Raw genomic sequence first — 133,670 nt, 5'->3', positions numbered from 1 at the left:
TTGACTGCACTGTGAATTCTGTTAACTAGAATAAAATTCATACAATACCTGCCCAGCGAAAGAGGTTTAGTTATAAAATATATAAGTTGTGTGAGAGTTTCTCAGAATAGTCTCAGGTTAGGACTTCAGAAATGATCCTCCAGAATGCTCCCTGAGGAAGAGGGGCGGCGGCTTCCCCTGCAATCTTAAAGGGGTTGGCCACTTTTAGACCAATATTGACAAACAAATGTACAGTAAAAAGATAAAATTTTCCAATATACTTTCTGTATCAATTCCTCACGGTTTTCTAGATCTCGGCTTGCTGTCATTCATTCTGTTACTTCTAGAGGATAAAACGCTGACCATGGTCATGTGATGAGGACACAGGTGCCGCTCGTTATAGTCACAGCACAGTAATCAGTCATCTGCCTGGTAATCACTGTTCACCTGTGTGCTAATCACATGACCATGGTCAGAGTTTTATATAGCAGGCAGAGATCGAGAAAACTGAGGAATTGATACAGAAAGTATATTGGAATATTGTACAACTTTTTATTGTACATTTGTTTGTCAATATTGGTCTGAAAGTGGCCAACCCCTTTAACCCCTTCCCACCGATGGCACTTTTTGACTTCCTGACCAAGCTCGATTTTTCAAAACTGACGTGTGTCACTTTTATGTGGCAATAACTTTGGAACGCTTTAACTTACCAAAGTGATTTTAAGATTGTTTTTTCGTAACGCATTGTACTTCATGTTGCTAGTAAATTTTGGTTGATATGTTTTGTGTTTAATTATGAAAAAATAGGAAATTTGGTGGAAATTTTGAAAAATATGCATTTTATAAAGTTTGAAATGATTCATTGCATACAGATAGTCAGACCGCCAAAATGATATCATAAATCTCATGTCCCAGATCTCTGCTTTATGTCGGCATCAAACTTTAGTCACCCTTTTATATTTTACGGACATTATAAGGTTTACAAGTGAAACAACAATATTCAAAATTTTCAAGAAATTTCTAAAACCCATTTTTTAAAGGACTAATCCAGTTATGAAGGGGATTTGAAAGACCCTTGTATTAAACCCCCCCCCATAAATCACCATTTTCAAAACTGCACCCCTTAAATAAGCCAAAACATATACCTAGTAAGTGCTTAACAGGAATTAATTCAAAATGGAGGTGAAATTTTCAAATTTTATTTTACTAATATTTTCGTTTCGCCCTAGAATTTGCACATTCACAAGGGGTTAAAGGAGAAAACGCATCCCACAATTTGTTATGCAAGTTCTCCCGACTACCAAAGTACCCCACTTGTAGGTGTAAACTAATATATGGACGCACAGTGAGACGCAGAAGGGAAGGCGTGCCAAGGAGCTTTTAGAGGGCAGATCTGGCTGTGATCAGTTTATTATTATTATTATTATTATTTATTTATATAGCACCATTAATTCCATGGTGCTTTACATTTGGGGGTTACATACAATACACACTTCCTGAGTAAGTTTCAGGAACCATGTCGCATTTACAAAGCCCTTGAGGAGTCAAAACAGTGAAAACCAGGGGCATAACTACCGTGGAGGCGGCTGCCACAGGGCCCGGGCCATTAGGGGGCCCGGTGACAGCCACTAACGCTGCGTTTAAAAAAAAAAAAAAAATAGGCCGTTACGGCCCCTATTCACTTGCCGATCCTGGCTGGGCTGGGATTGGCAAGTGACACCGTGGGCCCCACAAATGCTATCATTATATTTGGGGGTCTTTGCAGACCCCCGAGTATAATGATCGGGAAAGGTAAGGGAACATAACAAACAGTGTTACTTACCTCTCCACAATCCTGCCAGGCCTCCTACTGACGTCTCTGACGTCACATGAATCCGGCTTCGTCCCGGGTTCATGTGACGTCTGACGTAATTTCATAAGGACGCCAGCGGGGAAGACAGCGTAGGAGCCGGAGACAGGTAAGAAACAGTAAATTTTTTTATGTTTTTATTCCCCCGAGTTTCATATTATTATACCTTATTATATCTTTTCAGACCCCAGAGTATAATAATTGTTTATGGGTGTCCGCTATGGGGTATAATACTGTGTGCACGGGCCAGTAAGGGACATAATACTGTGTGCAGCGGCCACTATGGGGCATAATACTGTGTGCAGGGCTTACTGAGGGACATAATAGAGTGCGGAGGAGGGGGTCGGTCGAGGTCTTCGACGTCAGTGACCCCGTTTTGAAAAACCGCACCCCTCAAAGAATTTATCAAGTGATGTAGTGAGCATTAGTAACCCCGAAGTGAATGTGTAAGCTGTGCGGAGTAAATTGGGTACACCAAATCCCATTCTATTTTCCCACTAGCTCCCATGACACGGACGGGGAGGAGGGGCATTCTGGGGGATCAGCGCTGGTGTATTATCTCTCATAAGCTCTAAATATGGGGCGTCCCCTGAAAACGCTCACACAGCTTATACATTTCCTTCTAGTCACAGCCACTTATGTCCTAATGATTTGGCGACTTTTGGGAGGTTTTCTCTTCACATTGTACAAGCTAGATTTTTATTTCTATTTTTCTTTATTTTACATAATAAAACATTTTATATGGGATTTTTGGGGCTTTATTTATTTCTAATTTATTTTAAACTTATTTAAATTTATTTTTACTTTTTTATAACTTTTTTTTTTTCTGTCCCCATGGGGGATTGAAGCAGTGATCAGCTGATCACTGCTTAACTACATGTATGCTGCAATACACATGTATTGTAGTGTACAGGAAGCTCTCAGCCCCGTGCACATGCACAGGGCTGACAGCTTCCATTTTGGCAGGATCAAAAGGGTGCGTGGAGGGGACGGTATGGGGCAGACCCGGGGTCACTGATCCGACCCCAGGCTGCCCATTACCAACACCAGCACCCCCGAAACCGTCGCGGGGGGTGCCGGTCGGCACCATTATGTACCGAAACCCCTGAGATTACGGGAAGTCCTTCCCGGCAGCGCCGTACTATTACGGTGGATGTCGGGAAGGGGTTAATGCCTTGTGCATCTATACAGTTGGCCCTATGATTTACACAGCCCTGAGTATGGTACAAAAATCTGGCCTTCCACATTGTACAAATGGCACTGCATAATGTTTAAGATTTGTTCACATAATGAATTTATCCCAGGTGTAGGCTCAAGCACTTTTTGTTCTCTGCGCAATGCAGGTAACTTCTTCATCTCCAACGGACCCCCTGCATCATGTTCCAAGGCTCACAGGACTACCGAGTCCTTGTGAAATCTTGAAGGGCACTGGGTGGCCAACAGAGAAACCATGGAACCTCGACCCTTTTATTGTTTTTGTTTTGTTTTGTTTTTTTGGGGGTTTTTTTTGTTGCCTCCCTTTCCAGCCATACTTCCCACCCTTGTCTGCCTTCAGACAGATCAAATAAATTATAAAATTAATAATTCATGGACGTGTGGTACAATCTGAACCACTCCTTCCTGCACAGGACAGGTTTTTCGAGGCAGGTGTCACACTGATAGTCTTTTCTTATCCTCCTTTTGGAACATTCTTTTTTGGGTTTTTCCTCTTTTCCAATTTGTGGTACTTCACTTGCAAAGTGATGTCCTGGTATAATGCGAGTACCTTCAATTCCAGAAGTATTGGGGTCCAGGCCTTCCTGGTCTCCAAATATCAATATATAACTTCCTCCTGAAACTAAAAGAATGTTCCTAACTGCTAACTGTACAATGTATACTGCCAGCTTTTTGTACCACACTTTCAGGACTTGGTCAGATAGATCAATCTCTCCCATGTACTTCTTACAGGTCAGCATGCAATCTGGCTTGAGAGTAGTGGTACTGGTACCATGTAAAGAGACCAGGGGTCCTGCTGTTACCATGAATTGTGTTCAGTAAAGGACATCTCTCATCCTTATACTTGACCAACAACATGTTCTCATTGCAGAGTGCCCTGCTCTCACCCTTTCTGAAGGGTTGTGCTACCTGTGCCCTTGGTTGCAAACTGTCCCACAAGCTGCAGTTATGAAGACACTACCCTCAATGGAAAAGACTTGATTTTGAAAAAAATGAATGAAAATAAACAAAAAGAAGAGAGGATGCAGGGCATGGAACAAAGGGGTACAAAAATAAAGATAAATGATAAAACATCAATACAAATAAATGAAAACTCCACATTTTTACCCTATTCAATCTCAACCACTAGTGTTGGACAAGTTCCATGAATTAGTGGAAGGGGATTTCATTCAGCTTTACAATAAAAAGGAAAAAAAAAGATATTATGATGGAGGAGAAAATAGCCATTGGACAGCTGAGAGATAATGCAGATTATAAGGGCGCCAGAAAAAGGGGGAATCTATTGTAGTGTTAAATGGAGATGTTAAAGAGTGCTGATATACCGTAAATTGGAGAATGATCCAACTAAGATATTACAATCTAACTTAAAACTGAGGGAAGGTGTATGTTTATCTGCCATTATAGATAGTACTTATATGGGGAACATCAGTTACACCCATCTTCCAATTTCTCCCAAAGATCAATAAAACTTGTTCCCGCCACAATTAAGACCTATAGTGGCGGGCATTGGGTCTTTGAAGAAAAATTGGGAGAATGGATAGACTTCCATTTGCAATCCAAGTTATGTGAATGACATAAAACATGTTATTTCCATGATACCAAATATTGGCTGGACAAAAATGGTATGCTACAACTAAGGCTATGCGCTGAAACGCACAAGAAGTAGCTTCAGTTTCTTTGCTGATGTCCTTATAATGGTGTGCATTAAGGTGAGGATTTATATACCGCTCCATGCTAGAAATGATTGTTTTTGGATTGGAATTTACCTAAGGGGGAGCACACCAACTTTTTACTGTGCATGGAAAGACCCATAAAAAGAATCTGAAGTAAGCTGGTGTCTATTATAATTTGGCATTGTTCTATACAAAACCAGAAATAAAGACCCTTTAAAAAAAAAAGTATTATGGCTATAACTATTAAGAATTTATTTTTGTCAACAAAATGCAAATGGAAAAAAAAAAGAAATGTAATTGAAACTAATATTTGGTGTAGTCTGAAATCGCATCAGTCCTTCTAGGTATACTTGCACAGTTTCTGAAGGAAGGAATGCAGCAGAGAGGTTGTTCTTCTGTTATGGTCAAATAGTTCAGATTTTGAGTCATCACTCCGGAGTAGCTGCGACTATTTTTGTGCACCATAGCTCATATGCTTTCATGCATAGTTAAGTCACTTGGCCTTTTTCTACATTGAAGGTGTGGCTCTTTAGCTGCAATTCTTCCACGAAGACCACTGCTGGCCATGTCTCTCTGGGTTCCACTGGTTTCTGCCAGTTCTGAGCTGATGGCACAGCTTGACACTTTTTCCGATCTAGGAGGGAAAAATTCAAGATGTGTCTTTTTCCTTGACCTACCTCTTTGTCTTCAACGATTCCCAATTCTTGGTATTTCTTCACATCTGGCTGTACCAGAAGGCAATTTGTGCCATCAGGGAGGCATCTGATTGGGTCCAAATAGATCCTGCAGCAGGACAATGACTCCAAAGATACATCCAATGCTATTAATAACTATCTTCAACATAAACAAGAACAAGGAGTCCTAGAAGTGATGATATGACCTCCACAGAGCCCTGATCTTAACTGCATCACGTCTGTCTGGAAATACATGACGAGCATAAAGATTTGACGAAGCCTACATATACCGAAGATTTGCGATTAGTTCTCCAAGATGTTTGGAACAACCTTAATGCAAAGTTCCTTCAAAAACTGTGTACCTTGACCTTGAATTGACATTGCTTTCAAGGCAAAAGTTGGTCATACCAAATATTGATTTAATTTTTTTTTGTTCATTTGTTTGCATTTTGTTAATTTACAAAAAAAGATATTAAAACTTATATTTCTGAAAGCATTTTCTTTCCAGCAATCTCCCCCCCCCCCCTAACTAAAACGAACTAAAACTTTTGCACAGTGCTGTATATGTCCTTTTCTTTTGCGTGTCATCTGTGAAAAAAACCCACACGTCCTTTTTTCATCTGGTTTCGACAGCCATGGGGCATGTAGATATTTTTGGGTGCGTTGGACTAAAATATCAGTGTTTGGCCTGACAAGCCAACTTGTGCAGACTCACGGCACTTTTTTTGTTCAATAGGAGTAGTAAATCTGTTTTTAATAAATAGACATAATGCCCTTTCATAAAAATGTATTCTCTCACTGCATCAGTTTAAACACTAGGTGGCGCTATGCTTTTGGTTTTCATAGAGAACATTGGCTCAAAAAAAAGGTATCACACTTAATGTCTGTAGTGAATGTGGGATATTGCTTGTTTGGTATTCAATACTAGAGCCTTCAAGTACTGGAATAGCTATTGCCATTGCAAGTTCTCATGTTACTGAGTTAGACAGTAATGCTTTAACTTAGAAACAAGTAAATCAGGTAAATGTGAATTTATAACTTGTACTGATTTGAAAGTAACTTGGATGCTGCGATCATTTAAAAAATGTTTGTGACATCCAAGGGGTTGCACAATAATGATGCCCTCATAGGCAGTCCCTTCAATGTGATCAGGGGTGCCGTTATGTATTTTCAGCAGCCCTGGGTCTGGCCTGTGACTCTGGCTGCTAGTAGCCCCCAGTACTTGGTTGTTCCTGCATTTAGTGAAATTTTTTTTTTTTTTTTTTTACCATCACACCTTACAAAATATGTAAAAAGTGATCAAAAAGTCATATACACCCCAAAATAGTAGCAATAAAATTACAGGTTGTTCTGCAAAAAAATAAGCCCCAACTAACTGTGTAAATGTAAACTGAAAAATAAAAATATTACACCTCTCAGAAGATGAAGATGCAAAAATAACTCATTTCTTTGCTAATTGTTTTTTTTTCTGCAAAACTAGTAGCGCTTAAAAAATATATATATGTATAAATTAGATATCTCCGTAATCATACTGACCTGCAGAATAAAGGAAACATGTTACTTACTTCTTATATATTGCTCTGTGCTGCATGGTGAATAATTTAAAACACTATGCCAGAACTGATGTTTGTTTTTTTTAATCTGCCCAAAAAAAATTTCTAAACTTTATTCAATAAGTTATAGGCACTCAAAAATGCCGTCATTACAAAATGCATCTCATCTCACAAAAAAAGAGTCTTAATATGGCTACATGACCAGAAATTTTAAAAAAATAAAGCTTGTACAATGTGAAGACAAAAACCACCAAAATCGTCAAATCATAAGGACATAACTGGCTGCATCAGGAAGAAAATGTATGCTATCCGAGCGTATATCAGAAGACACCCCAAATTTAGAGTTTACGAGGGAAAATAAACCAGAAGTGACCCCCTTAGTGAACCCTTAAATCATGGGAGCACTAGGGAAACAGAATGGAATTTGGTGTTCCCAATGTACTCTGAATAGCTTGCGTGTTCACTTTTCGCCATCTGCTGTATATTCACGTCTGAGATACTATTGCTCACTACACTCCTTGATAAATTCTTTGAGGGCTGCAGTTTTCACAAAGGGGTCGCTCCCTGACTTTTCTGGTACCTTTAAAGGCTCTACAAACAGGACATGGCATTCAGATATCCAGACATCTAAATCTGTGCCTCAAAAGCCGCATAGGACTCCTTCATATCTGCGCCCTACTGTGTGCCCAAACTGCAGTTTATGCCAGAGACAAATGCTCCAAAAACTGTTGAGCCCAGGATTCCCGCTTTACAGTTTTTGGCGTGTGTGTCTCTGCTGACACAAGCTGGACACATCATATTGGGCACTGAAATGGCGTATGTCTGGAAAAATTGCGATTTTCACTTTTCATTATCAGCTGCACTGTCATGTCTGGAAATTAAATTAATGCAATTTGTAATGCTCAAGGGTTAAAATGCTCACTATACCATATACCATAAGCTCATATACACTTAATAAATCCCTTGCGGATGTACTTTCCAAAATGAGGTTACATGTCTGCGGATTCAGTGGCTCTGCAAAAGTGGTATGACGTCCAAAAGCCAAACTGTGCTCCAAAACCAAAATAGCTCTCCTTCTCGCCTGTGCCCAAAAAGTAGTTTATACCCACATATGACATTATGTACATTATCCTGGGTACACCAGTGTCATACATGTGGGCATAAACTGCTGTTTGGGCACACATCAGGGCGCAGATGTGAAGGAGCGATATGTGCTTTTGGAGAGCAGATTTAGATTATTGGTTTTTGGACACCATGTCACATTTACAGAGACCCTACAATTGTCCCTACAAAATGGGGTCACTTTTTGGTTAATTGCAATTTACTATCACCTCCAGGGATCTGCAAAAACAACACAGCGTCCAGAAAGTCCCTCTAAATCTGTACCCCAAAAGCTAAAAAGCTCTGTGCTCCTTCCCTTCTGAACGCCGCTGTGTGCCCAAGCAAAAGTTTATACCCACGTATACAACTTTTTTATACCTGGGATAGTCAACTTAATAGTTTTAGGACTGCATGTCTCTGATGCCACAAAGTGGGCACAACATATTGGGCACTGAGATGGCATTTTTCTATAAAAATTAAAATTTTCACTTTGTACATTAATTTTTGGGTATCACTCTTGGGCTCAAAATGATACTAACCCCTGAGAAATTCATTGAGGGGTGTAGTTTCTAAAATGGGGTCACTTGGGGGGGGGCACTGGGGCTTTAGGGGCTCTTCAAATGTGAGATAGCACCTGAAAACTATTCCAGCAAAATCTGCCTTTTAAAAGCCAAATGGCACTCTTTCCATTCTGAGCCCCACCATGTTTCCATACAGCAGTTTACAACCACATATGGGGTATTCCCATATTCAGGAGAAATTGTGTAACAAATTGTGGTGTCTTTTTTAACCCTTATAAAAATGAAAAAAATGAGTTAAATGGCTGGTTTATTGGTTAAAAAAAAGTTTTTAAATATTTTTACATCTAATACACTAATAAAATCTGTGAAACAGCTGTGAGGTCAAAATGCTCACTATGCCCCTAGATTAATTCTTTGAGAGGTGTAGTTTCCTAAATGTGGTTACTTTTTGGGGGTTCCATTGTACTGGTAGTTTAGGGGCTCTAAAAATACAACATGGCACCTGAAAACTATTCCAGCAAAAATCTTCCCTCCAAAATCGAAATAGTGGTCTTTCCAATCTGAGCCCCATCATGTACCCATACAGCAGTTTACAACACCATATTGAATATTGCTGTGTTCAGGAGAAATTGTGTAACAAACTTTGGGGAGCTTTTTTTCCTTTATCCTCTTGTAAAAATGAAAAATTTGGGGCTAAATTGACAGTTTATTGGAAAAAAGTAATCTTTCATTTTTACATCCCAAAGTTAATAAAATCTGTGAAACAGCTGTAAGGTCAAAATGCTCGCTATACCCTTTGATATGTTCTGTGAGGGGTGTAGTTTCCAAAATGGGGTCACTTTTGGGGGTTTCCATTGTATTGGTACTCTAGAGAATCTGAAAATGTGACATGGCACCAGAAAACTATTCCAGCAAAATCTGCCCTCCAAAAGCTAAATAGCTCTCTTTCCATTCCAAGCCCCCCATGTACCCATACAACAAATTATGACCAAATATGGGGTATTGCCGTGTTCAGGAGTAATTGTTTAACAAACTGTGCAGTGCTTTTTCTCCTTGAACCCCTTGTGAAAATGAAAACTTTGGGGATAAAATGATGTTTTAGTAATTTTTTTTATTTACACATCCCAAAGTTAATAAAATCTGTGAAATGGCTTTGGGGTCAAAATGCTCACTATACCCTTGATGAATTTATTGAAAAAAGTGAAATGTCTAAATTTCACCTCCATAGAGTTTTCATTCCTCTGAAATGTAAAATTTTGGGATACACTGCCCACAAACCATTTTACACTGGGGTCTGAAAAGACCCCAGAGTATAATCAGAAGCCCAGGGGAGTGGGGGACTCCCTGCAGTTTTTGGCCCTCTTCAATGATATCACGGACATTGCGATGCTTACCTGACCACATGATGTCTGTACGTTACCACAGAGGCCCGAAACCAGGGGAGAATCACATCATATTCCTGGAGAGGTGAGTAACACTGGTTTTTATGTTTGCTCACCTCCTGTGGACATCCGATCATTATTTTCTGGGGTCTGAAGAAACCCCAGAATATAATAATGGCAGTATTTGTTGGGATTCACCCAACAAATGCTCTTGCTGTGGGTCTGTGGCCTGAGTTATTGATCCCTGCTCATGGTTACCTCAGCTTCCCCTTCTTCCCTCCAGGGGGCCCCAGCGAGGTGAAACAGGATCCCCTGGGCCCCGGGAGGGCAGAAGGGGAAGTGGAATAAGTCTTGAGTAGGAATGGAGATCAGTAAATGTGAAAGATATCTCCTTACTAAGCCGTTTGGCATTCTTACGGTCACCCATTTTACTTTCCACTCATGCCTGTGAGTAGAGATGAGCGAGTACTGTTCGGATCAGTCGATCCGAACAGCACGCTCGCATAGAAATGAATGGACGTAGCTGGCACGCGGGGGGTTAAGCGGCTGGCCGCCGTCAAAGCGGAAGTACCAGGTGCATCCACTCATTTCTATGGAGCGTGCTGTTCAGATCGGCTGATCTGAACAGTACTCACTCATCTCTACCTGTGAGTGTGCCTGGGTCTTATAGGATAATACAAAATGAGCTTTAGAAATGTTATATATTTATTAACCCGAGTGGGTCGGCACTAGCCACTAACATATACAGAAATACATATTAGTGGAAGACAAGCAAGTAAAGATAAAATGACAAGACAATACATAACATAAAATAGGAATCAAAGATAGAAAGGAAACAGTACCAAAACGAGTCTCCCTGAAGCCTGATTCCTAGCCCTTAGGGCGCATGCTTAATTCTGTTAAGGGAGCCACAGGATTAGTTCACATCTGTGTTTGGTAATCCATTCAGGAGTATGCATGGGGACCTCCCCGAACGGAATAGCAAATGCATTGACAAGCAGTGTGCAGTGAAAGCACACAGACCCCATAGACTATAATGGGGTCCGTGTGCTCTCCGCGCGGTGTCCGCATGGAACATGCAGACAGAAAAGTAAATCATGATATACTTTCATGTCCGCATGATTCATGCGGGCAGCACACGGCAAGTACACGGACCCCATTATGGTCTATGGGGTCTGTGTGCTTTCACTGCACACCGCTTGTCAGTAGTCCGTTCGGGGGGTCCCAATGCAACCCTCCATTCTTGAAACCAAATAACCATGAATCATCATATTTGGTTACCAGATGACTGTAGAGTCAGGTGAGGGGTATGGGGGATTATGTGGTGAGACCCTCATGTTGGCAAGACCACATAAATGTTTTATTCTGTTGTTATGTGCAGTAGTACTGACAACTACAGAATTTGAAGAAAATGGCATACTGTCAACGTGCCTGCCATCTGAATTGTAAATGGTTAAAGAAATGACTTTATATAAAAAAGCAACCAAAATGATCCCTTTATGGGAACAGAGGCAGCATTAAAGAGTGACAATTACAGAATTTAAAGAAAAATTGGTGGCATCAGTGAGTCTGGCCTGCCAGCTGTAAAAGCTGAACAGGAAAACAGTACTTGGAAGCCAGAAAGGAACACAAATTATCCAGGCAGTTATTCCTGTATGTAAGTAGTGACAATTTACAGAATTCAAACATTTGTGGAATATAGTCAGTATGTCTAGCATGCCAACTGAACTTCCAAAATTGTTCATGAGATAGAAGTTGTTGTTTTTCCTCTCATTGTTATCTGCTGCATTGTTTCTGTGTGTTTCTGCATGCAGTAGTCATTCACCATATACTGCTGTTCAAAATGTCACTCCAGCATGTGCCACTCAATGTGTGCTTCAACTGACAGCCATGAAATGAGGGAGGGGGAGTGTAAACAATGGCTTGCTCTATTGAAGTTGAGGGCAGGGAATGATCCAATGTGGGGGAACTGGAGGAGGTGGATGAGTCCCGCTTGGTGTTAAGCATAGAGCAGCGTACATTAGAAATATATGCCAGACAAGCCTGAGAGCCTTTAATAGGCGCCCAGCTGTCATGGCAATGGATTGCCGTCCGGGGGCAGCATATTTAATGCTATTAAAGTGAATGTCGGGAAACGGTTAACATTAGTATGGGATTCAGGTGGTGATTATTATTATTATTATTATTATTATTATTTTTTAGAGCACTATTAATTCCATGGTACTGAACATTTGAGGGTTTACAAACAAAACGCACAAAACAAATACAATCCTAACAGTGACCAACTGGTACAGTGGGATAGACTGCCCTGACAGCAGGATTATTGAAGGTTTTAGGCTTTTCTGAAGAGATGAATCTTAAGAACGTTCTTGAAGTTTGTGATTATGGTGGGCAGTCTTATGTGTCATGGTAATGAGTTCTAAACTATAGGGGATGCATAGGAGAAGTCTTGGAGGCAGTTGCGTGAAGAATGGGTAAGAGTAGAGTAGAGTAAAGTAGGAAGTCTTGAGAAGATTGAAGATTACTTGTAGGTAGGTCGCCGGAGATTAGGTGAGAGATCTATGGGCAGGATAGCTTGTGGATGGCTTTGTATGTCAGTGTTAAAATTTTAAACTGTATTTTCTGGGCAATGGGTAGCAATTAGAGATGAGCGAGTACTGTTCGGATCAGCCGATCCGAACAGCACGCTCCATAGAAATGAGTGGATGCACCTGGTACTTCCGCTTTGACGGCGGCCGGCCGCTTAACCCCCCGCGTGCCGGCTACGTCCATTCATTTCTATGCGAGCGTGCTGTTCGGATCGACTGATCCGAACAGTACTCGCTCATCTCTAGTAGCAATGAAGGGATTGGCAGAGGGGAGAGACTGGTGAACAATGAGGGGAGATGTGGATTAAGTGAGCAGGAGAGTTTAAGGTAGATTAGAGGGGAGCAAGAGCATTTGCTGGGAGGCCCTAGAGAAGGTTGTTACAGTAATCTAAGCAAGAGATTATAAGAGAGCAAACTAGCATTTCTGTAGTTTCAGGGGTTAGGCAGGATCAGATTCAATGAATGTTATCTAGTTCAAGGTCGGCAAGAGCTGTTGAGGGCTTGAATGTGAGGCTTGAAGGATAGGATAGAAACAAGGGTTACGATTCCTTTACCTATTTGCTTGTTTAGGGTGGTTTCGGTGGGGTCAGAGACTTGACTGTAGCTGGTCAAAGAGTGAGTTGGATAAGAGGATGTTCTAGGTGGACATGTTGTTCAAAGAGTTTTGAGGCAAACAGGAGAAGCGAGATGGGACAATATTTACCAGTAGAAGCCAGGTTAATGGATGGTTTCATAAGGATACGTGTGACAATAGCTTGTATAAAGGCAGAAGGTAAGATACCACTGGTTAGAGGTAGGTTGAAGAAGTAGTTTAAAGCAGGAATAAAGACTTCAGTGAGGTTTGGAATGAGGTGCGATTAGATTGAGTCAAGTGCACAAGTGTTGAGGTGCGATTTTGAAATGTGAGGTTTCATTGGTAATGGTGGAGAGGCAGGAAGAGCATTGAACAACTGATGAGGTGGAGGTTACACGGGTGTAGGTCGAGACTCTCTTTAATTGTGTCAATTATGTTTTATCGAAATAAGAGGCAACGTCTTTAGATGAGATAAATGATTTTGTAGGGGGCACAGGGAACAGAAAAGTTAAAAGGTATTAAATAACTATTTAAGGTTTGTGAGAAAGGGAACATGAGTGTGGTAAAGTACATCTGTTTTGTAGTGGCGACTGCATTCTTGAGGTTGAGAACCGCCTGTCTGGGTTTTCTTCCAGAGATGTTCTGCAATCCTTGAAGCACGGCTCAGTTTTTTTTTTTTTTTTTAAATCAGGACTGTATGCCAGGGTTGCCCATTGATTGGTTAAGCTCTGGTGTGTGTGGGGGCCACAGAATCTGAAGTAATGGCGTAATGACGTTCTTATAGAAATTGGTGGCAGCAGTGGCCTAACTAGGAATGTTGGGGCCCCGTGGCGAACTTTTGACATGGCCCCCCCATCCTCACCGACACAGAAGACCTCGACCGACCAACCGACCCCCCGCCGCATTCCTGCGCGCTCTATTATGCCCCATAGTGGCCCCAGCACACAGTATTAAACCCCATAGTTGCCCCTGCACACAGTATTATACCCCATAGTGGCCCCTGTACACAGTATTATACCCATAGTGGCCCCTGCAAATACTATTAAGCCCCATTGTGGTCCCTGCACACAATATTATGCCCCATAATGAACACCCAGGAACAATTATTATACTCTGGTGTCTTTTCAGACCCCAGAGTATAATAATCGGAGACCCACAATATTATGCCCCATAATGAACACCCAGGAACAATTATTATACTCTGGTGTCTTTTCAGACCCCAGAGTATAATAATCGGAGACCCAGGGGGATACATACATTAAAAAAACCACTGTTATTTACATCTCCCACTCCACTGCAGTCTTCGGTGGTGTCGGCCTTCTTTAATGACGTACTGATGTCACATGACACAGGCGCCGGTCATGTGATGTCAGGGACGTCACACAACTAGGCCAGAAGCCTGCCAGGAGCGTGGAAAGGTAAGTAACACGTTAATTATGTTCCCTTACCTTTCCGGAACCTCCAATTATTATACTCGGGGGAGGGGGGGGGGCTGTTGGGAGCATGTTATACTGTATGGGGGCCACTGTGGCCACTGTTTTTCGTATAATACTGTGTGGAGCCGCTTCACTATGCACATCACACTCCATCTATTTTAAAGCAGCCGTGCACTATTATTACAAGCTGTAATAACATTGGTTGGTGATTATAAAACTGATTCTGTGCAATGTAAATAGGTGCTCAGAAAAGCACCACAGTAACTTCAAAGAATTGATCAGCAGGGGCCCCAGGAGTTGGACCCCACTGATCTTTATATCTGTTAGACTGTTAGGACCCTGCAGATCAGCTGTTTCCCAAGGCACGCATCTCCCAGTATTGTTGTTATATGCCATATACTGCGCTGCTCACCCATCATATTCTTGATAACTGCAGTTGTGAGTGCTACAGCTGTATCCTTTTCAAGTATCTGTTGCAGCACCCGTAACCATCACTGTCAAGAATTTGCTGTAGGGAGGGGGTCCCGCACAAAACTTTGCACCCAGGTCCACAAGACTTTTGTAACACCACTGGTGAAGAGATAAGAGTAGTAGAAAGATGGTTTGAGTCAATGGAGATATTGAAATCTCCTATGATGATAGTGAGGATATCAGTATAAAGAGTGGAGTGGAGTGTAAAGTCAAGTAACACCTCCAAAAGGTTTGCTGCTAAAGGTTTCTATATGTATAGAAATAATGAAGTTTCATATCTATAGAAATAGTCTTGAGCATTAGTTATAGCTTGATCTAGATTTAAACTGTCATTTGTAGGCTAAGTTAGAAAAGGTTTTTGGGCCTAGGCCTACCTCAAAGGTTTAAGCTGACAGGTCTTGTGTTATTATTACCTACTTTTAGCTGGGCGAACAGACTGGTCTAACAAAATCTTCAGTTTTGACTTTTGTTGCTTGAGTCTGGATGGCTACCCGATTATGTTTTGGTTAGCTACTTTAATTCAAATTATTAATTTGTTTATGGGAAACCATTAATAAATCTTGTCCATAGATTGTCTCTTATTCGTTGAGTTTCTATGGGTGCATCTTTGGTGCTTGTTCTACTGTGCCTATGATGATAATGGAATGACCAATAAAGCGTTCTTCACAAAGCAGCCTATAACAGCCTATTTTATTTGTAGTTTCCGGCCCCGGACCCACTTAAATACATTTTTCAGCATTTTTTTCGGGTGGAAACCAGGTTGACCCCATTATAGTCTATGATGGCTTAAGTGGATTAGGTCCCCAAGCAGCCCCAAAAAATGGAAACCCCGGCGCAGGTGTGATCCTAGCGTTGCATAAAATTTAAAAATAAAAAGTTTAAAAACAAAACTTGTTCTATATTTTAAAATAAATGTGTTTCTAAAAACACAATCTCTAACCACATCCATCCATGGTAATGCTGTCAAGGATCTCAGTGTTATGTAACAATCCATGTGCACTGAACTAGTAATAACACCAAAGAATACAGTTTAGTGCTCATTAGTTTGATACTTGTCAGTAAGGCCCATGTAAGCACAAATTCACCATTGTTACCTGCAGATAAATAGTTGTATGTTCCTTGTTACATCTTATAATTCTGTATCATCTAGATGATTATTAGATGCATTACTGAATCAGATTACTACAAAGGTAACAGCTTTGCACATTTTTATAGAGATTAAATATGAACGTTGTTGAAGGGAAACAAAAAATCCAGGATAACCAGAAACAGAAAGTAAAATCTTGGAAAGAAGGAAACAAATGGCTTTTATGTGGCTAATATATTGGGGTCTGTGAAAGATAAGGCTATGTGCCCATGATCAGGATGTCAATGTGATGTCTCCATCAAAATGCTCAGGTATGCAAATGGTAATCTGCATCAACACTTGTGGATTGTCAAACATGTACATGTGAAGTTGATGTGGGTTTCAGAGCAGATTTCTGCACTGAAGTCAAGCTAAAAAATCTGGGTGAAATCTACAACGGATCTGCAAAATTAAAGTTTACCTACAATTATTTTAAAAAAAGCAACTTTTCCTAAAATAATGGTACAAGTAATTATAAGAAACTCTGTAATATATGTTGTTACGAAGTCTGTTTCTTTCTCCATGTTTCAAGCTGAGGTTTTTTTTGCATATTAATGTATGAAGCAGGGAGGGGAGATGGAAGCTGCGGTAAAAACTATACAAATAACTGCTGCTGCTACATTCTGCTACTGCTGGTGTGTCCAGTAGCTCTTTTAACACCACTATGCTAGAGATAAGAGGCTACCAGTGTGCAGAATGAGGCAATGAAAACACGTAACAGCCTCCTTCTCCCCTCCATAGAGGGGTTTGTGAGCTGAATAAGGTTTGGGATTATATGTAAACAAAAAGGCAGAGGAGAGCAGCCTAATAAATTGAGATGCAAACAAATTCTCTTAAGGGATATAACAAAGTTTGTCGCATTCATATGCACTATACATTTATGAAAAGTTCAAAGTGAGGTACAGTTTAATGTACAGTGGACTTAAAAATTCCATCTGACAAGAGCCTTAATGTGTAGATTTCAAGTTCTCATTGACTTCATGTAATGTATTAATCTGTGGATTTTCTGCACGTAGCCTAAGATGGTGTATCTTTCATAAGGTAGTGTCTGTAAAGATGTGATGCACTGTATGCACCTAGAACTTCCTAGCACAGACACTGCAAAGTGCAAAGTGCAAGCATCTTAATGTTGTTTATCATTATTTCCACTTTAACAAGGACATAAAATACAATTTTTTTGAAAACTGGTCTTTGAGGGGAGTAGATGGAGAGTATGCACACAAGATGGTGGAACTAAAAATGTGAAGAGAATTCACTGTATACATTTAATCCCATCACTGGATATTTATAGCAATATACATAATTCTGGAGATTTTAGGCCATGTGCACACATAGGCATCTTTGTTAGTAAAATAGAAGAAAAATAATGAAAACAAAGACTTGGTAACATACACACTATACATACACTCACCGGCCACTTTATTAGGTACACCATGCTAGTAACGGGTTGGACCCCCTTTTGCCTTCAGAACTGCCTCAATTCTTCGTGGCATAGATTCAACAAGGTGCTGGAAGCATTCCTCAGAGATTTTGGTCCATATTGACATGATGGCATCACACAGTTACCGCAGATTTGTCGGCTGCACATCCATGATGCGAATCTCCCGTTCCACCACATCCCAAAGATGCTCTATTGGATTGAGATCTGGTGACTGTGGAGGCCATTGGAGTACAGTGAACTCATTGTCATGTTCAAGAAACCAGTCTGAGATGATTCCAGCTTTATGACATGGCGCATTATCCTGCTGAAAGTAGCCATCAGATGTTGGGTATATTGTGGTCATAAAGGGATGGACATGGTCAGCAACAATACTCAGGTAGGCTTTGGCGTTGCAACGATGCTCAATTGGTACCAAGGGGCCCAAAGAGTGCCAAGAAAATATTCCCCACACCATGACACCACAACCACCAGCCTGAACCGTTGATACAAGGCAGGATGGATCCATGCTTTCATGTTGTTGACGCCAAATTCTGACCCTACCATCCGAATGTCGCAGCAGAAATCGAGACTCATCAGACCAGGCAACGTTTTTCCAATCTTCAATTGTCCAATTTCGATGAGCTTGTGCAAATTGTAGCCTCAGTTTCCTGTTCTTAGCTGAAAGGAGTGGCACCCGGTGTGGTCTTCTGCTGCTGTAGCCCATCTGCCTCAAAGTTCGACGTACTGTGCGTTCAGAGATGCTCTTCTGGCTACCTTGGTTGTAACAGGTGGCTATTTGAGTCACTGTTGCCTTTCTATCAGCTCGAACCAGTCTGGCCATTCTCCTCTGACCTCTGGCATCAACAACGCATTTCCGCCCACAGAACTGCCGCTCACTGGATGTTTTTTCTTTTTCGGACCATTCTCTGTAAACCCTAGAGATGGTTGTGCGTGAAAATCCCAGTAGATCAGCAGTTTCTGAAATACTCAGACCAGCCCTTCTGGCACCAACAACCATGCCACGTTCAAAGGCACTCAAATCACCTTTCTTCCCCATACTGATGCTCGGTTTGAACTCCAGGAGATTGTCTTGACCATGTCTACATGCCTAAATGCACTGAGTTGCCGCCATGTGATTGGCTGATTAGAAATTAAGTGTTAACGAGCAGTTGGACAGGTGTACCTAATAAAGTGGCCGGTGAGTGTATATATATATATATATATATATATATATATATATATATATACACACACACACACACGATATATTAAACTTAAGAGCTATGCCTCAAAATCTTTTATAGCTCATATAAGCTACATAAAACAGCTGACATAAAGAAACGGCTAACACAAAGAGGTGAAAGCAAAGGCAACTGAACAAACGTCAATATCCTTTTGTCAGCATTTTACAGTTTTCTAATTTACCCTTCAGCTTATGGTTTAGGACGGTCATAAGTACTAGAACACAGAGCTCAAAGTAAGGAAAAAACCCAAAAAAGACCAGTGCAGAAATATAAAACAACCAAGCATATTTCTTTTGACTTGTCAATTAGGTATTTTTGTTGAAATTTCTGTAAATAAAAATCAGCTCTTCATATGAGTGGGGTTGATACCACAGGGTAGATTTCTGGTAGAGTCCTGTTATGTTAAATGTGACAATCACTGAAAGTAATGCAACAAAACCTCTAACTCCTTAAAGGACCACCAGGACCCAGCATAGCCTTCACCAACCACTTCACCACTTGGCTCACGCACTTTCAACTGAAATTCTCACTATCATCATGGCAGATTTCAACATCCCCATTGACAGAAGTCCACAACTTCCACTCACATAGGGGGGGCGCACATTCGATCTGATCTTCACCTGCCTTTGTTCCTTATCCAACCTCTTTAACTTTCCCACCACACTTTTTTTTATCACAACTTAACACACAGGGACCTTAACCACTTTGACATCCACACACTCTCTGACTCTCTTCTACTACTTTCTGGCATATGCTCATTCCAGGGCACATATGCTACCACTGCTTTCTATAACACTACCATTGCTTCGATTTAGTGTCTCACCTCACACACACGAGACATCAATGGATCAATAGACAACCCTAGCATATGATCCTAACAAAAAACTGAACTGTGCTTCAAAACGGTTGCAGAACATCTCTGGAAGAAGAGCCACTCCAAGAAAAACCTTATCAGTTAAGAGCAGGCCATTCTCAACTTCAAGAATAATGAGGTCATTATTCCGCTCTACTCTTCCCTGGTCAGACCACACCTGGAATACTGTGTACAGTTCTGGGCGCCTCAATTCAAGAAAGACATCGATATATTGGAGCAAGTCCAGAGAAGAGCAACCAAAATGGTGGAAGGTCTGCAAACCATGTCCTATGAGGAGCGGCTAAAAGAACTGGGATTGTTTAGTTTGCAGAAGAGAAGGCTGAGGGGAGATTTAATAGCAGTCTACAAATATCTGAAAGGTAGTCACAGTGCAGAGGGATCTACCCTATTCTCATTAGCACAAGGAAGTACAAGAAGCAATGGGATGAAACTAAAGGGAAAGAGATACAGATTAGGCATTAGGAAAAACTTTCTGACAGTGAGGGTAGTGAGAGAGTGGAATAGGCTGCCACGGGAGGTGGTGGGCGCTCCATCAATGGAAATCTTCAAGCGGAATCTGGATAAACATATAGCTGGGATGATTTAGGAAAACCTGCACTCACAGGGGGTTGGACCCGATGGCCCTTGAGGTCCCTTCCAACTCTACCATAAGAATAATAGTTAAGAATAAAGAAGGCACTCACCTATTTCACCACAACATCCAGGTTGCCAGCGGCTCAATACGAAGAGCAAAAATTAGGGGGGAAAGAGGACACCCCTGATGGGTCCCATTACGCATAGGGAAAGGGGGAAGGTGGCATTGGGGAGCTTAATGACTACGGAGGGCGTTGAGTACAAGGATCGGATCGCAGTTAGGAAGGCTCCAGAAAATCTGAATCACTCAAGGGTGGACAACATGAAGGACCAGTCAAGGCGAACTAAAGCCTTCTCTGCATTGAAACTTATGATAAAGGTATGGGTGATTTAGTGGTTGGCAACATCAATCAGGTCCATAGCCCTCCTGATGTTGTCTTCCCCCTGCCGGCAGGGAACGAAACCCATCTGGTCCTTATGGATGAGAGAGGCGAGTCAACCACTGAGTCTGTTAGCCAGGAATTTAGTAAAGAGCTTAAGGTCAGTATTCATAAGGGCAATAGGACGATAATTAGAGCAGTCCTGATGGTCTTCACCTGGCTTGGGGACAAGGGTAATTTGGGAGTAGAGCATCGTTTGAGGGACAGGGGCACCCTCCAGGAACTAATTAAAGAGATGCTATCGCTCCCTCCCATGAGATGTTTTTAATGCATTTTAAATAAAGGACTGTGTTTTTAAGAAGATATTTTGCCATGTGGTGAGCACCCTCCCGTTTTTGTTCTTTTTTCCTACTATGTTTACTTACACTTTGGGTGCTGAGCACCAGCACACTAGTAGCAAAGACAATTGTCAAGTCCCATATTAAGGTTTGTTGTTTGATATGTTACAGTTAATGGTGAACCTAGCAGTGCAGTGCCACCTTTTTCTACTTTTTGTCGTACGAATTAAAGAGAGTACACAGATGGGGGACCAGTTCAACCTGAAAGGCCTTATAATAGGAGTAGGTGAACCCATCCAGACCCGGGGCCTTACCATTGGGAAGGCCCTACAATATGTCAGTGATCCCATTAGTAATAGGGGTGATTAGGGAGTCCAGTGCTAAAGGTGGAAGCGTGGGCAGGTGACAAGAAACCAGATATACCTCTAAATCTTGCTGACCCTGCATAGCACTTGAGGCAGCAGGAGGGGAAAGATTATACAATTTAGTGTAGAAATCCTGGAAAGGGGTCGCTATAGTATCAGGGTGATGGTGGAGAACTTCCCCTGAGTCATGGACCGTGTGGAGGTCAGAAGAGGCCTGACACTCCCAAAGGACACTAGCTAAGAGGGTGTGGCCCTTATTGCCCCTCTCATAATATCATTATCAACTATATAAAAGGAGGCGCTGGGTAGCCTGAGTAGCGACATCGCTCAGGTGAGCCCAGACAAGGATTAGCTGGCGGAGGAGAGAGGCAGAGGGACGGGCTGCCATGCGCTCTGTCAGGGTCCGTATCAAGGTCTGCAGGGCCACCTCCCTTGCCAACCTATCTTTTTTTTAAGCCGAGTAGCCAGGGCAATGCAGTGTCCTCTTATCACTGCCTTGTGTGCCTCCCAAAAGGTAGAGGTAGACAGGTACATTGGTACTAAAGTAATCTAAGAGATGTGTGTAGAGGGCTTCCCGGGAAGGGTGTGCAAGAGGGACTATGTAAGACACCAGTAACAGCGTTTGGCAGGGAGTGGGGTAGCGCACAGGTAAATCTGGACAGGGTCATGATCTGACCATGAGATGGGGTCTATGTCTGCACCAGTTATGAGACAAAATGCAAGAATATTACTAAAAAAAAAATTGTCTGTTTTGGTATGTGTGCTATGTTGGTGACAATAGAAAGTGTAGGAGCAGACAGTGGGATTGTCAACCCTCCAAAAGTCATATAAGGTTGCTGACCTGATAAGGTGACGGAACTCTCAGGCAAGGTGCAATTGAGAAGTCCCTGGAGGGATTTCAGCAAGGGACAGCTGATTCATCCGCTCAGAGATGATCATAGTAAAATCTCCTCCCATTGAAGTCAATGGGAGGCTTTTCTTTCAGCGCTGAATCTGACACGGATTCCACACCAAATTCAGCACCATTTTCCTCAGTGTGAATGCACCCTAAAGGAAGTCTGTCACCAGAACTCAGCCCTGCAGATAGATGGGTTAGGGTCACCTGAATTGAATGTTGTTTTCCATGTGTGAATCAGTACTTCTGTTACTGAGATATAGCGGTTTTTGTTAATATGCAAATAAGCTCTTTGGAGCAACATCCATTATGTCTGCAATTCCTTGGAATCAGTGAACAGTAGATGGGGCTGCAGACCCGCTCCTATTGAAACATATCCTGTACACTATAACAGCCTCCGGCACATGGTGGCTACTAGATCTGTGCAGAGTCTGGGTCTCAAACCCTCACAGATCAGACACTGATGAGCTAATCCTATGGATAGCTTATCAGTACTAAAAACGCTTTGGGCCCAGAAACACCTTTCTTAGAGAAATAATGTACCGTGTGGTTTTCTTTTAAAAGATAAAAATAAAATCTGTTCTTTTTTGTAAAAGAAATGCAGCTCTCATGATATATACACACTTCAGTGTTCTATTAGAGACCCTGTACCTAGGTGTTAAACCATTTGTTTATGGCCACCAGAAGAAAAGCAACTGGAGCTCACCGTGATAGAGTGAGTGAGACAGTGAGAGAGAGAGTAAAATTTTTTATTTTCTTTAATTGTATAGCATCATATTCAGCAGCGCTTTAGCGTTATAGTCACTCACTGTTCCATATAGGGCTCACAATCTAAACTCTCCCCTCAGTATGTCTCTGGAATGTGGGCCGAAACCGAAGTAGCACAACAGATCAATCTTATCCAGCTTTCTTCTTGTTGTAAGCATCTTGTTCTGGCAGGGAATCCCGGGGCAGGTGGTGTCAATGACTGGATTCAATAACCCATGCAGAAATTATTACTCTGTCTTCGTTTTATTGAGACATTAAGAAGTCACATATTTCTGGATGCAGGCATAACCTATCTTCTGTATCCCTAATAAAAACAACATTTAGTTCCAAATCACGTTATTAAAAAAAATAAATGAGCCCAAAGTGGGATATTTTAGCTAGAAAACTTGTTTTAAAAACACTGTTTTAATTTTAGAAGGGTCCACTAAAAATAAGCTGATCATAGATTGTCCCCCAGTAGTCCGCTAAAATCTGTAGTGGACCCAGGCAGCAAGTGTTCTATATATTATGATATTGTTATTTGTCCCCCAGGAAGGGACATATTTCTAAATCCTCTTTTTGGACATGCAAAATTAAGAGGCATCAATTGCTTCATGGAGACTGTAAACAAGTCGATCATTATGTCTAGTTTTAATGTGCTTGTGTAAATGCCAGTTTTAGCAGACTCACAATTTAGTCTGATGAACAAATTAATACCTATATTCACATGGTCATACAGTGGCTTGAAAAAGTATTCATATCCCTTGAACGGTTTCACATTTTGTCACCTTACATCCACAAACTTGAATGTATTTTATTCAGATTTTAAGTGACAGACTGATACAAAGTCGCACATAATTGTAAAGTGGAATGAAAATCATACATGATTTTCAAAGATTTTAATCAAATAAAGATCTGAAAAGTGTGATGTGGCAAAGTCTTCAGCCCTCTGTATTCTGATATCCCTAAATAAAATCAAGTACACACAACTGCCTTCAGAAGCTTGATTAGTTAATAAAGTTCAGCTGTGTGTAATTTAGTCTCAATATAAATACACCTGTTCTGTGAAGGTCTCAGAGAACACTAGTGAACAAACAGCATCATGAAGACCAAGGAACTCGCCAGACAGCTCAGAGATGAAGTTGTGGAGAAATTTAAAGCAGGGCTAGGTTATAAAAACATATCCCAAGCTTTGAGCATCCCAAGAATGCACTGTTCAATCCATCATTCAAATATGAAGAAAGTATTCTACAACAGTAATCCTACCAAGACATGGTAGTCCACCTAGACTAACAGATTGAGCAAGGAGAGCACTGATCAGAGAAGCAGCCAAAGGAGGCCCAGGGTTATTCTGGAGGATCTGTAGAAATCCTCAGCTCAGGTGGGAGAATCTATCCACAGAAAACCTATAAGTCATGCACTCCACAAATCTGGCCTTTATGTGACAAAAGGAAACCCATTGTTGAAAGAAAGACATAAGTGCCATTTGCAGCTTTCCACAAGCCATATAGGAGACACGGAAAAAGTGGAGGAAGGTGCTCTGGTCAGATCAGACCAAAGTTGAACTTTTTGACCTAATTGCAAAGCGTTATGTGTGGTGGTGCCAATCACCCTGAACACACCATCCCCACTGTGAAACATGGTGGCGGCAGCATCATACTGTGGGGAGGCTTTTCTTGAGCAGGGACAGGGAGCTGGTCAGAGTTGATGGGAAGATGGCTAGAACTAAATACAGGGCAATCCTGGAAGAAAAACCTACTGGAGGCTGCAAAAGACTCGAGACTGGGAAGCAGATTCACCTTCCAGCGAGACAATGACCCTAAACATACAACCAGAGCTACAGTGGAATGATTTAGATCAAAGAATATTCATGTGCTAGAATGGCCAAAGTCAAAGTCCAGACCTAAATCTCATTCAGCATGTGTAGCAAGACATGAAAATTGCTGTCCACAGACGCTCTCAGTCCAGTCTGGCTGAACTTGAGCTATTTTGCAAAGAAGAATGGGCAAAAATCTGTCTCTAGAAGCTCAAAGCTGGTAGAAACATACCCCAAAAGACTTGCAGCTGTAATTGCATTGAAAGGCGGCCCTACAAAAGGATTTTTTTTATTTTTTTTTTAAATAGACCATTAAAGGCAGACACAAGTAGATTACCATTGGATGGTTGTGCAAACAGTTTTTCCCCTTTTGTTCTTATTGTTTGTAATTTTTAGGCCCCCAAAAAACTCTGAAGTCTTTCGTAAATGAGGCAGTTGGTGCACTGGGATCAGGCCTTCAGTCCTGTGAGAACTGTTCTTGCCACTCAGACCCCTACTATCTCCTGCCTGCACCACTCTGTGTAGTGGAAGTTGATCCTCCCCATTGACCATCCCACTTGAGCAAAACAGCAGTTATCCAGGGAGCACAGTTATTGGTGTACAAGTGAGGCAGTTGTGTTTTTTTCTTGCATATGTAACATATATAGGAATTTTTTTTCTCTAGCCCCCAATGCTGCAATTTTTTTTTTGGGTCCAATATGCTATCCAGGGGGAGTTCAAACAACCGTTTGTGACAGTCAGCAGTGTCCGTTACAAGATCTTAGCAACGGACACTAGCTGAACCATCAGAAATCTGTTAAAATTTCCATTCTTTTCAATGAGATTTTTATCTTGTGCCCGTAAGCGTCAGGTTACACCCAATCCATCAGAAGTCAGGTTTTTTTTCCGGCGGACAAAACAAATCCTACATGCCGGACTTTTCTGTCCATTAGAAAAAAAAAAATGGACGGCAAGTGTTTATTTATTCTTTTTAACATTGAAGTCTATGGGCAATGAACAGTAACTGATTAGAGATGAGCAAACGGCGTTCGATCGAATAGCTATTCGATTGAATATCAGGCTGTTCAAGATATTCAACTCCAATTGAATACCACGTGGCAAACAGTAAACATTTGTTTCCCCTCCCACTTTTTTTTTCTCCCACCAATAACTGTGCAGGGGAGGTGGGATAGGAAGTAGGGAAAAAAAAGCATTGAAAAAAAACCTCAGAAAAAGTAATTGGCTGGCTAAATCAGGTGACCTCCAGTTTATACGAATAGTGTTTTTCAGATTCGGTTCATATGAGACTGTGAACTAGACAGGGATAGATGTACTGGCAGGGTTAGCTAGGAATTAGATTTATTTAGCTAGGAATCTTACTCAAACAGCTCTTTGGGGCTCTATATACCTTCCTTGCCAGCCCGAGATACATGCAAAAGTACGGTCAATGCATTCCTATGGGAAAAAGTCAGCTCCCGCATACCGCAAGCTGCCAGCGATCCAGACTAGCATGTGGTGCACTGAAACGATGTGTTTGCATTGAACTTACTCTCGCATTTAGCTCAGGCTGGCAAGGTCTCACCACTTTCAAACTTCACCTGCAAGCACATCTCGTGGCAGCAGATTATATGCTAGTTGGGATCCCTGGCAGCTTGCCTTTATGCGGGAGCTGCCTTTTTCTCATAGGAATGCATTGACCAGCGTTGATTGGCCGAATGCCATACAGTGTACAGCATTTGGCCAATCAACGCTGGTTCTGCCGGAAGAGATGGAGTCTAAGATCGGTCCACAACAGTCTCCATTATGGTCCAATCTCAGATGTAGCAGAGTTCAGCGCACAGCTCTGCTGTGTGCTGAACTCTGCTACATCTGAGATCGGACCACAATGGAGACTGTTGTGGAGCGATCTTAGACTCCACCTCCTCCGGCAGAACCAGCGTTGATTGGCCGAATGCTGTACATAATAAATAAGAACTGCGCTTGTTGTTTGGGAACAGTGAAGCTAAAAAGAAAATTCCAACTGTGCTGGAATAAGTAGGGTGGTGTATTAACAGTTGCTATGAGCTTTAATTGGTGGAGGTGGAGAGAGGTCCTCCTTTAATACAAGCTAGGCTCGATTTTGTTTCCTTGTAAGTAGAGTTAAATTCCTCTTTGACTGAATATTTTGCAGTGCTTCACTATTGTGGTGGTGCACCTTAATTTGTTGTTGCAGTGAGTTTGGTAGGTGTGATTCTTATGAAAAGAACAAGGCTGACCCCAATCCCCTACAACACCCCCTAAATATAAGACCTTGATAACCCTGATTTTATCTCTGGTGTCCTATAGCCTAACAATCTTAAAAAAAAACAAAAAAACCTACTGGCTGTCAAAGACTACTAAAAATTTTGTAATACAGTTAACTATGCAATAAAGAAAAAAAATTATATACATACGTGTGTGTATTTGAAACTATAATTAAAAAAAAAAAAAAAAAAAAAAAAGGGGGGGGACAGATAGTGGTAAAACAACCATTCCATATCAGTCTACAGAGGTTTAATCCAATAAAGGAATCCAAAAAAAAAAAAATACAAAAAAAAATAATAAAATAAAATGGTATAGAAACACCCTTGATCAGGTTATAATTGGTGCTGGTCTCCAGCGTTTTTAAGCTGCATGTAACTTGGATTTTAGTAGTACAAAAAGGAACTGTAGCTGGCCATAATTAAAACACCAATTTAAAATGACAGTGTCCTGCTTATAGTGAACTGTAATGCACTTTGCTCAAGGGCTTGTTCAAAACTATAGGGGGTTAAATACAACAAAGGTAGCTTTAAAAGGATATTTGCTTTTTATCATATACCAGAAATAAAACTGTGTGCCTCAGGTATAAACAACGCTTCATAAATGAATAGTGCATGTGAACATAAAAAAAAACTGGTTCATATCTTAACAAGATCTGTTTCCTTCACTATTTACGTTTGTTTCACACCCGTGTTCTGATTTTTAGCCTAATTGGCTTAAAAAAAAAAAAAAAAGTTACCAACAGACCCTATAGATTATAATGGGGTCCACCAGGTTTCTGCCTGAAAAGGGCAAGAAGAAAAAAAAAAAAATCTTCGATCTGACTGCTTATTTACATTATAGCCATCTCCATATTATCCTCATGGCTAGGTTAATTGATTTGTTGCCTCTGTACTAGTAGCCTCTTGAATACAACCTAGCAATGTTAAAAAAACAAACAAAAAAAACACCAAGGAATAGAAAAGTGTAACAGCAGAAATGTATTAAAATAACTGCCTGAAAAGTGAAAACATTTCTTTAATACAACATATTGCATAGTTTCATTTCATGTTTACCAGTAATTCATTTATGAAAAGTTGTTTATAACAAGTTATAAACAAGAATATATCATCCAACTATAAATTATCTATAGATGTACAGAATTCACTTGTTCCTCCTGTAAAAAAAAAAAAAAGTAAAGTATTTCCATTCTTTATATATTAATCTGTACTATTCTTTGCATCAGTCAATAGACGATACTCCACTGATTCCCATACACCTGAATTTTCTCTAGCCCTCACTTTTTTATTACAAGCAATCAATGCATGTTAGTTTCATTACCCAATATGCTAATTAGACTCCTGGTTAGGTTCTTTACTATCAGGTGGGAGGTCCCAGACTATCTGCTCCAGTGTACAACCACCCACCATACAGAAGAGAGTATAATAGTTTGTGGTAATGATTAGAAATGAGTGAACAGTGTTCTATCGAACACGTTCGATCGGCTATCAGGCTGTTCGATGCGTTCAATTCGAATCGAACATCACGTGGCAAACTCCAAAAAAATTTGATTCCCCTCCCACCTTCCCTGGCGCTTTTTTTGCACCAATAACAGCGCAGGGGAGGTGGGACAGGAACTATGACACCGGAGGCATTGGAAAAAAAAAAAAAATCGGAAAAAAGTCATTGGCTGCCGAAATCAGGTGACCCCCATTTTAGACGAATAGTGGATTTCAGATCTGGGTCATATGAGACTGTGAACTTTGTGACTATGAGACAGGGATAGCTGTACAGGCAGGGATAGCTAGGGATAACCTTTATTTAGGTAGGAATGTTATTAAAAATAACTTTTTGGGGCTCTATTGGGTGTGTAATTGTGATTTTTGTGAGATAAACTTTTTCCCATAGGAATGCATTGGCCAGAGTTCATAATTCGGCCAATCAGCACTGGCTCTGCTGTAGGAGGTGATGTAGCAGAGCCGAGGGTGCAGAAGGATTCAAGTGCACCCTCGGCTCTGATGTAGCAGAGCCGAGGGTGCAGAAGGATTCAAGCGCACACTCAGCTCTGAAGTAGCAGAGCCGAGGGTGCAGAAGGATTCAAATGCACCCTCGGCTCTGATGTAGCAGAGCCGAGGGTGCAGAAGGATTCAAGTGCACCCTCGGAGATGTAGCCGTGCTGATGCTGTCAACACTGCTACATCTGATATCGGAACACAATGGAGACTGCTGTGGACTCCACAGCAGACTCCATTGTGTTCCGATATCAGATGTAGCAGTGTTGACAGCATCAGCACGGCTACATCTCCGGACGGAGTGTGCGCTCTAACCCTTGTGCACACACAGCTCTGCTACATCAGAGCCGAGGGTGCACTTGAACCCTTCTCCACTCTCGGCTCTGCAACACCACCGGAGCGAATGGCCAACTCTGCTCAATCTCCGGCATAGCAGAGCTGGCCATGCACTGAACTCCCGGCTACACCACTGGCGTAGTTGAGCTCAGCACACACATTCAGCTCTGCTTCATCACGCCAATAGAATGCATTGGCCAGCGCTGATTGGCCAGTTTACAGAATTCGGCCAATCAACGCTGGCTCTGTCGGAGGAGGCGGAGTCTAAGGTCGGACCTCAATGGAGACTGGTGTGGAGCGATCTTAGACTCCGCCTCCTCCGGCAGAGCCAGCGCTGATTGGCCGAATTCTGTAAACTGGCCAATCAGCGCTGGCCAATGCATTCCTATTGGAAAAAGTTAGCTTGCGAAAATCGCAAGCTGACAGGGATTTCATGTAATAAAGTGACTTATATGCCCCCAGACATGCTTCCCCCTGTTGTCCCAGTGTCATTCCAGGGTGTTGGCATCATTTCCTGGGGTGTCATAGTGGACTTGGTGACCCTTCAGAGACGGATTTGGGTTTTCCCCTTAACGAGTATATGTTCCCCATAGACTATAATGGGGTTCGAAACCCGTTCGAACAGTCGAACAGTGAGCGACTGTTCGAATCAGATTTCGAACTTCGAACATTTTGGTGTTCGCTCATCTCTAGTAATGATGTTTCAGTAGTAGAAAGTTGTAACATGTTATTCAATAAAGCGATATCATACCACTATACTTTGTCTACATATAGCTGAGAAGATTATGCAAGCCTTCAAGACTGCGTTTGTCTACCCAACACATTATGGAACAGAAACTGGCACGTTTGCTGGCCTTTCCATTTAAAACTATTGTAATATATATTTTGTACGCCATCGGAAAAGACCAAAGCAGTCTTGAATGCTTTCATCTGTACCTTTAAAAATATTTCGCACAACTACAATTTCTGGATGAAGTAAACCTCGATTAGCTGGTAGATAAAGCTGGGTTCACATTAGCGTAGGTGTCCGACAGCTAGTGTCGTAGCTAATGCCCATGCAAAATTTTAGCTACAGACACTAGCTGTGTCCTTTTACAATTTCCATTAATTTAAATGGGATATTATGTTGTATCCTTAAGTATCAGTATACAACTAGGTCTGATTTTTCAAGTGGACAGCAAAATCCTACCATGTAGGATTTTGCTGACCGCTTGAATTATCGGGCATGGTTGTAAACGGACACTAGAGGACAACATAATATCCCATTTAAAATAATGGAAAGTGTAAATGCACACAGCTAGTTTCTGTAGCTAAAATCTTGCGTGGGCATTAGCTACGGACACTAGCTGTTGGACACCTACGCTAGTGCGAACCCAGCCTTAGAAGTTCGCTAAATGTGACAGCATAGGAACATAAGGTGCCTGTACACCTTCAACTGCACCATTTATGCACATGTTCAGTTCAGAACAATGTCCATGTGTTCTCAACTGGGACACTTGTGTTTATTTCCCCTGACAAAGGATTGGCCACTGATAGCAAACATCTAATTATCCCCCCCTTCAAACATCATCTGTCAGGTGGAAGTTGGGAGGCCCCTTTACACATAAAATACTTAATCATCCCACACAAACTGTCAGGTTCAGATTCATCTCTTATGTGTACAGCGGCCAGGCCTGTTATATCACACTTTAGCTATGAGCCATAACCAAATGTGACATATTATGTAATGGATTAGACGTTAGACAAGTCCAGTCTGTCGCAACTACTACTCCAGTCTAGAACAATCCACCTTACAAAAAAAGAGCTTAATAGGCATATTGGGTGCTGAAACTAGCAGCACTCACTGCTCAGGTAGGGGTAGAGAAAAAACTAAATGCCAACTGTGACGGAGTCTTTCAAACAGCACATACTGAATGATACAAAGTCGCAGTTGGTATCTGCATTTGTACGTCATGGGTTTATAGAATATCTGAATGTTTTGTTTTTTATGCCCACAGTTATTCTATCTACACCACAGTCAGAAAGAGTACAAGGGACAACATGCACGGTTTACTTGTAAAGTTTGATGTTTATTATACCAAAAATGATGACATTTTCATTTGTGCATTCAGCATTGATATAACTCTTGGTAAGCTGAATTGTAGTGAGCTTTGTACAATCATGCTGGATTGTGGTTGCAGCAATACAGAACACAGTCTTGAAAAGGAAGAAAAACATGGTTCAGCAGATATTGTTCATTTTATTTTTTTCAGAAAAATCACATTTTCGTCACAGCCACTAAAATGAACTGTGGGCTTGATTGATATAAAAAAAACACCTTCAATTTGTAGCAATTTTATGCTGGTTGTGTCTTCTCAAAGCTAAAAAATATATTAAATTTCCCCAGTAATGCACACATCAGCTGAGAAAGATACTCCTGGTGCAGATACCTAGCAAAAACAACCTTTTGATGGCTGCAGCACCACATGGTGTATCCTTATGAATACTATACAATACATATGCTATATACACTGACCCTTCAACTGCTAGGAGAAGCCACCTTGTTTTACCCAACAGGTTCTTCCAGCAATGAAAGTCATAATTTCCTAATCAACTGTTCTCTCAGAGAAAATTAGTGAAACTCCGTGATTTAAGGTCACCGGAAAGAGTAAGCAACTCCTAAGAGTTAAAGTCATATTGATCTACAAAGGTCTAGCACTTCCCACAGTCCCTCTCAACAGCAGTCAGTCAGCATCCTCACTTCTAAAAGGAATTTTATGTTACATGTCTTTACCAGCGCCAAATATGGCCACTTTTTTTGGAAATAAACAAAACTACTACTCTCATTAAAAAATATTACAAATCTGTATTATTTGTTTCTCTGCAATATATTAAATTTTTTTTCATCAAAATTGTCTTCTTCAAACTTTAAATTTCCTTAAACATGATATGTTAGGGAAAACAGTGATTAAAAGATTGTTAAAGCATTTGTAGAGGAAATGTGGGGGGTTAGTTTAAAAAGAAAAGGGGTGTAGGTTAAGAAAGTGATGAAATGGTAGGAGGAATGAAAACTGGGTGGTTACTAAGGTTGAGCACAGATGCCTAGCGGAAAATAATAAGTACCTAAAATTCTGATTTTCCCATATCATCAGGAAAGCAAGGGAAGCTCAGGGAGTCTTGTTAAAATGTATTCAAAGAGGAATGAAAGTGTCATAGTGGCGTGTCATAGTAGTCTGGTAACTGGTCCATTTGATATTGCCTGTGCTGCTGAATCTGCAGCTGCTGCTGTTGTTGTTGCTGCTCCTGATGTTGCTTCATAATCTCTTTCACTTCCTCCTCGAGTTCAGGAGGTATAATAAACTGATCATCAGGGTCTGGCTGGGCCGGTGCTGCAAAATAACCACCTGTCTTTCGTAGCGGTGCATCTGCAGCGATCTCAATCATGTTGTGACTCTTTTCAGAAGGCGCCACTGATCCGTTTGCTCTTCTCTGACGACCAAGCGTGTTGGAGGAAAAGTCCTGCTTCTTATTTAACATAGCAAGGTCATCTTCGTTGGCGCTTATAACAATGCCTTCATCGCTAGGTTCTAGCACAGGTATGGGTGCAGGCATTGCTCCATTCTTGGGGCGGGAGCAATGAATGTCTACTTCCACCTCAACTCTGCTGCCATTAGAAAATACACCTTCAATGGGTTCCTCATCTTCACTGTCAAGACCATTGTCTGAGAAGGCACTGGAGAAAGTGGCACTAGACAGCTGACGTTGGAAGGAACTTGAAAGGCAAACAGGATGTAGTGTACATCGCTGCTCACTAGGGCATCCTACAGTGCCAACTCCATTCTCATGAAGAGAAACTGCAGGTGGTTCATCGGAGGCTGTGGACCCAACTTCACTGCTCATCTCGGAGGTGGATATCTCACTGCTTATTTCAGAGGCTAGGCCGCTGCTAGAAGAAGGCATGCCTAAGCTTTCTGGAGCTCGGTCCTTAATTACAACATTGACAGAAGGTGTAAAGATGCCAGGACTGGGAGGAGGAATGCCACCATTAAGCTCACAACAGCAGAAGCAATCTTCTGTAACATTCAGCTGTACAACCACTGCACACAGGCTCCCACTGCATCCGTAACTTTGAGCAAGACTACACAATTTCTTAGATGCTGCCAGAGCATCTGGTACGTTCCGTACGGTCTCAACTGCTTCTTCCTCTGAAATGCTATCCCATAAACCTTTGCTACCAAGAATGAAGAACTCATCTTGAGGTGTCAGAGCAACAGACTGTACATGGGGCCGTGGAGTAGCACTAGGATGGAGGAACGTATACCCCAAGATACGTGTGCAGTCAGTTACCCCATTCACTTTTCCATCCTAAAAAATAAATACAATTACAAATTATTAAAAAACAAAACAGACTGTGGAACAAACATTATAAGTTTTAATTCTTTAGTAATATGGTATAGTGTGAACCAGCGCCCACTTTTCTCAGCTTTGAATCACTGACAATGCCATGTAATTTAGCATATACCAGGTGGGGGTAGATACTGCTTGAACATCTTTATAAGACAATGCAGTAAACAGATTTCTGCCCATCAAGATTTCTTTTGCTTCTACATTCCTCTATCTGAATTAGGAATATATGCAAAAACTTTGAGAGCAGTAATACTAGGCTTAAGACACCACAAGAAAGCTAAACTCAATGCAGGGTTATTCTCTGCCTTAGTCATTTCACAGAGCCTTGGCATGAAATCAATTTCTTTATTTAGTCAAACTACAGCAGTTTAAGGGTTAAAAGCCAGCATTAGAGCAAGTAGTGGATGCCATTTTAGAAAGCGGCTTTATCCAGCCATCTGCAGTTCAGGGTTATTTATGCTCCAATTACTTTTTGCACGGGATGGGGGGGGGGGGGGGTGATCTTTTTTCATGATGGCAAGAGAAAGAAGAAAATAGCTTCACAAAGAGGAAAGGGATGAATGAGAACTGTTCTGTGATGCTGGGACATGAGCACAGGATGAGCCACTTATTCAAATAGTGCTGAATTTCTCAGATCCCAGGCCTGCGACAACAAATCCCTACAGCTCTGACATTTCATTTACATCTCATGAAAACCTTCCTATTTCAAGGGTCATAGAAATGTCAGCAGAGCTCTCAGTTTACACCTCACACCATGCTGGCAAATATCTAGAAAACCGTGTATTCTGCAGGGGAATATAATGCAAAGTGACATTTAAAGAGAATGAAGAGGTACAAATGGTTATTATGTAATGAGCCCTGAACAAGCCACACACTGTACTTCAATGTTAATGCAGCAAACTGATATTAAAGTCTATTGTAAGGGATTAACAGGTTTGGTGGTGGTGTGTGAGAACACATTGTCTGCCCATGCACCTACTGTATATTGCTAACAGGGTTCATTAGGGGCTACAATGGAAGAATTGGCAACAAATGCATAATGTATAGCTGAAATAGCTGGTGCTTTCCTTCTTAATCTCTATGGTACAGTTCCTCCAATTCCCAGTCCCCTCTATTTCTAGGGATGATACTCGTCACTCCACATGTCCCGTGGAAATTATTAAGTACTATCTAAGAACACTCCGGCACTCTCAAACTTTGGTGTTAAAGTTTATTCACTTATGCACGCTCTCTCAATAGGAGGTATTTTTGGCTAAGGGGGCATTCATACTACCGTTTGTGTCCGATTGCAGTGTCCGTTTCTACTGTCCGTTCAAGATTTTAGCAACGGACACTAGCTGTGTCTGTTACAATTTCCATTCATTTCAATGGGATTTCATCTGTTGTCAGTTTGTGTCCTTAAAGGGGTATTCCCACCTCACATACTCAGCAGTCTTCACTCTTGTAAAATCTCCTTTCTTCCTGGTTGCTTGCATCATTTGGTGGGCGGGGTTTCACAGGCAACCTGCCGTTTAGCTCCGCCCCCAAATTCGTGTGTAGCTCCGCCCACCCACATTGGACTATGAAGTACAGGCAGCAGCAACTCCATTCTGTGTTACATACAGAGACTGCCTGTCTCTACTATGATGAACACAACTGAATTAGCTAGCCTGATAACTGGGAGAACAGAAGAAATGAAAGCAGCTCCTCTATCTGAGTGCAGGACCTAGGTCACATGGTGCAGACACAGGATTAGCTAGATACACAGGCTCGCTCCCCTGCACTTAGCCCCTCCTCCCTCCCCCCTGAGAGCAGGCATATACATCATTTGACTCAGGAGCAGCTAGGTCAGGGCTGTGGCCACAAATAATTGAATAAAGTAAGATAGTGGACAAACAAAGCAGTTTTGCTGAAGCAGTGTATTTAGGAAAAGTCTTACATCCACATTAACAAGCAGTATAGATAGGATCCTTGTGATGGGACAACCCCTTTAAAGGGTCCGTTACCAACCATGTCCGTTTTTTCAAGTGGACAGAGAAATCACAGATGCAGGATTTTTTTTTTTTTTTTTTTTTTTTTTTTTTTTTTTTTTTTTTTTTTTTTTTTTAACATTGAGGTCTATGGGCAACGGACATATAATGGACAGTAACTGATGGCCAGTTACAGCCCGTTATTTTCTGTCCGTTTATTTTCTGCACATGCTCAGAAAGCATAAACAGCAAAAAAGAAAAAAACGGACAGTATAAAAAACGGACACTAACTGATGCTAAGGGCTCGTTCACATCAGCGTTGTGAACTCCGTTCTACAGGTTTCCGTTTCCTGCCTAAAACAGAGGCAGGAGACGGAAACCTGCAGGAGTCTCTCTCACCCATTCATTTGAGCGTTTTATGCTCTCCGCCGCGAAACCGGGTTTTATAATCCGGACACAGAGTCGGACATGCAGTACTCTGTGTCCGGATAAAAAAAAATCCGGTTTCGCGGCGGAGAGCATAAAACGCTCACCGCCGCTCACGGCCGGACCTGGTCTGAGCTTTCCGACTTCTGGCATGAAGAAGATGGAAAGCTCAGAGCGGAAAGGTGAACGCTAGTGTGAACCTAGCGTAACTGATACTAATGTGTCCGTTTTTTTTTTTTTTTAACTGATCCATTAAATGGATCAGTTAAAAAAACGGACACATTAACATCAGTTAGCATGAGTTAGTGTCCGTTAATGTCCGTTATGATAGGTGTCCGTTTTTTTTCTTTTAAACGGACACCTTCATAACGGACAGCAACGGTAGTGTGAACGCCCCCTAAGCGTTGCTAAGTGCCAGGACCCTCTATCTCTGTAAACTGACCAGCAGCTTCTCTATGCACAATGGATCTGGAAGTCTGAAAGGCGTTCCCACCCTTTTTTTTTTTTTTTTTTGGGGGGGGGGGGGGGGGGGGACCAGAAAAAAAATCAATGCATCTCACACTATCAAAGCTAAGAGAGTGGCCTGCACAGCTGGCGGCAATTTTACAGAAATAAAGTGGGCCCTGAAAAGCCACTCTCCCCCTAGAACAGTTCTAAAAAGAAGGGCGCCATGTATTTTAATTAAGCACTATACAGTTATTGTGAAATATTAATAGTAAACTGGAAGGCTGCAGTAATAAATATATTGAGGGATAACCAACACATGACATTTCATCTGTTGTGAAACTACAACTCCCAGCATTTCCTGACAGCCACAAATGTATTGCTGCAGGCTGCTAACCTCTGGTCTTACAGTATTGGGATGGGTTATTCATTTTGACAACTACATTTCCGGGCATGTAACCTCTACTTTACCAACAGGCTATCTATAGAAGAAGGTGCAGGATTTTCTTAATGTAATAAATAGAATTTAGAAGTTTCCTTTAAAGGTTATGTTTCTTACTGAGAATTCACTTTAACTTACTACTGTATAGGTTATGTATACTGTAAATCTGAGAAATATACATCACATTCTACATCTGCAGAAAGCCAATGTGCATGTTTCCTGTAGTGTGAATGGGATTTTGCGCATAACTATAACATAATGCAGATTTTCTTGGCATTGTTCAAGTTTCTCAAACTCACAATTAAAAAAAAAAAAAGAAAAAAAAAAAGAAAAAAGACCCCCTATGACGAAAATTATAATCTGGGTGATGACAGCAAATTATTATACAGTCTATCAACTTTACCAAATACTAAAAGATATTTCTTTATGAACCTGCTGTTCTGTACAATGTGAGACACAGAATATTGAAAGTGTGCATTTTAGCAGGGTTATTTTGGGTATAAAGCTATTTTAACATCATGGATCTCATAATGAGATTTGTTTACCTCCGTTATAATTGCCTTATGCTGCTTTACTCGCTTCCGTTCTTCATCACAGCTAACAGTGTAAGCCTTGGAGAGGTTGAGTGGCTTCCCATCTCTGCAAAGCACTGTTTGGCATTTCCCCACATTGGCAGAGGTCAGTGTAAAACAACCTCCGGGGTCCATAGGATCATGCTTTATGTGACACAGAACAGCAGAACCTCCAAGTTTCTGGCCAGCAGTACCCAGCTTCCTACAATAAAAAGGAATTTAGGGTTTATACAAATGAAACAAATATTAAAAAAACAACAACATCCTAGACATGCCCTAAGGATTTTACACTATGAACAATACACCAAAAAAATAAAGGGAAATAAAACAAATGGAAACACATTGCATATCTGTTTAGCCATCTTTCCATGGACATGTACACAGAAAACACATTGGGGCAGAAACTAAAACTGTCTTTGGCTATGTTAATGTCCATTGCTGTCATCCAATGGCAGATGACTGCAATGGACATGAACAATGATAGAGTAATAGACACAGACACAGTCCCCTCCATCTGCGTCAGTTGCTAAGGACTCAAATGTAAACATGATGGATATCGTCTAGGTTCACAATAGTGTTCGGGTTTCTGCCTGCGGTAACCCGTGGACTCCATAGATGATAATGGAGTCCAATGGGTTTCTGTCAATTTTATACTAAAACTGGCAGAGAGAAAAGTCCTCCTTGCAGGGCTTCTGACTATTTTAAGCGGAATCTGGGACGGAGTCTCCTATGGAGACCCGAACTCTAGTGTGAACCTAGCAAAATAGAAAAGAAAAGCTTCTGTTTTTTTTTTTCTTTTTACATTGTGGTTGAATGAAGACGGACACCTTCAGAGAGGGCTCAATTTGCCTAAATCTTTTTAAGTTCATCACTCCTTCTGTGACAGACGAGCGCAACGGACATTAAATGGTAGTGTGAACCTACCCTAACTTTTCGGCAATGAAAAGTTATACTAGACAGTCTTTTCCAAATTGTCTAATGCAGTTTGAAAATCTGGTGAACTTTTAGACTGTCTAGACCAGGGGTCTCAAACTCAATTTACACGGGGGCCGCTGGAGGTAGAATCTGGGTGAGGCTGGGCCACAGCAGATTTAGCTCCGCCCAATTTAATGATGACTCCACCCATTCTTATTCATTATTCATGTGCCCCCACACAGTATAATCCTCCTACAGTCCCCCGTACACTATATGTCACCACATTATAATGTTCCCTTCCAACTGCCCCACAGTATTAGGTCCTTCTCCTGGTGCCCCAGTTTAAACTGGGGGAAACTAGAGGGGACATGAAACTGGGGCAGCTGGAGGGGGACATAAAACGGTGGGGGTAGTTGGAGGGGGGCAATAAATTAATGGCAGCTGAAGTGGGACATTAAACTGGGGGCAACTAGAGGGGACATTAAACTCAGGAGGCTAGAAGCAGACATTAAACTGTAGGGGGTAGGTGGACGGTGACAATAAACTGGGGGCAACTAGAGGCAGACAGCTCCCCCTCCAGCTACTCCCACGGTTTAATGCCCCCTCCAGTTGTCCCCAGTTTAAGTGCCCCCATTCATCTACCCTCAGTTTCATCTCCGCCCACCATTTCTCCCCCAGTTTGATATCCCCCTTCATTTGCCCCATTTTATGTCCCCCCTCCATCTGTCCCCAGTTTTATGTCGTCCCTCCATCTGCCCCAGTTTCATGTGCCCCATCATCTGCCCCCAGTTTCATATTCCCCTCCATCTGCCCCAATTTCAGATACCCCCTTCATCTGCCCCCATTTTCATGCTCCCTCTTCCATCTGTGACCTCAGGTTCATGTCCCCCCCCCCTCCATCTCTGCCCCTAGGTTACTGACACACACACACTACATCTCACATTCCCCTCAGTACTACATCTCTTCATCTGTCGGCCGGCACACTAAGACACGCCTCCAATAGTCACGTGACGTCTGACGTCACACACAGGTCCTTGAGTCTTAAACTTCAGCAGTACTAGCTTTCCACTGATCACACATCGCTTTTATTGCTGTTATAAGAGCGGGGGAGTGATCGGAGGAACAGTTAAACTTTGCCCCGATCACTCCCCCACTCTTATAACAGCAATAAAAGCGATGGGTGATCAGTGGAAAGCTAATACTGCTGAAGTTTAAGACTCAAGGACCTGTATGTGACGTCAGACATCACGTGACTATTGGAGGCGTGTCTTAGTGTGCCGGCCGAAAGATGACTATAGTGGGACATTCAGGGAGCTGCGCGGGGGCCGCAAACTTTCATCCCGAGGGCCGCAGTTGGCCCGCGGGCTGCAAGTTTGAGACCCCTGGTCTAGACTAACTTTACACCACTTATTAGTTGGCTTAGTTTATGCCAGACTTGATGTAGAATTTGGTGCAAAGGCTAAAATTTTGGCACAATTTCTGGCTCACAGTTTAGCATATTAAGGCAACCCTTCCTTCTTCACAAGTCCCATATAGTACGAGGTGAAAAAACAGTTAGAAATGGTCTAAAAACACACACACAAAAAAAATGCAAAGCATGTACAGCAGTTTTTTGGCACACAGAACTGCAGAATTCTGATGCATATTAGTTTATCTGCCCCAAAATATATAAATTGCTTACACCATGACGTATTGCAATCATAAAGGGAAGATCCAGAAATTAAAGCAGTCACCTGAACAAATGTTTAACTAACCGCCATTAACCCCTGAATTCAACATTACACAGATTCAGCATGGTAATGTTATTTCAATATAAGACGGAAATAAGCAGCTACTAGACACCTATGGCAAGACAAACATTTGGATGACTTGGTTGCACATGGCCAACTTAACCCATTAACTGCTATGATCCCCAATTGGGGATAGGGTACTTTAACCTGCATACGAATGCCATCTGTCATTGCGGAATAGAAACAGGACATTCACATGCTCCAGCAGGATGTCGCCCGTGATAAGAAACCTAAACTGATCATGTGTTTGCATTGCTTTGCGCACACAAGGTCATTTTCACGGTGCAGTTTATTTATTGAAAATTTTTTGGGGGTCAGTTAATGGGTTAAGCGTGTCCTTTTGGCCTCCATTGAGCCAGTATAGCAAGCTGCTGAGTATTATTTAATATTGATAAACGTAATACGGAAATTATAATGATTGTGTAGAATGCTTTCATCAGATTTACCTCTGCATTACAAGGAAAGTGTTTACCATGTACTCCTCTTCACTCTTTGTTTTTTGCAACTCATCGGCTAAGATATCACACATGGTACACTGAAGCAAAGTAGGCACTTCTACATTGCGTTCTCCGTCAAAAACGCCATATACTGCTTCCCGGTTATCACAAAAGTTGTTCACCAAGAGGGAAGCTACACACAGCCTGGAAAGCAGGGAGAATGACATTATTAAACTGGGAGCCATGATACAGCCTTAATATATCTTAGAAGTAAAGAAGCTACCAAGTGCTAAAGCAAAGGAAAATGACAATTGGAGAGGAAGAGAAGAGCACACTTATAATAAAGACATACGCTTCTAGACAGAGTAGTAGCTTTAAATGATGCAGATATGTTAAGAATGAAAGCTGCAAGGGCAGGTCCTGTGGGAACAGAACTGTGTGAAAGTCTTAAGCAGGTGGCAGACAAGCAGTTAACATTCCTCAGAAATGACATCACTCTATGGAGACACTTGAAAGCAAAACCTTTCAGCCACCAATGAATGCGGATGAAATGTTGGACTTGCAGACGTTGTGTTCAATGATGTGCTGTGAAGGCAACCCGCATCACTTACAGATATCTCATAGCAACCGCAACCAACAAAAGCTGAGGGTAAAGAACAGGATGCAGTGTGACGTAGCGGCCGTGTCCGCTTTTAAAGTCCTCAACTCATGTTTCACGTGAGAAACTATTTCTAATATGTAGAGCGAGTGACAAAGATTCTCATTCACTTGAGAGGCAAAAGGCACATATAATAGACACATTTATATGGATACATGTTAATAAAAACAAGACGTACTTATTCTTCATTCCTGAAGCCTCGGTGTATCCATGACTCCATACAGCAGGTGCTCCAGAGGCTTCACTGGCAGAGAAGCCACACGAAGGCTGGTCCACTTTAAAACATCGAATGTTACTGCTAAAGAAAAAAAAAGTCAGATGAAAAACAAAAACCCTTACATCTTGCAGTTATAAGACTGTACATGCAATTTAATGTTTTACATTAATCACACTTTTTGCCTGGCCTAACAATGCTTTAACACTGGCACTTAAGGTATGTTCACATGGGACAGATATGTTGCAGATTTCCATCAGATCTGCAGGCAGGAAAATCAACAGCGTATTAAAAGTAGCAGCAAATTAGATCTGACACCGATGGACTGCCAAAAGTAATCCACACTGAATCAGCACGAAAGCTGACCTGCAGTATTCCAAATCTACATCATGTCCATTATTTATTGTCACAGACTGTCACCTATTGGTATGCACACTGTCAAAAACATGTTGTGGATATATACAAACAAACAATAAGAAATCCTAAATATTTCATGTATACAACACGTCATAGGTTTTCTTCATCTACCTGACCAGCTTACGCTAGGTTCACACCTGCGTTCTGGTCTCCGTTCTGTGCTTTCCGTCTTCTGCATGCCAGAAGACGTAAAGCAGACCGGGTCCGGCCGTGAGCCGCGGTGAGCTTTTTATGCTCTCCGCCGCGAAACCGGATTTTTTAATCCGGACACAGAGTACTGCATGTCCGACTGTGTCCGGATTTAAAAAACCCGGTTTCGCGGCGGAGAGCGCAAAATGCTCACTGCCGCTCACGGCCGGACAGCTTTCTCACCCATTCAAATGAATGGGTGAGAAAGACTCCTGCAGGTTTCCGTCTCCTGCTCTGTTTTATGCAGGAAACGGAAACCTGCAGAACGGACACCTGGGCGCAGATGTGAACAAGCCCTTAGAAATAAAGGGGTTATATTTTCTTATATACTGCAGAATGAGAGCTTTGCAATCCATTGTGTTTGAATCTTCTCTAACATCCTCTAACATTAAAGATATGAAGAAATTCAGACAAGTTCCACATAAGTCACCGCTATAGCTAAAAAGCACTCCCCAGTACAGCAACAGTGTCTCTTAAAGGGGCTCTATCACTGGGAAAAGTAATTTTTAACTAAACATCCTTGCATAGCCTTTAGAAAGTCTATTCCACACCTACCTTTAGTATGTAGATTGAGTCAATAGTTTCTGAATAATTCCGGTTTTATTCATATGCTAATTAGACTGGTGCACAATACATCGTGCACTCCTCTCCTATTGTTTCCTATGCACAGGCTGCTGCTGCTGACTCAGCTTCCTGTTTTCACACACACATAGGAGATAATATGAGAGAAGAGTGCTGCTGGGTACTTCCTGTGTTGGCTAGAAGCTCATTAGCATATGAATAAAAAGGGACTTATTCAGAAACCACTGAGGCAATCTACATACTAAAGGTAGGTGTAGCATTTCTAAATCCTATGCAAGGATGTGATTAGTTCAAAATGACTTTTCCCAGTGACAGAGCCCCTTTAAAGAGGACCTTTCATCAGATCGGGCACAGGCAGTTCTATATACTGCTGGAAAGCTGACAGTGCGCTGAATTCAGCGCACTATCGGCTTTCCCGATCTGTGCCTGGTGTAAAGCGCTATCAGTCCCGGTACCGTAGCGCTTTACAGTCAGAAGGGCGTTTCTGACACTTAGCCAGGGACGCCCTTCTGCCCAGCAGCGCCTATCCAGGGGCGCCTATCACACAGCTTGTCCATAGACGAGTATTATCAGGGAGGGAGGGGGGGGGCGTTCCTCCCCAGTCTTAGAGCACAGCGCGATAGGCGCTGCTGGGCAGAAGGGCATCCCTGGCTAAGTGTCAGAAACGCCCTTCTGACTGTAAAGCCCTACGGTACCGGGACCGATAGCGCTTTACACCTGGCACAGATCGGTAAAGCCGATAGTGCGCTGAATTCAACGCACTGTCAGCTTTCCAGCAGTATATAAAACTGCCTGTGCCCGATCTGATGAAAGGTCCTCTTTAAGTTTGCAAGTCCACAAAAGCATTGAGGGACCTTATACACCTGAGGACAGGTAATCAATAAGGTCAATGGGTGTCCAACACCTTGGACCCCTGCAGATCAGCTGTTTGAAGGGGCAGTGGAGCTTCTCAGCAATAAAAAGGAATTGGGCAACCCCTTTAAATTAAACATTATTTAAAGGTTCTGTATCTTATGGGTCAGCTAAAGAATCACAGACTGTATAAATGAAGCTTCACCACTGTGCTCAGTTACTATGTACATCATTATAAAATTGTTCAAAATGAGGGAGAAACCCAAAAGGGAGAGTGCACCATGTGTGTCTGCCATTACATACACACAACAGGGGCATAAGAATAGAAAAATTCATTTTCATTTTGCTGCATCAGACACAGTATTAAAACCTATGACGGAGAAGTCCTGTGACCACTCCACAAAGTCCTGTGAACATTCCACAAAGGTGACCTTTAATGTTTCCAACGCAGCTTGCTATGAGCCACTGTGTGCCTCAGCAGTTATATAACCGCCTATACATGTCACACTATTATGCAACTCCTATGAATAAGCTATTAAGGAAAATCACTGGAAGCACCAGGAAGTTGGGAAATTCTCCACGCAAGATGATCTCACCTTTGACAGGTTCTTTTAATAAATCACTGATGTCAAAATAAAAGATTGTAGGTTAAATTTCCCTTAAAATTTTCTACAAATATTCATGTTTCAGATACACTTTGTAACCAAGGACAACATCTGCCTAGAGTTTATATGTTCTCTGACTGTTGGTTCTCAGCTCTGCACAACCACACTGGTTAGCTTCTTCAGAGTGTATGTGTATCTGACGCATGATAAATTAGATTTTTAACCCCTTAGACACACACTTTTGCATAGATGTGATTCCATTTGCCAGCCAGGCCTGTGATGAGGCTGTCTGAACACCTACATGTGCACGGTACTAAGGTCCTGATATAAGGAGTGACCCACTTTAGCTCCAATCAGAGTGTGTAGTCGTCAATGAAGCAAGATCCTTTATCTGCACATATCTTTTATTACACGTCTTTATGAAACATTAATTGTTGCTTAGGGCCAGTGGAAAAAATAAATCACAGGACCAAGTCTACTCACTTGAGCAACTCCAAGGTTTTGTGGTCCAGAAGGAGCCGCGCGTTGCCAGTCAGGTCCAGTTCTTGCAATTTGGGAGGGAGGTTCTCAGGTAAGGTAATTTCAGTCAGCTCATTGCAACTCAAGTCCACACACTATAAAAATAGGAAGACTAGAGTGAAACATGTAATAGTATACACAACACTTTGTCAGGACCTTATGAAATCCTCTGATTTAGATCGGTTGTTCAATAGCAGAAACGCCTCGATCCTGAACTTTTAGTTTGTTTTTTTTCAAACATCTATCAAATTAGCCAATAGTCCGGGCAATTGATCAATTTCTCGTCATACACCCAGTAATTTAGCACAGTGATGCTCAGGTTATATAAGGCTATAAAAGGACACAGATCAACCGGTCAACTAAAAAGACAATTCAGATCATTTTAAATAAAATTTTACATTTCACAGTTCAAATAATTTACCATCTTGTTAATACTTTACATTTACCTACATTATTATTTAGCATGGAGTTTGTGTTACTATGCATTTTTCCCTCTTCACTTAGGTCAGAACTAAGTTCTAAAATTACTTGAGAACAGTGCATTATGGGAACCAAGGCAGCAGTTACTAAATCTGAGCAAAGCCATTAACTTAGATTTGATAGCAGAATGGAGATTACTGCTGTTGGTTTCCAGGGTCAACCAGCCAAAATAGATGACAAAACACACCTACTAATAAATTAGCATCAGGCTCGTTATAGGCGCACCCTCCCCCAGTTTAGGGGCTATGAAGACTGGCGGTAATGCCAGTCTTCATAAATCTGTCCCATTGAGATACTGGTTCGCCAATGGCTTCAAATGATTTCTTATTGTAGAAGCCAGATGGTTTTTCCATGGATCAGAATAATTTTTCTAGCACATTAGATGCAGGATTGGATTGACATTTTGAGAATATGGAGACCAAATCAATAACCTTGAGCTCTGTCATGTTCCTCAAGCCATTTATGAACAATTTTAGCAGTGTGCACTATCAAAATAACAGAGGCCACTGCAGTAGAATACATTGCCATGAAGAGGTGTATTTGGACTGCAACACTATTTATATGGGCCTAAAGGTTTCCCACGTGTGGAATCAGATCAGACAAGCAAGCCTTTCACCTACTGTTTTGGAGATGCCTTGACCAAGTCAAAGTCACTCCTATGCTTGTCCTTTTTTTTTTTTTTTCAAGGTTCAAACACTTCAACTTCAAGAACAGACTGTTCTTTTGATGCCTATTGTAGCTAACCTCTTGACGGGTGCTATTTTATTATCCATTATGAATTTGATATTTTACTGTACAGTAATAATGATATAACTACTGATTTGAGATCCAATTTTGTGTTGTTCAACATTAATTTCAAATCTAGTGTAAGAGGGAATAGCGGTGCCATAATAAAATATACAACATGGTACGGCCTTGTTTTCCCATATTCTTGATTTATGGTTTTAAAAGCCATATTTGGCTTCTTTTATCTCTTCAATTTTGGGCGCTCTCAACCAAGTTGGGGAAGGAAATTTGACTCCAGCCTTGTAAATAATGATGCCAGCCCTTGGTTCATGCACGTTTTCAATGAACACACAAGGATGCAATTACAGTCTATACATCAAACAGTGGTGATACAGGACAGCAGAATCTTTACACAACCCCTGCAGGTTTTCTATTTGGCAAAAAATGAGATTTAACAGAAGTGACTTTTCTTCTCAGTGGAAAAAGCAGATGGGTACATTAAAGTAGCCTGCTTCAAAATATTAACTGCAAAGAGCTTGTAGCCTGCAGCTGTTGCTTACATTATGTTAAAGGAAACAAACATGAGGAAAGCAGCTTTGATGACTGACCTTTGTCAGAATAAGGGGGCTGAGTTCTGCAGAAATAGAAACTAGCACAAGATATCCAAACACCCGAAATCTAACACCAACACCATCAATGGTCTCAGACTCCTCATTTCTATGAGAATCCATCAACTAACTATGTATTACAATTTAAGACAATCTGTGGAAGAGATTGCAAGGCAAATCCCTGGGAAATAACAGCTCAGCAGGTGAAATATCCCATTTCAGGCACCTGTTTAAAAGTCAAGCTCGAAATAACTGGGCTAGAGGAACACATGACAGCATCTGTGACTCTGCGGACTTAAAGCTGTAAATGTGATCACACAGCACTTTCTAGCCTAAGGACCTGTTTACACGGGCACAGAGGGTGAGGATTAAGACGCGTAATCCACAACATAATCTGCCCCCTCACAATGGTGGTCTATGGAGACTGCTAGCGGTATGTTGCCACTAGCGGAAAAAAGAAGCGAGCTGCCCTTTCTTCAGGCGGGTTCTGCGGCTCGTTGAGCTGCGGTGTCTGCCTGGCGGCAGCAACCTCTGGAGTCGGCCCATTCATTTGAGCCGATTCTGGAGGGGGAAGCAGCGACCGACAGTTGTGGCAGGGGGGTTTTAATCCGAGAGTGACGCAGTTCCCCACTCTCGGTGCCAAAATCCGCACCCCCATGTGAACTTAGCCTAAGCGTCCGTTCAGGCAAATGTATTCAGGCAAGCACACACCACCATAAATTTCTATGATGCTGCAAGTTCAATTCACTGGCCCCATGGTCAAGCTGGAAAATATAGTTGACAAATGAACCAGATTTCTCACTTATATAGCATACATTTGTATTGGCCACAGTGAATGCTTTACAACTGGATTCCTTTAAGCATACGCATCAGCTTCTATCTAGGCGGGTGCTTCTTTGTGACAAATTCTTTTAAAACGTAAATTTTGCATTTCTGCATCCACTATGAATTCTATTTTACCAATTCTGAGGGACTTGCCACTTTAGAAACCTGTAAAATGTTCTAAAGGCGATATCCAAACTAAAGCAAAACCAAGAATATAGGATAAAAACAAAACATTAGACTGCGTTTTTATGTAATTCATATACCAGTCTGAACTAGGACAGCAGAAAAGTCAGTCAAAGATTTGATCACATTCACTAGTATGAGAGACTCTGAATGTTGTATGACTATGGCAGCAGCACGCCTAGAAAAGCTACGTCATCAAGTTCTGGCTTGGTAATACATTAACAAACATCACTGACCTTGATCTCTGAGAGTTGCATAACTTCAGGGAAGACTTCCAAGCAATTGGAGTGGGCAATGACAGTATGCATACGTTTGCAGTTCATGATGGTGGTTGGTATGGCTTTCAGCTTGTTCCCACTGATATCTATCTCTTCCAGCTCCTCCAGTTTGGCCATTTTACTGCACAAGAGTAAATATATGACATATAAGTGTATAAATCAGTAAAGACCAGAATGTGTGTAGTTTCCAGTCATAATGTTGTTTCATACAATACAGAATCTGGTGAAATTTTTTTTATCTGTAACAATCTAAAAACATGCAAACCAAACAAAACAAAAACAAAACAAAACACATCAAACCAAAACATTGAAGTAATATCACACACTAAGGTATTACTATAATAGCATTCACATCAATTTCTCAGTAGTTACCATTATTGACACTTATTGTTTACTGAGGCAGGAGAAACTACACCCCACCAACAAGCCAGTAAAATTTGTTACTCCACCTAGAAATTTATGAAGAAGTTGGGATGAGGGTTGTCCCTACAAACGCTCATCCTGTCAAATCCGTGCTCACAGTAGCAGACTGTGTGTGGCCAAATATGGGGAATGGTAAAATCTGGTTCTCATTTTAATTAACAACAGGAACACCAGAAAGAACGGAACAGTAAGAAAAAAAAATCCAAATTTGTAGTTTTGTGGAAAATACAAGACTTTACTAAGGCAGATATACAAGACGTGGTGCCAACTCCTCTGCAAGATATGCCATTTTAAAGCATTACATCTGGACTTTATATCAAAAGATATTTTTGGCATGCCATATACCATATATACTCGAGTATAAGCCGACTATTTCAGCAGTTTTTATGCCGAAAAAGCCCCCCCTCGGCTTATAACCGAGTCAGGATCCACGGAGCACAGAGACTTGCAAGGACCAGCATAAATCAAACGAAGGAGGAGATCCTTTAGTGCTACTGCTCTGTGATTGGCTTGTCATGTAGGTCACGTGACATATTAACCCGTGTGCCCCATATAAGGGTTATTAATATGTGAGACACATGAGGGTACTAATAAAGGTCTATGCAAGGATCTGGGATTACCGGTAATTCATACAAGACCAGAAAGGGGTATCCCCACAGCAACAAAAATTAAAACCTAACTTTTATTAAAGTCACTTAAAATAAGTCTATACAGTTCATGTGTACCTCCTTCTACCACCTAGTGCAATAACATCACTATTCTTCACTGAGTGGCAAATCTTTTTATGCAGGCATGTGTTCTGTGATACCTAATCCGTATGTCGGGTGTTAACCCTGAATCTAGGTACTTGTTCACACCACTCTCTATAGCTCACCTAAGCTGACAGGTGCTCGTTCTGACCGCTCCCTCTCCCCTCCTCAAACAATTGGGTTTCAAATTGACTGTGTTAGGAGTCTCTGCCTGAGCCTGGACACTTATAAGAACCTGCAGCTCTGGACCCTGCTAGTTATTCTGCCTGTATCTGTGAGGACAGATTGATATTCTAGGACATCAGATATGTTCGTCCCTCCATTATTACCTCCATATCAGTAACTCTAATGTGAGGCACACATGGGGTTAATGTCAGGGACATGATGGTGTTAACCGCTATTACTATGATCCCCATGGAGTTACTAAGCTGTAATGCACATGACCAGACTTTTTATCTGCAATGTTGGATTCCCCCCCAGGCTTATACTCGAGTCAATAAGTCTTCCCACGTTTTGTGGTAAAATTAGGGGCCTTGGCTTATATGCGGGTCGGCTTATACTTGAGTATATATGGTAGTTTCACATCATCTATTTCACTAGAAGGACATACCTTGCAGGAAAGGTCTGTAGATGATTGTAGGCTATGTGCAATATCTTCAGGTGGGGATGTCCGGTTAATAGAGGCACACATTTATCAGTAAGGTTATTGTTGGTCAAGTATAACTCTTGTAGTGAGCTCTGTGTTTCTTCAGACAGAGAAGCAGCCGGAAAAACTTCAAGATTGTTGGCTGAAACATTCAGGCACCGTAAACTGTTCAAGGGGGCATAAAGAGGTTAAAGGTTAAGGACATGAGACAAATATCTGTGCTAACAAAATACATAGTCTCAAAAAGAGTTGGGCCACCATTGTTCAGCACGTTAGTAATTATTAGATTTATAGATTTTTAGCAGGAAATTTAAGGTAGCCTCAAAAGGTCGGACCACAGCAGTCTTCATTGTGGTCCGATCTTAGACTCTGCCTCGTCACAGACGAGCCTCCGGCAGAACCAGCGTTGATTGGCCGAATGCTGTACACTGTATAGCATTCGGCCAATTAACGCTGTCAATGCATTCCTATGAGAAAAAGTTAGCTCCCGCATAACTGCAAGCTGCCAGCTCTCCCGACTAGCAAAGACGAGCCTGCTGCAGAACCAGTGTTGATTGGCCGAATGCTACACAGTGTATAGCATTCGGCCAATCAATGCTGGTTCTTTAGGATGTGTAAGGGCCGGTTCACATTAGTGGGCAGTGTGCAGCAAGCACACGGAGCCCATTATATGCTATAGGATCCGTGTGCTTAACTGTCCAGTGCTTGCAGTTGCGCCCAAATTCCGTTCGGGGGGGTTCATCCTGCGGACTCCTTCAGGACGTGAGACTAGCGCTAATATGACAACAAATCATTCGTGCGGGCAGTGCACTGCAAGCACACGGACCCAGTTATAGTCTATGGGGTCCGTGTGCTTTAACTGCACAGCGCTCCTCCTCAACACTCCTCAATTGCACTTCTAAACACTCTCCTCCTGCTACTCATGGACTTGGTGACTCCTTTAGTCGAATAGTGGTTTCCTCTGAAACGAGCATTTTTTCCCATAGACTATAATGGGATTCGATATTAGATCGAGTAGTCAAATATTGAGGCTCTACTTGAAACGAATATCGAATCTCAAATATTTCACTACTCGCTGATCTCTAATCCTGTACGATAATGTAAAAGCATAAACAGAGGAGGTTACGTTTTCAGGATTCTAATTGTGGAAGGGTTTATGAATTGTGATAGGTCTGTCTTAAGAGGAATGTCTTTAGTTAGCACTTGAAGCTGTAGAAATAGGCAGTTATTGTGGTTGTCTGCGGTAGAGCATTCCAGAGAAGTGGTGCAATTCAGTCTTGGATACGGGAGTGGGAGGTTCTGATAACAGAGGATGTTAGTCTTAGGTCACTGAATGAACGGAGAGCACAGGTTGGGCGATAGAGATAGAGGAAATGTAGGAAGGTACAGCATTGTGGAGATAAATGAATGAGCCGACATAGGAGGGTGCTTCCGCTAGGCGGAAGCCGCGGTCCAGCGCGCCGCAGCTTCCGCCTGAAGAAAGGACATGTTGCTTCTTTTCTCCGCTAGCAGCAGCCCGCCGCTAGTGGAAAAAAGAAGCCTGGCGGTCTGCATAGACCACCATTGTAAAGGGCGGATTTTGAAGCGAAATCCACTGTCAAAATCCGCCCCTTTGTTCACGTGTGAACGAGCCCTTAGTAACTGATGAAAAAACATCAGTGGATGAAAATCTCCTTAGGGCAGTAGTAATAACAAATACATTTTATTTATATCGTACCAACATATTCTGCAGCATTTTACAAATTGAAAAGGCAGACCTGCAGAAAACAAATTTTTGGATATGCACTATTTTTTTTTCTTTTGAAGCACATAAAAATGCCTTGACAACATGGGCAAGTCATACTGCTAAGCATGAGTTAGAGGTAAAGCAATTATTTTTCAGCAGGAATTCTCAACAGCTTGTTGGAACTTGCTGTATACAATAAGAATCACATGGGGCTCTGAACAGCTAAGTCAGTGAGTGCACTGGAAGAAGAGATCTAGGCTGACCAGTTTGCACAAGCAAGTTCTGGAGCTTTCCAAAAGAGGAGGGCTGATGCCAAGCTATTATGGTTGACTGCAGCTATCTTGAAGGGTGGGGGAATGGGGAGGAAGGTAAAACCAGGTTGTATGTTCCTCAATGGTGTGTACAGGAATAACCTTAACTGGTTCACACAATGCCAGAGCCTGAACTCCTGCAGGAACATCTAATTACCAAATGCACAAAGCAACACTGAACATTTAATTGCCTCACACAGGGTAAAGGAACAGAGTGTCCCGAAGGCTTAAGACAGGAGCGTGTGCCAATTACATCCCCCCAACCCAAAAAAAAAAAACACAACACCCCCCCTTCAGATCTGACTTCCCCATAGCCAATACACTGAATACATAAAAAGGACTACAAGATTGATTAATTCCTTCAACAATTTGCAGTCAGCAGCACCTCAGTGCAAACTGAAGAACTAGACTTGGACAGGGTAACTGAATGCTGGAGCTTTTGTGGACAAGGAGGACAAGAATTTTGTACAAAAGGTCCAGTCAAGCATCTTCTAGGGATAAGAAAACATCATAAATGGCAGGGCAGGCAGCACCTCAGAGCAAACACCACATAGTGAATATGTGAAACGTGTAGGCTGCATTGGCTGGAGGTTTTTCCATTGTCTATGTCACAATTACTGTAGAAGACTACACTATTCTTGAGGTAAAACGGTAACGGAAACAAACAAATATTCAATATACAACAAGTATTCAATAACAGCTACCTCTAGAGTAGCAGCCGCTCTCTGCAGTGACCCAAGAACTTTTCTACTAGGAAGAAAGGATATATCCAGAAGTACAGTAAACGTGCAAATGTTATGGTAAACGGAGGCTCTTCATGGTTGTGACTCTTACACGCTATAAACATGGTTTTTTCCTGGTGACAGACACCATAAAAATAAAGTGCAATCCGCAGTATGTTACAGAGCAGGCAGAGCTGAACACATTGATACACAGGTTTGTAGGAAAGGACTCAGTATAACTTGACATTTATATTTTTGCTACTTCTAAGCTCCGCGCTTTGATCCTTATTGCGGTAAAGACAACAATTTGAGATCCATTACTTTGCCCAGTGGAAAAAGCCACTGTTGTCTGTTAAAAAATAAATGTATAGCACAGGTAACAATTATACTAAGAATGAATGGAAGCATTGATAGATATAATCATAGATTGCAGGCATACCTGAGCAGCGCCTGACAAGGACAAGCAAAGCAGCACAGATCACATGCGTTTCTAGTCATAGAGTTCACGGAGGAGAAAGAAAAAAAAAAGTCTGCAGCGCAGCGACGATAAGATTTACAGATCACCTGATCATTTTTCCTGAATGATATCAATCGACCTGTATGCCATAAAGTAGCTCATACAGAAATCTTGTTCAAATAGAAGTAACAGGGACTCCATACATTTAAGTAGTTCGCCAAACAACAAGAAAAGTCAATGTCATTCAGCCATAAAATTATTAGACGTAATACTTCTATTATCATCTGTAGGTTGCATTACCTGTCTGACATCATCAATAAGTTGGCAGGGAGCTCCACGAGCCGATTATGTTGCACATCAAGGACCTCAAGTTGGGTACGTTCACTACACTCAGGAAGACTGTTAAGTCTATTATACCCAGCTAGCAGCTTCCGCAGACCTCTGGCACCGAATAACCTGAATGCCAAGAAAAAAAAAAAAGTTTAGCAAAGAAGAAACTAAGCAAGATCTCAGGGCAGGCTGGAGAGAATAAAGCCTTATTACAATACATGTTCCACTGTTAACACTGAAAAAATATCACATTTCATGCGTGCACAGGTAAGATATTGTAACAAAAATCTTCGTGGACAACAGTCACTTGCTTGACAAGCAGACTTAAAGGGATCCCATCATTCAGATGGAACTTTTTGAGACTAACACGTAGGAATAGCCTTAAGAAAGACTATTCGTCTCCTACCTTTAGAGGTCTTCTCCGCACCGCCGTTCCGTAGAAATCCTGTTTTTCGCTGGTATGCAAGTGAGTTCTTTCGTAGCACTGGGGGCGTCCCCAATGCTGTGAGAGAACTCTCCAGCGACGCCTCCATCTTCTTCAGGAACGTCCTCTTCCTGTGTCTTCTTCCGGTGCAGGTGGTGAAGCTTGTAGGCCTCAGGCAGAGCCTACTGCGCATGCCCGTGGCCGCAAGAAAAATGTCCGCTTACACAGTAATTGATTTCTGCGTCTTTTTTCAGTGACACATTGGGCTAAATTTTTATGTTTTTATTTTTGCAAGGGTTTTAATTTTTTTTATATCCAGGAAAATATAAAATACAAAGAGGAGGGAAAACTACTTAAAGCTACTTTGAAAAAAAAAACAAACAAAAAAAACACTTTATAGGGTGTTTTCCTCTCCATTACAGTAAGTTGTATTTTTTATGGTGTTGTCGAGGGTGGGGCTAGAACCTGTAATAAGGGCATGTTATTGATTTTAGTTTTTAATTATTTATCTTACAGATACAGATCCTGTCAGATCACATGACCTCCAGGTCAGAGGGCAGCACCCATACAGTGCTCATTGAACGCTGTGTACACAGCGATTGGGAAGGCAGGGACGGTAATAAACCTTCCCTGCCTTCTCTATGAGAGCTTTGGTATAGTTACAGTCAGCTACCCGATTTTATGCAGCTGCTGAAAACTGCTTGGATGTACTGGAAGGTCTTTGCAGAACACGGAAACCAGTATCCGGACATATATACCCAATGGGCAGTCCAGGAGTGGTTAAAAATCGCAGTCCCAGAGAAGCCCTTTAACCCCTTCCCGACATGCGCCGTAATAGTACGGCGCGTGTCGGGTCTGTAACTATGGCGACCGCCCGGGAGCCGGGCGGCCGTCATAGCCGCCGGGTGTCTACTGCTTCAAGCAGTAGACAACCGGCTCTAATGCCTCCGATCGGTCCCCGGACCGATCGGAGGCATTAACCCCTCCGGCGCTGCTGTCAAAGGCGCCGGAGGCGCCATCTTCCCGGCGGCGCATGGGCGCCGCCATTTTGGCAGGGATCACCGGCTCCTGGAGCATGCTCCAGGGCCGACCCCCCGTTGCCATGACAGCCGGGAGCCTTGTTAAGGGCTCCCAGCCAGTCTGCAAATTCTCTCTTTTGCAGGCTGGTGTATACAGCCTGCAAATTCTCTCTTTTGCAGGCTGGTGTATACAGCCTGCAAAAGAGATGATGCTTTTTTGCAAAGCATTGCAATGCATTAGCATTGTAATGCATTGCATTAGTGATCAGACCCCCTGGGGTTCAACACCCCTAGGGGTCTAATAAATGCAAAAAAAAAAATTTAAGTAAAAAAAAATATAAAAAAATATAAAAAGTATTAAAAGTTCAAATCACCCCCCTTTCCCTAGAACAGATATAAAAGTAGTTAAAAACTGTGAAACATATACATGTTAGGTATCCCCGCGTCCGAAATCGCCCGCTCTACAAATCTATACAAATATTTTTCCTGTTCGGTAAACGCCGTAGCAGGAAAAATAGTCAAAAGTGCCAAACCGCCGTTTTTTCACTGTTTTAATTCTGCTAAAAATTTGAATAAAAATTGATCAAAGCAATAACATTTCCCGAAAATGGTAGAACTAAAAAGTACACCCGGCCCCGCAAAAAAAGACGCCCTATACATCCCCGTACACCTATGTATAAAAAAGTTACGGCCGTCGGAATATGGCGACTTTTAGAAAAAAAAATTTTTAACACCGTTTTGGAATTTTATTTAGGGGTCAAAATGTAAATAAAACCATATAAATTTGGTATCCCTGGAACCGTACCGAAACACAGAATATAGGGGACATGTCATTTTGGCTGCACAGTGAACGCCGTAAAACCAAAGCCCGTAAGAAAGTCGCAGAAATGCATTTTTTCTTCAAATCCACCCCATTCTGAATTTTTTTCCTGCTTCCCAGTACATTATATAGAATAATTAATGGTGGCATCATGAAGAAAAAATTGTCCCGCAAAAATTAAGACCTCATATGACTCTGGGAGCGGAGAAATAAAAAAGTTATGGGGTTTAGAAGGAGGGGAGTCAAAAACGAAAAACGAAAATCAAAAAATGCCATCGGCGAGAAGGGGTTAAGAACAGTACATAGTACAATTAAAGTGGTTGTCCATGCCGGGAGGGAAACAATGGAGCTGCAGGACCGGATTGCGCTGGAAGGCACCAGAGTATACTGGGGACAGGTGAGGATTTTATTTTTTTTCTCACCTTCTCTGGCTTAAATTAAAAAAATTTCATTTTAGCCTGATCAATTTAGAAAGGAAGAACTCAACTATGCCAAGTAACAGAAATGGGTTCCAGGTAAAATATGGCCATACATACAGACAATATTTAAAAATTACAGGTAACAACAAAGCAAAAAGGGAATTTTCACAAAATCTCGGCAAAAATGCAGTTTGACTACGACATGTGGAAGAACAGCCATATAGTTTTACTTCTAGGCCTGGAAACCAGAAAGAACAAGGATTTATCTAAGCCAGCAAGACATTAGGTACACTCACCGGGCAGGAAGTTCAGTCAGGCGATTATGACCGACATCCAAGACCTCAAGATTTTTGCTCTCACAAATCCAATCAGGCAGGCAATTCAAGCAATTCCTGTAGAAAACATGATGCCCAATTAGGAACAGCAAAACCTACAATATATAGATTACTGGCAAATGTGCACATAAATACATGCCAGCCTCAAAAAAATAGCACCTAAAAATCAATGATGAAACTGGTAATGACAGATGCACCATGCACCAGCAGAAAAGTTATGATTATTATACAGTTATTTGCACTGAACATCCCATTCAGGGCTCTCCCAGACAATCCATGGTATTATGACCTATTAGCACTGCCACCATATACTACTACATTTCTCCCACAGTGACACTGATTTTGGGTTCTTCATTTATTTGAGCATTATTCCTGAAACAATTAAAGAGGATGCCCAGGACTAGATTATTGAGATCTACTTCCTCTATTCGGGAAGAGAAATATCCATTGGGTTACATGACCATGCTACTGTACATTGCATTTCATTCGAACTTGGACTGAGATGTAATACGGTCATGTGACCAACAGATGTAATGTCACTTCCTGCAAAAAGTTAGTGTACCTCAGCATCATAGTCCTGGATAACCCCTTTCATTTACTTAGGAGGTTTTTTTCATGGAAGTAATCCCAAAAATGAATTTAGGACCCTGTAGAAATCTGGATTGTGTGTGTAGAAGTGAACAATTGCCAAATTTCATTTAGAGGAGAGAACTTTAATAACTGTGCAATGTGAATGAAATGCTGCTAAATAAGTCAATGATAATAGAACTGTTGTAAAACCACACAAACACTCCTATACCAGGATAACAGTTTGCCAAGTGGCTCTTAGCCTTTATACACATTTTGTTCTTGTTCCAAGCTAAAGATTAACTTACAGTAATCAAATTCCTTGGAATAAATACACAAAAAAACAACAAAAAGAACACATACTTTGTTTTCCACTGATGTAGGCTAACGCTAATCTTACATAATGCTTTTAACCTGACTTTGCTGATGTTGAGGCAATATATTCTATGTCCAGCACAACTAAGCAATACTGTTAACTTCCATTACTGATAAATGGCATCCAAATCCTCTTATCCCGAATTATGCCTTGGTTAGGTCATCAGCATATCAACACCAACGTTTCAGCAGTTTCTATAGCCATGATCAGAGCTATGTAGTCACTAGGAGTGGACAGAAATATAGAATAATTTCAATCTTACCTAGAAACATCCATAAGAGATAGATTGCAAGGGTCTGGATAAACATCTAGATGAAGAAGTGCTATAAAAAAACCAAAAAACAAACAAGGAATATGGTGAGAAACAGCAGTCATGAAAATATAAGTCACCTTAGGATACAGTATTTCTGGGATGAAACCATTATAGCTGTCATAGTTCGATGGAAAACTAATAATCAGTTTCAAAGACCCCAATAAGTCACCAAAAATATAGATTACCGTATATACTCGAGTATAAGCCGATTTTTTCAGCCCAGTTTTTGTGCTGAAAAAGCATCCCTCGGCTTATACTCGAGTCAGCAAAAAAAAAATAAAAAAATTTTGTTTTTATTTTTTTTAGGAGGGTGAGGGGGTCTATGACCAGCCACAATATCAATGTACAGAATCTCCCATAGAATTGTGCAAAAAAAAAAAAAAAAAAAAAAAAGATTTAAAAAAAAAATAAAAGTTCTTAATCCCTCCTTTCCCTAGAATACATACAAAAGTAGAAAATGACTGTGAAACACATACACATTAGGTATCCCTGTGTCTGAAAGTGTCCGGTCTACTGTATATAGGGGATCTGCAGTGCTCCTGTTCTGTTGGGAAGGGGTTAATAGGAGCACTGCAGATACCCTATATTCAGCCAGGCTGAATTCCAAGTGGAGGAAGAAAAAACTCAGTCCTCAAGCTCAGGGAAGGGGCAGACAGACAACCAAAACACCCCCTCCCCTTTCCCAGCACCCAGCATCTACTGCACCCAAAAACTCTGACCATTTTTGAAATTTTCCAGTAGCTGCTGCATTCCCCCTAGGCTTATACTCGAGTCAATAAGTTTTCCCAGTTTTTTGTGGTAAAACTAGGGGGGTCGGCTTATACTCGAGTATATACGGTACACAGAAGTCATCAGATAAATAACACAGATACGTCAGAAAGAGGGGCCGGAAGCTGTAAATTACATTGTGATGGCAATAGGATCTTTTTTCAGGGTACATTGTGCACTCAGTGGCGTAAATACCTGGGTAGTAGCAGTGGCAGCTGCCACAGGGCCCGGGATATTAGGAGGCACGGTGGGCCCCTGATGTGTTTTTTTTTCCTCTGGCAGCCCATTTCCTAGCAGGTAATGGGCCCTATTTACTTATTAATCCACACTTCTATTCACAGCTGCCTGCGAAGCGGCTGTGAGCAGGAGCGGGGATCAGTAAAGTGAGGCTGTGGGACCGCAAAACTCAACACTGCTAAGTAACTGCAAATAACAGTGTTTTTTTTATATTCCCTCTCCTCCCCTGGCCCTCCAATCCTTATACTCTGGGGCCGGAAAAGACCCCAAAGTATAATACTGTATGTTCCTGGGTGGTCGACTATGGGGCATTATACTGCGTGTGCAGGGGCCACGGTGGGGCATTATACTGCACGTGCAGGGGGCACTGTACTGTTTGGAGAGGTTGCTATGGGACATTATACCGTCTGGAGGCCACTCTGGGATATTATAGTATATGTAAATGGGGAGTGAAGGAGAGCACTGACACCCCCCCCCCCCCCCCGTCATTTTCTGGGAGGCCAGTCTTCGCTAGTTACGCCACTAAGTGCACTTAAAAATAACAAGAGGAACATGTACTATGCTGTAGAAAGGCGCTACTAGTCAGGAGGTCATTGCATGTACTTCACTAATACATGGGTTTTTAACCAGTGAAATGACCCTGATCATTTGCTGGAACTTTCAGCTAATTATTGTATGTGGAGTATGGTTTTAAGATTCGAAGTTTCAGAAACAACAATGTATCTTGAAAATATTGTATCCTTAAGTCATTGTAACTTGAGAACCATTGGATTACTCTGGAAGCACAGAGAACTAAATATGTGAAAACTAAATATTTCTAGATCTCTAGTGTATGGCCAGCTTTAAAGGAGCTGGCCAGATTCAGACCAATACTGACACACAAATGTTTTGTACAATGGAAAGTTATGAAATTTTCAATATACTATCAATTCCTCACAGTTTTCTAGATCTCTGCTTGCGGTCATTCATTCATTCTTACTTTGTGGATAAAAATCAGTCTATGGTCATGTGATGTGCAGTCTATGGTCATGTGATGAACACACAGGTGTACAACTTGTTACCAGGCAGATGCCCCATTACAGTGCTGTGACAATAAGGAGCTGTGCACAAGTGAATGCATCAGGGACCAAAAGAAGAGAGAGGAAAAAAAAGGAAACCTACCATTCGATGATATATGAAGGGCCTTAAGATAATAACCACTTATTTTAAGGGAGGTCAAACGGTTCCTCTCACAGTGCAGTACTTCTAGGTTGCTTAGAGGAGATACATCAAGGTCTGTGATCCTGTTATCGCGAAGATCAAGCTGTATCACGTGAAGAAGAAAGTCTACTTCATCTACTAACACGTTTTTGATTTCATTCAACCTGACCGCAAAAGGGGGGGGAAGGAGAAAGAAAAAAAAAAGTGAAATTGGGAATATTTAACACAGTTCTGGGTAAAGGTAGTACTGCACAAGTTAGATTGTATGTTTTCCTAACATTCGGTTACACCTGTCATATACAGCAAGTGGTGTCACAAACACTTACAACCTGTGAGAACATCCCATCCAACAGATCCGTAAAAATGGCCTTAGGTTATATACAAGCCAGAAGGTAGATGTGTATACAGCCTCTCTAATTCACTCCAATTTATCAATGGTTTCAAGACTTCCACTTGCAGTAAATGACTATAAATGTGTATGCCATGAACAGGCTGAAAAACTTTATCATATCAGGATTATATCATGCTCAGACAGGTACAGGACATAACTGTAGCTAGTAGGAAATCACGAGAACAGGTTTTCATCCACTGGATACAGGATAAAACTGTTACAGTCCCGAATAGAAAGTAGGGATCTCTATGGTGTGGAACAAGGTATACTAAAAACTGCAAAACAATTTTTTTCATACAATGGTTGAGATATATTCAAGGGAATTTTCATGCAAAACAAAAAAAAACCAAAAACCTGAAACGCTGATTGTAGCGGTTTAAAGTAAATAGACTGAATGGATGTTTAGTATGTGAACCTGGAAAAAGAATACAAAGTACTAAATAGTGTTGAGTTTACTAAAGTACCGTAGAATATAGAAGTCTATGGAAAACTTTGATCACAGTGGCTTCCAGGATTTTATATTAGCAATCTGATAACAGATTACAAACTAAGGATTAACAAGAGGTTGGCACAATCTTCCAACACATACAAGTCCTATGCCAATATGGATGACAATGAAGATGCAAAAAAGAAGTTAAGACTCTCAAAATACTCCATCCATAAGAAAGGAGTATAGCATAACCTGGAAGAATAGTACTGGTTGGGGGTGGGGAGCAAATCTCTACCAACTCACATACTAAAAGGCAGAGACAGAAAACGAAGCGCCAAACTAATGAGTTCACATCTTGTGCACTGCTGATAGCATTACAAATTATACACAGCTATAACCAGAGAAAACATTCCTGTCTGTGTATCTGAGAATAGCAGACAATTTAATTTCCCTCGAGTCACATACACCATGCAACACTGCTAGCGCTACTGCAGATGAAGAACCTAATCCAGGAGTGTGAGAAAGATTACAGCCTCTATGGTATGTGGAGACTGGAAAATATGTTTGACCGACAGCCACTAAAACTGGCCTTCGTTGACCTTAAACAATGCAGAGTAATGTGGAGCCTTATAAAAAGGTAATACCCCTGGCATCCACTCCATCTGGTTATTCAAGTATCATGACCGCATCCAAAATCTAGCGCTGAGCAAATAGGAAAGTAACATTTTCACACTGCAATTTAAAGAGGACCTTTCACCACTTTTGGGCACATGCAGTGTTATATACTGCTGGAAAGCTGACAGTGCGCTGAATTCAGCGCACTGTCGGCTTTCCCGATCTGTGCCCGCTGTAAAGAGCTTACGGTGCCGGTACCGTAGTGCTCTATGGTCAGAAGGGCGTTTCTGACCATTAGCCAGAGACGTCCTTCTGCCTCGCGGCGCCAATCGCGCTGTGCTGTGGAGCGGGGAGGAACTCCCCCCTCCCTCTGCTCCCACAGCTCGTCCATAGATGAGTATTATCAGGAGCGGGAGGGGGCGTTCCTCCCGGCTCCACAGCACAGCGCGATTGGCGCCGCGAGGCAGAAGGACGTCTCTGGCTAATGGTCAGAAACGCCCTTCTGACCATAGAGCACTACGGTACCAGCACTGTAAGCTCTTTACAGCGGGCACAGATCGGGAAAGCCGACAGTGCGCTGAATTCAGCGCACTGTCAGCTTTCCAGCAGTATATAACACTGCATGTGCCCAAAAGTGGTGAAAGGTCCTCTTTAAGACAGGTTTCTGAAGTTTTCAGTACATACTAGTTAAGGCATTTCTCCCTAATGGATTTCAATGGAGATAACCTAAAAAAAACCAGGCCCTAAAAATTAGCCTCGGGTCAAGTTAACATCTGCATAAATTCAATTGGAGCCTACACTGCAGATTACTACATTTAAGGAACAAAAAAATACGACAATCATAGACAACTCCCAGCTGACCCTACTGACTGGGCATATAACATGCGATGGATCTGCCACTATCAATATTTCGTTCTCTACTCATATGTGGGACAGAACAGAAAACCTCAAGCGTTAAGCCAAAAATTAAGCAAACATATACCAAAGTACAGTACACTTATGGCTAGTGTAAGAGCATAGAAACCTATACAAAAACGATAAAAGTGTATGGCCTAATGCTATTGAACATCTTTAGTCCTTAAAGTATATATCAGTTACATATTTGTTCTTCTATAGATTGGTTATTTATAAGGAAACAATGCTATGTGATGCATAACACACAGGTGCAATGTATCAGCTTGGCAGCAATTGATAAACCGCTCCAAAATGGAACAAAATATTAAAGATTCATATATGGTTATTTGAATCAAATTTAGTATTTTTTTTTTCATACCTCAGATCCACATATTTGACTTGAGACATTCTTTTGAGAGACTTCAAATTTAACACATGCAGATAGTTTCCTGGCATGCAGAGTTTGTCCATGGCAGCCATTTTCTCTAACACCTCAGGGATTTCTGTGAACTCGTTGAAGGAGAGACCCAAGTAGCTGAGTTGGCTCAAGTTTCCCAGTTCAGTAGGTAGTGTTTGCAGGCAGTTACCATCCAGAAGAAAGGTTTGCAGGCTTAAAAAGAAATACATTTATTAAAGGAAATTGGTCACCACAGTTAAGTATATAAACCGATAAGGGTCCAACACAGTGAATGGTGTTATACACATACATATACACACATTTCTACTTCACATACTTTTTCATTGCTCCCACTGCCGGAGGTAAGACTCGAACGCCGTTGCAGGAAAGGTTTAGTTCCATCAGCGTGGGGATGCCACTCACAGCCAAAGGGAAGTCTCCTAAATTATTATTGGAAAGATTCAGGCTCTTCAACTTTGAAAATCTGAAACCAAACAGTACAAAAAGAAATTTACTGTTTCATACGACCAAGGACAAGTACGGTCCACACAGATTGCACATCAATGTAACACAATCCTTACAGTTTTCAAGCTACTGGTTCATACAGTATCTGCGAGGCATCACACAATTCCAATAATCCAGATTCTACTGAATATGAACAGTCAGCCTTTAAGTGGAATGTGTAGCCACATGGTGCACCCCAACTCCCCCCTCCAAACCAGTGTAATGAGTACATAGATTAGAATATATTTACCCCCCCCCCCCATGCCTTTTATTCTTCTTGCAAAATGTTTTAGAAGTGTCTTGAGTTAAGCAGGATGGAGTGGAGTCCTGGGACCTGCCATATTTACTTATTACAGATGCTGAGAAACGATAGCTTAAATCTACACCATAACTCAGAGATGCCAATGATTTGCACTTTTGGCACAAAGTCAAAAAAACAAAACATATTTATTAGAAAACAAGTCGTATATTTAAATAGGTTCAGCACTTCCAACTTCAGTGGACTAAGGACCGGTTCACATCTTTGTTTGGGAAGTCTGCTTGGGGACCCTCGAATGGAAACCTATCCTATCATACAAAACCAGTTACTTAAAAAAAAAAACACAATGCCCATAGACTATAACGGGGTCCATGTGGTTTCTGCACGAAAAATGCTGAGGGAAAAGTGCTGCTTGCAGGACTTTTCTCTCTGCATATTTTCATGCGAATAGGGAAACGGAATGGCCCAAACGCAGATGTGAATCGATCCTAAGACACGTGTATGACAGGCTGGTCCTAGTACAGATTTAATTAGGTACTTTCTGCAATTCCCTCACAGTCAGCCAGCAAAGAATCTGTGTGTTGTATACTACTAATGCACAGCTAGGACTCCCAGGTTCAGGGATATAAATGGAGAATACTTCGCAGGCAAAGACCTCTTGCAGGCTTATTGTGGATTGAATGTCATTGAATACAGGTAATAAATTTAGCTATTTGCAATCAGTGGTCTTATTTACGAAGGGCAGTCTAGATATGTGCCACTTATCACAGTGCTTGATAAATTTGGTAAACCTTTATACCAAAATTTTGGCACAATTTGGTGCATTTAAACTACAGTCAAACATTTGGCACATTTTACACCAGGGTTGAGTCATGATCGTAATAGTTAATCTTCTCTAGGTGTCTCTTCATCTATCCAACCTTTATGACAGGTTGTAGGAGAAAAGCATAGTGACAGATTCCCTTTAAGCTATCCCTGTAAAGTCATTAATCCATGTATGCAATATCTGAAGCCCCAGCATTTCTCTATATATGTTCACTGGAACCAGAAGGAGAAGTCTTCATCCAGTGTAAAGTGGCTGTGTCGGAGTACTGCAGACCTGCTCATATTCACTAAAGCCCCCTTACAGCACTAGAGGCTACCTGGAACAGCTGAACAGTGTAGGGTTTGGGTGGCGGACCCTTGCCAATATGATACAAATAACCTGAATATAGATTATCTATATCAAAAACAGTCCCAGGCTGGAAAACTTATTTCATTGTTTGCATTTTGAGACTTAACGAAAAGAAATATTTGGGAAACAATCATACAATAGTATACAATTTATTTATTTTTTAAAAAGGTTACTATATTGAGCTTCACTTCCTCTTCTCTGGATAGTCACATGGCCATATGCTGTGAATCCGTCCCATTCAAATAAATGGGGCTGAATTGTGATACCAAGCACTTTACCATTGTACAGTGTCTGTGCTTGGTAAGTGCTGAAGATAGCACAACCGGAAAGATTTATGAGCCAAACGAGCAAAAACCTGGTGTACATAATCTACGTTCTTTAGATGTCTCAAACATCTGAATGTGTCTTGAAAATGGGGTATAGGTAAGAGAAGGCTTTAGATGTGATATATTTATGTGTTGTGGCAAAATATTGGTGTAAGTAAACCAATCAAGAACTAGTGTAAGGAAAGGAAGAGAGTATATCACGCATCTACAAGATGTGATGGATTTATCACACAACCAGCACCACTATGGGAAATTTGGCACAGCTGCATGTCACCTCTAGTTTAGGCTGCCTAGGTTTTAGACAATATTACTCACTCTCCCTTCTTCTCAAAGATATTGGCAGTAGATATTGGGTAGTTCAGCAAATTCTCAACTAAACAGGAATTCTGAGCCATTTCTTAGTGCTCAGAAGCAGAGTCTTAAGACTCCAGAGCACAGATGAACTAAATGGGCTTTACTTCAGCGATTATCCAAACATCAAGACAATACAAGAGGAAGCAAATGAAAAGACAGCGGATAAAGGTCTCTTTAATGTGCATGTGTAGCCAGCTCATTTGCTGTTGCTTAACAACTCCAAGGAATAGTAAAGAGAAGGGGGCTAAGGAGGAAGGTGGTGTCTGGAAGCCACATGAGCACAATGAATGGAGAGCTGACATTTCATGAAAGGATTCTTTGTCACTCTCAGATGGATGGAAGGAAGCGGCCTTTCAAAGAACAAGTTTATTCCAATCTGCACGATTTACCCTAGTTAAAAGGACAAGGAACCTAAACTGCTAATGGCTTAATATACAGATCCATTTATGTATAAGCGGTTATAGACAACACAGCAGATAGCTGGAGCAGCCGATTCCTTTAAAGAGGTACTCACACCTGGACATTCAGAGCTATATCCAAGGGATATACAATAATTGTTCATAGATGCAGGACCTCCCTCAGGGACCTTTATCCGTCACAATAACAGCCACAGTGAAGGGGAAATTTCCATGTATGTCCAGGTCTCATCAGTGTTACCCACAGAGAGAAGAACAACCCAGTAAGTCAGCGGTCAACTTTTAGGCTAAGGCCCCACGGGACGATCTGCAGCGTTAAAGTGCTGTGGGGAAAAACTGAGTTTTCTTTTGTGGACTTTCTGTTACAAGTATATCTATAGGAAAGCCATAGATATAATTCACATGCTGCGATTTCCAAAACTGGGCCGGTTTTGGAAACCACAGCGTGTCCATGCTGCGGTTTTAACTGCAAAGTGGGCATGAGAGTCGCATGAATCCCATCCACTTTACCTGTACTGTATAACGCCATGATTTTTTCGGCCGGTGTGGTCCTGGCTATAAAGAGGTTTTGCAAAATGACTAGGGATCTAGTAAAAACCTATTTCAAAAGGGAAAGAAACACCTATCTGTATATAGCAGTTTCTGGGTTCTAGGTGAAAGGCAACTGATGCGACAAGTACTGTGTTGCCTTATGGGGACTGCCATATTGGGGTAGGGAGACTTCAAAACGAAGCATGCTCTGACTCCTGTGAATTTTAAAAAAAGGTTTGCAACTTACTTCTAGCTGGAAAGATAAAATTGTGCCTCTAGCCCCACCCATTGGAAGGACCTCTTTACAACCTATATGGTTGTCCTTTTCCAAAGGTCAGTGCTAAAGGCATTTCCTTTTTGCAGGTAGCAGAGATGCTTTTATTACAAGTACTGAAAGTGAACAAGTGGGATATTCCTAAAATCATTTCTGATACAGAATTTACGCATGGACTCCACAGGTGCCATGTACTGTATACAACTGTATTCACTATGACAATGAACACACAGGCCAATGGAAGCAATGGATAATGTGAGTAAAGTTCTAAAATAACTTCCTGTACTGAGGAAAACAATCTTAAGAAACGATTAGAAACTTTGTACTTATGCAGTTTTAGAACATAAAAGTTTTCTAAGGTGGTAGAGCAGTCACTATAAGTAGGTTACTACCAGGTATAACCGGATAAGCTCAATAAAAGGATCTGTCCAATTTTGAACTGAAACAATGTAGGCACAAGCTGTATGAAGACCACGTAACCATCACTTTCTTAGATCTACATAAATTATGAAATTCCTCAAACAATTGACAAAAATACATTATTTTATGCACTCAAAAGGTTACACTGATCAAATTCTGGATTGTCATCTTTGTTGCACAATTATTTGTAGAGGTTCCTCCATGTATTTTTATACTTTATCCCGAGGCAAGTATTAACTATGACCTAAATGTGAAAATCAAGGCAAAAGAATGCCTGAAAACTGGTCACCGTTCACCTATCGACTGGGTTATAGAATTGGACATGAAAAGTAAGTCTAACGGGTGGAATTAATGACTTCCATTAGGAAGGGATAACGGGAAAAAGGGAGCACTAACCTCCAAATGACGATATTGTCCTGCTGCTATTATTGTTATATTGTAAAATCACCTATCAGCTTGTGACCTGGGGCCATGAGTCTACATATTCACAACTTACTCATGGGGCTTCCACAAAGGTTTCTTGGCTTTTTTAAAAATTATTCATACACTAACTTAATAATAAATCTGACTGCATAGACTTTTTTGATACAGCAAAAACAAAATTTTCCTATACATTATAAATGTCAACAATATGACATCAAAAATTATCTGCAGACCTGCACACATTAGATCATGGTCGTATCTCTTTTGGAAATAGACAAGCAACAACAACATCACAGCTGTTGGCTACATTGGTATGTGCTCACAACTAGGATTGGTCAACCACAAAAGACAATTTATCTTACTAGAATTTTTAATATTTGATGATCTTTTATCCATTTACATGTGCCAGGGTTGTTACAATTGCAGGAGAATGATCATAATTAATCGATCATAATAATTGTTACATGTGCACAGGCCTTTACAATGCAAGAAAAGATAAACTTACAAGAAGCAAGCTCTTAGACATACACTCCTAAAACTATTATGTAGGTTATCAGAGACAAAACAAATAATATATGTGGGTGTAAACTGTTGCTTGGGCATAGAAGACAATGTGGCTTTTGGAGCACAGATTTAGATGTTTGGTATCTGGATGCCATGCCATGTTTGCAAAGACTCTAAGGTACCAGGAAAGTCAAACCCCCTAGAAAGTGACCCCATTTTGAAAACTGCAGCACTAAAAGAACATATTAAGGGTTGTAGTGAGCATTAGAATCCCAGATGTCAAAACACAGCAGATGGTGAAAAGTAAATATGTAAGCTGTGTCAAGTACATTGTGAACACCCTACTATTTCGCCAGTGGGAGCAGCCTTTATTGGGTTATTTCACTGAAATTCTGTCTTCCTAACAACATCAGGGAAGACAGGCTTGCACATTCCAGTGAGCGCCCTCTATTGGTTTGCAACACTGAGGCAGCAGCTGACTTCCTAATTACATCATGGAAGACAGATTTGCATATTCTTCCCATGGCAAGTAGTCCTATAATTTTTTTTTTTTTTTGGAGGGGGGAGAGAAGGGAGTAAGGTCAACTTCTGGATTTCCCTTGTAAGCTTCATAAACCTGCCTGAAACATGTTTAAGGTGGGGAAACTCAACAATATTGTGGCGTAATTTGCACCATATTTCTGTGTAATGTGTCTTGCACCACATTTATCATCATGTGTTTTAGACACTAGACACTTTCACAATGTGACAGATTTATCATCCAGCATAGGCCACTGTGATAACACTGTCTAGTGTAACTTTGCACTCTTGGCTGAGTTCACATAGTGTGCTTCTATAGGAGAGAAAAAAAAAATCATTTTGTAATCATATTTATTTATTCATAAAGAAGCATGCAGGTTTCTGTCAAAACCAGATACAATATTAGCAAATCTACAAGTCTCACCTGTGAAGGTCATCGAGTGTTCCTTCAATCGCAGGGTCTGGATTAAGCCTGAGTGCATTCTGCTTCAGGTTGAGATGTGTTACATCTTGACTGTAGAAAAGGTTCTCTGGGAGGTGCTCCAAGTTACAGCAGGACAGGTCTACAGAGCTGATACGCTGGGATGCCACCTGTAGACACAACACAATGCGGTTACCACCACCAGTCTGGTTAACCTTGTCCATATAGCTAGTCATCACATCAATATTCTTTGGCAAAATACTAAGGGGGCGTTCACACTACCGTCGGTGTCCGACAGGTAGTGTCCGCTCAAAATCTGTCACGGACATTAGGAGCGGACATTAGCTGTGTCCGTGACACCTGTCATTTATTTCAATGGGCATCGGGTGCGTTCTTTTGCACTCCGTGCCCGTCCTTCCCTGTCCGCAAGTGAAGATGTCCGACTTCTCAAGTGGACAGAAAAACCCTGCATGCAGGGTTCCTCTGTCCGCTTGAGAAGTCGGACATCTTCACTTGCGGACAGGGAAGGACGGGCACGGAGTGCAAAAGAACGCACCCGATGCCCATTGAAATAAATGACAGGTGTCACGGACACAGCTAGTGTCCGCTCCTAATGTCCGTGACAGATGTTGAGCGGACACTAGGAGCGGACACAGACGGTAGTATGAACGCTCCCTAACATGGAAGAGAACAACCTTTGCTAAACTGCCAAATTTTGATTGGATGACACACTGCAGAGTGTAGATAAGAAACATTGCACTTGTGACCATCTTCTCTTTGAAAAAGTGCATGGACCATAACAAGAAGGTGAATTTTTAAAGCTGAATATTTCACATGGGTCTCAAGTATTACAGTATGAGAGAAGACCCTAAATGCACAATAACACATCTGTACTTGTGTATGCTGTTACTACATCCCAAACTCGTCTTGTACAGGTTGCAAACGGGTCATGTCTACTTACATGGACTACAGAAAAATGCACAGAACTATGGCCTCTGTGTTAGATGTGTGAGGAAAAACAGCTAAAAGCAGGCCACGGTGTACTCAAGTGATGACATCAGTACACTTGGCACTATATACCACATCACAGGAAAACCTCAAAAATTGTCACTCTACTTTCATCAGTAAATATCATACCTAATGGCAACGATCAAGACAAGACTGTTACCACTAATATGGCTAGACTAACTTATTTATATTTGAACAACTGTTTAACCCTTTCACGCATAATCACGATAATTTACGTCATTATGCGCAAAGGGTTGTATGGAGCTAAGCTCTCTCCATATCTAGCAGATCCCAACTATATAATACAGCCAGGACCCGCAGCTAAGAGCTGCAATCGGTGCCAACAACGATCGCAGTTGTTAATTTAGATGACGCGGTTAAATGTGACAGTGGCATTTAAAGTGTGTGGCCGTCATGGGCGTTGCCATCTTCAAACGATCGCCGCCCTGATAACTGGGAACCTATTGAAGGCTTCCAGTCTTGTTATATCCCTCCTATTACACACTGTGTGTAATAGAAGGAAATGTATTTCACTATTCACTGCAGTATATTAGCATTGCAATGAATACTATAAATAATCCGATCCCCAGGTTAAAAAACAAAACAAAACTAAAAACAAACAAACAAAAAACATGTCATACCCAGCTCTGTGCACATGAACATTAAAAAGTTACAGGTGTCAGAACATGACAACTAAGGGTGCATTCACGCTACGTATACGGCAGCTTATTCTGAACGTAAAACACGTTCAGAATAAGCGGCGTATAAAGCAGTTCCATTCATTTCTATGGGAGCCGGCATACGAGCGCTCCCCATAGAAATGAATGGGCTGCTTTTTTCACTAGAGCAGTCCCACTGAAGTGAATGGGAAGTCCCCGCGTGTACGGCCCGGCATGAGCAGAGCTAGCCGTACACGCCAGCACATCCCATTCACTTCAATGGGAGCGCTCGTAGTGAAAGAAGCAGCCCATTCATTTCTATTGGGAGCGCTCGTATGCCGGCTCCCATAGAAATGAATGGAACTGCTTTATACGCCGCTTATTCTGAATGTGTTTTACGTTCAGAATAAGCTGCTGTATACGTAGTGTGAATGCACCCTTAAACTGTTCTCTCTATTGTCAATGTTTTACAGGTAGCATGTCATTTTTGCCCCGTAGTGGCATAAAAATTAAACCCTTAAAATTGGCTCAAATGCATTTCTTTTTCCAGTTCCACCTCATTCAGAATGATTTTTTTCCAGCTTCCCAGTACATTGTACAAGATGCCATTACAAAGTACAATTTGTCCCACAAACAATAAGCCCTCATGTGACTATGAATTGAAAAAAAGAAAAAAAAAAAAAAACAACTTATGGCTCTTGGAATGGGGGTGAGGAAAAAACGAAAATGCAAAAACAAAAATTAAAAAAAAGAGGCATGAAAGGGTTAATTTTAAACGGTGTATACATTTAGATAAGGTTATGTTCATGAGAAAACCCCTTTAAATTACAGTTCTAGAACACGACTCCTATAACGATTGTACCATGCCTCTAGAAATGCAAGAATAACTTAGCAGATGCCATTAAGAGATGTAGAGATGGTGCTGAATTGTTACTTACTATAGAGTACAAGTATCAAAACCAGATATCAGAAGAGCTGTCAGATCCTCTTCAAATGGTCATTAAGAACTACAGTATACAGGGTGTCCACAAAATGAAAGAATAGACTTTAACCACTATATGAAGTGTTTTTTTTTTTTTTATTCATGAACATGTAACCAGAAATGCACCGTTGTGGTGTTGCAGGAAGACCGAGATGTCGGTTTTTCTATCCCTCACTGCACCATGTGAAAGGAAAAGCGAAGAAGAGAAAGCGCTTTAATGGGAAGTGATCCTCTCCTACCCTCATGTTCTTCACCTCATACACAGCCCTGTACTCCTGTATACGAATATTCAGTAAAAAACAGAAACAGGAAAAAATACAGGATTTCACAGAAAGGACATAAAATTTGTTAAAGTATATTACTAAATTTATTAAATGACAAATATTGTCCGAAATCAAAAGTTGTCCAAAAGATTAGGTACATTTAAAAATACATGTCTTCCTAGTTGATAGAAAGTATCACATGGACACCTACAGTGGTTCAGCTGCAATGACTATGGTCAAGTGCTCAAACAGTAGTGATTTTCCATGCTAGGCAAAAATAGTATGTACCAGTATGCTTTTAATATCAAAGATTATATCCAAGTAACAATAAAATTCTCAGTGGGATTTCGGAGGAGAATTCTATGAAAGAGAGGGGGGGGGGGGGGGAGTGAACCTTGTCCAGATCTAAATGAGCTGGTTATTACTATCTCGTGAACAAACAATTAGCACGGGAGTAAAGGTAAAGATATTTTCTGTCCCCACACCTCTACGATAGTGCCACGTGGAGACAGCCTGAGAGCTGGAAATACTAAACAAATGTTATTGCTGTCCACTTCTCATCACTACAAAACATGGATCCTTTGTGATCTCTGAAAGATGCTGTCATTGGATTTTTCAATAAGTTACAATCATTTATAGACAAACTATAGATAAACACAAATCACACCACCAAACAAAACAGTTTATCACTGATACCAACAAAGGGCCTTTACCAAAAAAATCACAAAAAAAAGCCCAAAAACTTAAGTGTACAAGCTCTCACTTGTGTCAAAGGGATAGAATATTTATTCAGAACTATAGCAGAGAACATGTAAGTTTAGACCCAAATTTTGTGCACAGTACTATGTAGACTGGTCATTTAAAAGTTGCAGTGCACATGCCTAGGTAGAGCTGGTAGTACTGGTGTATGGTAGTGTAGTATAAAATATAATATAGTATGTACTAGTAGTAGTAAATCACAGAAGTCAGGGGTGTGGTAGGAGAATAGACTGTGTGACTCTCTGATGCTAGGATCACACTTACTGTTCGGGTTTCGATTCTTTGAGTCCACTTGGGGACCCAAAAGCGGAAAGCCAATCCGCTTAAATAGCAGTTACCCATGGACCCCATAGACTATAATAGGGTCCACCGGGTTTCCGCCCCAAAAAATGCAGAGAGAAGAGTCCTACTTCCAGGACGTTTTTCTCTGTATTTTTCAAAAGGAATGGGGGGCAGAATCCCAGAACGAAGACCGAGCAAATGTGAACTTAGCTTGAACTGATCAGCTGCCAATAGATATGACCATGAATGCAAGTACTTTCTACTGCAAAGATAGGCAACCTTCGGCACTCTAGCTGTTGTAAAACTACAACTCCCAGCATGCACACTTGCTCTACTGTTCTTGGACCTCCCATGGAAATGAATGGAGCATGTTCTACACCCTGAAACCAATTGTAGGTACTGCAGCACAGTCCCACTGAAATCTATGGGAAAACGCAGCAATAACTACACTTCCCACAATAATTTTTTTTTCTTTTTAAATGTAGATTGTGAGCCCCATATAGGGGCTCACAATGTACATATTTCTTTAGCAGTATGTCTTTGGAGTATGGGAGGAAATACACGCAAACGCAGGGAGAACATACAAACTCCTTGCAGATGTTGGTCCTTGGCAGGAATCGAACCCAGGACTCCATCGCTGCAAGGCTACAGTGCTAGCCACCGAGGCACCGTGTTGCCCCCTACTTCCCACAATAGTTTGTAAACAATACAGAGAGCCATGCTGTCTCGGTAATGGTGATGGTTCCAGGTCTTGGACCACTGCAGATCTAATATTGATGGCCTAAGGACACCATCAATGTTAGAAACTGAATAACAGCAAATTAGTGTCTGATAACACATTCCATTTCCAGGGGATTTTCCATCTACAATCGGCTGGCACTGCGCTCTGATGTATCATCACTGGCAAACTATTCCTACGGCCTGCACTCTGCTGTCCCTATACTGTACCAGGAGCTCTGGGCCACAGATGACATCCTCAGGGGCCGCATGTGGCCTGTAAGTTTAAGACCCCTGGGATAGGGGATAAATATCTGTTTGCTGGGGGTCAGATTGAGACCAGCAGAGAAGAGGGTTACACTGGTGCCCCATGTAAATTAAGTGCTAGTGCACATACTTTTCCACAATCTCTGGCAGTCTCATAGAAGTGAATGGAGCGACAGTATAGCATGCAGACTTTAATCTACATTCACGCAACAAGTGATTAATAACCTTGCGACAGATTTTTCTTTTAACTACACACACAGCCGCCTTATACCTTGCTTATCTGAATATAGCCTTGTACTCTCTGGTACAGTCAAGAGTAGTTTTATTAATTTCTAATGGATGCAAACAGGTGCTAAATTGCATCGGTTTACGTCATAAATAGAGATGAGCGAACAGTATTCTATCGAACTCATGTTCGATCGGATATTAGGCTGTTCGGCATGTTCGAATCGAACACCGCGTGGTAAAGTGCGCCATTACTCGATTCCCCTCCCACCTTCCCTGGCGCCTTTTTTGCTCCAATAACAGCGCAGGGTAGGTGGGACAGGAACTACGACACCGGTGACGTTGAAAAAAGTAGGCAAAACCCATTGGCTGTCGAAAACATGTGACCTCTAATTTAAAAGAACAGCGACGCCCAGCTTCGCGTCATTCTGAGCTTGCAATTCACCGGGGACGGAGGTTTCCGTCCAGTTAGCTAGGGGTTAGATTCTGGGTAGGCAGGGACAGGCTAGGATAGGAAGGAGAAGACAACCAACAGCTCTTATAAGAGCTAAATTCCAGGGAGAAGCTTGTCAGTGTAACGTGGCACTGATGGTCTCAATCGCCGCAACCCAGCTTTCCCCGGATCCTGAATGGAATACACTGACAGTGTATTCCCGTATACCCGATATATACCCCCGATACCCGTTCCAACGGTGTGCCCCCCCACCTTCACCCCAGAAATACCCTGCAAGTCCCCTAGCAATAGAATTGGGGCTATATACACCCACTATTTTTGCTACTGCCATATAGTGCCATTGTCTCACTGGGAATTCAAAGAATATATTGGGCTTACATATAACTTCAATTCCAGGGAGAAGCTTGTCAGTGTAACGTGGCACTGACGGGCTCAATCGCCGCAACCCAGCTTTCCCAGGATCCTGAATGGAACACACTGACAGTGTATTCCCGTATACCCCATATATACACCCCAAATCCCCGTTCCAACGGTGTGCCCCCCCACCTTCACCTCTGAAATACCCTGCAAGTCCCCTAGCAATAGAATTGGGGCTATATACACCCACTATTTTTGCTACTGGTATATAGTGCCATTGTCTGACTGGGAATTCAAAGAATATATTGGGGTTACGTGCACCCACAATTTTTGCTACTGGTATATAGTGCCATTGTCTCACTGGGAATTCAAAGAATATATGGGGGTTACGTGCACCCACAATTTTTGCTACTGCTATACAGTGCCATTGTCTGACTGGGAATTCAAAGAATATATTGGGGTTACGTGCACCCACAATTTTTGCTACTGGTACATAGTGCCATTGTCTCACTGGGAATTCAAAGAATATATTGGGGTTATGTGCACCCACAATTTTTGCTACTGCTATATAGTGCCAGTTTCTGACTGGTAATTCAAAGAATATATTGGGGTTACGTGCACCCACAATTTTTGCTACTGGTATATAGTGCCAGTTTCTGACTGGGAATTCAAAGAATATATGGGGGTTACGTGCACCCACAATTTTTGCTACTGCTATATAGTGCCATTGTCTCACTGGGAATTCAAAGAATATATGGGGGTTATGTGCACCCACAATTTTTGCTACTGGTATACAGTGCCATTGTCTCACTGGGAATTCAAAGAATATATTGGGGTTACGTGCACCCACAATTTTTGCTACTGGTATATAGTGCCATTGTCTGACTGGGAATTCAAAGAATATATTGGGGTTACAAATACCCTCATTTCTTGCTACTGGTATATAGTGCCATTGTCTGACTGGGAATTCAAAGAATATATTGGGGTTACGTGCACCCACAATTTTTGCTACTGGTATATAGTGCCATTGTCTCACTGGGAATTCAAAGAATATATTGGGGTTATGTGCACCCACAATTTTTGCTACTGCTATACAGTGCCATTGTCTCACTGGGAATTCAAAGAATATATTGGGGTTATGTGCACCCACAATTTTTGCTACTGCTATATAGTGCCAGTTTCTGACTGGTAATTCAAAGAATATATTGGGGTTACGTGCACCCACAATTTTTGCTACTGGTATATAGTGCCATTGTCTGACTGGGAATTCAAAGAATATATGGGGGTTACGTGCACCCACAATTTTTGCTACTGCTATACAGTGCCATTGTCTCACTGGGAATTCAAAGAATATATTGGGGTTACGTGCACCCACAATTTTTGCTACTGCTATACAGTGCCATTGTCTGACTGGGAATTCAAAGAATATATTGGGGTTACAAATACCCTCATTTCTTGCTACTGGTATATAGTGCCATTGTCTCACTGGGAATTCAAACAATATATGGGGGTTATGTGCACCCACAATTTTTGCTACTGCTATACAGTGCCATTGTCTCACTGGGAATTCAAAGAATATATTGGGGTTACGTGCACCCACAATTTTTGCTACTGGTATATAGTGCCAGTTTCTGACTGGGAATTCAAAGAATATATGGGGGTTACGTGCACCCACAATTTTTGCTACTGGTATATAGTGCCATTGTCTGACTGGGAATTCAAAGAATATATTGGGGTTACGTGCACCCACAATTTTTGCTACTGGTATATAGTGCCATTGTCTCACTGGGAATTCCACAAATAATTTGGGGATTCATTCACCCTACATCTCAGGCTCTTGCCATATTCACCCAGGTTGTCAGTGCTGCACCAGCTCGTTCCCAGACAGCTCGGCCCAAAAAACACGTTACCTATATAGAGGATTTGGACAATGAAGACAACATGTTCTAAATCTAATGTCTGCACCTTCTCCAGAATTAAAATAAAGGCAGCGTTTAACTTTCAAATAGCACTGCACAAAGGAAGAGCTTATCAGCTTGTCTCATGACATGCTACTGAAAAGTGTCATTTGTGTATCTTAATGTAAATATAGTTGTATAAGCTTTTTGGGTTTTAGGCACTGCCAAGTTATTTATTACCACCCGCTCCCTTATAATGATGATGACGCCAAAGTCACTGTGGGTGTTCAGAGCTCACAGCTTTGGTTGACATTTGTCTTGCTCTCTGTCGGTACCAGCTGTCTTTTTGGATACCGTAAAGTTATGTTGACTTTATTAACAGCTATAGAAGCTTTAGCCAGGTTGTGACGGTGTGTAACCCTAACAACACTAAGTGGGATGCACATTAATAGTCAGTCTATGTACGCTAAACGTATCACTGAAGTAATTTTTTTTCCCTCTCCCCTAATATAAGAAAGGAACAGACATTAGACCTAGACTGGGGTTCGAGGCTTGTAAAAATCCAGTATTATTTGTTCTTCATGATGTGAAATATGTGTTGAAAAGCAACCCAAGATGAAGTCAGCCATGTGTGCCAGTGTGTTACTTGGCATGCCTTTGCTGGCCCCAACTGTAAGGGTCACTCTCCATTTCCTCCATTTTCCACTCCCCTTCACACCATTTGTGGTGAAGCAATGGGATGCACTGAAGTGCACCCTCTAGCCTCGTGTGGGACAGGGACATCAGATGCCACTCCAACCCCCTCGTCTTCCTCCGCCAGCCAACGGTGCGAAGATGAGAGGAGTGTGCTCTGAATGTTTTCTGCCTAGCAGAGGCTAGTTCTCACTTACGAAAATGGCCCCACTTTGACCTGTATATCAGGCACAATGGTGTAGGTTTCAAAGAAACATGGCACCAACAAGTTGAAAAACGTGGGCCATGCGTGGACCGTGTTTGAGTCTGGCAAGCTCCAGATCTGCTACCAGGTTCCAGCCATTATCACAGGCGCAAAAATGCCAGGCCCCAGGTGTAGCAGGGAAAAAAAAATGCCATCTCAGCCAGGATGGCATCCCTGACCTCGGAGGCACTGTGCTGTCTGTCCCCCAAGCTGATCAGTTTCAGCACGGCCTGCTGACATCTCCCCATGCCAGTGTTACAGTGTTTTCCGCTAGTAGCTGGGGTGGAGGTTGCAGCATCGTAGGGTTTCAGTCTACTCCTGCCATGAATTTTGGCCTGGGAGAGGAGATAGGCCACCCCAGTTTGCACCCGGGGAACAGACTCCACCACATTCACCCTGCCTGTCATTAAAGATAAGCACTGCAGCATGCCTGACCACAGGCGCTTGTCCATGTGTCGGTGGTCAAGTGGACCTTGCAGCAAAGCGCAGAGCTCTGGGCCCGACTGATGTTATGGGACACATGCAGGCGCAAGGCAGGGACAGCACACCAAGAGAAGTAGTAACGGCTAGGCCCAGCATAGGGAGGTGCCCCAGCTGCCATCTGCTGACGGAAGGCCTGGGTCTCCAGAAGCATTAACAAACACCAACATCTCCAGGGCCAGCAGTTTATCGATGAGGCTGTTAAAGGCTTGGGCATGGGGGTGGGTTGTGTTGTACTTCTGCCTGCAATGAAAAGCTTGGGAAATGTGGAGTGGCTGGGAAGAGGCGCATGATGGTGCAGGCCAAAAGGACGCATGAGGGTGAACTCCCCAATGTGTCAGAGATAGGTGTGTAGGTGTCCTTGCATCATATACTTGCACCATATTTGGCTTTGGAAGTTAATTTTGTGCCAAAAAGTGGTTAAGACAGCGATCCCTCAGCTACTCCCGTTACACTGTCTAGTGAAATTACCATCTTTGGAAGTGGACCACCACTTGTAAGATCCCAAAGGAAGCAGGCAAGAGATGTGCAGTGCAGAAAAAAAGATGAGAAAATAAGTGTAGGCTGTAGAGCACAGAGGGATCGGAGAGGACAGAGCTGGTGTCGGCCAGGTATTCCCACAACATGCGCCTATACTTGTCCCTCCTGGTGACACTAGGCCCCTGAGTGGCAGTAATTTGTCCAGGGGGGCCATTAACGTGTTCCAGACCTAGGAATAAGTCTTCCAACAGGGTAGAGTTTTGCATGCCTTTGCTTCTACCCACTGTTTTTGCTGCTTAGCTTCCCTCCACATCTACACTGCTTTCACCCCTAAACATCACCCCAGTTTATGCCTTTGCTTCTACCCTGGTTTTTTTTGTTGAATTAGCTTCCCTCCACATCTACACTGCTTTAGCCCCTAAACATCACCCCAGTTTATGCCTTTGCTTCTACCCTGGTTTTTTTTGTTGAATTAGCTTCCCTCCACATCTACACTGCTTTAGCCCCTAGACATCACCCCTGTCCATGTGGGGTCGGTGGCCTCGTCATCCACCAACTCCTCTTCCAATTGCGCACTGGCCCCTTACTGCAAACCGCACATGACCACAGCTTGCCCTGATGGCAACTGTGTCTCATGATCCCCACTTAGGTCCAGACAAGTCGGTGGCGGGTCCAAAACCCCAAAATTGGAAGGAAATGGCGGATGCTGCAGTATTTCTAACACCTGTTCCTGGTGCTCGGGCCTGGTCTGTGTTGTACCCTGCACCCTGCTTAACGCAGCTGCCATATCCGAAGTTGTGCTGAGCGCATGCTAATGTTTCATGTCCAGTGCAATGGATGGGATGGGATTTCACATAAGTCTGCCACCCATGGCCACTCATGGTTGAGCAACTGAGGGAGTTGACTTTGACGAACCCGAGGGTTTTGGAGTTGGAACTACATCAAAGGTCTGTGCTGCTCACACACTCTGCTCAACACATGATATGTTTAGTGCCAGCAGTGTGGAGACGTCGCACAACAGCCGTTGTTCCAGCAGGTACAGGCGTTGTAGGAGTGCATAGAGGCTAGCAGCGGCAACTATAGACTTTAAAAACTATCCGCACAAGCGCCACACTTTCACCAGTAGCTCAGGAACATTGGGGTACCTTTTTAAAATGATTAGCAGCAATGAGTTAAAAACGTGGCCCAGGCATGGAATATGTTGCAGGCTGCCAAGCTACAGAGCCAATCCCAGGTTACGGCCATTATCACACATGACAACATGCCTGGGCCCAGGTGCAGTGGCAAAAACCACATTGCCGTCTCATCGAGGATGGCATGACTCACTTTGTAGGCAGTGTGCTGTGTGGCCCCCAAGCTGATGAGCTTCAGCACGGCCCGCTGACGTCTCCCCACACCAGTGTTGCAGCGTTCCCAGCTCGTAGCTGGGGTCAATTTAACAGCGGAGGAGGGTGGTGTTTCAGCCCTCCTCCCAGGAATGTTGTGTGGGGAGACAAGTCAGGCCACCACATTTTGCGACCCGGTCCACGCCTCAACTACATTCAACCACTGTGCCCAAATTGAAAGGTAGCGTCCCTGTCCGCATGCACTTGTCCATTCGTAACTGGTCACATGGAACTTTAGGGCTAAGCGCTGAATTTAGGGACCGCCTCATGTTTGGGGGAAAGTGCTGGTGTGGACGGCACAGTGCAGTGGCGCAGTAGACACTCTGCCCAAAAAGGGCAGAGTGTCCCCCAGCCGGGATTCCAACATCTCCTGGGCCAGATTTCTTGAGATGAGGCCGTTGAAGCCTTGGGCATGTGGGTGGGTTGCGCTGTACTTTAGCATGAAATGAAAGGCTTGGGAAATGGGGAGTTGCTGGGAAGAGGCGCATGATGGCGCGGGTAAAAGGAGAAATGGCAGGAAAAGGTGAGGATAAGGGTGAACTCCCCAAAGTGTCAGAGGCAGATGTGGAGGTGTCCTGGCTGCTGGTCTGGACTGCAGCGCCAGCCCTGTCAACAGTGGGAGAGGCAGTGGCCGCCAGGCCAAACGACGATTATCCTGCGCTTGCTCTCACCCACTGAGCCCAGGGCTTGCCTTCCAAATGATGGCACCCGCAAGAGGTGGTGAGATTCCTCTCCGCAGATCTCCAACCCATCTTGGACTTGCAAATTGCACTAAATTTGTCATGTAACTGACATGTATATGATGAGTCTATCCATTGTCTGTTCATTTTGGTGAAAGTCAGCCTGTCAGCTGACAGACAGCTGTGCTTGTCAGTGATGATGCCACCGGCTGCTTGTACCCCCAGTTTTTGCTGCTTAGCTTGCCTCCACATCCACACTGCTTTTGCCCCTACACATCACCCCTATCCATGCCTGTGCCTCTAGCCATAAGTCTGCCACCCATGGAAACTCATGGTGCAGAAAGTGAGGGAGCTGACTCTGAGGAACCCTTGGGTTTTGTAGCTGGTACTCCATCAAAGGTCTCTGCTGCTCACACACCCTGCTGAACATACGGTATCTAGGGTTAGAGCGTGTGGTGACCTCGCACAACAGTAGGTGCTTCAGGCAGATGTAGGCCTTGCTGGAGTGTATTGCGGCTAGCTCCAGGTACTGTAGACTTGGGAAAGTGGGTGTCCAAGTGCCGCACTTTCACCCTTAGCTCAGCTAATTTGGGGTATGTTTTTAAAAATCATTGCACCACTACATTGAACACGTGGGCCAGGCATGGAACGTGTTGGAGGCTGGCAAGCTCCAGAGCCCTCCAACAAGACAAAAAAGCCTGGCCCCAGGGGCAGCGGGGATAAACAAATTGCCATCTCATCCAGGATGGCATCCCTGACCTCAGAGGCAGTGTTCTGTCCGTCTCCCAAGCTGATGAGCTTCAGCCCAGCCTGCTGACGTCTCCCCACACCAGTGTTGCAGCGTTTTCAGCTCGTAGCTGGGGTCAATCTAACAGCGGAGGAGGAGGAGGGTGGTGTTTCAGCCCTCCTCCCAGGAATGTTTTGTGGGGAGACAAGTCAGGAAAATTCTTGAAACGGGAGAGTTTTGCATCTTTGCCCTTGCTGCCTATGGACATCCCTTTGCCTCTAGCCACCATTTTCCCTGCTTTGCTTGCCTCCACATCCACACTGCTTTTGCCCCTAGACATCACCCCAGTCCATGCCTTAGCTTGTACCCCCAGTTTTTCCTGCTTAGCTTGCCTCCACATCCACACTGCTTTTGCCCCTAGACATCACCCCAGTCCATGCCTTAGCTTGTACCCCCAGTTTTTCCTGCTTAGCTTGCCTCCACATCCACACTGCTTTTGCCCCTAGACATCAGCCCAGTCCATGCCTTAGCTTGTACCCCCAGTTTTTCCTGCTTAGCTTGCCTCCACATCCACACTGCTTTTGCCCCTAGACATCACCCCAGTCCATGCCTTAGCTTGTACCCCCAGTTTTTCCTGCTTAGCTTGCCTCCACATCCACACTGCTTTTGCCCCTAGACATCATCCCTATCCATGCCTCTGCTCCTAGCCATAACTCTGCCACCCCTGGAAACTCATGGTGCACAAACTTTGGGAGCTGACTTTGAGGAACCCTTGGGTTTTGTAGATGGAACTCCATCAAAGGTCTGTGCAGCTCACACACCCTGCTCAAGATATGGTATTGTAGGGTTTCAGCGTGTGTGAATGACGGACAACAGCCTGTGTTTGGACAGATGTAGGCCTTGCTAGAGTGTTTTTAGGCTAGCAGCGACTCCTGTGCACTTGCAAAAGTGGGCGCACAAGCGCCGCATTTTCAACAGTAGCTTCGGTACATTTGGGTATGTTTTCAAAAAACTTTGCACCACTAGGTTAGACGTGGGCCAAACATGGAACGTGTTGGAGGCTGGCAAGCTCCAGAGCCGCTACCAGGTTCCAGCCATTATCACAGGCGTAAAAATGCCAGGCCCCAGGTGTAGCAGGGAAAAAAAATGCCATCTCAGCCAGGATGGCATCCCTGACCTCGGAGGCACTGTGCTGTCTGTCCCCCAAGCTGATGAGCTTCAGCACCGCCTGCTGACGTCTCCCCACACCAGTGTTTTAGCGTTTGCCGCTAGTAGCTGTGGTGGAGGTTGCAGCGTCGTAGGGTTTCAGTCTACTCCTGCCATGAATTTTGGCCTGGGAGAGGAGATAGGGTACCTCAGTTTGCACCCCGGGACCAGACTCCACCACATTCACCCTGCCTGTCAAAGATAAGCAGCATCCCTGACCACAGGCGCTTGTCCAAGTGTCGGTGGTCAAGTGGACCTTGCAGCAAAGCGCGGAACTAAGAGCCCACCTGATGTTGAGTGACACGTGCTGGTGCAAGGCGGGGACGCCACACCGGGAGAAGTTGAGACGGCTAGGGACGGCATAGTGAGGTGCCACAGTTGCCATCAGGTCCGGGAAGGCGGGAGTTTCAACAAGCCGGAACGCCAACCTCTCCTGGGCCAGCAGTTTAGCGATGTTGGCGTTCTAGGCTTGCGTGGGTGGGTGGTTAGCGGTGTATTTCTGCCGGCGCTCCAATGTCTGAGAGATGGTGGGTTGTTGTAAAGAAGCGCCTGATGGTGCCTTTGATGGTGCAGGAGAAGGAGATAAGACAGAAACAGGGGAGGATGAGGGAGAAGTCAACAAAGTGGCGGAGGCAGATGAAGTGATGTCCTGGCTCGTCCTCTGGAGTGCATCGCCAGCACTGTGAGCAGAGGCAGTGGCATGAACGGCGGGCGACGTTTGTCCTGCCGTTGCTGCCTGCCACTGATTCCATTGCTTGGATTCCAAATGACGGTGCATTGAAGTGGTGGACAGGTTGCTCTTCTCAGGGCCCCTACTCGATTTCGAGAGGCAAATTGTGTAGACGACACTATATCTGTCCTCGGCGCATTCCTTGAAAAAACTCTACACCTTCAAGAAACGTGCCCTCGATGGGGGAGTTTTTCTGGGCTGGGTACAAAAGGGAACATCTTCGGACATTCCGGGTCTGGCCTGGCTTCGGCAAAGCAGCTGACCTCTGCCTCTGGACATGTCTCTGCCTCTAGCCACCCTTTTTGGTGCTGCACCTGCCTCAACATCCACACTACTTTCCCAGCTTGACATCCGCCTTGTCCAGGTGGGGTCGGTGTCCTCGTCGTCCACCACCTCCTCTTCCAACTCCTGTCTCGCCTCCTCCTCCTGCACAATGCGCATGTCAACTGGCTTCCCTGACAGCAACTGCGTCTCATCGTCGTCGATGAGGGTGGGTTGCTGGTCATCTGCCACCAAATCGACCGGAGATGGAGGAGACTCTAGTGTTTGAGCATCTGGACACAGATACTCGTCTGTTAGGTCCGTGGAATCGCGAAATGGAGGGGCAGGTTGCGGTACAGTCAAAGGAAGGGAGAACAGCTCTGGGGAGCAGGGACAGTTGGGGTTATTGTTCTGGGAAGATTGGGAATTTTGGGTGGAAGGAGGACAAGACTGTTGGGTAAGAGGAGGTAGAGGCTGACTGGCTGGTGGACAATGTGCTTTAAGCGTTATCCGACAGCCATTGCAAGACCTGTTCCTGGTTCTCGGGCCTACTAATCTTTGTACCATTCAGCCTAGTTAATGTGGAACTTTTGTGCAAAGCGCAGAACTTAGGGCCCGCCTGATGTTAAGGGACACACGCTGGTACAAGGCTCAACTCACCCTAAGTGCCAAAAACACTGCTGGTGCAAGGCTCTACTCATGCCAAGGGCCTCAATCTCTGCTGGTAGCTCAGCTTAAGGTCCTGTAACTTTGTTTGGAAGGGCTCATGTTAAGGGCTAGAAAAGTGAATTTTGGAAGGTCTTACCACATTACATACACACACACACACACTCAAAATGACAGTTAAGGGTGAGGGCTTTTGGAATTCCCATTGCCTATTCCATTTGTGGTTGTCATGGGGAACGTGATTTAAAGGGGTGGTTGTTACTGTTTGTTGAGCTTAAATTGGGGTTTGTGTCCATCCATTTGGGGAGTAAAGAAGGTTTCCAGGTATTTTCCCACTTTGATAGAGGTTTTTTTGAATGTGGAAAGTGTGTAGTTGTTAGGCAGTGATGTTGGGGTAATAGAGGGTCTTTGGTGTGTTAGATGCCCCCAGACATGCTTCCCCTGCTGTCCCAGTGTCATTCCAGAGGTGTTGGCATCATTTCCTGGAGTGTCATAGTGGACTTGGTGACCCTCCAGACACGGATTTGGGTTTCCCCCTTAACGAGTATCTGTTCCCCATAGACTATAATGGGGTTCGAAACCCGTTCGAACACACGAACATTGAGCGGCTGTTCGAATCGAATTTCGAACCTCGAACATTTTAGTGTTCGCTCATCTCTAGTCATAAATCATCTTTGTTCCTTAAAAATGCTTTTAATAAATAGTTCACTAAATATACAACATAAGTGGAATTGGAGCTGTGAAAAATCCATGAATGGCTAAATGAATATTGTCAATTTGGTGAACTGGCACAAGCACATTTATACTGCGCAAAAAAACTACAATATCTGCCAAAATCAGACAGCGAGAAGAAGGAAATTGCCGGTATTTATTCGATTATCTGATAACCCTTGGCTGTTTTAATCCGATAATAGAGCACAACTGGCAACGTGAAGCACTCTAGTAATCACCACTTTACTCTGGCACCCTCCATTATTCAGGCGTCATTAGCATAATTGGAATTACATTTCTAAATGATAATATGGCAGTGTAGCACACATGCTCTCCGTAGATGAGCTGCTGATAGGGAAGAAACACAGAATCCCTGCAGCGCTGAAGAGGCTGGCAAATTAGTGCAATTGAGATACCCTCTATACCATCTTAATTATACTGTAAAATCCAGCAAGAAAAGCCATCACCCACAAAAATCCTGCACGCTCATAGCATGGACTAGGGAGTCCCAAGTTACTAATGCAGACAAACCCATTCTCCATATGTACAGCTTGGAAAAGGCTGCTATAAATAACCCAATCTCTAACAAAGGTTGTAGAGAAATCACTGTATAACTCAGCAGGAGAAACATTAGCAGTGTGCTGACAGAACACTTTCAGTCTGAAAGGCAAATCATATATGCATTACTAAAGCTTCACACAATCTCCCACAGTATGCCAGCTTTCTGGATACCCAGCCATTCCTGTGCTACAGGAAGAGACGCAACACATTGTATTCAAGTCATAAAATTTTACATTCAGTCACAAATCTGCTCAGAACATTAAAGATAAAAGCCTTGTCATCACGGTCAGCTGCTATTCTTTGTTCTGGCACGTAGTCTGTTCGGCTCACAGACCCATTTGCTCCAGAATGAACTTTAAGGCTAAGGCCCTACGTTGCGGACACAGCTTTTTTTGTTGTGGTTTTTTGAGCCAATGCCAAGAATGGCTACAAGAGGAATGGGAAATACATAGGAAGGTATACTTCTACTCTTTGCTCAATCTACACTTGGCTTTGGCTCCAAAAACTGCAACAAAAAAAGCTGTGTTTCTGCAATGTGGGGCCTTAGTCTAAAGTGTCCTTCAGAGGTCTTCCCACATGTTACAGAGACATGTAGGTGAACTAGCTTTAGAATGACATTACTGAGATTTGTAGGACTTCAATCAATAGTATACAAGAGATAACAGGCAGCTACTTTGATTTGAGGTTTATGTAGGGAGGGCAAAAAACAAAAAACACTAATTTTGGTCATAAGACCAGGGGTAGACAGCATCTATAAGAATGAGAATAACTCAAGGGGTAGAGGTATATTATAGTCAGAGTGTAATGCTGTCCTGCTCTCTGACAAGAGATAGTAACAGAGATGGAGGACTATAGGGGTTTTAACCAGATCTTTAAACCCCCCCCCCCCCCCCCCCCTCCTCACTGTTCGGACTTTGAGCAAAGTTCTACTTAACAGACTGACCCCTCGTTCACATCTACGTTGGTATTCCTTCCAGGGAAGTCCGCATGGGGACCCCCTGAACGGAATAACGAATGCAACTGCAAGCGATCTGCAGTAAAAGCACATGGACCCCATAAACTATAATGGGGTCCGTGTGCCTGCTGCACGCGGTCCGCTCAAATCATGCGGACAGGAATGTAGATTGTAAACTACTTTCATGTCCGCATGTTCCATGCGGAGATCTGGCAGCAAGCACACGGACCCCATTATAGTCTATGGGGATCTGTGTGCTTTTACTGCACAGCGCTTGCAATTGTGTTTGGTATTCCGTTTGGGGGGTCCCCATGTGGACTTCCCTGGACAGAATACCAACGCAGATGTGAGTGAGGGGTAAGACTTTCTTTTCAAGCTGTGTATTTTCTGACTATCCATAACACGAAATATCCTATTATCCTTCCTCTACCTTCCAACCTTTCCTTTCTGGACCTGCCAAAATGAAAACACGCTTAAAAGTTAGACAGTGCTCTCATATAAGTTTAGCATCTGTTTAACACATGGTAAGAAAGCAAGGTAGAACTAGGAAGAAATAGCTGGGTAAGTTTCAATGCCAGATTGCTGTATTCAAATAGCTTTCCCCTTAGGGTGGAAGATGGGGGAAGAGGAAGCTTTATAAAAATGTGAATTAAGAGGCAGGGTGATGCAGAAACTTGTCATTGAGAAGACTAATTTGTGTATTACAATTTTGTCAATATCCCTTGCCTGAAAGTTTTTTGTTTTTTTTTCTTGGCAAAAGTAGATACCGATAACGATGTCCAAATGAAAAAGTTTACTTTGTGAGTGTCACAGCCCTCCCCCGACAGCAGATGTGTAAAGTATCATCAGACCTGGTGGATATCAATGTGTCAATCCTTTTCCTATATGAGATAGATCACTCTGTCAAGAGACTGGCACCAGGATATTCCCATATCTCTATTAAAACAAGCACGGTGTCTGAAACAACAGCCGTCATCTGAATAGCTATCTAAAGTGTACACTGACCTTAAGGGTCATCTTACAGAATGATTTAGTCTCAAAGCAGTGGAGAGAAATAGTAAATACCTGGTCATTACAGACTATCTACACACAGCCTTCATCTCTGTGCTACAGTTTCACTGCAATGATAATCACTATGTTTGAGATATTTTTATTTTTAATAGAAACAGCAATAGTATGTTAAAAAAAAAATTATCCAACTACAGTATTTCTCCAAAACCGGATAAGGCAGTTGCACCAGGTTGCAGAAATGCAGCTTTTTTTGTTGCAGATTTTGTTGCAGTTTTTTGAACCAAAGCCAAGAATGGCTACAAAAAGGAATGGGAAATATATATAGAAAGCTCTTCTACTTCTACCTTCTGCTCAATCCTCTCCTGGCTTTGGCTTCAAAAAACCGCAACAACAACAACAACAACAACAACAACAAAAAAAAAAAAAAAAGTGCGATTCCGCAATGTGGTATCCCAGCCTAAAACAGGATTTCACAATTAATGAGCCACATGCTGTGCCAACAACTACTCATGCTATGTTTATTTAATAGGTACCACAGAATATGATAGTTTTGGGGAAGTTTGATGCAATTTATTTGAGTAGCTGGTAACTGGCCCAGATACCTTAGTTTAGTGGAGTACAATTTTCCACAATGAATGCCACACTTGTGGTGTATAGCCTCAAATCTTGGGATTGCAAGTATTAAATGCCAATTGGAAAAAAAAAAAATTGTTAAAGTGCTTTTTTTTTTTTACGCCATCCCCGTCACTTTTATTTTCATAAATGCCTGAAATCTAAGCCAGATAAGAGATGGCTTAGCTCTGCCTGCAGATATATGGCCTGATGGAGGTCGCACCTGATTTATGAAGTTGTGTGCACCTCCTCATAAATCAGGCACATCCTCTGCTGCTGCAGGAGATCTGAAGACTCGCATTGAAAACGCCAGTGTTCAAAAATCTCCCTCATCGAATAAATGTACTGGAAATTAAACACTAGAACTTTTTAAGAATTTGTGTGACCCATCACTTTAAAGTCTTACCTTGGACCCTTGTCGCAGCCACCTCAAGTAGTCCGTGAATGTGTCAAAACAAACATAGTATGTCTGACTTTGGGGCCCCGATGAACTGAACGCCAAACAGTGCTGATGTTTTTTAACTTCTTCAATCTAAGAGACATAATACATTAAAGTTACACGGTCATACTAATATATACTGAAAGCATGCATGTAAAAATCACACTGTGCCAACCACTGCCTAGATATACCTTGTGCAATAAGAATAGAAATACTATACATTGTTCCCGTTTAAGGCTGAGGCCCCACGTTGCGGAAACGCAGCTTTTTTTGTTGCAGATTTTGTTGCGGTTTTTTGAGCCAAAGTCAGAAGTAGAATCAGCAGAATGTAGAAGTGTAAGAACTTCCTTTATATTTCCCATTCCTTTTGTAGTCATTCTGGACTTTGGCTCAAAAAAAAGCTGCATTTCCACAATGTGGGGCCTAGGCCTAAAGGACCTCTAAGCAGTATTGCTAAAGTAATTTACATCTACATATAGACACACTTCTTAGAGGGGGAAGGGGTGTTATCCTATGTTCAAGATGAAGTAATGTTCATAGGACATACATATTTCTAGATTTCATCCCTGCAACCAATTATTGTCACATGAGATAGCATAGTCTTAGTAATAGGCGATAAGTTGTTTTGGTTTTTTTTTTTTTTGGGGGGGGGGGTCTGACCACCAGGTGCAAAAGTCCAGCGATTCCTAACTTACAACACAGAGGAGCTTGAGCTGGTAAGCCCCCAATGTCATTCTGACCTCAGAAAAGCTTGGTGTTGGGCTTTAGTGCGAGCTGAAATTAGAAGCTGGTGATTTGTAGAATACTAAATGCATATTGACAGGAAAGTTAACTACACTCTCGGCAGGACTTTAGTACAATAAAATATACACATACCTTTCCACCTATCAAAGGGAGAACATGCATCTTTCCAGTCTGGCTTTCCTTGACGGATGATACAATCAGACAGGTCCCACAAAGGATAACTTGCCTTCTTGTCCACCTATTTACAGGTAACTGCATCTTCCCTTTCCGTACGTTGTATGTTCCAGAGAGCTGAGTCCTATCAGACATGCCAGGTCCATTAGGCTTTCCTGAAACATAATTGACAAACATCCCCCAATTTACTTGCTGTTGAAAGTCACCGACACATGTATTAATACGACACATAAAATTAACTTGAAACAAAAACAAAAGTTTCCATCAATGAAAGTAAGGGAGATACCAGCTTTACAGGGGTTTTCCCATATCACCATTTCAGAAGTTTGCCTGCTGTCTCTTTTTCTCACTTCCTGTATTCCCCCCACCCCCAGCTTGCTGCACAGGACACTATAAAGTATCACAATAATTATGCAGGTCAGATAATACGCAGATGCTTGTAGAGAACAGATTCAGTGTTATCGGAAGAAGACGCTGGTGACGAAGATGGAGGCGGTGCCCGAGAGTTCTCTCGCAGCATTGGGGACACCCCCAGTGCTGTTGGAGCGCTGGGGCCCGCCCCCAGTGCTTTGAGAGAGCTAATTTGCATACCAACAAAAACCGGGATTGTGGGCGAACGGCGGCCGAGAGAAGATGACGAAAAGTAGGAGACGAATAGCCTTTCTTAAGGCTATTCCGACGTGATACTTAGAAAAAAATCATGTCCGAGTAATAGGATCCCTTTAAATATAACACATACATGCTCAGTCAAGCCTAGCATGCATGCAGGAGGGGGGAGGTCAATTAGAATACCAATTACACAACCCCACTACAAAATAAATAAGCCATTGACCATAACAGATTTTCAGATAATGAGTGATATATATCATTTATTATACACACATAAAAAGGTGTACTCAAAATAAAAACAAACAATAATAATGTCTCAGATAAGAAGAAAAAAAATGGATTCCCATAGCTTCTAATCTCCAGGACTTTAAATTTTCCTAACCTGTAATCAGAGGGGGAGGAAAATCACATTAATGCTATGAGCAATGAGTGTTGTAATTCTCATTCCAATATAATATAATATAATATAATATAATATAATATATATATATATATACACACACATACATACATACACAGTATATATATTATATATAGGCCGGTATGAACATATACAAATATATACACATCATGCCTAAATCACAAGACCACAACAATCTGAACAGTAATCTGTGGCGAATAAGCAAATCATGAGCTATGCAAAGCAGAAATCCTGCAATAACGCCACTGAAGCTATTCCCATGCAGTTATTTATACAGCTGTAAAGCGCACCGCAGAGACAAGCCTATCTGATGAAGATGTGTGTTCTACAAGATGGCCTCAAGAGGGAGGTGGCACAGAACACAAAACCCAATGACCTGTAGATGGGCAGAGAGACAGGTCAGCTGGCACCAACACCGTTCACTGTTTCATGGTTACAGAACTTAAATTTACTTTTTCAATTTATATGGAATTGTCCAAATTTCTAAATTGTATGTAAAAAAGAAAAACAAAAAAAAAGCCAGTTGCTGATAGAAATCAGGAAAGTTAGAAAAGAGGTAAATAGAATAGCTCACAATATACAGAACAGTTCACTATACTGCAGGTCTGTGGCTTAAAAATCAAAATGCCACATAAACTTTCTATCTTCTCCTCCCCTTTAAAATGGGAAATAGGTTATCAAAAATGGCACATAAAAGGCCCATTTTCAGTGATTATAGGTGATGCATGAAAGGGCCTTAACTCTGGCTGTCATGGACCACAAATCCTTAGGGTAAATTTATGTAACAAACTTCTGCGACTTTCCTATTCAACTTTGAGACAACTATGCATATGCTGAAGAAAGCAAATATTCAGAGAATCGATTTTGCATATGGAGAAAAATCTTATAATTCAGTAGTTAACATGATACAGAAAAGAAGTAAAAAACAAAAACAAACACCAAAACGAACAGCAACACAGTATACTTTAGATAGTAGCAGTAAAGCTTAGTTCACACGCAATTCCGGTGCAGTACACGTCATCCAGTCGCAGCTTTCCGCTCTGGATTAGGCCCAAATGAATGCCGCGATGCAGACGCTGCAGTTGAATCAGCTGCGAATTCCGCCTAAACAAAAGGGCAGCTCGTTTCTTTTTCCCACTAGCAGCAACATGCCACTAGCTGGGAAAAAAAAACAAAAAAAAAAAACCGCTAGCAGTCTGCATAGACCACCATTGTGAGGGGGCGGATTATGACATGGATTCTGCACCAAAATCGCCCCTCTTTCCCTGTGTGAATGATAATAATAATAATAATAATAAATAATAAATTAATAATAATAATAATAATAATAATAATAATAATAATAATCCACATAAATGTGACTAATAGGGGGGGGGGGGGGAGGAAAAAGTGTTGCTGAATTTCTCCAACCATCAACCCAAACAATGGATAAGTGGACCGCTAAAACAACAGTTACACATGGAGCACATTGACTATAATGGGATCTGTCGTTTTGTAACTGAAATTTGTGGAGCATACAATGGATTTTTGGTGGACTCTGATGGTGTCTCCAAAGAAGAAGGTCAACCGTCTGTCAGAAACCCAGCCATGATTTCCTTATAGTGGCCAGGTTATCTTCTCATACATGTAATGTTCCTGGCAGATAATCCGGCTTGTGTTTCCAAAAATGTTTAACTTTTAAAGTCTACAAATTTGTCTACAATTTTAACTATGACTAGGTTTATGAGAAGACCTCGAGGCCAAGTTTCTGCGTTGCAAAAACACAGCGAAAAACTACAACAGAAAAAGACAAAGCCGTTTGTTTGAGTTTCTTTTTGCTGCATTTTTCATCCCTTACTAAATCTATAGGGAAATTGCTTATTTCCACAGATTAAGAGGACACTGCGTTTTTTAAAAGCATATGCGTTTTTAAAAACACAGCTTTTCCATTTTTCTCCCCCCCACAATATGTGGATGGGATTAGTGAGAAGCTCATTCATTTTGTTGGTACTAGTAAATGCAGTTATTTCTGCTGCCTTTAACGTAGCAGCAAAAAATGCTGTGATTCCACAGTGTGGGGGTCTTAGCCTTAATGTCAGATGTGAGGGGAGATCAGAATGGCATGTTGAATGTGAACATGCCTGATCTTTTGTTCCAAGGGATAACAAACCACTGTCAGGGGCGTCTGGCAGCCCCATTAACAGTGCACGCATGCTTGGCTGAGCCAAGTGTGCATGTGTCTAGGGGGCTTTTGGATCCGGGGCCATTTAATGTGTATGGCCAGCCTTAGCATCCCCTTGAACAAGCATTGCCAGGAACTTAAGAGTGATTCCATTTTGGTCATGGATCCTCGAAACAGATTAGTAACAGGAAACAGTGCTGTTTGACAAGACTGGTCAGGGACTGAGCTCCAACCACGTGGAGGACACTTGGCTGCCCTACTGTGGGTATTTGAGCCTCTGATGTTGACATGAATACCTAGTTTGAGGACAGGAAGCCTAGTTTACATTCAGATGGCATAGCTTTATGTTTGCATTTGCAGCAGATTCTGCTTGTGTAGATATATATAATGTTCGATAATTCTGAAAACCTGTGGATGCTGGTATACAGAAAACATATTTAGGCAATTACCTTACAACTATACTACACCACTGCAGACCTATGGCCGTGACAACCTGAAAATGACGTCCACTATAAGTAGCAAAACACAAGTGAAGAGTAAGTGCTTTGTCAGAGTTATCCATATGATAGGATTCTCTTTTTAAATGGCCATGTGGGAAAGCCCTGAAAAAATCTGCAGTTATAGTCTCCAAAAAACATGCCCAATCCCAAGTTGTCTTATTGGCAGGTTCTCCACATGGGCACATTTCACAATACAGGATCAGTAGATAGTGTTTGCATGTTCACAAAATGCTCCCAATTCCAGACATCCATTTCTTTTTCCCATCATTGTAATAACATTATTTCCCCCTCCTTTTCGCCCATGCAGGACAATCCAGCCACTTGTTCATCTGCAGTGAGGCCAATGGAATAGCAGTACAAAGGGTGTTGTTTTTGACTAGCAAATTTACTCAAGCATCCTCTAACAAGCTATTCAGGAGTTCAATACTATGTGTCTGAATGGATTAGTCAAGTTAGCAAAAGAGCCCAGGCTTCTGTAAAGCAGGCTTCTTTGTAATGTGCATCATTAGCCTGAGATCAGATGAAAACAAGGCACTTCAGCCCAAGAGCAGAAAGAAAAGGTGGGGGCCTTTGTATCTTGGGGCTCTGGTAATGTGAACGTCATGTAAGCAACTGCAACAGTGTTTGGGGTGCTCTAATAATTAGGAAGGTAAGAAGGAAAGCCCTGAAAACTCCCACAACTAGGGCATAGTTTCATGATATTTAGTGACTAGTAAGTACTAGCCATAGGAAGGATAAGTGTCCAAGTCAATGAAGATCTCTTACAGTACAGTCGATCATTGAATATAAAAAGACAAACAATATAAAACCAAAGTAAACTTGTAAGGAGGGAGATGCCTAATGAAGTTCCTTCAGTGTTACACTAGGTTCACAGTAGTGTTCTGCATAGGGACCCAAAAGACAGAGACCCTTTCTGCTTAAGGGGGTTGTCCCATCTCAAGGATCCTATCTATACTGGTAGCTTATGTAAATGGAAGCCTTTCCTAAATATATTGCTTTAGAAATTCTGCTTTGTTTGCCTGGTATGTGAATTTATTCCCCCATTGTTTACACTGCGTTGCTATAACCACGGACCTATAGGACAAGTGACATCACTTACTCACTGCTCTTGCAGGGCAATCCATTCAGACAATTGCAGTTATCTGATAAATCCAAGTCTGCTATCTCTCTATGTAAACACACAGATAATACTTTGTTTGATCTGTACAGGAATCTGCAGATTATCTGACCGGCAGAAGTGTTGAGAGTCCAGTTCAGCAGGAGGGAGAGAAATACAGGAAGTGAGAAGCAGACACTGCAGGCAGACTGGCTGAAAGGCGGAAATGGGAAAACCCCTTTAAAAAGCAGTTATACATGGAAAACCACGGACCCCGTAACCCATGTCTGTGGCATCCTTGAAGAGAACCATGGCGGAGTACAAGAGAGGAGAGTAGTTTCTTTTTAGGTTTGTCACCACCTCTGGGCTTCTGATCATTATACTCTAGGGCAGGGGTGGGCAATTAATTTTCTCATGGGGCACCATGAGAAATTGAAACAGTTCAAGAGAGCTAAACGCGCCGTGGCAAATTTAGCTCCACCCACTTCTATGACGACTCCACCCATTCTCATACATTTTACCATGTGCCTTCACACAGTAAAATGGTCCTACAGTCACCCTAACATTATATGCCCCCACATTATAATGTTCTCCTCCAAAATGACCCACAGTATTAAGTCCCTCTCCTTGGGCCCCAGTTTAAACTAGCAGCAACTAGAGGGGGACATTATACTGGGGCAACTGGAGGGGGACATTAATCAGTGAAGGTAGTTGGGGGGGTAGTTGGGGGAGGAAGATATGTCCCCCTACAGCTACCCCCATGGTTTAAAATCCTCCTCCAGTTGACCCCAGTTTAATGTTCCCTCCTCTTACTCACACATGCGGTCTCTTCTCTCCTCCTTATCTTCCACCAGTCTCCATTTCCAACAGCTTGCTCTTTCTGTGCAACACAACCAGTGTGTCCTGTGTGGCTCCGCCCACTAACGAGTTATCATATCCTAGTGAGCTAAAACACCTTTGATGTTGTCAAAGGTCCTTTAGCCGACTTGCCATTCGGCATCTACCTTTATCCTACACCCTATGCGGGCCGGTCAGAGACAGATAGAGGGCTGGGTGTGGCTCGCGGGTCATACAATGCCCAGGTCTGCGCTAGAGTCTATAAAGACCCCAGAGTGTTATAGTTAATGAGTTTGTGCCCGAATAAATTTTACAATATTGCAAATTTTGCAATACTTCCAACGAACACTGTCGGGCCATGGTAGATCATGCTGTGTGCAGGGGCTGCTGTGGAACATTATGCTGTCTGTAGGCCACTTTGGGACATTATATTGTATGTAAATTAGGTGTTCTAGTGTGTGGGGGTCAGGAAAAGGGCGCTAAACCATGGGGGCAAGTCAAAAATTCACCATGGGACCCAGTCTTTGTCAATTACACCCCTGGTAACAGCAGCACAAGATCAGCAGGTGAAACAAGGTGAAACGAACAGATCAAAATAGAGGAACAATCCTAGTAAAAACGTTTAGTAAAAACCTACAAAACGATCAGTAAATCTGCAATCCCTCCCAATCCAAGAAAAGCCAAAACAATAATATCCGCTAACACCAAAGTTAGGAGACATCATTGTACAGTGGTTTTGTGGCTATTAAAGTGTGATTTTATGCATTTTTGAAGGTGTGCAAACAAAAAAAAAAAGTCGCAGCAGGGACATGACCAACTCCCATCTCTCATACTGTTTCAGTATCCTTGAAGAGTATGTATAAACTTGCAGACAGATTTTAACTAGGAATAGGAGAGTAGGCGTCTTAAACCTTGAGACTGGGATAAGGTCCCTACTGATTAAGAATGTAAGACAGGTCAAGTTGTTATGTAAAAAGTTTTAACTATACTTCTCCAAAATCTGAGACTCCATAATGTTCTGTAAACAGCTAGAAAAGTACAATATGTGTACCGTATAATCTCACTGAAATAAGACAACTACACAGTACGTGAAAGAGCAAAATAAAGTGATATAATCGCTTGAGGTAAAAGAAATACACTGCATAACAGCTACACAGCCACAACATTATCCTAATGGTATTTACTTAGGTGAAGAAAGTCGAGTAATATTACACTGTGGTAGACTAATTCTTCACATAAAAGGCATGCAATTGTAAGCGGAAAAGACCAACAAGATGGGTCACGCAAATAAATTGTACATTCTAAATGCTATTCATATATACACTCTTGTAAGGAATAGGAAAGGGAGGGGTCACTTCAGCAGCTATGACATGCTCTGCAAGACAGTAAACAGATCCACCCAAGTGTATTGTATTATATGCAGGGGGGAGAAGTTTCTAAATTCACACACTGCATAGATAAAGGAAGAGAAAATATAGATGTCAGATTTTCCAGGAAAGCTCAAAACACATCACTGAATTAAACAAAAAGTAACCACACAGGAAAGAGAACTAACCAGGAGGTGGGCTATAAGACTGCGTTCAGACAAGCAAGTGCTAAAGTATCCTTCATCTCAAGTCTTCGTTGTTTAACTTTGCATATTATGTCATTATTAAGGGAGTTATTCTATCTGATAATAGGGTGATAAGGGAGGTTGTAGCTACTTGGGAGAGCAGCAAGTGACCTAATCGGGAGTGGCACAGTAGATCTTAAAGGGATGTGCATATGTAAAGGCCTGAAACGTGAGAGGACTGCCCCAAATCTGTACTGCCAGTGTGTGCCATCTTAGACAATTATCACAGGGATTACTTTACCCAACCCACTTCCTTGCATCACATTACACGCCTGTGGATTATTGACCTACATGCTGACATTATGGGGTTTGATCATTAATATACTTTTGTTCAGCATATACTTTTACTGTAGCCGATATGTGAAAATAGTTGGTAACCTTTGTAATAAGGCTGAGATCACAGAGTTTTTTGGTCAGGAATCTGCCTCAAAATCAGCCTTGAAAGAAAAGCCTCTCAATAGAACTCTATTGGGAGGCTTTTTTTCAAGGCTGATTTTGGAGGTGGATTCCTGACCAAATTCCTCACCAAAAAACTCTGAACTCAGCCTTGGTTGGGAAGGCATTTTAAACAAGACTGCCTTGGGGGGAAAAAAAAAACAAAAAACTCAATATCTGACATTTGACAATCTGAAACATGGCAAAGATGTTGGATTTTTTTTTATTTTTTTTTTAAACAGCTACATGCAGTGATGTCCCAATTCCAGAATGGGTGATGAACCAGTTTTCACAATTTGCTGAAACAAAAGATAACATAACCAGTTATTTTCTGCCTCCATCTTGTGTCCATAGTCTTTGATCTTTGCTTTATCTCCTTTTATGTGTTTTATTTTCTTTTTGTTATTTGCACAGCTGTTTCATGCAATGAATGAGAGTCAGGACATTCAAGCCCTCCTTTTGTAGGTAGCATTCAAGCTACAATTCAAGATCTTGTTTGAAGTCAACCGTGTTCGCAACAAAATAACAGACACAGGCCTGCAATCTCCCTTTATGATGTTTATTTTATAATTAATTTCTTATTGGGTGCTTAACCCCTTGATAACTTAGGTTAGTTTGTACGTTAACACTCAGCGACTTTTTCATATTTTCCCTTCCAGTCTTCTAAAATTCATTACTTTTTTAAAATTTTTCTGTGGACATAGCTATGTGAGGACTTGTTCTGTGTCATGATTTGGACTTTCTGTACCCCAAAAATGGGAATTTTTTGCATAATGGTTTTTACAACGTTCAAACTGCATTAAAAATGACACTGCAACTTTTTGAGTCATTACAGCAATACCATATTTATATTGACTTTTACAGATAAAACATCAGTTTTTGAAAATGAACTTTTTTCTTGGGGTCACCGTATTCTGACGCTTATAACTTTTTAAACTGTACTGTTGATGGAGATATGTCAGGGCTCTTTATTTGCAGCAGTTTTTTTTTTTTTTTTAATACATACCAATGTATGTATACGGTAACTTTCTGATCATTTTTCAAATGTTATTTTTGTTGGAAGCAAAATGACCAAAATACGTTACTGTGTGGCCGGCAGCTGATCCCTGCCCTCGGCTGTGCAAAACAGCCGAGAGCCAGAAGTAATGCTGCCGCAGGCACAGTTTTTGTGCAGGCGGCATTACAGCACCGTACCATTATTGCGTTGAGCATTAACTAGATGCTGAACGTGACATAATACTATGTTGCAGAGTGTTAAGGGGTTAATATGGTTCCAAAAACATTACCCACCTTTGTACTTTGAATAATTTAGCTTTATACAGAAAATGATGAATAAAAATATATTTTTCGTTGCTGCACACCTGTTCAATAGATTTAATTAGATGACAACTAATGTCATATAATGGATCATTTTGCATAAAATGATATCAGATCAAACCCCAGAATATCAACTTATTGATAAATCTTCATAGTAAACTTACACCCTGTCAACACTCTTGACAATTCTATATTGAGCTGGGCTCACATTGGAGTTGGCTCTCTGTATGGGGATTCCCTCCCCCTCTCCGCTTGAAAAATGTGGAAAGAAAAGCACTGCAAGCCGCGCTTTTCTTTCTGCATTTTTCGCCTTTTTTGGGCGGATACCACGCTGGTCTCATAGACTATGGGGTCCGCAAGTAACCGCTTTTTTAAGTGGATTAGATTTACGTTTGGGAGAAAGCAGACTGCCCCGAACGGAGATGTGAACCTAACCTTAGTAAAGACTTGTATTCTCTAGGAAAAAACTATTTTGGAAGGAGTTGTCCACTTTCAGTCCTATATTGGGACAATAATGTTTTTGTTTGTACAAAAAAAATTCTACAATTTTCAAATATACTTTATGTATCTATTCCTCGTGGTTTTCTAGATCTCTGCTTTCTGTTATTCATTCTACTTACTCCCAGTGGATAGTCAGGCCACACAAGGTGCACAGCTCATTACCAGACAGACGTGTGATTACTGTGCTGTGACAATAACGCACTGTGCTCCTGATCACATGACCATGGACTGATATTTATCCACTAGAGCCAAGCAAAATGAATGACAGCAAGCAGAGATCTGGAAAACCATGAGGAATGGATACAGAAACTATATATTGGAAAGTTGTAAAACTTTTCATTGTACAAACAGTAATATTGGTCTGAGTGTGAACAAACTCTGTTGAGCCAATTGGTTTGTTATTCTACACCTAGGCCACTGCTCTGTTCATGGGCAACTTTTTTTTCGTCCACTGAGGAAATTTTTTCTAAAAAGGTTCGGTGTGAGTGTTTTCATAAAACAAACAAGAAATACATCTAACCGACTGCAGCTTGAGGAAAAGCAATAAAGCAGTAACAGCCATGGACGCTAGTAAGGGCGTTACTCAGAGATCAGTACAGGGTCCAAAAGCTAGAACCCCAATGGCGGTGTTCTACATTAAAAACCTGACCAATTTCTGATGTATAAAAGGCCATACATGGGATGAACTACAGAGACTGTTACTAAGACTGTAGAGTCAGTTAGGCCAAACCACCAACTCCTCTATTTTTCCACATCCTGACTCCAACAACTCCTTCATAAAGGGCTCAGACATAGACAGAACCAATAAAGTTCCTCTAATTCATGAATAAAAGCTAATGGTTCAATGTCAATGAAAGTAAATATGTAACAAGCTCTGCATCTTATTATACAATCCCAATAATTGCATGATATTTCAAACAATTAAACTACACTCACCAGCCACTTTATTAGGTACACCTGTCCAACTGCTCATTAACACTTAATTTCTAATCAGCCAATCACATGGCGGCAACTCAGTGCATTTAGGCATGTAGACATGGTCAAGACAATCTCCTGCAGTTCCAACCGAGCATCAGTATGGGGAAGAAAGGTGATTTGAGTGCCTTTGAACGTGGCATGGTTGTTGGTGCCAGAAGGGCTGGTCTGAGTATTTCAGAAACTGCTGATCTACTGGGATTTTCACGCACAACCATCTCTAGGGTTTACAGAGAATGGTCCGAAAAAGAAAAAACATCCAGTGAGCGGCAGTTCTGTGGGCGGAAATGCGTTGTTGATGCTAGAGGTCAGAGGAGAATGGCCAGACTGGTTCGAGCTGATAGAAAGGCAAGAGTGACTCAAATAGCCACCCGTTACAACCAAGGTAGCCAGAAGAGCATCTCTGAACGCACAGTACGTCGAACTTTGAGGCAGATGGGCTACAGCAGCAGAAGACCACACCGGGTGCCACTCCTTTCAGCTAAGAACAGGAAACTGAGGCTACAATTTGCACAAGCTCATCGAAATTGGACAATTGAAGATTGGAAAAACGTTGCCTGGTCTGATGAGTCTCGATTTCTGCTGCGACATTCGGATGGTAGGGTCAGAATTTGGCGTCAACAACATGAAAGCATGGATCCATCCTGCCTTGTATCAACGGTTCAGGCTGGTGGTGTCATGGTGTGGGGAATATTTTCTTGGCACTCTTTGGGCCCCTTGGTACCAATTGAGCATCGTTGCAACGCCAAAGCCTACCTGAGTATTGTTGCTGACCATGTCCATCCCTTTATGACCACAATGTACCCAACATCTGATGGCTACTTTCAGCAGGATAATGCGCCATATCATAAAGCTGGAATCATATCAGACTGGTTTCTTGAACATGACAATGAGTTCACTGTACTCCAATGGCCTCCACAGTCACCAGATCTCAATCCAATAGAGCATCTTTGGGATGTGGTGGAACGGGAGATTCGCATCATGGATGTGCAGCCGACAAATCTGCGGCAACTGTGTGATGCCATCATGTCAATATGGACCAAAATCTCTAAGGAATGCTTCCAGCACCTTGTTGAATCTATGCCACGAAGAATTGAGGCAGTTCTGAAGGCAAAAGGGGGTCCAACCCGTTACTAGCATGGTGTACCTAATAAAGTGGCCGGTGAGTGTATATATTACATACACACACACACACACACACACTAACCACAGTTCAGATTGTAGAGCTATGCAGTTGCTTTCTGATCATAAACTTTTAGAGGCCAATGACTAGTATCAGTTACATAACAGCGTTCATTGACAGCATTACGCTCCTTGCCTTCCAGCCATATCCCCCCCCCAATAAATGATTTCTTTAATTTCTTAAAGAGCAGACTTGTGTATTTTTAGTGCAGGGAGCTCTTCTAGCCAAAGAAACACTTGCTGAAGCATGAGCTGCTACATCGAAGGGCTCAATTGCCAACATTTGTCAGTTTCTGCTGCAGCTGCTGTCATCTCCTCCTGAGCTTTGAGAAGGCGCCAATGCACATTTGTTTGGCACTTTGCTCACTGAGAATACATATCGCCTGGTGTATTGGAAGAGGAATTCACAGGATTCAGATTGCATAATTTAGTTAAAAATAGAGACAAGTGTCTATGAAGCAGAAACGCGATGGATGCAACTATCACTGCATTGTTTATTGGACTGATGTGAGAATCAAATTAGCCTTGCGCACACACGTACACACGCAGAGCCTTGTAAAGCTTCTAGCTACAGCAACAGCACACTTGTAATGACATATCTACAAACCTACTCATGTATAGTGCAGCAAAATTTACTGCCCTCAGCTTGCATCTATTGGTATTTTGTAAAGATAACATCTGGGCTTTAGACTATAAAAACATCTAACACAAACTTCTTGCCAATGAGATGGAAAATTCCCCCTTGGCACAGCAGGTGGCTTGGTGCCAAGTAAAATGACAGCAGGAAATGGAAGGAAAAGGGAGGTGTAAGGCAGCAATATTTATACACACACATCAAAATAAGGAAGACTGCTTCGGAAGGGCTTTAACTAAAGGAATCTTAAAGGAAATAAAAGGTGAATGAAAGGAAAAGTCTTTTAAGGGTCACGTTACAAAAGACAAACAACTGAACTGTGCACCACATGGCACACTACATAAATGACATATGAGCAGCTAACAACTCCACTCAGCACCAAGACACTGATGTAACATGGAAACAATAAATGCATCTCAAAACGACTAACTGAAGGATAAAGCATTAGAATCCGCATTATGTCCATGGGAAATTCCAATCCAATCATGATTTATCAATATGGAGTAAATTCCAATAGATATCCCTGCTTATATTTTATAGTATTTCAATATTTTAATACTATTAGAATTTCTAATTGCAGTAAATATTTAGGAACATAAAGAGTTTTTCTGATAGGTAAAAATTATTAATCACTTTGAATGGGTTAAAAACAAAAGTTACAATGCTGCCCAGTCTCTCGCCACTCTACACCTGGTCCCTCTGAACACCAAGGAAATGCTGTATAGCCAAGGATGGCCACAATGGTGACCCACCTCAGTCAGCGACCGGCTAAGCAGCACTGTGTGTTTGCTGACAGTGTCCAGGAAATACAGATCAGACCACTTTAAGGGGGGGGGGTCAAAAAATCATTAAAGGGAACGTCCAGGAACTTTTTTTTATTAGGATAGCCCATAAATATTTGATCAGCTGTTTAGGAGTCAATGGATGCCAATCTTTGATATGGGCACAGACCTAACTGCTTCCAGTTCCATGTTGCATCTAGTATAGTTGTTGGAGATGTCCTACATACGATTCATAGACCAGATATTTATGGCCTATCCTAAGGATGGGCCCTAAAAATATAATTCCTGGACAACATCTTAAGATGTAGCTTTTCTTACTCTCCATATAAATATCAATGGGGCTCATAACCAATTTCATCCATGTTTTGCAATTCTAAAAACATATATTCAAAAAGGGAAAACTACTGCAGCTGAATATGGGATTACAGTATGACGTATATAGCCTGAGTCAATATAAATGTAACTACATATCAGGAAAGTAGTAGGACTAGCTATACACAGGTGTCTGTTTAGCCTATATATGTAAACTAAAACATTTGCATTCAAGGACACTAAAGCTCTTAAAAAACATTGTGAAATGGTATTCAATGCCTGTTGCAAAATTTCAGAACCACCAGTTCCTATTTTAACCCCTGCAGAGGCTTAAAATAACACACTATATTGCTCACCTCTCCCATTAGCTGGGGATCCAGCAGAGTCTTCCACTGGCTCTGTTCAAATCGCTTTTCACCTCTCAGCCACCAATTGGCTAGTACAGGCAGGGGACCTGAATGTAGATTCTCTGCCGGATCCCCAGCCAAACAGAAGAGTAAAAGTGTTTGTTGTTTTAAAAGATGCCTGTCACCAGAACATAACAACTCAGCCCCAATGAGATAGACTTAGGGTCACCTGATTCAAAGTGGTAATGCCCTTCTTGCTCCAAACAGTTCAGTAAGAGACATCTCAGCAATGGAGGTACCAAGTCACGAGGGAAAAACACCATTTGATTCGGGTGACCCAAAAAGAACTATGGGGCTGGTTTGAATTTTTGTGTTCTAAGTGTGAGCCTTCCTTTAAACTTCTGAAGGGGTTAAAAAAAAAAAAAAAAAAAGTTCCGGAATGGCTCTTTAAAATTTCTTCAAAAAAAGAAACACCATTTATAAAAAAAAAAATAAAAAAAATAAAATAAAAATAGAATATTGAAAAGGAAATTATGATTTTTACAAATGTTGTAAGAACTACCTTGCATTAAAAACAATTGGATTAATTTTCTGTCTGCAATCTTCCTTTATACCCTTTGCTACATAGTTTGTAACTTACCTAGTCTTTTCATGTTGGCCTGTCTCCCAGTAATACTATAGATATGAAGTAATAGATATGAAGTCTGTGTACCCAAGATGATACTGCCTCCCCTCCCTTCCTTTCTACATTTCCCCCTCCCCTGTACAGACCTACTGTGGAGGAGATGATTATAAATGTGATGGCTCCCCACTTTCCTCCTTCACAGGGTTTTCCTAACTGATGCTAGGTTTGTATGTGATCTCTCCCCATCTTTTCCAGTATCTGTAACAGTAAAAGAAAAAGTGGAAAGAGAAGAGTTTGCTGTCGGACCTAGGTCATAGGCAACACCACAGACACACATACATAATATATGTAGATAGATAGGATTTGCACCAACTTTACTTCAGAAACATGGTAGTCCACTTAATACAGCCCATTAAAAACATTGCTTGAATCTACATTTAAAGGGGCTCTATCATTGGGAAGAGTCATTTTTAACTAATCACATCCTTGCATAGGCTTTAGAAAGGCTATTCCACACTTACCTTATGTATGTAAATTGCCTCAGTGGGTTTTGAATGAGCCTGTCTTTATTCATATGCGAATTAGCCTCTCGGTGCACCCCGGAAGTCGCATCATGCACCCTCCCTGCTATTCTTTCCTATGTATGGTACAGCACAGGCTGCTGCTGATGACTTCCTGCTTCCTGTTTGCACACACAGATAGGAGAGAATAGCAGAGACGAGTGCTGCTGGGAACTTCCTGTGCTGGCTGGAGGCTAATTACGGTAGCATGTGAATAAAAACGGGCTCATTCAAAAACCACTGAATTAATTTACATACAAAAGGTAGGAGTGAAATAGCCTTTCTAAAGGCTATTCATGTATGTGCTTAGTTAAAAATGATTTTTCCCAATGATAGAGACCCTTTAAATACACTGGAACACAATGGAAAATAATTTGGTGCAGAAGTTTTTAAAGCTTTTATCCTTCTACATGTGGGAAAATACCATAAAAAAAAAATGTATCTATAAGCACTAACTTTTGAAGCATGAGAGTGTATGATATAGTAAGAACAAAACATTTTCCCCAACATAAAGAAAAAAAATACCGTAATAATATAAAGTAAAAACTGCTGGCCGTAAAATTACACTATAAGGGCACATGATATATCTTCTTTCCCCAGGTACCAAAGATAAAGTGAGTGCAACAGTCTCAGCGTAATTTTTTTTTCCACAAAATCAAATAAAATACGTTCTTCCTTCCTCTGAAATGCTGCACAACTTATTCTGGCCACATGAATAATTATAATCCCTTATTGTAAAGGAAGCAAATTAAATCTACCGCTATAAACCATGCCACGTATAAATAATGCTGTCTTGCCCTGCTGCTGAACTCTGCTGATACAGCCTCCATCATTTCAGCACCAGGGAACTAAAGTCTTTGTGTGCCAACACAAAACAAGAAATGCTACTCCTAGCACTCCAATACTCATGACCTACTTTGACACAACAGTCTGAAGTGAAAACATGCTAAACAAAATCTATCAAGTGGAAAGTCTGCATATCAATGCTGCATGGAATTAAATCTGAAAAAATATTCTAAAATATTGTAAATGAGCCTCCTATGCAGCCTGTCTCACAAATCCACGACCGTTCCCTGCAGATACTGGCAAAATATTTAGAAGGTGCAGTGGTCAGAAAATGTACATGCTGCGTTATCTATGACAACTATTAGCCCTAAACCATTTTACATCTTACACATCACAGGAGAATTACTGCAATTATCTATCTACAAGATAACAGATTTTCTTCAATCTCTAGAAATAATCTATAATGGGCTGTGGAGTCAGAAAGCCAAACCACACACCCAGACTCCTTCATTAATAGCTGAGTGTCATGGTCAGCCAGAAGCAGGAAACATCTAATCCATTAAACACAAAAACAAACACACAAAACAAACAAAAACACTAGTTATCAAATTCCTATGAAGGTAAGTATGTAACTAATTATACAATAAAAACAATTAAAAATAATTTTATTTGAAAGCCAGAGTGTGAAACTAGCTTTTTTATCCAACTCCACAGCTCTGCCTGTAACGGGAGGAGAAGTTTGGCAACGTATTGCAGAAAATTGAAATGCCAGTTAAACTCCTAATGAAACCAATGACTCCTTACCTTCTTGGCTGGTCACTTTATTCACTGGTAAAGGCGGTTATCAAATCACTGCTGCCTTTAGTACGGTAAGTGTTTCACTATCTCACCCCAGTGTTGGATTTACAAGCTATACTGTTCATTAATGCTGTATAGTACTCCCCATGCTGCACCGTGCGTATATATATATATATATATATATATATATATATATATATATATATTAGATTGAGAGGAAGAGATTGCACTTTTTTACATGTGCTGTGCATGCCACACACAACAGCTAGTCTTCCCTCTTCCTTTAGCACCACACCAAGCTTTCATGTTAGAACATTTATTAAACTTTCTATTTCACTCTGCATAATAAAGAAACAAAAAACAAAAGACTAAATCCTGCAGTTTTCACTCTGGCCATTAACCCCCCAGACTGACACTTCCCAATTATGTTAGGGTTTTTTCTAAGGTCACCATCTTTACATCACAGACAGGATTACAGTATAACACCACTGACCAATCACTGCATCCATTACAGGCAACAGATGATGTCACAGCTCATCTACTCTCCTTCCCTGCACAGAGCATATCTAGAAAACTCATTCTATTGCGGCCTGTGACCATGAGATTGCTGTAAACACGGTTAACAGAGCAGAAGAGAAGCAACATGGCAGCAACCTATAATCACATTAAAAAAAAAAAAAAATTAAACAGCAAAAAAAAAAAAAAGTCAAAAATAAGAGCTGCCGATTTATTCTCTTTAAAACCAATATCTACGATTCTTGTGTCTCCCTGAGTTATTTCATTTCTCCTGGCCTTTGCATTGGTCACGATTTTAGTGGCTAAGGACTATAGATATTCTCTTTAACTTACATTATCTCCTAACAATTTATCAAATAGAGTTGCAGAACAAATTTTATAAATAACAGAAAGCTCCGGAGTTGTATGACCTGTATAGCTTGCACTAATCTCCGCCATCCGCCAAGTGACATTCCAGTACTGAACAGTAAAAGGCCCAGCAATCCCAACTGTGTTTGTCCAGCTGTAACACTGCTCAAAGTACATTCCTAGTCCCCAAACATACCACATACTAACCACTAATAGCTGGGAGAACAGGCAGGCAGATGAGCCATTTTCTATCATACACCTTCTACACTAAATCAGTCATACGGTATATAGTAATTCTGCATAAAAAACAGATCAGCAATAATATACCGATTTATCTTTTCAGAAGCAAGATATGACTTTATGGGACACAGTGTATGCGTGTGTGTGTGTGGGGGGGGGCACCCATAATGCAGGCATGCATCAGTAATATCTAGTCAGACTGGTTACTAAGCAGAACATAATGGTCCTATGTTACAGAGATTCATTGTTTTTTGACGTATGCAAACCAGCTTGAAGAGATCAGTGTTGGCCAGGACACTGATGTGAAGTGATACTTTATCATCCCCTATTTGTACAAGGTCACGTAAACAGAGCTGAAGTGTAGGAGCACTGGCTTTCTGGATTAGGAAGCAGAATATTCCCACGCTGTCTATGTGAAAGAACTGGGAGATGATTTATACAGTGCACAAGCCTTGAATACTTCAGCCATTCACGTGAAGTTTCTATGCACAGTCATACCAGCAATAACAGGTCAAATCAGCATGGAGCTGGGGTTCTTAAAGAGGACAAATAGAATTGTGCACCTTCCAACAAAAATATATAGTAGCAAAATGACGGAAGCTTTTACAACCATTTCTTGTTTTTCACATGAGGGTAAGTGCAGACAGGGTGGACTCAGTCCTATGACAGATAAGAGCAACAGTTATAGTGTATTCTGAAGCTACCTTTACACTGAACCATATCCCACAAGACTAGATCAACCCGCTTAGCTCTTCCCGCTTTATAACATGCCACCTTCCAATTGAACTGCATGTACAGTAACAGGATCACGTTAAAGGGGCTCGATCATTGGGAAAAGTCATTTTTAGATAAGCACATACATGCATAGGCTTTAGAAAGGCTATTTCACACACATCTTTTGTATGTAAATTGCCTCAGTGGTTTTTGAATGAGCCAGTTTTTATTCATATGCTAATTAGCCTCTTGGTGCACCCTGGAAGTCCCATTCTGCACCCTCTGCTATCCTTTCCTATTTATGTATACAGCACAGCAGAGACCCAGCAGGTATGGTGGTTGCTCAGCTCCTGATAGTCCACCTTTTTTTTTAAATACCTGACATCTGCTGTAATAGTACAGTAGATGGTGAGAAGGGGTTAATGGAGTTCTCTCCATATCACCCCTAAATTAGTTGAGCTTCCATCCTACCGATACTTTTATTAAGAAAGCTATCACCAATAAGTTATGCATGATATGGAGAGAGATCTCCCTTAATAAAGTATAAGCAAATGTATAAATGTAATTAAATATGCATTTTCTTATCAGCCGCCGAATCACCCTAACCCTGCCCCACTCCCTGTGACGCACCCGGTTCCCTTCCTGAGGCCGTCATGTGACCGTTAAGGCCAATCAGCGGAAGGGAGTTGGGAAGTCATAATCGGTGAAAAAGAAAGGCATCTGACCGAACCATCGGGGATAGGAGAGTAGGATGTTTTGTTTTTTTGTTTTCATTTCTTCATCCACCTCCCTTGGCCGAATTAGAAATTATTAAAGCTAAAATTGTCAGTAGCTACTACTCCGATATTGTAGATTTACATTTGCCTTCTAGTGGATATTTTCAGTCTCTCTTTACATATAGGAAGAGATTCGACCATTTACTTTTTCCACAAACCGAACAACATATTACAGGAAGAACTGAAGAAAACAGAAGTTGGTTTATCTTCAGATGGCAAAAACAGAGTCAGAAAAATCTAAGGTGCAATTTTTGCTGTGAAATCCGATGCTGAGCCTTGGGTTTCTGCTACAGCTTGCAGTTTGAACTGGCATGGGTACGGCGTGGCGATTAGCCACATTGTGGCAATAGGGCTAATCTGCATGTGGCCATCTGCCATGGCTTTAGCACTAGTTTTGGCACCGAATATGCAACAAGAAAGGTCAAGTACAACACAGGAATTCAATTCTAAGCAGAGAAAACTTATGGTACAGTTTCCCATTGGAAACTGTAGGAAGAAGCAAGTGTTTTTTTTCATGAAGATTTTGGCATGAAGAAATGTGAACATATCCTTATCTAAGAATGCATCTATTCACGGTGACCAATATATTTATATTGCTTCCTATGCTTTGAAGGACACTAGAACTGCCATCATATAGTCTGGAGCAAATGTAATGGGAATAAAGGGGAAAGCACAACCACATACTTCAGGTCTGCCGTACACATTCATGACATCAATTCTTGGCGGTCTTCCCAGCAGATCTCATATTAACGCTAACCAGTCTCTTGAGACGCATGCTAATTGAGTTCTGAGAAGTGTAATGAAAAGCAAAATCAATTAAACGTACAGTCCGGCTGAAAGGATGGGAACAGTGTGGCAGGTAAATGTATATATCGTTTCCCTTGTCTCCTCGTGTTCTGTGTACATTGCTTAACAAATTGGACACACATGAATTCTTCAAACACATACTAACACGTCTTGTGGAGTTCTGAAACTCTGCTCCATAAGTTTGTGTACCGATAGCAGGATGAATGAGCTCATAAATATATATTATACAGGGCAATACACAACCAAATTCCAGACAATGTACAGATTCAGGAGATCTTCTATCCAACATACATGATTTACCAGACGGCTCACAGCAATGTTTTACAGATAACAGGCTGACACAAACCTATACAGTAATGGCAGGCAATATGGAAAATTGAATATTCATCTGACTTGTACAATGAAATTTTAGAAACTGGAAATTTCCCAAAAGATAAATTGTTTCAAATCTGCTTTATTAGAACAGCTTTCAGATCAGAAAAGCAGAAGCACTTCTGTATATTACAAATGCAAAGGATATGTTCACATACAGAGGTTCAGATTTTGCATTGCTACGTAGTACACTGCATAGAAAATGTACATGGCAGATTTAACCACCATGTTTGTTTTTTTTCTTCAAAATTTTACCACTTTCAAGGCAGTCTAAATCTTTTTCCTTCATAAGCCAGTTCCACAATGGAAATTTTCTAATGGTGTAACACCTCTCAGCCATGCCCCTGTTGTTCCCATGCACAGCCTAAAGCCATAACAATGCCGATGAGCCTTTGTACATTGGTTTACTAGCATACAATTGGGCAAACTAAGGCTAGGGCTACACAGAAATAGGTCAAGATCACAATGTAGAGCTGTTTTTCTCACAAGTAATGAAAATGGATATGGCTGTGTTAGGACTAAACAACTTGCCACAACTGTGTGACAGTGGTCAGAAGGCCAAAGCCGACTGATTTCTTGCGACCTTCATGTTGTGTTTGCAATACTACCGAATTCACTTCTATGTATACTTTGGATTAGAATATGAAACCGGATCATTTACCGTATATACTCGAGTATAAGCCGATCCGAATATAAGCTGAGGCCCCTAATTTTACCACGGAAAACTTATTGACTCGAATACAAGCGGGGGAGGGGTTTGTGTATGGGGTATGTTTATGGTATAGCTATTCTCAGATTACAGGGTTTTTCTAGGCTGAAAATATTTATGATCTATCCTGAGGAAGAAGGTAAAGGGTGCGTATCCTTTAATATCAGCAAGTCTTTTTCGGGGGGGGGGGGGGGGGGGAATTGAATCAAACAGGAGAACATACAGACTCCTTACAGATGTTGCCCTCGGGTCCAAACCCAGGCCTCCAGCCCTGCAAAACAACAGTGCCAACCACAGAGCCACCAAGCTGTTCAGGTTCACTGTCTTCATTTAATAACTTCAGCTGTAGGTGGTCATATAATAGATCTTTATTTCCTAAAACGCACCACAAAAGACAAACCCCAGATACTGGAGGTAAGCATAGTCCAAGAGGATTTCAAACCATGCTAGCAGTGACGTGACCATGTTATGTTGTATTCCTTCCACCAAGTCTAAACTGGACTGTACGACCATTGTCAAACTGCAGCCAAGACATAACAAATACTTAGCAAGGTCGCTCCAAAAGATCAGGTTATTACTTCAAGGAGAGAGCTCATTGGAAATTCCCCAGATTGTCCTGAACAATACATGAAAAACCATTCCTAACATGCTGATGCCAGCACAGTACATCGAGTTCCAAGCGAAGCTGTTACCGGAGGACGGAGCTCTGCACTTCACTAACAGCATATTTAAAAAATAAATTAAAAAAAAAACAAAACATTTTTATACAGGTCATAAGCTCTAAGCAAACATGCACAGTCAATTCAACTTGGAATGAGGAAAAAAAGTCAAAAAGGAATTCCAAGTGTGTGTGTGTGGGGGGGGGGTGTTTGGGAGAAAAAAAAAAAAAAAAAAATCCTCAAGCTCAGGGAAGGGGCAGGCACAACCAAAACACTCCCTCCCCCATCACGCAGCAACTACTGCACCCAGAAACTCCAACCATTTTAATTTTTTTAAATTTTCCAGTAGCTGCTGCATTTCCCCCCCTCGGCTTATACTCGAGTCAATAAGTTTTCCCAGTTTTTTGTGGTAAAATTAGGGGCCTTGGCTTATATTTGGGTTGGCTTATACTCGAGTATATACGGTATGTCTGAAGTAAAAATGTGATCACCATGTAACAGGTTAATAGAAAAGATATGCATATCACTCAAAAATACAAAAATCAATGGAAAGGGCAAAGATCTGACAGACTACGTCACATATTACACATGGCTAAGACATCTGTAAACACTCATGGAACTTTTCAAAGCCTGTTCTTATCAGCTTCTTGGACAATTTGGAGATAACGTTATAGATTTATTTTATTTTTTTATTACATTTGGTGTCAACACTGCATGGACACCGTTAGTTACTGTTAGCTATAAGGATCAATTTGTGAAACAATTCATGGTCCGAAAGCTCCTGGAGAACATTAACGCTCCAATAGTCTTCCATTATGATAATGGAGGGAAAACGTTATTTTGGTCTCCTTTTGGCCAAGGATTTTTTTTTTTTTTTTTTTTTTTTTTTTTTTTTTTAACTGTGTAGGTCAGTTTGCAGACTTTGCAGTTTGCAGACATACTAAGGGTATGCCATTCGATAAGTTGGGAAATACTTCAATAAAACCTCAGACAACCACAAACTAGAATGAAAATTTTTCATTGTAACCAGCAATAGACTTATTTTACATTGCCCAGTTGAAAGTATATTGTTTGTAAAGATAATAGGTGTGCGTAAATGGCATTACGGAGCAAAGGGGCTTATTTTAAAGTATGAACAGTGAAAATCTGGAAGTCTACCAGACAGAGTCCTTAACCTGTAGATTATTCATTATATGGATCCAGTATCTCCAGAAATGGTATGGCTGTAAGCAATGAGCATGATGGATAAAGTGGAAGTACTCACTTTTGGATGTGGAGTTTATATGCTTTGGTTATGTAGCATATCTAAAGAATATTTACATCCAGGAAAACATACCCTACACTGACCACAGACTCTGGTGGGATGCAAATTAATATACAGAATATTGTGATATACTAGTCCTGTACATTACAGCGCCACCTTCTAATCAACGCCACGGTAGTGGTAAACATGGCCTAGATGTATTTTGTAAGAACTGAAGTCTGCAGCCACCCCTCTGTTCATTCTGTGCCTGAAAACAGTGGCTTCCATGCCAAATGGTACAAGACCCTGTGGGACATGAGCCACATCTACAAAGGAATGCATGCCATTAAGTTCTTAGCTAAGTATTTGGTACCACAACAACCCCCACACACACCCCTTGTGCCATCAAAGGATATGCACTCCCCTACATCCATCCTTAGTCTAGGTAATCAATATTTTTAGCACAGGAAACACTGAATATAACAGCAATACTATAAACATCCAGCTTTCACATAACATACTGTCAACAGAAATAATTTTTTTCTGGCAGATGCGTGCTTGCTGTCTTCTGAAATGTGGCAGATCCCAGGAATTTAGGCTACGGGAAAGAAGGTACAAAGACAAAAAAAAAAAAAGCCACAGCAAAAAAAAAAAAACAAACACTGCACTGTTTCCTGCACCTCAATGAATTCAGCAAGCTTCCCGCGTTCACAGGAGATGAATAGAACTGGCAATGAGTCAGTTTTCATGCAAGCTTGTGAATGATGGTGATTCACCCTTCCTGCCTGCGAGATATCAAAGCAACTAAAAGACCCCCAGAAGAGCACAGATACCCTGCTGCCTACGACACTCGGAATTTGAGCTAAAAATTGGTTACATAATATAGAAAAGTACCATCTCAACCTGTTTGTGTCAAAGTAACAAAAAATACCTATAACCCTAAAAGTTATCCACCAACACATGAAAAGTATAGGAAAAAACACCACTCAAAATAAGGATGAATAGATACTAGCAATGTAAAACGATTACAGGGGTTGTTCCCCAACATTCAAAATAGCTCATGAGCGTCTTATCTTCGGGATGTGATTCCCCCATCTGAATAGAGCACTTCTGTTCCATTCACCTCTGTGAGATTGCCAGAGCCAAGCAATGTACTTAGGTTCTCTCTTGCGGCTCCAATTCTCTTGCGGCTCCAATTCATACAAGGATACAAGGGACTCCTCTTTTTCAAGATCAAATGAGTCCCAGAAGCTATTACCACCACCAATGAGACACCTAGTGGATAGGTAGTAAGTGGTCTTGATACAACTCCTTTAAAGGGGTTGTCCCATCACAAGGATCCTATCTATACTGCTGGTTAATGTGGATGTAAGACTTTTCCTAAATACACTGCTTCAGCAAAACTGCTTTGTTTGTCCACTATCTTACTTTATTAAATTTTTTGTGGCCACAGCCCTGACCTAGCTGCTCCTGAGTCAAATGATGTATCTGCTGCTCTCAGGGGGGAGGGGCTAAGTGCAGGGAGCGAGCCTGTGTATCTAGCTAATCCTGTGTCTACACCATGTGACCTAGGTCCTGCACTCAGATAGAGGAGAGGAGCTGCTTTCATTTCTTCTGTTCTCCCAGTTATCAGGCTAGCTAATTCAGTTGTGTTCATTATGGCAGAGACAGGCAGTCTCTGTATGTAACACAGAATGGAGTTGCTGCTGCCTGTACTTCATAGTCCAATGTGGGTGGGTGGAGCTACACACGAATTTGGGGGCGGAGCTAAACGGCAGGTTGCCTGTAAAACCCCGCCCACCAAATGATGCAAGAAACCAGGAAGAAAGAAGATTTTACAAGAGTGAAGACTGCTGAGTATGTGAGGTGGGAATACCCCTTTAAGTTTGCAAAAAGCTGTACAGCAGCACACAGTGTGCTTTCTTATATATGATACTAGCTTTTACCCGCGACTTCGTCTGCGGTGATTTGAGAATTGGGCGGACACAGACGTGTGAGGCCGGGTTCACACGGAGTTACGTGCCGCGAGATTTGGCACGTAGACGCCGCGTGACCCTTTGCGTGCCGTACACGCTCCCATTCATTTCAATGGGAGCGGGGAGCGTATGCGCCGCGCTAGTTTGCGGCCGTGAATAAATGCACGGCCGCAAACTAGCGCGGCGCATACGCTCCCCGCTCCCATTGAAATGAATGGGAGCGTGTACGGCACGCAAAGGGTCACGCGGCGTCTACGTGCCAAATCTCGCGGCACGTAACTCCGTGTGAACCCGGCCTGAAACTGTAAAAGTGCTTTAAAAAGTTTGGTGGGCTAGCAAATGTGATGTGATGTGTTATATTGTGTATGTCGTGATACAGACAATGTGATGTGTTGTGTTGTATTGTGTATGTCGTGATACAGACAATGTGATGTGTTGTATTGTATATGTCGTGATACAGACAATGTGATGTGTTATATAGTGGAAAGCTATATGTAAATGTGAGTGAGTAGAGTGAGGGCTACTCCTGAGGTGACAGTAAGGAGTGTGCAGGCAGGTTGAGGCAGGAAATGCCAGGCAGTGTGTGTGAGTGTGTAGGTAGTGATACAGACAATGTGATGTGTTATGTGAGTGAGTAGAGTGAGGGCTACTCCTGAGGTGACGGTAAGGAGTCTGCAGGCAGGTTGAGGCAGGAAATGCCAGGCAGTGTGTGTGAGTCTATAGCTGGAGCTAGGAGTCCTGCTTTTGTGAGTCTCCTGCTAGGAAGCCATGTTGTTTAGTGGCACCAAAAGTAGCCTGTGACTCAATCCTAAGGGAAAACTATGTTTGTGGAAAATTGCACGCAAATCCGTCCAGGCGTTTTAGCGTGATTGAGGAACAAACATCCAAACTCACAAACTTTCACACTTATAATATTAGTAGGATATTAATTCCTAGCTCTAATTCGTTGCCCAATGAAACATGGCACTTTTGTTTTCCTTTCTGATACATATGAATACAAAAGTAGAAGCCTCTGCACAAAATTGCCGGCGTACACAGGTACAATAGAGCCCAACAGAAGTCTACGAGTGCCCTATTACAGCTCTACACAATTCTGGAGTTGTAGAGCTGCGAGAATATGTTCACAAGAAGGAATTTGTTGATTTCGAGGGAGATTGCGCCTCAAAGTCAGCACCATATTCCTTCCAAAATATGCATGGTTTTCAAAATGAAATAGTGATCAAAGCAGGTCCCTGAAAAAATTGCAACGTTGCTGCAAATTCCATGGCTCTCAACCCCAATTATTTGTGGGGAGCCAGAGGGCTAGAAAACAGAGGAATCTGAGGAGGAAATCCACCTCAATTCCTCTTGGTGCTAGGACACGGTCACATGGCAGTCTGATGACCGGTCTAAGGGTTATTGATTAGAATAGATTTACTCAAATAAGATCAAATATTTAAATAAGCCAAAAAAAGAAAAAAGCGTGTCCCTATTCTCTAGGTCAAATTTTGAAAACACTTTTTTCATCAGACAGGCGATTCTGGCGCACGGATGCAGTGGTACAAATTGACACAATGGGTTATTTATAAGAAAACAGAGTAGAGAAGCCAGTGTAAAATGATACTGTTATTATATAAACCTGGTAGATCAGGAAACAGTGCCAGTGCTGACGCAGGACGGGAATCAAGGTCAGAAAGTGGGTGGAGCACAAGATTTTGGACTTACTGGCAAACACGTCTCTGCATACAGGTGAAACAAAAGGTTCATTTACATATACAGGATACATATACACACAGGAGAAAAGGGAAAAAAAAAAAAACCTCCAATGTGACCCGGAAAGTAAAGACATACTGCTTGTAGCAGTCTTAATAGCATCCTGAGACAGACTAGACAGTGCCTGTCACATTGTACAAGTCAACAATGAAAACATAGATGAGAAAAATCTCTCACAAATTAAGAGAGGTAATCTAGAGGAGTTAACCAAGATAAATACACTGCAGCACTTACCAATGGGCCAAGAACCCTTCACACAACTGAAGGTTAGGGGTGCCAGTGTAACAAATACATACAATTATCTTTAAGAGGGATTCCATCATTACAATACAGTTTTTGCAATAAACACACGTAGGAATAGCTTTAAGAAATGCTATTTTTCTCTTACCTTTCTCATTCTGCGCCGCAATTCCTGAGCAATTTCTTCTTTCTTCCTTAAGCAAACGAGTTCTCTCGTAGCACTGGGGGCGCCCCCAGTGCCGCTTGAAAACTCTCTAGTGACGGCCTAAGTCTTCTTTACTGCCTCTTCTCTTGGTCCAAAAGCGCCAACTGCGCATGTCTGGCAGCTATTTTCCTGTGACCGAACGGGAGAGGCCAAGAGAAACGGAGCGCGAGAGAAGAGGCGGTGAAGACGACAGAGGCTGTTGGTGGAGAGTTTGCTCGCAGCACTGAGGACGCCCCCAGTGCTGTTTGAGCACGGGGGAACCTCATTGCATAAGGAAGAAAAAATAAATTCCTCAGGAACAGCGGCACGGATCAGAATAATAAAGGTAAGAGCAGAATAGCCTTCCTTAAGACTATTTCCACATGTATTTATTGTAAAAAGGTTATTCTAATGAGAGAATCCCTTTATTTCTAAATGTGAAGACAAGCCTTTCTTAGACACTGCTTCTACGGTGACAGCTCACCCCCTCTTTCTTACCTACCTGGAGCAGTAGAACTGGCATTTTCTAGTTTCTAACAAAGTCATTGACCATAGTTTACGGTCTCTTTGTAAAAAGACCTGGACAAGCAGAACTGTGATTGTTATGTACTGACCTGTCCAGGGCACGACAAGCAACAGAAGCGGCATGATACTGAAAACATATGATAATCCTTTAACTCAATTTAATTTTATAGCAAATGAAGTGAAGAACATTAGAAAAGTTCAGCTGTCAAATGGAACACTCCTCTGACCACTCTGCTGGCCTAAACATGTGAGGAGAGCAGGGAAGCGTCAAAACCAGGTACTAAAAGCCACAGCAGCCAAGGTAGCAGGATGCTGGGTGTAGTTATATTTTGCCAATGGCTTGTAAAAATTCATTATTCCACGATATAGTTCACCAACGTTATGTGCAGTCTACAAAACGCAGGTTCTAGTAGATTCCAGCTAAGCCTACACCTGCTTCTCATGGGCTGCAATGATTCAGTGGCTATACGTGTTAGCAGCTTGTGCCCACTAACATTGCATAATATTCTATAAGGCTTATTTATCCGCTATTAAAGAGAGTTGCACAGGACAATAAAAAATGCTTATTAGCCAATAACTGCTAAACAATAACTAGCTCATTTCTGAAACAAAAAAATAAAAATATTGCAAATGCTATGAAATCATTATAAGATCTCAACTCATGCGACCAAAGACTAGTCTTGGCATTGCCGCTCCACCGCTTCATAACCAACATGCCATCAACACGAGCAATTTGAGCAAGCAACAAAAAAAAGTTGCCAGATGAACTACAAAGATATTACATAGACAAAACCCTTACAAGACACCTGCAGGAATATATACTTCCCCCTCATCTAGGCGGTACTTAAAGGGGTTGTCCCACGTCGCATACTCACCAGTCTTTGTTGCTATAAAATCTTCTGTCTTCCGGCTTTGTTGCGTCATTGGTGGGCGGGGGTCACATTTGCAAAGCCAAGCGGCGACATGCCGCTGGCCCTGCATGCACGCTCATAGACCAGTCTAGCCTTCACAATGCAAATACAGACCCGACATCCACCTCTCTCTATTACAGCGGATGCCGGGTCTGTATTCGCATTGTGAAGGCTAGACTGGTCTATGAGCGCGCACGCAGGGCCAGCGATGCTGTTATTCCGCTCCTCCTCACCCCCCCTCCCCCTGGAATAGCAGCATCGCTCCTGCTGCTGCTGGCTTCATGCAGGGCAGAAGCATAGCGATGTTGCTGGCATCTGTGCCGGCGTCTAACCCTCCCCGGCATCCGCCTCTCTATTACAGCGGATGCCGGGTTTGTATTGGCGGCCCCTTCCCCCCAAAGGGTAAACTACCCCCCCCCCTTCCAGGCTCGCTCCCGTGCACATAGCCCCTCCTCCCTCAGAGCAGCAGATACATCACTTGACTTATGACCAGATAAGTCAAGGGATGTGTCCCAAAAAAATGAATAAAGTAATATAGTGGACAAACAAAGCAGTTTTGCTGAAGCAATGTATTTAGGAAAAGTCTTACATTCACATTAACAAGCAGTATAGATAGGATCCTTGTGATGGACAACCCCTTTAAACATTCCTTCTCTGTCAGAAAGCGTTGTCTTTTCAGTACTCACAAGAAAAGCAGCATACTTCAGATTTTGTGACAGCTGGCACAATGTCTGGATCCACGCTCAACCCAGTAACTTAATCAGCTCAGAAAATAAAGCAAAAGAGAGAATCCATTTAAATGTATGTGAAGAGATGCCATGAATTCCAAAGGGGAGGAAAAAAAAAATAAAAAAAAAAATAAAAATCTTGTGCTCATCATGCAGCATTCCTCAAATAATCCCAATGCTTTCAGCGAGGTCATCTATACAATAGCAATCCAGATTTAGCTTGAAGCAGGTGAGGACAGCCCAGAGCAGCACCGAAGAGTTAACGGTCCAGGGATACATTTACATTCCTATGACTTAAACTGCATTAACCTTCACGAATGGGCAAATAAAATCTGCAGCATTTGACAAGTTTTAGATTTCAAGTGGAAAATACAGTTACTAGCAAGTTTACATTGCAAACGTCACAGACAGGGAAGTTATGAATGAACATAACCCAGGAGCAATTTACAATCTTCTGAGCACACAATGTGAATGAACTCGCTTCCGCCTGTAAACGTTGTCACAGAAAATGCATTCCACTAACTACACACTTACTTTGCAGAGGGCAGGGTATGACTCCTAGAAGAAACGGTAAGAGTCCTGCTTACCCCACGCAGGACAATTGATAAAATTCCTTGTATTCATGTATATATGGAAGGCTGTCACTATTACCGTACAGTGCCCAATGATTGGACCAAATATTAGGAAAAAACGCTCAAAGAAACTCTTGCCCCCAATATTTGCCCCAGCTACTAGATTAGCTGACAAACGAAACAGCCCTTGATGGGTGGAAGATTATTGCTCTATGTAAATAGGTATGGAAGGATCTCTATATATTCTGAACTGGGCAGAAAATAAGGTCCTCTAATAAGACCCTTAGGGTCCTTCCTAAAAGGATTATCAGGATGCACTCCATGTTCCCTGCAAATCATATAAAAATATATATATATGAAGGACTGAGCTTCTCTCTACACACACCTGCAGCATTCACATTTCCTATGGAGTGCAATGCAAGCAGACTCTGTAACATGGTGTTATGTTATGCAATGAGATTTCACTTGTTTACATAGTGGCACAGTGTAGATGCCAGGAGAAGTTACTGAATGACAAAGACAGCAGGATTAATGGGGCGAGGTAGACAAACATGGGACACACTAGTTTTTATTAGAGTCCTATGAGGAGAGAAGAAACCTCTACAGTGACAGAAAGTTTTTGAGCCGGGAAGCTCCACACAAACAGTAAGAAAAAGAAATAAATTACGTGCACTATTTTTTTTCAAAGCTAATGTAACGTGGAGAAGATTTTTTCACGCAACGCTGGGAACAGTTAATATGAGCAATGTCAGCAGAATAAGAGACTTCCTAGGTGATCACAGGCCATCCACATGTGTACACAAATTTCTAAATTTTAGGAATTAAAAAATTTTCATTCAGTAAAGACTGTTTGCAGGTAATTCTCACCAAGGTACGAATCAATGCAGCGAGCTTAGACCTTATTCGTACATCAGTGTTTGTAAGGTAAATCCCAAAACAGGTTCAAAAACAAAGTGAGACTCTTTCCATTATCCCTCAAAAGCTCAGTGTTTAGCACTGTCACCGCACAACACTGGAGTCCTAAGCTTAAAGCCCTTTGCAGCCATCCGTGCTGAGGATCAGTGTGCTATCCATGTATTTCACAGATAGAACACTGACCCATTCTTTTTTATGGGCCCATAAACACATCCGTGATTTTCACAGTCCTGTGTGCGGGCCGACAGTCTGGGCCACATCAGATAGGACTTCTCCTATTCCTGCTCTATTTTGCAGCCCGTGCTTCCGTGGCTCGTATTCATTTAATGAAATGAGCTGCGGAAGAACGGCCCATGCACAGGCAGCACGTGGGGACATTACCGTGTGCAGAACGTGCTTTCAATTCACTGCAGCACGGTCGTCTGCAACTGGTCTAAATCTGACCAAGGACAACATTTGTAAGTTGGTCTAACTCTCTCCATGTTTGCGTGGTTTCACAAACGTCCTCTTCACGAGTCTTCTTCCAGCGCAGGCTTCAGACTACTAGGCCTCGGGCAAAGCTGACTGTGCATACTGTGTAAGTGGCTTTTTTTTTTTTGTTGCCAGTGGAAATGCACAGTCGGCTTTGCCCTAGACCCTGAAGAAGATGGAGGTGACGCTGAAAGTTCTCTCGCAGCATTGGGGACGCCCCCAGTGCTGTGGCCCACTCCCAGTGCTGTGAGATAACTCATTTGCATACCGATGAAAACCGGGATTTCTACCGAACAGCAGCGCAGAGAAGACAACTAAAGGTAGGAGAAGAATAGCCTCTCTTGATGCTATTCCGACGTGTGAGAAAAAGAAATTGAGTTTTAATGATAGGATGCCTTTAAGGAGTACTTGTCAGTATGTGACTTGCTAGATTTTGTTTCTTATCTATACAAATCATGAAGCCTATTATAGTGCACTGTGTACGATGCAAATACAATACAGAAAGGGCCCACTTTCCGTTATCCTTTAATATGTAGAAGATTATATAAGAGTTTGCAGATCACTTACATCACTTGTGCTGCATATGTAAACAGTAATGACTCACATTATTAGGATTTCCAGCTCACAGGAAAATAAAAGGGACGCAGCTCATTTCAGTTACTTTATGAGCATCAAGGCCAATTCCTGACAACCAGCTACGAATTAATATCTCATGTGACAGCAAACAAGATGTATATGGGACAGAGAGCTTTAGCACCAAAGGAACCTGTTCTAACAAAGGTCATCTCATTCTCACTTGACCACGGCCAGGAGCAGTTTCATGCAGCCATGCTAGGGCAAGTAAAAGCAGTCCAAAGTACCAGATTTACTGGCACAAATAGAGCCTGTCTGAACTGAACTCTGCATATCAGTTCAGATAAGATGTGTTCACAGGAGTAAATCCAACCCAAGAATGGACTACTTTTCTGGCCTAAACAGAACTGTATGAAAGCGTCCTACTGTCTTGCATCAAGAGCATGCAACTGAGGATCAAATTTTATTGTAATGTCAGTCGCCCCCTTCCCCCCATAGAAAGATTTTAATATTGATAGTGACATGGAAGATTTAAAAAAAAAAAAAAAAAAAAAAGTAAATTCTTTAAAAACACATTTAACAAAAAACTAGATCATGACCATTTTCTAGTGACATATTCGCTTTAAAAGGAGTTGTCCGTTACATATTTTATTAATTCTTAGTGCTGCTAGTGGGGCCATAGACATGAGCCAGTATTCACCTCTTCCCAGGCCTCCGTTACCAGTGCTGGCAGCTACGATAGGCTGTATACAGGTCCCCTGGGTTCACATCACCAGTGACATCCAGCCTGTGTGATGGAAATGCTGCAGCCAAACCCAGGCCTCAACAATGGCCTCTTCACAAAAACGCCTGTGATTGGCTGCAGTGGTCACCTGGCATGAACAGCAGGAGACCTATATACAGATGAGAAGTGCAGTCACTGCTGGAAACGGAAGCCTAAGAAAAAGTACTGTTTTGTTAAATTTATGGCCCAATATGAAAAGAACAAAAAAAAAAAGCCAGCTCCTTTAAGTTCCCTGATGTTGCTGCAGGTGAAATGAATGGGATCAGTCCTGGTGCACCACAAATGGCCGTTCCAATCATCAGTGTGTTGTCCATGAAATGTGCAGGTGCCCAAGATCCTGCAGCGATAAAATTCTTTGTAACTACTATCTGCTGTGGCTCATACATGATACTCAATGATTGCGGAAACTCAGGACCATCTTTTGAAGAGTTTTCTACATCAGATAATCCCTTTATTGGTGGAATTACAAGTTCTGAAATGAACTCCTCTTTAAAATGAAGCAGGGCAGATCATTTACCCATCTGCCTACATTCCTCTGCTGATCAGACAAGCAACACAGATAGAAAACAAGCACGGCCTGCTACTTATCTAAAGGACAAACATAGATTCTATCAAGACACATTCCTGGAATGGACAGAATGCTGCGGAATTTGGGAGCCAGTCCGAGCACTCTGGGAGAAGGCAATAAGGTGGGATCATATGCATCAGCTGCCAGCAGCACATTTATTGTGGTATACATGAAGACTCATCTGATTACAAAGCAGAGCCTTCAGTTCCTATGGCATTATCCCCAGGTTGTAAAGGTGACAGGCACCTTACACAAGGCCAACCACATCCAAATATTTGGATCTGTATTAATGATTAATACCACACCAGAGGAATGTGCTGTTAACCAGTAACCGGCACAACTTTTCCTTTATTTTCTCTGAATCCTGTTAGCAGAATACTGCAACAATGAAATGACATGCGCTGACAACCAGAAATACCAAGGTGTCACCCAGATAGGAACAATTCAGCTTCATGTAAACCGGTCCACTGTACAAGTTCACCAGAAGCCATTCAGTACTAGTGTAAGGAGAGAAAAAACTATCCAAACCTGTAATGTTATGTAATTCCATTATATATTAATTCCACACACTGCCAGTCACTGACAATTACCACTTTTTCTAGATGACAAAATTCTGTATATGCCACTACATGATATTCCTCAGGAGTACCACCCTCCTTCTCTAAACTAGAAATATAGAATAAGGGGATTACGTGCCAGTCAGAGTAACCTCCACAACGTGCCAGTCACTAGAGTAACCTCCACCTCACTGCTATAATTTGCCAGTCACTGGATTAGTCTTCACCTCATGGACACAACGAGCCAATCACTACAGTAATACTCACCTCACTGCCATAATGTGCCAGTCACTAGAGTAACCTCCACCTCAAGGCCACATGCCAGTCACTAGAGTAATCCTCCCTTCCTGCCATAATGTGCCAGTCACTAGAGTAACCTCTACCTCACAGCCACAACGTGCCAGTCACTAGAGTAATCCTCACCTCACGGCCACAGCGTGCCAGTCACTAGAGTAACCTCCACCTCAAGGCCACAACGTGCCAGTCACTAGAGTAATCCTCACCTCACGGCCACAGCGTGCTAGTCACTAGAGTAATCCTCCCTTCCTGCCATAACGTGCCAGTCACTAGAGTACCGTCCACCTCACGGCCACAATGTGCCAGTCACTAGAGTACCGTCCACCTCACGGCCACAATGTGCCAGTCACTAGAGTAATCCTCCCTTCCTGCCATAATGTGCCAGTCACTAGAGTACCGTCCACCTCACGGCCACAATGTGCCAGTCACTAGAGTAACCTCCACCTCACTGCTATAATGTGTCAGTCACTAGATTAGTGCTCACCTCTAGATCCCACAATTCACATCAATGCCACAACTAAACCAGTAGTGACCCACCATTTCCAGGCTCTAGGGTCCTTGTAATAGCAAGTCATGCCCACCCAATGTTTCCTTTCCATGATTGTAGGACCTGTGTCTTCTCCAGTCACCAAGTAGTTTGGCTGTGCCACTCTCTATACCAGACACCGATTCCTACACTAATCTCCTTGTGTCTATGCCACATCTCTGAGTGTATGATGCCAGTCTCCATGCCGCCACTTATTGTATTAGCCACATGTGATGCCCACAACACCTGTACAGCGGCCCATACCTGCATAGAAGCGGATGAGGCAGCCGATCTCGGGCTCCATGCCCTCCTCCTGCACCCGGCACAAGTCTCGGAAGCCCAGCTGGAAGAGGTAATCGTTCTGCACCAGCAGCGGCTTCTCATGTGGCTCCAGCCTACGGCTGCTCTCCCCGTGGAGCTGTACATACAGGGAGCCCTGGGGCTGGACATGGCTGAGCGGCCGGGCAGGGACAGTCACTGCAGGTGGCGGCTCGGTGCTCAATTCTTCCACAGAAGAAGAAGAGGAGGAGGATGAAGAGGCGGCCCCGCAGTGAAAGAGCTCCAGCCCCTGGCACACAGCCGGGCTCAGGGGGTCAGTGTCCTCCGGGTGCACACCATTCACCTCCTCGGAGTCCCAGCAGTCAGTGCTTGGCCGGCTCAGTTTGTGTGGAGTGCCCACCCAGGTGCCAGAGCCCGAGAAGACTTCAGTGTCCGCCCGCTCGTCACTGGTGGCGGCATCAGGGGCCTGGCCGAGCACCCTCAGCACCCCGGACGAGCCGCCCCCCGGCCGCAGCAGGCGTGCAGCCACCTCTCCGGCAGTAGTGTCCAGCGTGCACAGCAGGGGCCTGAGGCCGGGGGATGAATGCCTCTCGTAAATCTGCAGGCAGCCCCTTCTCAGCTCCCCGCGCACCCATTCCTTCTCCTGCGGCTGCAGCTGGACCCACTGCCTGTACTTCAGCAGGGTCTTCCTGTCCAGGCTGCGGGTGCCGGGCCCCAGGGTGGAAGAAGACGAGGGGGCGGCGGCCGTTCCTAGAGGGTTCGCTGACAGATTCCTCTTGAGCCTCCGTCTCCTCCTCAGCAGCAGTACGGAGTTGGCGGAGGAGCTCTGGCAATTTCCAGCCGGGGGCAGCACAAGTGTCGCGCTTTCCTCCATCCCCGGCCGCTTCTTCTCCCCTAGCGGCACCATCCCTTCTTCAACTGCCGCCGCCGCCTGCTCCATGGACTGTGACGCGGAATCCTCCAGAGCGAGCATTGGCTTCTACGGATAAGTCCCGAACATTCCACGGGGCCACGTCTAAGCAGCCCCGGCTCCACAGTGCGCCATCATAGAGATGATGTTGATGATCGAGCGCTCCGTCGTTAATTGCTGGAGATAGGCAGCCCCGCCACTCCATACACTGAGGGGTGTGGCCTGCCTGCCAGCCTCATGCATATTAAGCAGCAGGAGGACGCGGCCTGTCACTGGGCACGCACCCAGCCGGGGGAACGCCAGGACTGTCACAATGACGTCCGCTACGTCACAGGCAGCGCGAGGCAGCTCGGGAGTTGTAGTCCGTGTGTGGTAGCCCGGCGGGAATGTGCGGGTGTGGCTCTTTACTAGGTGGATCCTCAGATTTACCGCGGTGTGTGTATGGAACCCTAGAATGTTCCGTCAGTATGCAGCCTAGCACATGAAAGCGTTGTCTATGGAGGAAGAGGCTTAGGCTTTTATCAGTGAGTTTTTCGGAAGCACGGCGCTCTGATATAGCTAAGCTAAACACCCAGTAACCTGCAGAGGCCGAAAGCCACCTCCTAGTAAAGTGCTTTCCGGCAGTGGCTATGACTGAGGTAAAACTGCACACTGGATAAGAAAGATTTGTCCAAACTAATTTGCCATTGGCAAAGTTGGCCCTGTCCTTATGATGCCTTTTAAAGGGGCTCTATCAGCAAAATCATGCTGATAGAGCCCCACATACGGCACTGCTAAAGTTATATTAAACTACCCCCCAGTTTTAAAATACCCTAAAAAAGAATGTGATGAACTTACCCATCGTGCACCGTGGGCGGGCATTCAGGGTCCGTCGTCTTCTTCATCCACGCCTCCTCTTCCTGCGATGTCCTCGGGTCCCGTCTAAGTCGCGAACTGACATTGCTAAAAAAATGGCCTGGGCGTATGCGCAGTAGCATGCTGCTTCTACTACGCGCAGCTACGTAGCAACGTAGCAACAGTCGCGTAGATTCCGCGACTGTTGGAATCTGCGACAGTTGTGGCAGGCGGATTTTGGCCCGAAAGTGACGCGGCTCCCTGCATCACTCTCTCTGCCAAAATCCGCCCTTCCACTCCCTGTGTGAATGGGGCCTTATGTTTGTGCAATTGTGGTCTGTAGTCTGCAGTGTTTTTATGTGTCTTGTGGAGTGGATTTGAGACTATTTATGCACCTTTTCTTAAAAAGGCGCAAATAATAGATCCGGCGAACACATGGTCGCCTTAGCAAACGCGCTTAATTGTCTCGCCAAAATCAGAACGTGTCAGGAGAAAAAAAGGAGCTAATACTTTATAAATCCGACAAAAATGCGCAGTACGTGCCAAAAACAGGCACAAATACATTGATAAATATGCCCTGTTGGCTCACCTCTAATGTGTATGGGGTGCATTAAGGCTAAAATGCCACAATGTGTAACCGCAGCATTTTTTTTCTTTGCTGCAGATTTTATTGTGTTTGGCTACAAAAGGAATGGGACATATACTGTATATATGATGCTCTTTTAGGGAGCGTTCACACTACCGTCGGTGTCTGACAGGTAGTGTCCACTCCTAGTGTCCGCTCAAAATCTGTCACGGACATTAGGAGCGGACACTAGCTGTGTCCGTGACACCTGTCATTCACTTAAATGGGCATCGGGTGCGTTCTTTTGCACTCCGTGCCCTTCCTTCCCTGTCCGCAAGTGAAGATGTACGACTTCTCAAGCGGACAGAAAAACCCGACATGCAGGGTTCTTCTGTCCGCTTGAGAAGTCGGACATCTTCACTTGCGGACAGGGAAGGACAGGCACGAAGTGCAAAAGAATGCACCTGATGCCCATTTAAGTGAATGACAGGTGTCACGGACACAGCTAGTGTCCACTCCTAATGTCCGTGACAGATTTGGAGCGGACACTACATGTCGGACACCGATGGTAGTGTGAATGCCCCCTTACTTCTCCCTTCTGTTCAATCCACTCATGGCTTTGGCTACAAAAAAAACGTAGCAAGGTCTGCAACAACAAAAAAAAAAGTGTAATTCCACACCGTGGGGCCACAGTCTAACAGTTCTTAGTGACCCAATAAATACACAACATAGACCTATAACTCACTGTGAATAAAATCAGTTCATAAACGCTCACAATACACACTAAAAATCTGCTAGCACAAATTACATTAATTTGCTACAAACTGTAATCTCCACTAAAAAGACAGGCTAAATTAGTCGGAAGTGCTGGGGTCAAGGAGATGAATGGCACACAGGTATAGACATGACCACACCATTCAACAGATGCTTTGGTTGAGTAGAGACTAGCATCTGGAATACTTTGGGTGATGCAAAGGCAGTAGGGGACAGAATGAAATGTAGGGTTAGGGGGACCTTGTACTACCCTTAGATGACCCTATCAAAGTCTATACTCTCTCTCAAGGCCTACCTTAGAGCTGCAGCCCTATGAAGCTATCACCCAACCACAACCTGACCCTAATGAAAGCACCCTGGTCCTCCATAGTTGCCCCCCACTGGCCAGTGCAATTGGGATTAGATCAGTTCTGTATGCGGGGGGGTAGGTTTAGCACTTCCAAACTATGGGCCTACCTTTGCATGCCAATATTAGCTACTCATTTTCCTCCAGAGCCATTGCTACTTATAATTGTATTACAGTGCATTTTTGGCCCCCTGATGAGACTGAAAGAGGACTTTTCATGTCCTTAGAGATGGGCGCACTGTCAGCTTTGATGGTATGTGCTCTTGTGCCAGAGGTATCCCTCCACTGTCAGAAAGACAAGCCTTACAGCCTAGCATCAGCACTGGGCTGTGAATGTATTCTTCTATAGCCTTGTACTGTGCTGGGGGCACTGTCAGCTTTCTAGTGGCATATAATATCTCCAAGGACAAAAAAAGCGCAAGCCAATAAATTAAATCACAATCACAGTATATCTATAAAATTATCAAAAATATTTTATTGTTGAAATGTCTGGTAAACAAAATACCATAAAAACAAATGATACAGCAGGGCAGATGGATATAGCCAAAGGAACACAATTTATGACACAAAAGACTATAAAATACAAGGCATTCAGTTGAATAATCAGAAAAATATATCTGTCGTTACTATCAACTACAGGCAACTAACATATCAAATATCCTGGCTCAGTGATCCTAGTTTCAATAGAAGGGATACTACACTACCATATAGTATACATCACAACGTTATATATGCCCAAATAATCTCAGATGAAAGTCACTTGCACATCACCTAATGGTTATGCTACAATAGCAATAATCCAATAGACTTCATCTAAAGATAAGTGTAACATGAAAGATAGAAAAAGACCATGGGAATGATTCCAACTTAAGTGGCACTATTAGCATATCACAAGGTAACCATGGTACAACACAGAGCCAAATAATTACATATATACTTTAATTACCTGCAGTCATGATGTCAAGTAAATACAAAGATCATCAGCCGAATGCCCGATGATCACTGACAAGTAGGACCACCCCTGATGGTGGGCCCCGCTACTTCAATATAGGCCAACCATATTGTCCCTAAGGGCCGTAATCTGCCCCTATGTTTTTAAAGATACAATAAAAGTTATGTTTTAGTTATCTGTTTTTTTGGGGGGACACTCATTGAAAACTTAAAATTTTATATCTGTGTTTGAAGCCTGAAATGTGGTAAAAGGTTGAAAAGTTTAAAGGGGCCGAATACTTTCGCAAGGCACTGTACATATAGGTATATGTAATGCAGTTCTATTCTATCGCTCAGTTTTTTTTACTGGTCAACACACACACACATATATATATATATATATATATATATATATTACTCTCTCTCTCTATACATATATATATATGCGCGTAATATACATCCCACATTTTCAGTAAAGTTTTAATAAAGTTTCATTACATGTCTAAAACCACAACACAAGTACCGTATGACCCAAATGGCTCAAAGAATGTATTCAGCCAGCAGAAGAGGCATATTCCTTACGCTAGGTTCACACCTGCGTTCTTCTTTCCATTCTGTGCTTTCCGTCTTCTGCATGCCAGAAGTCGGAAAACTCAGACCGGGTCCGGCCGTGAGCGGCGGTGAGCGTTTTATGCTCTCCGCCACGAAACCGGATTTTTTTATCCGGACACAGAGTACTGCATGTCCGACTCTGTGTCCGGATTATAAAACCCGGTTTCGCAGCGGAGAGCCTAAAACGCTCACCGCCGCTCACGGCCGGACATCTCTCTCACCCATTCAAATGAATGGGTGAGAAAGACTCCTGCAGGTTTCCGTCTCCTGCCTCTGTTTTAGGCAGGAAACGGAAACCTGAACTACGGAGACCCGAACGCTGATGTGAACGAGCCCTTACTGGCGTTTGACAATGATATGAGGGAGAACAGGAAATGCCCCATTCCTTTATTTTTCCCCTCCTTATCATCCATGGATGAGCAACTCCAAAGGAGGTGCCCAAGAACAATTGCTTAAGCAACTTGTGAAATTCATGACCCAATGTGAACCCCACCCCCTATAAATTATGAGCCTGAGATTCATGATTTTGTAGATAGCTCAGAAAACCAAATTGAAAGTGTAGGCTTCACAGAAATTAACTTTTTCCAAAGTCTTTTTCTCTGATGATTTTATGGTGGATCAAACCAATTTATATGCTCAGAAAAGTATTGATCATATGTTGGGGTCTTGTGCTGCATATGGGCATAATAAAAAAAAAAACATTAGATGATGTTGGAGTACAGATATTTTATATAACTCTGCAATCTCTTGACTGGCCATGACCAGTAGACTCTTTAAAGAGGACCTATCATTGATTTGGGCACAGGCAGTTCTATATACCACTGGAAAGCCGACAGTTCTATATACTGAATTCAGCGCACTGTCAGCTTTCCAGCAGTATATAGAACTGCCTGTGCCCAAATCAATGAAAGGTCCTCTTTAAAGCAATCCCGAAATTTCTTTATTGTAAGGGCCAGTTCACACAGGTTCCGCATGAACACCGCAGTGCACTGGCATCCTATTGCAGCTTTCTGCTCCAGATTAGGCCCAAATGAATGGGCCTAGTCCGGAGGGTGGTGTCGCGAGGCGGAATCTGCCTGAAGAAAGGGCAACTCGATTTTTTTTTCCACGAGCGGGAACAAACTGCTCACGGAAAAAGGAAATGACCTGACCGTCTCCCATTGATTTCAATAGTGGATTCCGTGTCAAAATCCTGACCATTTTGCCCCGTGTGAACTAGCTCTAACAATAATGCACTGTGCTCACCCTGCAATGCCCCCAACTTTGACTGCCTGTTCAGAATCTGGCCAATCATTGACTACTTTAGTGCCAAATTTGCTGTCATGCAGTATATCCCAGATCAGAACATTTCCATAGATGAGACTCTGGTCAGTTTCAAAGGGAGGCTTAAATTTCACCAATACCTGCCCAGTAAGAAGGTGAAAAGGTATGGCATTAAAATGTACAAATTGTGCCAGAGCAGCTCAGGGTACACCTATAAATTTAGGGTTTATAATGGAAGGGACACTAGAATTGAGCCCCCAGAATGCCTCCCAATACTAGGGGTTAGTGGGGAAAATAGTGTGGGATTTGCACCCACACCGCTGCTTGGCCACCTCTATTTGGATAACTTCTACAACAGCATCCCACTCTTTAGGCGCTTGTGGGAAAGTGGGCTTGTGGGTTCAAAAAATCAGAGAGTCCTCCCTAGGTCATGAGTTGCTCAACCACTTAGAAGGGGTGAGTGCAGGGTTTTCCACAATGAGGACATACTGTTAGTCAAGAGGGATGTCCTTGTACTGACCACAATTCATAGTAATAGCAGAACCCCTGTCCCTGTAGGCACTACCAGTGTCAAAACCCCAAGCCAGACTGCATACTGGCCTATAATGAGTAAATGAGAGGGGTTAATCTATCTGACCAAGTCCTGAAGCCATATAGAGCCACGAAGGAAGAAAAATGTAGTACAAAAAGCTTGCTGTAGACATCAAACAAACGGCTATATATAACACTTTTGTGATATCACAAAGTGCAGGCAGGACAGCAACATTCCTTGAGTCAGGAGGAATTTATCAAGATGGTGACACTTGGGCACCAGGAAGGGCAGGGCCCCAGTACTTCTGGAACTGACGTTGTCCGTATTGTAGCAGGACAACACTTTTCAAGCGAAGTCCCTCAAACTGCAAAGAAAGGGAAGACCTAAAAAAGCTGCAGTGTGTTCCAAAAGGGAAAGAAGGAAAGACACAATTTATCAGTGTTACACATGCCCTGAAAAACCTGGCCTGCGCATGAAGGATTTCTTCAGACTGTACCACACATCCATGGATTGTTAACTATATAATTTATTTGCCCTAGGGTATTACCTCCTTATACAATGATGTACTCCCAGATTTACCTTTCAACTTTTGTTGTTCATCAATTCATGGAAAATAAATCAATGCAATATCTGGGAGATCCAAATGTTCATTACACTCACTGATAAACGGTTCTGGTACTTAAAGGGGTTTTCCAGACAGAAAATCTTTTTTTTTTTTTTTTAAGAAAGGTCTGTTAGTGCTAGTAATGGGTTAATAATAGAGATGAGCGAACACTATTCGAAACAGCCGTTTTGAATAACACGCTCCCATAAAAATGAATGGACGTAGCCGCTTCCATTCATTTCTATGGGAGCATGCTATTCGAAACGGCTGTTTCGAATAGAGTTCGCTCAGCTCTAGTTAATAAGTAATATACCCATAAATATAACAGTGTTATATTTATGTATAACAGTGTTTGGAGCGATTTCTGGCTTGGTTTACTGGGGTAGCTTCAAGCTGTACAGCTTCCTGTGTAGCTTCTACACTAGTTCCCTCTCACTCCGTTACACTCCCCCTTCCTGTCACTAGCTAAATTATCCCGCCCACTACTAGCCCCTCCCCCTAGTGTAATGATCCCGCCTATTACTACCCCCTCCCCTGTCTCCCTAGACTAGTGATTCTGCCTATTACTATTCCCTCCCCCATCTCCCTAGCCTAGTGATCCCGCCCATTAGCCCCTTCCCCCTGTCTCCATAGCTAACCTATTCTGCCCACTACTAGCAGAGGGGAGGAGCCATCCCGGACACAGGAAGGCATGGTAAATAGTGTGATGGAAGGGGGTGGAGAGTAATGGTGATGTTCAGTTTCAGAAGCAGTGAAACGGAACATCACTGGATTATCAGAAAGTGTCCCTGGTCACATGACCTCTCCAGGGTAATGAATAATTCTAGATTTTTTTTTTAAGTAAATTAGAATTTCTTGAGGGTCTAGTTTCCAAAATGGGGTCATATGTTGGGAATTTCCACTATTCTGACACTCAGTGGCTCTGCAAATGGGACATGGTTCCTGAAAGCTAATACAAGAAATTCTGCCCAGCTTTATAGTTTTAGGCTAAGGCCCGATGTTGCAGAAACGCAGCTTTTTTGTTGCAGATTTTGCTGCGGTTTTTTGAGCCAAAACCAGGAATGGATTAAGCAGAAGGTAGAAGTATAAGAACTTCCTATATATTTCCCATTCCTTTATCTGCCATTCTTGGCTTTGGCTCAAAAAATGCAGCAAATTCTCCAACAAAAAAAAAGCTGTGTTTCAGCATTAAGCTAATGAATCAGCTACAGACTGCTATAAATGGTGGAAGCACATTGGTTTCAGCTGCAGGTTACTGCCACAGATTATCTAAAAAATCCACTGCATAATTGCCTGTGACAAATTTATGCCGTGTGAACTTGGTCTTATGAATATTAAAATGCACTATTCTAGTATATATACTGTTTAGTCAGTGGAGTTTGACCTGAAGTACCAGGCACAACAGCATAAATGCACAAGTCGCTGTACCTGTGTGGACAATGAAGGGGAAACTGCTAATTTTTGCTCTGTTGACTGGTGGAGATCTTTAGTATCAGATCACCAGCAATCGAATCTTGATGGCTTGCTTATTGTGGCACCCCGGCCTTAAAGTGAGATTTTAAGAGGGCTCCTTTCAGCTGCCACTGCATTTCAGTGGCCTTCTGTTCACTAATGTGCCATCATCATCTGTCGCAAACTGAAAGGGATAGAATCCTTGAACGGAAAGACTGTTTTCTTTCTCCAACAGATCACTACTCACATAGGCCGAGATGTTAGCAGTGCTCAACACTGTGTGTCCCAGTGGTTGGGTGAACAACAATGAACTGAAATAACAGCAAGAGGTAGGAGGGGAGTTCAATGTATTCTTGGTATAGGAATGAAACAAAAAGCTGAAAATTCTGAATAAATGTTATTTTTCAATGTAGTCCCCCATAACCTCAATACAGTTGTTTGATCTGGAAACTAACTTTTCAATACCCTGTAAGGGTGCATGCACACTGAGTAACACCGGGCGTGTATGAGAGCCGTACACGCCGGCATTACAGCAGACTGCCGAACACTTCCCATTCACTTCAATGGGAGCGCTCGTAACAGCGGCGTTTACGAGCACTCCCATTGAAGTGAATGGGAAGTGTTCGGCAGCCCTGCTGTAACGCCGGCGTGTACGGCTCTCATACACGCCCGGCGTTACGTAGTGTGCATGCACCCTAAAAAAATTATTTTCCTCTTTGTCCAAAAAATCATTACTAAATCACCCCTATACCAAGAATACATTTTTTTTTTTTTTTTTTTCTTTAAATGTAGATTGTGAGCCCCACATAGAGCTCACAATGTACATTTTTCCCTATCAGTATGTCTTTTTTTTTTAAATATGGGATGGAAATCCATGCAAACACGGGGAGAACATACAAACTCCTTGCAGATGGT

The 133,670-nt window shown here is 42.3% G+C and overlaps 1 protein-coding gene and 1 long non-coding RNA gene across 3 annotated transcripts; both read right to left on the bottom strand.

Moving 5' to 3' along the window:
- Positions 1–31,438: 31,438 nt before the first annotated feature.
- PHLPP1 (PH domain and leucine rich repeat protein phosphatase 1) lies at positions 31,439–125,264 on the bottom strand. Of its 2 annotated transcripts, none has more exons than XM_075270892.1 (17): positions 123,919–125,264; positions 89,160–89,356; positions 88,251–88,376; positions 68,575–68,741; positions 62,784–62,930; positions 62,429–62,659; positions 59,681–59,883; positions 57,464–57,524; positions 56,220–56,315; positions 53,212–53,367; positions 49,660–49,860; positions 47,836–47,998; positions 44,742–44,872; positions 41,578–41,697; positions 40,751–40,945; positions 37,573–37,801; positions 31,439–33,724 (listed from the first exon to the last, which is right to left on the bottom strand). In XM_075270892.1, the coding sequence occupies exons 1-17, from the start codon at positions 124,904–124,906 to the stop codon at positions 32,570–32,572; spliced, it is 4,566 nt and encodes a 1,521-aa protein (XP_075126993.1). In that variant the 5' UTR covers positions 124,907–125,264; the 3' UTR covers positions 31,439–32,569. The 2 variants fall into 2 exon arrangements, with proteins under 2 accessions (XP_075126993.1, XP_075126994.1); XM_075270893.1 differs by having other exon boundaries at positions 41,578–41,694.
- LOC142201358 (uncharacterized) lies at positions 123,181–123,567 on the bottom strand. The gene is made up of 3 exons (XR_012715497.1): positions 123,533–123,567; positions 123,295–123,334; positions 123,181–123,254 (listed from the first exon to the last, which is right to left on the bottom strand). It is a non-coding gene; the product is annotated as an uncharacterized LOC142201358 (long non-coding RNA).
- Positions 125,265–133,670: the final 8,406 nt, after the last annotated feature.

The sequence above is a fragment of the Leptodactylus fuscus genome, chromosome 4 (assembly GCF_031893055.1).
Source record: "Leptodactylus fuscus isolate aLepFus1 chromosome 4, aLepFus1.hap2, whole genome shotgun sequence".
NCBI classification, from domain to species: domain Eukaryota; kingdom Metazoa; phylum Chordata; class Amphibia; order Anura; family Leptodactylidae; genus Leptodactylus; species Leptodactylus fuscus.
Note: the sequence above shows the minus strand (reverse complement) of the source record. Positions and strands in the feature narration are given on the sequence as shown.

Bases quoted from the DNA above. Each gene is read 5' to 3' on its own strand.
- PHLPP1 (XM_075270892.1), bottom strand. From the start codon at position 124,906: ATGCTCGCTCTGGAGGATTCCGCGTCACAGTCCATGGAGCAGGCGGCG. The intron at 62,931-68,574 runs GTGAGACTTGTA...GTTTGGTTTCAG, and splicing joins ACACTCGATGACCTTCACAG to ATTTTCAAAGTTGAAGAGCC. The intron at 57,525-59,680 runs GTAGGTTTCCTT...GTTTTTTTATAG, and splicing joins CCTTCATATATCATCGAATG to CACTTCTTCATCTAGATGTT.